The sequence below is a fragment of the Hyalella azteca genome, unplaced genomic scaffold, assembly GCF_000764305.2.
Source record: "Hyalella azteca isolate HAZT.00-mixed unplaced genomic scaffold, Hazt_2.0.2 contig11647, whole genome shotgun sequence".
Lineage (NCBI taxonomy): Eukaryota > Metazoa > Arthropoda > Malacostraca > Amphipoda > Hyalellidae > Hyalella > Hyalella azteca.
This window is the reverse complement of record NW_025941636.1, coordinates 215699-337190: the sequence shown is the minus strand read 5'-3', so window position 1 is coordinate 337190 and position 121492 is coordinate 215699. Positions and strand designations below refer to the sequence as shown.

Below are 121492 nucleotides of genomic sequence, written 5' to 3'. Positions count from 1 at the left end.
AGGGGAGAGTCAGCCAGACCACTGGAATCACGGTTTCAAACAAAAGCAATACCATCGTTTGGCATCAAGGTACTCCTCCAAGTTCCCCGAAGCGATCCGTACGTAAATCAAAAGTATCGACGTCAAGCTCTTCGACAATAGCTGAGACATCACCGAAATCTTCGCACCACATAACTGTATCCGCTAACAAATACGTATTGCAAGCTGCTTACAAAGAAGTTGGGGAGAGAACTCAGAGCACTCCAGGGGTAAAATTGAAATCGCAATCGGTCTCTCGAGGTAAAAGATCAAAAGCTGAAAATATTAGCAAGAAAAGTGATGACACTCTTCTGCCTCGGCGAGAAGAAAAAGTTCATTCTAAACTTCCTGGAAGTAAATTAGACAATGGTGGGTCGATAAAAATGAGAACAGAACAGCCAACGGTAATAGTTCACATCACGTCTCCAACATCCCCCAAACAAATTGAGCCATGTTCTGCTGTTAAATTGACAAGCAAAGATACAACACAGGATCCTGAACATAATAGCTTGAAGCGAGTTAATTTTGCAAGAAATCCCACTTTAAAAAAATTAAGCATGGGCCCCAAAACAAATGCTAACGGAGTTCAACGCCAAAATTCTTTACCAGACGACGGCCTTTTGCATCCGTGCGCTAAAATTCATTCTATTGACCCCTCAAGGAATGACAGTCGAAAACCTCCTCTTCGACGAGCGTCCACACTCACAGCCGAAGCACCCGAGAAAAATATTAATGTGACCCCCGAGGCAGTAACTCACTTTGCAAAATTGGATGGAACGATGAGCGACAATTCTTTCAACAGCGCAACATTGAGCTATGCCACATTATTTTACACTCCCAGAGCTAGTTTGCGGTCCATAAACGCTCCATACTCTCAAAGAAGCACAGAAAAATCATTTTCACCACACGATTCCACTTCGACGCACCCAATCAAATTTCCTCCTCCAGTGACAAGCGCCGGTCCCAGAGCACGGCACGCCATCATCGCTCAAAGCAGCCCCTGTGGTAGACCATCGAGCTCAACCATTCTAAGGCAACGCTTTGCAGCAATAAATAGCCACAGTTTTGACTTAGACACAAGGAATATATCAGAAAAAATCGTGAAAGTTAATGGTACTGTAGTCAAGAGAACTTACAAGATAAATGATAATTTTGACGCTGCTTTGAACAACGCCCCGTCAATGCCTCATCTCTCAGTAACACGAGATGTTGCGAAATGTGGTAAGACAAATTCGAAGGAAACTATAAGTATTACAAGTGATAATGACTTCAATCTAAATTTTTCTGGGTCGAAACATAAGACTTCCAGCCATGCATTAAACTTATCAAATGGTGTTAACTGTAAGATGTCAGAAGTTTCTTCAGTCCACAATAAAACTTACTCTATTAGCTCTAACTGCAACAGAGCGCCTCATGTGGTCTCAGCAAAACGAACTTTAGAAAGAGACAGTGGAACCCGAAAGGAATTTTGTTCTAGCCAATCAAAGCTTAACTCTAACAGTTTGAAAAGAAGAAACAGTCACGATAATAATCGCTCAACAGGCAAGTCGAACTTTAGTCCCAAAATGGGACCATATAACATCGGCAGAGATCCAATGGAAGAAATAGAAACATCGTCATGCACATCGAATTCATCAGTTTGTAGCTCGTTCAAGAATAATAATTCTTCATGTACCAGCGATCAAAACCCGGGGTCAACTTCATACACAAACAACAAAACTTCTTCCAAGGAAATTTCTTCACCAATGCAATCTGATATGCAGAAAAATTTGCCAAATCCGAAGCACGGCCAAAAATTAATGTGTAGGCCCGTTTCTAGACCAGCTCAAGCATCTAACCAAGAAGTTTCGTCCGCTCGAGTTGCCAAAGAAAATTCGAAGCCTTCGGCCTCCTTTCACTTGATTCAAACTAAGTCAGCATCGTGCTCTCCTCCAACAACTCGAATATGTCAAGCTTCTGAAGTGAAATGTCCTATAAGAACAAGTTCGACGTCCAATGTGCCTTCTTGGATGAGGCAGACCATCAGCAGGATTTTGGCCTCCACCAGTCCTCCAAATTTGCGCAAGCTTAGTGCGCCACGGCGACAGGTTTCGGCGTCGAGTCGGGATGCATGACAGTGTTCCTGTCGTCTTGTTTGTTAAGTGTGTTACCAAATTATTCTGATTAATAAGTTAATTACCAAGTCGGAGCTCAATACTTTTCTTCATCATAACCGGCTGGCCCGACTAACCAAATATGATTCATTAAACTGCATTTCGATTATTCAAATTTGGCCCATATATGCGGCTGATTCCATTTACCGGAATCACCTGTTCTTGAGTTGTGAAACTGTTGGAAATCTCAGTCCATCAAGTTCTTCTTTCACGAAAAGCGGAACGTTGGATATTTTCTAACATCTATAGACCTTTCATTTTTTCACTAATGAAATTTTGAATTTGGGAACTATTTAGGCAAGTTTTCTGACATCAAATTAAGAAGAAGATGAATCAAATAATAATTTATAAATGCTATTGATAAATCAAAATCACAAACATCTTTTCATTAATTAGTCGATTGTGAGCTGTTTTAGATTCTAGATGACACATGCATATATAAAATGAGCATTGAATGTAATGTATTTACCTTCTCTTCAACGGCTTTGAATTCAGCAAAATATAATCTGAAAAGTTTGTTTCCTCATTGTTTCTGAGTCGAAATAAAAATAGCATTTCACAAGAAGATTTCCAAATCATGCACTGTTTATAAACATCTGGAATCTTTGGTCATTTGAATATATACTATAGAATTGTAATAATCAATCAATTTAAATTAATTGAAACCAATTTATTGAACTTATAGGTCATTTTCTGATATAATAACCGGCTGGCCCGGATTAACCACGATAGGATTTACTGAATACGATAGCTTTCATAAATCAAAGATTATAACAGATCATAAACATGCTAAGGTCGTGTCGCTATCATGAGAAAAGTCGATGTTTACAAATACTTTTAGATCTAGTGTGAAGTTACGGTAATATTAAATGATATAATGGGATAAAAAGTTGATGATAACAATTTTTACACTGGCTTAGAATAAACCAATGAAGAAATTCAGCAACAAATTCGTCTTAAGTTTTGCAATCGGCATCTAAAGCTTCATTTAACTATACATAGCGTATAGACTATCTTTGATTCCAGGATGTGTTTCTATTTAGAATAAACTTGCGAGCTACTGAAAATCTTTATCGGATGACGACTGGACGAGCTCTACAACGTCCTTGCATGTATATCAAACATTGAACTCTAAGCTGCGTGCTGGCTTTAGTGATGTTAGTGCCCTTCAATTTTAACGGTAGTTCCGTGGTAGCAAGAGCAGCGTCTGTGCACTTCAATAATTAAGGTTGTTGCTGATAGCATAGTGATGTCAGTGATAGCATAGTGATGTCAGTGATAGTTAGAATAGTGATGTCAGTGCCCTTTACAACTTTGGTCTTATTGCCCTGCAATGTAGGCGCTTCCGCAACCGCATTTAGTCTAGAGAACCATGTCATTATAATATTTAGTAGTATTAAATATAAATCAATTATTGCTTAGGGTTGTGAACGTATAGCCATGCGATCATTTTCTTGGAAATGTGAAACTGTTCGTGAAATATATATTAGGAACTGTAATTAATTAGAATTTTGATGAACCGCGTTTTGACCAATTTTCTATCATCGCTGAAATTTTTCGTTCTGGTGCCTGTCATTACTTGTGACAACATTGCTTCGGATCCAATTGAACTAGATCTTGCATGGCGTTCGCGTTGGATTAGAATATTATGAAGTATTTAATAGAAATAATGAACCAATTGACGATCGGCTTCATTTTTCCAACGTAACTTAAACCTAATTTCTATGCACTCAAAGAAGGCTCAAATGAACGGACTGGAATAAGTAACAGCACCGTCAGCTTATATTATAATCATCATACCAGCTTATACCATTTCGAAATATCCTCGTTGAATAACAACGAAGTGTGAAATGAGGATCTTTTCGTTCAAGCTTATTTAGCACGTCCACGCACAAGCAATGAATATAAGTATTTTTAATGGTGGTTTGCAAAATCAGATATTTTTTGAAGAAGTTAGCTCCCCTACAAAAGAAGCTATGAAAAAAATCTTGGACGATGAACTGCACCTGCTTCCTTGGCAACTTTTTTAAGTGCATTTATTGCAATGGAGTCTCAATATTGCGAGCGAGCATCTCGCACGATTGTTGTCACTTAATAGCAATTTTAATCTTATGAATTATTGAATGATATCTTTAGAGCATCGAGTCTTTCTCATAGTTTTAGGAGTAGATGCTCAATACTGTAGATTATTGCTAAGAGAATTTACGGAAACTCTTATCTATCATTCCAATAAAATTACTTGAAAATTTTAGAGCATGGAAGCGAAACAAAAGTAACTTGTGAATATGCCTCATTATCTAGCTTGTAACTTTGTTAAACTAAGGAAAATATTGTCAGAAGGCGTTGTCGATTGTGGTTGTGTTTAGATGTCCCTAGGTTGTGATAAAACTTGAATTGAAGTTTTTATGCCGTTGAAAAAGACTTGAAGTGACTGGAGCATCTTCAGCATTATAATATTTATGAAATTTACGATGTTCATCATATTGATGTTATTGTGAAGTTATTGCAGATAATTTTAAAAAACTTTTTATGAATTAAGAAATCAGATTGATGACAGCGTCCAATACCACCGTACCAATTATCGTAAGGTTATTATAAATAACATTGCAATAAATAACACACCTCGCAAAAGAGTTTTGGAAAGAGTTAAGAATTTTTGAGTAAAATCCGAGTATATTATTCATCAATTGAGTTCATTCTACTTATCTATTCAAAAGCCTCCGATCGATTGTATGAACAAAAAAGCTATGATGAGTACGGAAAATATATATTTCGTCACTTTTCACTAATTAATTAAAGTATGTGCATCACTGGTAAGAAAATAATATATACTTCAGAATAAATATAATTATCAGATATTTCTCAATTGAGTAATTTATTGTCCAGTCATTGTAGCTATTACGTATAAGATAATTTATGTTTTATCAATAATATCTCTAGAAATTATCAACCTTCGCAAAACATATCCCACCGACCTCCACCGACCTGCTATCACAGGCATGCATTTGCAAAGCAGCACATATTCTCACCTAAAACTAAATAAATGAATACACTTATCATGATTTGTGTTAATTTCCTTCAATAAACACCTAACTTTTAATACTAAACAGAAATTGTTACTTATGTATGACTCGAAGTTCATTCCTCAAATTGATTAATTTTATTATTAATTCAGCGCACGTTTTTTAGTAATACCATACACGCATCTATAGGTGTTACTTAGGGAAATCATTGAACCCATTCTCAGATCATATCATTCGCCGACAGTTGAATGAATAATCGCTAAATGTAAATTTGATGTGTAACAGAAAATCTCCCAGCTGTGATCCTTCAAAATTTCGTTTTACTGCCTGTCTCATTGCCCGCACTTCAAGGCGAACAAAGTACCTAAGCAAATTGCAGGTAGAATGGGTGACATAACTCAAATGAAAAATAACTGGAATGAAAATAAATTCCTGCACCAAGAGCATTCTTTTGTTCCCCATTGTGTCCTGCAAACATTTCAGCCTAAGTTGGTTGTGGCTAATTCCTGTCTTTCACTTTCAAGGAGACCACATGGGATTAGCAACGTAAAGTGTTCCGGAGTCCTGTCACTAAAAATGATATTTATTTACGAGATTCGAATAAAATATTATTGTCAATTTGTGGCTTAAAACAGTCAATAGGACCAGTGGCTTTTAACTTCTAACAAATAAATCGTTTTTAGCTTCAATTGACGTGTGCAGTGATTCTTTTGCCAATGGCTTTTATTGCGCCATCATTGGCCAGGGTAACCGCACACCCTCCGTCCAATTGCAGCGTCCGGCGTCTGGTGACGCGTCCGTCGCAGCGCCACGCCAGGGACGTCCACGCGGTCCATTCTACCCCCAACTGCACTCGTGAGCAAGGCATTTAATGCGCGCCGTGAACAATTTAGTGTCATTCGCGTTTTACTTTCCTGTTACGTTTTGAAGCGTCAACTATTAGCGTCCGTTTTGAAGCGTCAACTATTATAGGCTCTGACTTTGGATCTAAAATAAAAAGTTTAATTTTAACACATGTGAAATGAGTAGACGCGGAACTCTCTAGACGAGTTTCAAACTCCTTGATTCCGTAAAACGTGTAAAGTTAACTAGTACGACAGGTATACTTCTGTAGCGCTGCCGCGGGGTGAGTAACACAAATATGCACTTCATTTTACCCGGATTGGTTTTTTTTCTTCTGACGGTTGTTCTGTTCGAGGCTCTGCCAAAGTCCAATGCTTCTTCGTCGGCTGAATTATGCGGCTTGTCGGGCTGCCATGCGGTCGACATTGCAAAGAAATACACCGAGCAAACTATGCACAAGATGCTCAAGATGATCAAACCTGAGGCGCTCGAAGAAGTCTTTCAGAATATGGAAAGAATGGAAGGTCTCATCACTAAAGTAGACGACTTGGCGCGCGAAGTCGAGAGTCTCTTCCAGCCTGGTGAGTTGAGAGTTTTATCGAAAATTTTTGCCTTCTGATGTAAAATATTTTTCAACTATTCCTGGTAAAGATTTTACTCCCCTCTACTCTGATAATGAAGATAACGAATTTATCATCAATTTCATTAATTTTTAAATTCAATTGTATGTAAACCATTCTAGCTTCTATGGTTTCATTCATGTTTCAGACGTTACTCATTAGATCTTTCAATGAAAAATGGACATGCGCGGTTTCTCATTCGCGTTTAAAATTATAATCGAAGTGACTCGGCCAATAATTGAGTTAACTTCTGACGACTATTCATTACTGAAGAGGAACCGTTATTGATGAGTGATTTTGAGTGAGTGCAAACATGTTAACCAATGCATTTTCAATAACGCTTAAAATTCAGGAAATTCGATCTCCAAAAACGAATGATTCTAATTGCAGCGCCAGTGGTCTAAGTAAAATGATCCAAGTCATCATATGTTTCAACAACACAGACTTTACGGTTATCTCCACTCGGATTCACGAAATATCACATCGACAGATTATATTCCAGCACCGGCAAATGCTATATTCATCAAGCATTTTACAAATGGTACAGATAATTAAGTCATATATGATCAGGCTAAATTCAGTTCTAGTGTTGTCTCACTCGTCTCAATTCCCTTGTACTATTTAAGTGTCGCGAGCATTATCGCAATATAGGAATTTCCAATCAATGATCGAACTGGCTCTCCCCAACACAGCACGTGATCGTTCCTTACCCATGCAATACTTCTATAAACTAAGGATTTTTCAATGTATAAAAAGTCATTAAATGTATATAATTAACGTTGAATGAATAGAAATACAAACAACAAACCTAATATCCTAACAACCTGCAACCCTAACACTTGCACAAGACAAACCGGGCATTTCAACAGCTAATAGTGCACTTTTCTATTTGTTCTGAAGTTTCAAGTCCAGAGACCATAAATCGAGAAATACATGACTTGCGGCCTATAATGAATAAAATAATAAACAAATTAAATTAAAACACGAAAATTGTAAATATAATACAACACTCTTCACGATTAAATTCAACAATCACAAATATCAGAGAGCTTTCTACTTACTATATTACTATATATACTTACTAATCGCCCTACTACTGGAGGTCACGGTGATTGAAAGGTGATTGAAGACTGAAAATAATGAACCAAAATCCTAAAACTAATACATTACACTTACAAATTATAAATAAATATATATATAAAGCAAGTAATTTAATCTATTTCCGCTACAACCCCGTAAGCATCTAAGTCCACATCCTCAAAGAAAACAGGGGAATTGTGAATCGAAGAGTTACTAGTTAGCTATGAATGAACATGCAATGCTGTTAACTAAGCATGAAAAATCATAATAACTATATATTGAGCAATTTTCTGTAAATAAGTTATACAGGAAATAATGCATGGGTTCTATAACATTCTATAATGCATGGGTTCTAATACCATTAGAACTTTCTCCTCAAAAATTGGTTTTATGCCGGAATTAACATTACGCTTTTGTAAAGCGTACTTCTTATCATAAGAGCGTGAGGTCATTAAGATTCTACGTAAACGTTTGCTATTGGTATGGAAATTATTCTGTAAAATAAGATAATGTAATATTCATAAAATATGTGATCGATTTCAAAGGGATAATGGTAACATCCTAAATGTGTTTCGCACACTCCTAGCACAACATGGGTTGAATGTGTGTCTCTAGGTTGATGTTGTGACGGTCGCAAAGAAGTTTTCCTGACTAGGAAAACCCAGACAGGCGAACTTGGATTGAGTAACGCACGTTCCGGCGAGGTTGAGGTTGACCCAACACACATCAAAAATGTAACTGAAATTGGCCAAAAATACGTCTTATCCGTGCTGCATTTGGCCCAGCATACGTCACAAGCGTGGCTGAGATTGGTCCAGCACACGTCAAAACGTCAAAAGCCGGAATGAGATTAACCAAACACATGTGACTACCCAGCATAGTCACGAGTGATTAGTTGTGACTACCCAGCACCCGTCACAACTGTGGTTGAGATTAACCCAACCACTTATGCTAAGTGAGGTTGAGATTAACCTCACCACTTATGCTAAGTGAGGTTGAGCTTAACCTCACCACTTATGCTAATTAAGTGAGGTTGAGATTATCCCAACCACTTATGCTAAGTTCGGTTGACATTTATTAATCACTTATGCCAAGTGAGGTTGAGTTTAACCCGACCACTTGTCACAAGTGTGGCCCGTGGGCACCGGAGTGACGCGGTGGTCGCGGTGCGCGGAGGGCCCGTGTTCTTGCACTGAAGACACGCGAGCCGTGAGCTGCTGGAGGCTGGAGGGCTTGGACCGTGTGCCGAGAAAACAACATCTGCCGGTCGACGTCCAGACGCTGTGAGGCTTTGTGTACATCACTGTTACCATATCCATGTGAATCATTTTATAAATCATTTTCGATATTCTGGAGGAAAAAAATCTATTGGCAAGAAATAAAGCATTTATAGTTTATGTGTTTATTTAAAACACTCGTAATGTTATAACAAAATATTATACCAGAATATCAACAGTTATTTTAGTTGTAAAAAGGAATTTGTGCTTTCTACCTATAATGTGTGCGTACCTAAGTAGTTATTTTAATTTGCTGTCCACTATTAAATTCTACGGCAACATAAAATAAGTTAAAGTATAGTATGTTCCAAAACGGAATGAGATGATAGACACACTAATATACTATAAATAATGCTACTTTCTAATGTATTTAATGTTCGTAACATTTCCGGGTCGTTTGCCTTACAGAGACCTGAGCATGAACAAGCTACGTTATCTTCACAAGAATTCTTTCAACCGATTGACACACCTAGAGGAGATGTGAGATTGTTTTCTTTTTTCTCAGATTCATAAAAGCTGGGATCGTCAATAGTTTCTCTCATGAAAAATTCATAAATGCTAGATTTTTATGCTTTGACCAGCAAAACATTGCTAAAAACTTTCATTAATCTATTTTAAGCAAATCATACCAAGCATTAGTAATTGATTGAGTATTGTGCTCTTGCTTAGTTAACCCGACCACTTAAACTCAACTTAAATTTTCTTAAAACGTCATGAAAAATTCATTAAGCATGAATTAACTTATCTCTCTCTCTCTCTTACATGAGAAATTCTTATGCCAGATAGCCCATTACTACAATTATTGATCAATGAATTACAACAACAATTACAATTGACAATTGCCCATTGCCCATCATAATTTCATCGACTAATAAGAATTATATATTTAGCAATCACTGTTCGAATATGCTGCGCTACTCTACAACTATAAATATTATCAGGAGTTGTTTTTCTTCCTGAAAAATGAAGTAATTCACGCCTGAGATCAAAAGGATCGCTGACTCGAGTAGAGACCAGCGATCCCAGTTATATTTTAGGCTTAGGGCTCCTTTAGTTCGGCCTGAAAAATGCTGCAAAGTTTCCGCGATAGCGTGGCCAGGGTTCAGTGAGATTTATCATGCAGGTGTGATACTTCGAAGAGTGCAGGATCTTGCGTTTCTGGCTCTTCGAATTTACGGCTCATGCTCGAGCAAGTTTGTTCAAAACGCTGTATTACTCTTTTTGTGATACTTATGAAAAACGGCATATGTAAATAAATCTAATGTGATACTTCAGTAAATCAGAATTTTCTTCATTCGTAACTGATAATTACATATAAATTAAGATTTTCAATCATCATAACTGAATTATGCTTTTTCGAAACAACTTATATGCATATGATGGGAATTTTCCAGAGACCTGAGCGAAAATGACCTGCAGCAGCTGCCTCCTAGCATTTTCTTTGATCTGGAGAATCTACAGCACGTGTGAGTTATAGACAAGGTCAATAACTCGCACTCTCACAAATATTATTTCACCAATAGTTTTAAATGTGGTTCGTTCATCAATAAAGGATGTGATTTGAACAACCTTTAATCGTATCTTTCTTTGTGTTCGTTACGACATGCAAGCATTATTCCCGACCCTATCTGAGATGTATCATGAAAACACAGATATTAATTTAAAGCCAATAACGTATTGATTGCGAAGGGTAAGTGAATATTGCATTAAATAAAACTGGTTACAAATTATCTCTAAATTTATGTTAAGTTCACCTAGATTTTGTCTCTTGTCTAAAGTCTAAGAGCGATTGCAATTTTTTGCATGTAAAACTTGCTGAATTAATCAACTTTATAGACTTGTGATGTCACGCATGTTGCCTCTTATAGAAGATCAGAGACGTGAGTCGCAATGTACGGCAACTCGCACAGCAACCGATATAATACTTCGCAAGTTTTCAAGCCCATGAAGCCCGATCAAACTTACGATTCTGATTGAAAAGGCAATTTATTTTCCAATTTAAATTTGTCCGTGATGATGCAAATGACAGTTTGGTATTCACTGCTTCCTTTCATGTGTTCAGGAAGCTACGAAAAAACAGCTTACGTCACTTGCCCCCAGACCTCTTCATGGATTCAAGATCCCTGCAGACCATGTAAGATTTCCCGAGCAATAGCCCCTTTTTTTGGTTAGGCTGTAAGGTTACATTAAAAGTGCTCGAAACTGGCAAATTCGGTAGAGGCCCTTCACTGAAATATGCGAGAAGTTTTGAGCTAGCATTCTTCCTAGAAAAACTGTGAGTAGCGTGAGTTTGACGAAGATGTAAGAGGAACAAAAATTTAACGTCATAACTTTGATTGATACCAACGTGTTAGCTATAAAACGAACCATTGATAAAATAGGATAGTGATAGTGATTAAGCATTTGAAATTGATTAGCATTTGATAGTGATTTTCATTTGAATTCTTTTAAAAATAAGTTAAAAACGTTCAAACAAAATTAAACTGTATTAGCTAATAAATTTACCGGCAAATTCTAGGTCAAGCTTTCAATTTATTTCCGTAATTTCTGTAAATTTAGGCGATATGAATTTAATTAAATAATTAAGGTGAAAATGCGTCTATGTCTTTCAAGTGGACGACCCAGCCGCTTTTATCATAAATATCTGAATCTGTTCCTTATTCTGCTGAAAACGAGTCGCTTGAATACAAGATACGGACTCTCAACGCCCGTAATAAGTAATGAAACATTTTCCAGAGCATCAAAGGGCTTTAAAAATTAGATTAATCGCATGAGCATCACGGGCAGAGTAGAGCGTCATTCACTTCAAAAGCCTTCACCATGAATGTTTTGTTCTGGTGCGAATGGTACAGGTAACGGCAGCCCATGAAAAAGCCTCGTGCATATTAGTACGACGTTCATCTTCAACTCTCGATTTTTTACACCATATCTAGTTCTTTATCACACTTATTTTATGGTCATCTAATTTATTGTACTATAACACGATAATTGAGAATGAAATACCGCTCAACATAAGTTATTTACTGATTCATTATTTTACTTCTTTACCGAAAGAAGCTTCTGAGTACCTGACCACAATCGCATTAAAAATAAATCACTTCCAGCAAACGTAATCATCAAGTTTGCCTATTAATTAACTATCGTTGACTGCGTAAGTAGTTACTAAGTAATTAATCTCGCATAATGAGGACGGATGCATAAAGAATTTACATTTTCTACCCTCACAGCGAAGACGTAAAAATGTATTGATTTTCTGCGTGCATAATTTGGCTTGGTTCTGCTTCATCTCCATTCAGGCAGAAATATGCTTGAATTTCTTGCTATTTATTAAATCCATTTTTTTAAATTAGTTTAGTAAGATCGATAATTTCTTGCATTTGTGAAAAGACGGACAAATTTTATGGGTTGTTTACCCAAAATTGAATGGACATATTTTTGTACAATGTGCTCACCACTAATTCCCGAAGAAAGCTCATGATGTACTGTAATTTTAGCATCTACATAATTGTATATCCTGCTTATACTTGCATTAATAAGCGTATTACACTCTATTTTTTATGTTGCGGCGGCAGCGACGCAATTCATATTTTTAGTAAAATAATCATTCAGTATCATTTCTATGCAAAGACTCAAATTGATTTTATAGTCTATATATTGCGTTGCGGGAGCAGCGACGCAATTCATATTTTTAGTAAAGTAATAATCATTCAGTGTCATTTCTATGCAAAGACTCATATTATAGTTTGTGTTGCGGGAGCAGCGACATTTCAGTGAACGCCCTGGAGAGCCTGCCAGGCAGCACGTTCATGGGCCTGCCTCACCTACACACGCTCAGCCTCTCCGACAACTCGCTCACGACGCTGCAGGCCGCCACCTTCTCGCAGCTGCGAAAGCTTGAGGAACTCGACTTGTCCGAGAACAAAATCCAGGTGAGGTCTTCACTTCCTAAAAGTTCTATTGGAATATGCTAAGTAATAAGAATTATTGATGCTGACGTATTTACAAATATTTGATTATTGATGAGCGAAGTAGGCTAGATCGTACATGGGAAATTCTATTCACTAATGAATTTGTTAATTCAATGTGAATGAGTGAGTCATTCACTTGAGAGTGAATGATCTGAGCATTGTTGTAGCAGTGATTCATTGCTTCGTTGCTTTGTTTTTCTTCTGCAACTAGAACTGTCTAATTATTTTCCTTATTCAGAGGTTGAAAAATGACATAAGAAATGTAGTTTAAAAAATATTCTGAAACCGATTGTTGCATCCACGTGACGCAGGTGTGGCCTCATCTAAACATATCCGTGGAATATATTACTATTTTTTGCAACAAAATATTTAATTTTCATGCAGAATTAATTTCATCTGCAGGACCTGCCCAGGACCGTGTTCAGCTCGCTCAGTCAGCTGCGGCAGCTGCACCTGCACCACAACAACATCGAGCACCTGGCACCTGATGTGTTCTCGCCTCTGACGAGCCTGGAAATGCTCAGGCTCGACCATAACAAGGCGAGCAACTAACACATCCTGGCAGGTTAACTTGCCGGTGATCGGGACACATGATCTTTATGATTTGAGAATTCTGTTCTTAAGGTAAAATCTAGCATCAATTATTAAATGGTCGTCCATGAATTCATATTACTTTTATATCTGCACTCAAATAACGTTTAAAGTCTTACATTTATCTTTAAAATAATAAATATATTTAAAAAATACTCAGGTGCTTGGCCTAGCAGTTCTCGTAGTTTAACTCCTCCACAGGAGTCTCTTCCCCAGAACCCCACGTAGGGCAAGACAGAAATATCGCTCTAGTCCTGACAACTTAAAGGCTCCGTAGAGGAAGACTTGAATAAAATCTCACTGAAATTAATTTGGCGAGAACGAAACCTTCCACAAATAATTTTCGAGGACGCAGAGTGTTTCTCTGAAAGAAACTTCAATTTTTTGGATATGATAGTATCTTTTATCAGAAAATCTGCCGTTAATTGAATTGGTTTACAAGAAGATTCTAATTAGGACAATTCACAGGATCTCAGCTCTAAAAGATGTTTATCATTCTACTTCATTAACCATAATTTAGCGACCCTCTGGACAATACTTTGAGGAACGAGCTGATAAATGAAGATATAGGCAAGCAAAACAAGAATGGACTGGAGGCTAAAGAAATCTTTTCTTTATTTAAAAAATTTCAAGATGGTATAAATAGCCATCAATTCCACGAGATAGTTAGTTTGGTGCTGCCTAATTTTGGTAGCGGCTCCTCTTCAATAAGCGTGAAGAGGCAAAGGAGCCGCAACTCGCTCCTGCGTCTGCCCAACCCGAAAATTCTGAAGAAAAGGAAACGGTGATCAGGCAAGGCACAAAGTTCAGCTCAAAGTAGGCGAAAAAACGCTCGATGCAATGAAAGGTCTTAAATGACAAAGTTTGCAATCGTAGCAAAAGTAGGTCGAGCTGGTGCAACTTGCTGCCACACGTTCCGAGTAAGAGCAATCTTTATTATTGGATAATCATGAATGAAGTCTTAAAATTACCAATAAATATTAGAGTATGGATAATTTACGGGCTTTATTATTTATTCGGGTTTCAAGTGAAAAGGAACAGGATTTAACACCTCATCACCGCTTGCTCCGTGCCTACGAAGATAGGGTGACGTACCTGAAGTGCTAAAAAATCCTTCGGTGAATCGCTGGTGAGGTGCCGGTTCTTGGAGCTGATCCACGCCCGCGCAGAGGTAAGATGCCGGGGTCAAGGTACTGGTCGCATCCAAAACGTCAGGTGTACCATCGAGGTAAGTCGTAGCGCAGACGACATCCACTTCAGCACGTGCCCACGCATGCGTCCAAAGTCCCGACAGAGCTCAAGCTAAGCTTCCATTGGTTGCTTTAATCCATAGTTTCAAAGGTGAACAGGGGCCAAAGATTCTTGAAAAGGTTAGTCCATACCATCTAACTTGAAGCGTATACAGGAGAGTTTCAAAATGAATCTGGCCCAAAACAGCACCTTAGGAGTTGCTGCTGTGAGGTCAGGCAACGAACTGGCACAAATTCTTCAGAGAAAGTGAAGTCAAGTATTGGGCGAGATGTTAGTTTCACGTGGAATGTGCACATTAAAACTACTTCAAACGTCACCCAAATCATTTGTGGCACAGAGCAGGTGAGGATGGAAAATTTATGCCCGAAATTTATCAAACATTAAATTAATGAAAACTAAATCATAGTTTTTTGATCACCCTCAGAGAATAAAAATTCAAGAATGCAATGAGAATCAAGTGTAACAGTTAGGATATTGCCTTCAGCTAACTCAATTTTTTCCTTGAGAGTTCTGAGGAGCATAGCATTCTTGAGTGCAAATCTTGGCAAGAAAAAACTTTGGCAATAAAGATTTCATTTAAAAGTATAGTTAGATTAAAATCCGGACCTAACTTAGCTCTCTAATTTAACATCTACAATAAAAGTTTGAGAAAAGCGGAGGCCGTTAGCGTTGAACGGTGGGAGAGCTTAGCTCCCATTCTAGAGTTTTGATCTATACGGACTAACTATGCGAAAGAAGCCAAACTGCCTCTAAAGTTGCTAGGATGTTTGTTAGGAAAATATTACACAGTGAATGCGTCCAATATCCGTGACAACTTAACTGCTTCTGCCAGTCTGCCACTGAAGAACAATAATAGAGTGATTATTTTAAAACGAATTATTAGACATGACTTTATTGAAGCAATCAGAGCACAGTTGTTCTACGGTTTTCACATCATATATTCTGTATAATTATATTAAAATTTAATATCATATCAAATAACCTGCAAATCATATTAATTTGTTTCGATTTAGAAGACTGCCCATTTCCCTTGAATTTGAATGTTAGTTGAAATTCCTAATATTTTGTAATCAGAATAGGACTTATTCGTCAATGCTATGGCTGAAATGAGTCTGATTTAGGGACTGAATATCTCGTTCACTCCGGCTTTGATGTAGCCGTGTGCTCATCAAAATTTTACCATTGCGCTACGAAATTGAATTACAAAGTTCCATTTGATCGAAAAATCAATACACTATGTAGAAGCGAATTTTTGATGAAACAGTTCAACTGCACGAGTTTTGGATCCAAATGAACAAACTCATGAATAGATTATCTAATCGTAAAATAACAAAAAAAAAAACAGTTTTTTCTTTAAAATGTGGTGTATGATCAGGTCAGGCTTTAAAATTTTCAATCACATGTGTTAAAAAAGTTATTTTAATTTTTTACATCCAATGATGTATACAACTTGCTGCTTCAAAATAATTTTAACGCATCTAAGAAGAAATAATAACACGAAGCAATATTGTACAAATCGTTCCAGTTGAAGGTGCTACCACCCAGTCTCCTGAGCCACCAAGCGTCCCTGGCGATGTTAGAGCTCACAGGCAACAGCCTCGAGTCTGTGCAAGCAAGCGACTTCTTAGGGCTGCGCAACCTGAAGGAGCTTTATCTCGGCCAGAACAACATCGGGAAAATACTCAACCGCACGTTTGCTGGTCTGTAATGTCAACAATTATTTTCTACTTTTTTTACATAATTTAGTTATTTTTAAATACGGGGATGAAGTATTGAAATTACCATTTCCCATAACATTGATTAATGTGATTAAAGGTTGCTCAAAGAGAAATCATTACTGCAATTGCGTGTCATTAATTTCTCTACTTGTTGCTCCCGCAGGTACCCCGAAGCTTGAGAAGTTATATTTATTTTCTAATAAAATTGCCAAGGTGGAAATTGCCGCTTTTTCCGGCATGAACAACTTAACATGGCTCCTGCTAAACAATAACCTGCTCAGCGACCTGCCCAGGCGCATCTTCGTCCGCTCGCCTAATCTTCTCAGGCTGTACGTTGAACTGGGTAACATTTTCGAATAATAATTTTTTATGGTTGATATATTCTTGAAGAAAAATAGATGAAATGTATTTAAAGGTAACACTTTGAAATGTGTTACTTCTCCAGTCAGATTGACAGCAACAAGTTCATGCGACTACCGCCAGGACTGCTGGATGACTTAGAAAAAGTTGAGCAAGTGAAGTTATCTCGTAATCCCTGGCACTGTGACTGCAACATCCTTTATCTCACCAAGTAAGAAGGGCTGAATGTCATGCTGCTCTGCAACATCCTCTATCTCACCAAGTAAGAAGCGCTGAATGTCATGCTGCTCTGCAACATCCTCTATCTCACCAAGTAAGTAGCGCTGAATGTCATGCTGCTCTGCAACATCCTCTATCTCACCAAGTAAGTAGCGTGTCGCTTTAACTTCTTCTAACTCACTGATTGAATGTCATGCTGCTTGTAAAATGCTCTCTCATACCAATAAATTTACAGCATTACTGGGTCCTTACTTTAATTCAAGTGTGCGATGTGTTGTGCTTTACTTCTTCTGTTTTTAAAAGTCTCATATATGCCTTAATGGACTAATTTATATAATTTTAGTGGAGTGTTTTTATAAATATATTGGCCTCAAATCTTGTCACTTGAGTTATGAATGTGTTCCCAAATAATATCACAGCCTAATGCACTTCTTTTCAAAGAAAGTTATCACTTATTGATTGAGAAAGAATAAAAAAGTTATTTATAGGGAATGGGAATTATCTAAAAAATCCTCTTTAAAAAAAACTTTATACCTTGAGGAATAAAAACTCTTCATTACCTATATAACTTCTAGAAAATTTAATGAAAAATGCCCACGGCGAGAAACGTTTGCTAATTAATTAAGAGTAATTAGTACTAAAGTTTAGCAGTTATATATGATAATAACCTAGCAAATTAATACCCATTCTTCAAATATATATGCCCACCACTGAAAGACTCACTTTTGACCTGACATTTAATTAATAGTTTAGGGAAGCATGAATGCTACAGACCTACAGTGCACTCATCATAAGCACTTCCTCATTTCCTTAAGAAATATATCGAACGCTTTCACATTGAGCACGAGCCACCAATTAGATCTAACAAAGACTTGTTCTTCAAAGAACGCCTCTGCTAAGACTAACGAGATAATACTTATAGATGAGAAGGATTTGAGCTCGCGGTTATCATAGATAATAATTACTCTCATTTTATATCGCAAAATAAAACTTTAATAAGTAAATTCGTATCATTATTCTTTTAATCACATATGTTCGAAGAGAGTTGGAAATTGTAACCCTTCGAATACTTATTTTAATTAATTTGTAAATTTAATGAAATTATGAACGATCCTTACTATAATAAAAACTATAACTAATGCTGGCGAAATAAGGCAGAATTTAAGTATAATTTGTTAGTTAAGAGAATGTAAAATTAGAATTGAGATCAATTTATAGGAGCTCAGTACTGGTACAATAAAATTGGGCAACTTAGTGGCAAGTTAACATGACGTAACCCGGAGGATACGAGTGATCAATTTCACCAGCAGTCTGCTGGGATCGATGGTAAGAATATCAGTGTAGGAGGAATGGGCTAGAAAAGATCAGTCTGATAGAGGTATGTACCTAAAAATTGAGGAGGAACGGAATGAGGGATTCAGCTTATTCGATGTAGGATCCTAATAATTGAGGAGGAATGAGATGAAAGGGTTCAGCCTAATAATTAATAATTGTAATTATCGGCAACTGCGCAGTTGGCTTCACGCTCATGGAGACAAAATCTGGGACCGTCAACCGAAGTGTCGGGGCCCTGGTGACCTCGGCGGCCGCCTCGTGTACGACATGACCTTCAACTCTGTGTGTGATGGCCAGTGGGCCTCCATGACCAACATTAAGGGCAGGGTTTAATGTTACAGTGGGCCTCCATGACCAACATTAAGGGCAGGGTTTAAGGTTACAGTGGGCCTCCATGACCTAGGGTTTAAGGTTACAGTGAGCCTCCATGACCAACATTAAGGGAAGGGTTTAAGGTTACAGTGGGCCTCCATGACCAACATTAAGAGCAGGGTTTAAGGTTACAGTGGGCCTCCATGACCAACATTACCTTCCTTTGTTTAAAAACGCATCCAAATAGGGGAATGGTTTGAAAACAATTGTGACAATTCTAAATTAAATTCAACCAAATTTACATGATTTTGATAAAATAGTATTTAAAAAAAGTTATACCTTGCCAGGTAAATATTTTTTTCTTCTTTGAAAAAATTTATTTTATTTTACGAGCAATACTGATAAATGACTGAAATTTTTCAAAATGCGTAATCAGCAAAAGATAGTGAGGCTTTGTTCGATGTTGTAAAGGGTGATGCAGTGTTGTATCTGTCTTATGTGATGCAGTGTTGTAATTTAGGTGCACTTCATATTAGCTATTGTATAATTAATTAGTTAATTACTTTAAGTATACCTAATAGATTATTTACAATTATAGTCTCTGACCTCTGCTGGAATGATAAATTCGAACCGTTGGAGCAAACGTCCAAGAAATTTTTCGAAGATTCAATTATTGAATAGGAAGTCCCGCTGATCTATTTAGTATCGTACGTACTTTACTTTATGCGTCTGCATTTGAGTTATGTTAAAATGTTTCTGTTCAATGACTCTACAGGTATTTATATACCAATGTTGAGACTCTCCCAGTTCCTCATTCCGAAATCTCTACAAATACGGTCACACTCAGACATTTTCACCTGAATTATTACAAGGTATTTATCCTTCTTATCAATGTTTCTCCTTCAAATCTTGATAAGATATGAATGGACAAGCACACTTGAGCTTCGTATCCACTATGATCAAGACTCTTCAGTATGGACAATAACATCAGCATGCAAGGCTGCCAAGCTTGGTTGTGGAGTTTCATAATAGTGGTTGCCAGTGCTCTGCCTTACCATGAAAAAGCATCACAAAATGTTCAGTCCGACGACTCCATGCTGGCGATGCAACACGCCATGCAGCTCCTCATGACGGGCGGAGAAAAGGGCTTCGACGCTCACTTTTTCGAAGAGTTGAGGGCGTGCATGGCGAAATTTGATCCCGAGTTACCTCGAGCCCAAGACAAAGCATGGCAAGGAATCATCGATTACTGGGACTCCAACGGCACTCCTTCAGATGAGTGGGGTAAATTTCCTTCTTTTTATCACGAGCACAACGTTACTGCATCAACCATGCACGGAATGACCATTTATGAGCCGTGTGACTATGCCTCAAATTTGGCATATTATCATGACGTGTTAGAAATTTGCTTCCGCCAGTTCTCGGGGAGAGGATTTTCTATGTCAGATGAATATGTGAAAGCAATGGGAAAAGGTTTTTCAGCCCTGGCCTGGGGCTCCGCATTCTGGCATGGCAGCAACACCAGACTTGGACGTCAACAGGACCGTAAAACTCTCGCTGTTTTGGCATACGCTTTCCATCAGGCAAGCCTTTCAAATCTTGACTACAAGTCTTCAGTCATCCACGATCTGAGTGCCACTCCACGGGCCAAAACGGCTGTCCAGATCATTGATGATTTCCAGACGATGTACCTCACGCGGCCTGTGAGTGAGTGGTATAACATCACTGAAAGTTTCGACATTCCCGATTACATGCTAATTTATTCTGGTATTTACTGTACGATTTTGACGTTGAGTTTTGATGCCGTTATTGTGGACAGCTTAGTTCCGATGCTTGCGGACGCCTTCAAGCTACCGAAAGATCTTCGTCGCTTCGTCCTCGACGATTATATTCCAGAAATTCGTCGGGCGACATCTAGTATACATCTTCCGCCTGCTGATCATGCCAAACTTTTAGGCAACACACTCAGCACAACCATGAAGCTAATTTACGCCTTTCTGTGGCAAGAACGCGTCTTGACTAAAAGTAAATTGTTTCTCGACCCGATCGTTAATTATATAGGATGGGAGCTTCTGCCTCGAGTAAATCTTATCGCGAATCAATTTAGTTCGTTCCAATACTTCGACCCTGACTTTCAGAACGGAACTAACCTGTACCCTGGAACTTCGTGGTGCAGTCCTCTTATCCCTCACGCCAAATGGCACCTACAGTCCGCCATAGGGCTGCTCGACCTCGCCTACCTCACCGACGAAATTTGCGCTATATTGGCCAAATAGCAAAATTAATGTTAATTAAGAATGGGCAATTATTTCACAAAACAATAAAACTTTTGTGGAAAAAGAATAATGTTCTTCGTAAGTGAGCCGATGATAAAGATTTTGAAAATTGTTCGAAAATAACCCGAAATCTACACTTAAACTTAATCTAAACTTATGAGATATTAGCCACATAAATTATTCATTGTAAAGATACAATAAAGTGCTATGATTTATTTGGTTATCACTCATCCTTACGAGGAATAATTAATCGATTTATCTACTAATTGAAATTAAGTTTGAACATTAAAGGAAAGAAAATTAAACCTCTGTAAAATTCCAGGCCGCTATTATCTCATGGATGAATGCACAACAATAAATACATTGATTATTTATTGATTAATAAATTATAATTATTCTAGAACAAGTTAACAACTAGACTGCCAGGTTCACGGTGATTATATTCAACGCATTTTGTAAATTTGGTAGCTTGTGAATTGTCATAATGTTTTAAATTGTCCTGATCGTACGGCACAGACGAAAGGAGAATAGCCAATAAACATCCGCATACAGAAAAACATATTCCGAGACAGAAAAAAACGATCAGCTCGAGTATTATCGAGAATTACAACACTGAAACAGTCGCTGTATTTCACCAGTGGGCATTAGTACCCTCGCTTAAATAATTGGCAGACCGCAATATCTGCACTGTAATTCCCACTTGTATCTAGAGTGTAGTAATCATTTGAATTCTAGACATGGAAAGAATGATTGGCAAACAAAGTGTTTTGTCTTGAGTATGTTATTTCTATGAGGTTCAATCACATCCTCTTAAAGAGATAATAAGTTGATAGATTTTAGCACATTTTTGTTCCTACCACGCACAAATTCTCAATTGATCAAATTAATTTTCTGAAGAGTAGCTGCTAAATGATCACCCTAAGTCTAAGTTCCCTGACAATTCCAATAAGTCTCAGTTTCGTGATAATTCATGACCAATAATTATGACAGCCTAGACTATTCTATTTTGATTTGCATATTTTTCGTGTGAATCCAAGAGTTTTCGCGATGTAACAATGAATTACGAAGCGATGCTCGGCTCACCAGTCGCCTCGTTCGGTCATTCGTGCACTGAGCCTGGGACGGGACGTGCGTCGGTGTCTGTTACTCCGCGGGAGTCACTCGCCGTACTTCAAGGATGCCGACCTGCAACTCGCACTAGGGTTATAGAATTATTATGAGTGCAAGAAGTGAGGTAGAAAGAAATTTATTCGTAAACAATCTAACGAAAGTGTCACGCAAACAATTAATCGTTTATGTTTGACGAATATAACGTGAATTAAAACGTGATAATGGAGTGAACTAGTTCATGGTAACATTACATTTTCGGGCATATTTTCCGTAATTTTTTTTTTTCAAAGCTTACAAGACCAAACATATGCAGGATGGCATTTATGAATGAATCCTATCATTTGGACAGCCCTTATAACAACAGCAATTACAACGATAGCCTCAATTATAGTTATTACAACTACGATGACCGCATAGAATACGATGAGTTTAGACACTCATTCATCACGACGTTGGTGTACATAGTAGCGTACTCAATAGTGTTTGTGGTGGGCTTGGTGGGTAACGTGCTGGTCATGATGGTGGTCGCTCGCACCCGCATCATGAAGACGACTGTGTTTTACTTCCTGTTCAATTTGGCGCTTGCAGACCTGCTTGTGATAATATTCTGCGTGCCTGCTACACTCATCGGCAACGTGTACACGGGTGAGTGCACACAGTCCACAACTGCAGCGATCATGTGCAACGTGTACACGGGTGAGTGCACACAGTCCCCAACTGCAGCGATCATGTGCAACGTGTACACGGGTGAGTGCACGTAGTCCAGAACTGCAGCGATCATGTGCAACGTGTACACGGGTGAGTGCACACAGTCCACAACTGCAGCGATCATGTGCAACGTGTACACGGGTGAGTGCACGCAGTCCACAACTGCAGCGAATATCAGCAACGTGTACACGGGTGAGTGCACACAGTACACAACTGCAGCGATCATCAGCAACGTGTACACGGGTGAGTGCACACAGTCCACAACTGCAACGCTCATCGGCAACGTGTACACGGGTGAGTTTTCACCGTGCAGCACTGAACTGCTGATTTATTTACGCTGCGTTTGCTGCCTATGATGATTTTGGCGGATCTGGTGGTCACCATCGCATGTACTCCGATATTGCATCCTCATACACTAATTGAATTGAAATCACCAAAATCGTTCACAAAAAGAAGTTTTATTAAATATATTTAATTCCATTTAAAAGCAAAATTTTTTACACGCGTCTCTAAAATTGTAAATTATATTTCTTCGTGAGTCTATTGTGCCTTTAGAAAATATGTATAGATTATATAATATAAATACTATAAAAGAACTTTTGGTTGCATGATACTTCTTATTATTTAAAAACATTCTTAAAAATATCCCGATTCACAGCCTACGTAAAATTATTCATTCTTGGTATGCGCTGAATAAATGAAGCCCTCCCTGTAGCTTCGCAGCCTCTAGAGTGAAGGCACCTGTCTCTTGAATATATGAAGGCCGCCCTGTAGCTTCGCAGCCTCTAGAGTGAAGGCACCTGTCTCTTGAATATATGAGAAGGCCTCGCTATAGCTTCGCAGCCTCTAGAGTGAAGGCATCTGTCTCTTGAATATGAGAAGGCCACGCTATAGCTTCGCAGCCTCTAGAGAGAAGGCCCTTGTCTCTCGTACCAGGTTTCTGTTATCCGTGGCTAAGTTCAGAAAAATTAGAACACGCCACAAAAGAATTCACATTTGAAGAATTTATCATTTTATTAGTTTAACTTATTTCTTGTAGTCGTAAAACTCGTTTAGTATAAATTTTGTGGAAAATTAAAAAATGAAAGTCACCTCTATAAATTACCAGTGGCATGAACGAAAACATTTTTATTAATTATAGATAAAGATGCACGATGATAATAATTTGCTGAACTCAATAAGCATTTTTAAGATTTTATTTATTCGTGTCCAGAATGAAATTACTCGTTGAAGAATAAATTTTTTCTCATCGCACAATGGGGAGTTGTGCTAATGTTTCGTCATGTATAGAGAACCTTCCAAATTGAAAAATACGTTCAATTGGCGTTAATGTCGGGAGCATGAAAAGTTTCAATGAAACTATTTTCCTTCTTAATATCTTTCGATGAGATTAAAATACCCTGTGGTGGAATGGAATTTCTAGATTAAAATCTACCGCGGAGCAATCTAGACCTGCCTAAAGTCTTCTCTCTGTAAGGATTGCTTGCGGTGCTGATCAGACAAAAAACTATTGAATTTCTTGGTTCAAGTGGCCGAGCATTTAAAGTGTAAAATAAAGTTTAGAATCTAAACGAATCCAAAACTTTACCGCTAGCAGGAACACCAAAAATAAATGTAATCAGCCAGTGACCCGTACCCTCGCAATTGGGGACAATGTAGAAGTGCTCTGCGCTTAGCATTGCCAAATAATTTACAATAGAGACACTTAGTATCTTGGCAAATTTATCGATACTGTAGAGCAGCGCGGCTGAAGCAATCAGCTGGATTGCCCTCTGAAGATGTGTAATCAGCCGTAAGTATTGCACAACTTCCATGCTGGTCAAGGGTGAAGAAAGTCTACGGAGGCCTACTTCTTACTTACATCGTCCGTCTTTTAGATGTAACCGAACTATAGGACGGTGAACGGTGAGAATTATGCGCAGGCATGCAAGCGTTGCATGCGTATAATTTTTTGCGGAGTGCCGTGGAGAACTTTCTCGAAATGTTTGCTCCTTTTGAGTATCAGTTTAATAACGCTGAAATTTTAATTATGCTTCAATTTAAAAAAAATAATGTTTTATATTAGCAAAACTCTCGATCGTAAGCTATATTTCTCGACGATTAAGCATCTGATTCCGTATTAAATTGAACGAACCTTTTCTCTGTTCCAGTTTACGCAGAGGGGAGATACGATCGTTCCGAGCAACGGATGATTTTTAAAACCTGAAGGCGAGATGTCAATTGCTTCGATCACCAGATAAAGTTCGCTATAAAGGCATTTTGCCGCAGGTTCGTTAGACACAAGACAGCGTAGAACTTCTGTGCTGATGCCAATGGCTTTCGACAGTCGATGATTGCCCGCAAATCCAGCTCGACGCTTCCGGGGTATTGATGAGACTTAAATGCGGAACATTCAACTTCGATAGCTCAAGAAATTCGGTCTTTGAAAAAGTTAAAACTTTATTGGGCAGGCGCTATAATGGATTTCTGTGTAAACATCTCAAGCAATCTTTAAACGATCAAAAAATCAAGAAAATAACTTTAGCGAGACTATTACTATAACAGATGAAAAGAGTGTTTTAATCGAACATTCCCACTTTTACGTTATATATCTCAGTGTTGGAAAATTTATTGCAAATAAATATTATTATTAATAATTATTATAGAAATGTAATTTTATTTCCTGCTAATTGTAAGGAGAATTGAACCTGATGGCATCATTATTCCATCATCAACATGACTAAAATCCAGAGTTCAAAATGCCTTACTGCTCATCGGCTTCACAGGACATTATATTTGCGAGTTTTATGATTATTAATTTAATTAATCAGCATACTATTTTAGGATACATAGCATTTTTCGCTGCCCAGAGAAAATGTTATTGTAAGGAAGAATAATATAAATGAACATCCGACTAATACCGTTATAAGGAAAAAATTATTTGTCGCCTGTTGTTCGTATTTCGGAAGGCCGATGCGTTCAGTAACTTTAGGAACTTTCAAGACGAGGCTTGAAAACAAATGTTGGTAAAATATGGCTCTCGTAAACTTTGCAGAATACAGTCGGGGCATGTCAGAAATTGATAATATTCCAACCAGATACTTTGAATATCCTTATTTCATTACATAATAAAAATTGAAGGAATGAAATATGCTGAATCAAACTAACATAATGACATAAAACGCTGAAGATAAAAACGAAACCGGAGAAACTTCTTGGGAACAGTAGATCACATTTTGAAGTAAATAAATTATTCTTGACAAAAACCTGAAGAAGTCGAAGATACATGCATCTTTCTGAAACATAGCAAATCCACTGAATATTGTAAATGATGCGATTTCATTCGTGATTCAATGGCGACGAATGAATTTAGAATATTAAAATAGATGTGGCCACGATTTCAATATTCTTGTTTCAACTTTCTAATTTGAACATTAATTTTTTAAATCCTAAGAACAATAATTATTCGTCGATTGATCATAGTCAAAAGAGTTACATTCCGAAAAAGATATTGGTTCATGGAGAAAATTGGGCTAATTAAGTTCATTGATGGACAACAATTTATGTTTACATAAAGCCACTTTATTTATTATTTACATGTCAATTTTATTTTTAACTCATATTCCTAACTCCTAACTTTTAACTCATATGCCTAATTGCATTGTCTATTGTTATATATTGCTTGTCTTCTTCTTTTAGAAATGGCTGAATTAATCTATCCTAGTGTATCTCTTAGAGATGATCTTCTTATCCCATCGTCATTATATGTTATTGTTTTTCGATTGTATAATATCGCTAATGTCGCCTGTGAAGCTTTTTAGCTTATATGGGCATTCGCATGGAAGCATTTTGTATTTTTTTCTCCAAATTTTTGTCATTTTCTTGTTATGAATTTTTTTTGTATGCTCCTGTGTGAATAAAGAATAAAGAATAAAGAATAAAGAATAAAGAATTCACACTTACATTATCAATAAACTCAATATCTGATAACAATTTCAGGCATTTTAAAATGCAGCTAAGTTGCGGTATTAAAATTAGCGCTGTAAAACTTTGGTGAGAAAATAATGAGCAGCGAAATGCGCTAGAATGTTGTTCTATTTCTGTTGTCCAGAAATGAAATAAATTAAAATATTTTTCGTTGTTCTAGGAGAATGCAACGCTCCTGTGCTTTGAAATTCATGCATTATGAAACCTAGAGCTAAAAAATGAAGATGAATTCTGATCCCGGGGTTTGTTTTTGGTGCAAGATTTCTTAACTCATATCCTTCAAACGAGTTACTTGAGGCGGCATAGCGTAAAAAGTCAACAAACGCGTGTAAAAGTCAACAAACGCGGCATGAAGACTGATTTGTATCATAAAAAATATTTTTGCTCGAAAATGAATATTTCTAACCAAGGTTTTGTATCAAAAAATTAAATTTATACTTGAATTTATTATTTTGCGCGTAAAAGTTAGAAGGAACCTTTAGGTTTCCACGTGCAAAATGCAATTACCGCAGACGACACCTGTGAGGCGCCGGCCAACATTGTCTCCTTGTTAACAGGAATTGCTGAGAATTTGATACCAAAAAAATGAGCCTCAACTGCATGCCTGAGAGGACGAGCTCATTTCCTTGCACAGCACGAGGCTGCAATACAGCCTTGAATATATAATCCGGCGAGCGCTTTCTCGACGAGGGCAATTTTAACCTCGTTACTAGCTGGACACATGCCTGACAGAGTTCACTTATGATGCACGAATGTCAATAAGAAATAATAATTTTATGCTTCCACACTGTCATTGTAGATGTCTGTTTTGAAAATTAACCTCATTCGGATATATTTGGTATATACATCGATCCATTTGTTTCGTGTAATGTTTTCATTACATTAATATTATTATGGTCCAAAATGAGTTCGTTAGCAAGCACAATTTTTACCTTCATTGGGATATTTACATGGTATTAAGTGTCACATATGTGAGATTATCGTCGTCTTGAACTCTCCAGCTTTGACTCTGATGACTTCTAGAAACTCAAATATTATATGAGTTAGAAGAAAAATGCGTAATATTAAGTTGCTGTTGAAAACCCCTCATTAGAGAGATAGAGCAAGGTATGAACTCTGTAAAAGTTTTTGTATTGTATTTCATACTCCATCACACATATCACATTGTTGGTTACCAAGCATAATCATGAATAACTATGATTGTCATCGGCCAAATTACAAGATTCTTAGTTTAACTCGAAATTTAAATAGTAGGAAAACCGGAGTAACGTTCAGAGCGTCACTGTACGCGAACATCGTTTTTGACATCGCTACACGGAACGAGTATAAACCATTACCGAGTATCTTGATCTTGCTTGATCTTCGTCGCATGTAAAATGGCCAGTTGCCGGACTGGAAAGTGGGATTTATTTAACAACCTCCGCACAGCACGGGAAAGAACTGATCGCTATTGAGGGCTCCACGTTACGGGAGAAATCTACGACGTTAACAGCAGCGATTTTTATATAGGTTTTAGAACTATTAAAAAATAGCCCATCAAACTGAGTGGAAGCGTTTCATGTCTCGCTTATTGCCGCGCTATTTCTCGCTTTCCTCTCGAGGAATGAGACCTTTGAGCGAATAAGGTCGATAATATTTTCATATTTAGGTCACGAGAAACAAATCAAGATTTACTTGAGGTTACAATATAATGTTGATTCTGGGTCTTTGCTGATCTGGTTTTCAAGTCTTGAAAGTGTCCATTTGTAAGCAATAAGTAATTATTCATAGGCAATTTCTACTCATCTGCTTAAGTGAGAGGCTCAAATCCACCTGATACTCAAGCTCCTGTCTACGCAATTTCTCTGATGCAGCTGCCTTTACAAGGGCCATTTGTAGCTTTTACCGTCCATTATGAGGGACAAAGTGGATGATGTTTGTCCAGAAACGCCACTTGCCATTTCAGGTACTGAATGGTGCAACGTTACATACCGTCATTTTAATAGCTCTTCTAATGATTGCAAGGATTCTAAAGCTGACAAACTTTACAATTGACATGAAAGCCCGTAAATAATTGAAAGATGAAGCGCTGACATTCCAATACTACTACAGTCTCAGCTTCCCTGGCGGAGTCAAATAAAGGAGAGGCAGAAAGCTTATGTAATTTCTTTCAGAAGAAAGAAGATGTAATTTCTTTCCGATCTCTTTCAGAAGGCGACATTTTCATGTTTTTGAGCGAACTTCAGTGTAGTTGAGAGAAATATATCTGCGTGTAGTAGTTCATAAATTATTATAAATAAGGATAAATACAATCGGCACAATTTACCTAACATTAAATCTACTAGGATTTATGTTCTTTTTTATTCAATCAAGTGTGCAAGTATATATATATATCCTATTGATACATGAGACATTTTTTGATTAGAAGGCATTTTGCTGCCTCTTCATGGGGAAATAGAAGTTAGTTTAAGCTGTCTTATTCTCTTTTTTTTCTGGTAGAATATTAACGAATTTCAATTTTTTTGCGGCACACCCGAAGAATTTCGATATTTAAGTGTCCGTCGCCTCAACGTCGCGCTTGATGAACACAATATTTTTTCAGAGAGAATAAAAAGCGTTACGTAATTTCTTTGGCACTGATTACAACCACTGGAGACACATGCTTAGTATTTCGAAAATTCAATTAATTTCAGATCGAAATCCCTTGCAAAAAGCTGACCTTATACATGTTTAATCGCCAGGTTAAACAGGATTTGAAAATACAGATTCGATCTCCTAATCAGAAATATAATTGTATCAGTTTTGTTTTGTGTTGATAACTGGCTGTTGCGAATAATATTTGTATGAAATTTTTTTCTCTAATTTAGGCCTCAACAATGTTTTTATATAATGTATGAGCCTGCGACAAATTAAAAAAAGTCGCAGAGTTGGCAATTTTTGAATATCCGACACATAAAAGATGATTTCTGAGCACTATTGCTGCTAGTTCTTCAGTTAGTGTCTATATTTTATTTCCGATTACTTTCATTATAGCTGCTGAGTTCTGATAATTAGAGCTATTTTTAATAGCGGAGAAGTCGCTGAGATCTTCCTCCTTAAACACAAGTGATCTCATTAGAGGGCTTAATGTTCTGCAATGAGCTTATGGCTGTATTGGAGGCCACAAATGACGAACTTCAGAGTCCAATTCTGTCCTTCATCCTCGACCATATGTGTGCAGCTGATTTTCTCATGCTGTCCAGCTAGTAGTCCTGTATCTCTAGTACAGGTCTCTGCAAGATTGTGGCGTGAATAACTGATCGTTTTATCAGTTATAAAGATTAATAACTAATATTTTAATTGATTATTAAGATTAATAATTGATGGTTTTAATAAGAATGTAAGTTCTAACGGTGCGTTGAGAGTAGCTTGATTTCCGGAGCGGCAAAATATCCATGCCAGAGTAGGCAAAATCTCTAATCTTCCAAATGATTATCTTTAATCTACCTCATTTGCCTTATAATCTAAATATAATTAAACATTATATCAGAACATCTTATTGCAGCTTATAGGCGTTATTGCTTGGCCCTCTAGGCCGCATTATCCTTACTTAACAAGCCCATTCATGCAATAATGAGGCAATCATGCAGCGGATAAAGACAAACAAAGCTTACAAGATATAGAGAACAGCAGGCGAGTTTGCTATCTAATTCAGACTGTTTGCGTAAGCCAGGCCGATGATATCACGAAGACCACCCGGCCAGGCCTTATCATGACTTTATAATTGCGCAGACGTCGTCACGATGCACGCTATCTTGTAATTGATCAACCTACGCGTTTGAAGAAGAGTCTTCCTAGAACTTGCATCCTACCAACACACGAGATGAATTTGCATGTTCAAAGGCTCTGTATTGCGCCGGGACGTCTGGATTGATGTTTAGTTGTCATGTTATACGTCGTCGTTGAAAATGGAGTCGAGATTTGTGATCAAACTTTAGCATCCTACACGAATTTCCCTTTTTATGTGTCTGCCTTGAAATTTGTTCTACATTATCAATATTCTAAGATGGTCGAGTCTTGAAAAATGCAAATTTCCTAACGAGTTAGCCTTCAATTCTCAACATGAGCGGTAATGTTTCGGAAGGTAATTTGGAAGGCGAAAATTATCGAAGTGTTACGAAGCAGATCTTTAATGATTGCATAGCAGACAATGAATACTAATGTAGTAAAGCATTCGTAACAAATTTTAAAATTCTTCTCGTAAATCAATAAATATCCAAATTATTATAAATTATTCATGCTTTCAGGCCTTTGAGGCTGCGATCGTCCACTATAAATTTTGATATAGAATTTATTCCAGATTTTTGGGGGTATTGAGAAGCTCTAGAAACTACCTTTAAAAACGTAAAATATGGACCAGCGCTGTAAAATGGATGCTTTGAGGCTAAATTTATTCCTCAGCTCGACCGAGAAGTGAAGAGGCGAGCTATGAAACTAATGTATGAGGCTTCTTATTAAATGATAATTTATGAAATTTTTAAAATTTCTCTGTGTCTGTGGCCCACTAATTGTGGCCCACTAAGGTTTTTTTTAATTTCACCCGTTGAATACATTTAGCCTGAAATTTATTATCGCGATGATCTGGTTGTTTTTGGGAGGAAAATAAAATCATGTCAGAAATTCGCTAGTCCGCGCAATCAAGCAAAAGTACTCTCATGTATATTGTAAACCAAGCGCTCAAATACCGGTGAGAAAAATTTTCAGAGTCACCTTTAAAAATTTGCAGCCTGAAAACGTATTGTTTATGAAAGAGAAATTAAAAATTGTTGTCGCTGAATATGCATAGTACCTATCGTTCGTTTGCGCAAAAGTTAAAATGAAATAGTAACAATTTATATATATGGCTGTTTCAGCGCTTATTAGGCCGTAGGCCTGTCGCCGAATCTTAATATTGCAGAACATCCACAGCTTGTTGCGGGCTTGAGCGCGCAACTCACTGCTACAATTCTGCTGTGCTTTAACCGCCCGGCCTCCTTGCCGATTCTGACCAGAAACTGGCGCACAGAGCTGGGATCGAACCCGCGCCTCTCTGCTCCGATCTTGGTACTGTGAAATGTAACCACTGGGCCTGAAAATTAAATTAAAAAACTTTTGGAAACGTTTTCACTAAAAGAAACAATTTTGAAACTGATGAAACCTTGGAGTTCTTAATAAAATAATATACGATTTTAATTTGAAATTTTATTGCAGTATTACGAGTACACGACACATTAAATTTTGAATAATTCTCATCAGAGCACCAGATGACCGCAGAAAATTTCTTCTCACGCATTAGTGGTAGGGAATTTTTCACTATTCCCAACCATTGTTTTTAGCACAAGTAATTCTTCACCTCATTTTCACGTATAAAGCTCATAAATTAAAAACCGTGTTCAATAAATAAATAATAAATAATAACCCTCGTGTGTATTCACGAGGTTTCTTGGCTGTCTAATTGTCTTCTTGATTTTAAGCCAATATTCTGCAACAATACGTTGATGACATTTTTTTTTTATTTTTAAGCATCCCATCCCACGTCAAACTCTTCTTAGATTACCTAAATTCTCACCACAAATCCATCAAATTTACTATGGAGCTGGAATCTAACAATAGCCTGTCCTTCCTCGACTGCACTATTAATAAATAGGTATAATGGCTGTTTTCAAACTTCTGTGTTCCGAACATTGACTTTCACAGGACCTCAGTACCAGCTTTTTTAGCTTTTGCTGGTTTCGATTTAAGATTAATGGGATTCAAACACTTTTACATCGGGGCTTTCGTATTTGTTCTACTTACCATATTCTACACGCTGAATTCGAATTTTCACGCAATATCTTTTCGCTGAATTTCCGACTAATCAGGTTTACCCAAATAAAGAAATTCATGTCCAAGCCGTATAATGAGGTTGCTCTCGAGCGCAAAAGTAGGAATGTCGTTTATTGCTCTCTTCTTGCCCTGCATCCGAAACTATGTCAAAGGAGCTAAAAATTTTGTTTTCAAAGTACTTAGCAAATGTTAATCTCCGTGTTTTACTGGTCAACAAATTCAAAATCGGTTCTTTTTTAAGTACTTATATACCCACCCTGTGCAAATGCGAGCGTCCCTAGTTTATAAATATAGTTGTGCACGATATACATCTGCGCACGTCGGGATGACGTGTCGCAATCTTTATTCTAGGGTCGCAGAACATAAGGGCAGGAGTTGTAGAACTGGTCATTTACTATCGCGCCCCCCTTATTCGGCTGTGCGTGCTCACGCCGAGCAGTGCGATGTTCCAATTACCGATAGTAACTCCAAGGTTTAGCTTCCACTTCCGGTGTTTCTGATTTGCGCATTTTAGAATCATTGTATATTTTTAAACAGAGGGCTAGTTTAAATTCAGCTTTTAGCTCTTACCCACTTGTAATTGCAAATAGATAGGTTTTACCGCTTAGGTTCGTTTTGTAATCTTGACTGTACCAATTACTTATTTATTTGTGTTCTAGAATTTTCAAATTGACGATGGAGCTGGACTCCATCGTCCGTTTCCATCGTCTGGACTCCATCGCTGGAAACGTTTTCTTTAAAGATAGTATGAATTTTTTTGGAGTTTTCTTTGTTTTTAATTTTTTGGTGAATTTGCGATTCAAGCAAACAAATGAAATTAATACTAATAACAGTGTTGGCATGTGTGATATTACCTCATGATTAAAAGGGAAATAGATGAATAAAAATGCGCATCTATCATTCCATCTACATAAATAGAACCGGTAACGTCGTGTTCAGTATCAAGCAACATGGACTTGCGCCCAGAACTTGTACGAGGTAACATCGCTGAACCTGGCAGGATGCCATGAATTACTGCGCTGCATTTCCCTACAACGAGAGCCCGTCTTGTGGTGGCGAAGATTTTGGCAGCTGATGGCTCTGCTTGCCATGGCACAAATAAATTTTTGGCAGCTCATTTCTAGCCGCTTAATTTTGCCCGTCTTGTGACTAAAAAAATTGGCTGCTGATGGATATCTTCTCAATTCTGCTTGACATGTGACGAAGATAATTTTGATAGCTGATGGCAAGCCATTTTATTCTGCTCGTCCTGTCACGAGAAAATGGGCAGCTTTTCTTTTATCTTGATTCGTTTCGTCTTGAAAAATAGGCAGCTAATGGTTAGCCCCTTAATTCTGCTTGGCTTGTTACGATAAAAATTTGCATCCTTGGACTAGTCTAAATTGATTCGGCTTTACATGTGAGGTTGACAATTTTGGCAGCTGGTAGCCAATCAATTGAAAATTATATCAATTGGTGTCAATTTTGGTAGCCTATCAATTCTGCTCACCATGTGACGATAAGAACTTTGTAGGCCCTGAGCGAGGCATTAAGAAACTTTTAATTTTTCTTCAGTTCTTCAACTCGGAACAAATCAACGCTATGAAGCGTACGTGGTTCTAAATCATGCTTAAGGTCGCGATTGAGAACCGCGAGCCCTCAGGCAGGCTTGGCTTGATCCCTATGAGAATCTATCACTACGTATAGTCATTATAACTCCGCTCGTAAATGAGGTATCAATCTAAATTTTTTCATGCTCATTCAGCTATTTATTTACAATTTCCCGACAGCTACAAATTATATGTTAATTTTGTATAACATCAGTTATGACACAGTAAAATGTTGCTCATCGATGTTCATAATACATGTGAGTGATGCGACTCTCCTAAATTTTTTAGACATAAGGAAGTAGTACTATTTATTCTCTATTGATCGGTATTAAAGTCATACTTATATCACCCTCTATTTTGTAGAAATTACCTAACGAAATACTTTTTCATCACTCCTGAATCGTAGATTTCCCATTTTCTTTTGAACCTGGCCCCGAGCATGTAAAAGTGTCGTACGTTGTCGCGACACTTTCCTTGGCGGTCATAAAGCAGCTCGCGTGAAGTGGCATAGTCGATTGTCTACCCTCTTCTAGGGGGTAGAGGGACAGCCTCCTTACCCCCCTTATCCTCCTGGGTGTAGAGGGCTAGCACGTTTAAATTACAGCCTTCCATTGTTAGTTCGTAGACAAAGATTTTCCTTATTTAGGTGCATCCCCAGAAGGCCTTGTGGATCATGACCACGATGTTGAAATCAAATGTCCAAGCTCTGCACGCTATTTCAAGACTATTAAAAATACTGTGATTGCTAAAAATGCAATCATTTGAAAGTCGTTGACGATCAAATAATACTAAACAGAAGACATTCCTTCTTCTTCCAAGTTCCAGATCAGATGAAAGTTAGCGGACGAAGTAAATGTAATTTCGTGACCTGAATACCAGAAGATATACATATAATTGTTGTTGACTTTGAACAGATGTTTTGGCTCAAGCGAATGGAAGAGCAGCTTAAAAATTTTACTTAAACAACATGTTACCTTGCATTATCAACGATGATGTTGAATATTGAATAGATATTGAATTTTTGTTATACGGATCATTGTGTATTCAGTCGAGCGAGCCTCGACCATATGAGAACAAAGAGCCTCACAATTTTCACCCCTCTCCCCCCCTCCAAAAACCCATGCTGTGGTTTCACAGCTTCCCCCATCTGTCTCCATCACCATGGAGACGGACACTTCGCTCTTGTTATGCAAGCGACTGCGCTTATCGCTGTCGTTCTAAGTAAACTTTTGGTCTCTGTGCAGTCCTATATAAATAGAAAATAATTAATAGTCTAATGGCAATATGTTCATTCTGAAATTTGTACTATTTGAATTAAATATCATCGAAATGATTAAGGTATTGAATGTGATGCATTTATATGATGAAGATGAGCATGTAACTTTGCGAAAACAGTCTATTTGGGTCGAAGTCTAAGCTCATATTATAATGAAAGACACCGGCACATCTTAGACGCGGGGGAGAGAGGAGGGGTGTCAGACATGAGGTGGGTGAGAAGAGGTGTCCTCCTCCTGCACCCAGACCCTCTTTGTGGGCTGCCTAAGAGACTGTACGAACATCGAGGCACTTCATGTCAATACCGCTGTCCTTAATGGAAACTATTGGTCTGAATTACAGTCTTTGTACTTTGATATATCTTAATTACCAGTTAAAATAAAATTTATTAAAAAAAAATAAATAATAATCTAGCGATAATTTGCCTTTCGTGTAGAAATTTATACTATTTAAATTAAATATCAGAGACTTTATTTCGGTATTGAATATTATACATTTATATATGGGGGATGAGAATATATGAACATGAAAAAAAATTAAAATTTATTTATTTAAATCAAAAACTAAATTTATGTTTATATGTTTTTAAGGCCGCGTGGTATATAGCAAAGAATTTGTTGGTAGTATTCAAAGATCATGTGAGGCTGTATTGTGGTGCAGCGACACGGGCTCGCACGGCATTCCTGTGACACCACGCCGGCCAGACGTAAGATAGTAGTCACGGCAGTGACCGCGAGCACGCTCGCTTTGGAGTTCGGGCGGTTATCCATACCTCCCTTAAGGATTTTTTGGGAAATGGGCCTTAATTTAATTTCACGTTTCAACAGTTTCCTTTCCTTTCAAATATCAATATAGCCATTGATATTTGCACAATCGACAGTTGATTGTAAATACCAAGTCAGCATTTTTCCATATTTTAATTAATTTTTTAAATTTATATATATGTATGCAAACCCTCAATTTTTTAGGGTTTAAATTACTATCGCAGCATCAAATCCAAATTTAAGATTTAAATTAGTTTATTCTTAAGATAATATATTCATGGAAGACAACCTCATTATCAACGTTCAACACGAAAATTCTCATCATTATTTTTCATTTTCATGTCCTGAGATGGAGCCGAAAGAAAATTAAGGAAGTCATTTCCTCTTGCCTTTCACCGGCATAGCTCGCCAGGTTATTTGTAATATTCGGTGAGGGCACCAGAATTGACACATTTTTCGTGTCAGCGAAAAATATAAAGGAACAAATTTACTCTTCGTCTTCAAGAACTTCTCATACAATACCCTTGCCTTCATTATCATACCAGTTGCTGTGCCCGTTCGTCATGCCTTCTAATGAGCACCCTAATGAGATTTGTGGTTAACATGGAATCTCGTGAGGTATTATTGTCACATTCCGAAGAAAAATGGGGGCTGCCTGAAAAAAACAACATATCTATTTCTCTTCCTTATTTGAAGGTTCTATTCACTGTGTGATGCTAGCAAACATGTGCGTACCAGTGGACCATTTTGAAGATTCTCTTCATTTGCATCAGCAATTTGAATGTCCTTTGAAATAAGAGATAGAATCCCAGCGAATAGATTTGCGTGAATTGAGTAAGATGATTTTTTCGGGCTTTCTATGCGTATTTGTTGTTTCGTGAAATTTAGTCGATTTTTCCAAAGCCATTCATATTTTGAAGCTACTAATCCACTTATATTAAATTTATATTAATACTAAAAAGTTTCATTTCTATTTAAAAGGTTTTAAATAATTTGTTGTTTGATGTAACGAATGGTACTGATGATTTAAAAGCGATATTTAAGTATTCATTAGCAGATGGTAAAGATATTCAGAAATTGCAACCTGCTTCAAATATCCACCTTTTCCATCAGTCATTCAGTTTATATTATTTGGAGATTACGTTTCTCGCAATGGCTGGAGGGTCGGAACATGAAGATATCTAGCGTATTTCAGCAGCTGTAAGTCGATCCCCAAAAAATACCGACTAACTTTCGATAAAGTGTCCGTCAAGCGAACAATATTCTGAACCAACTTTCTTAAATTAACCTCGACTCCGAAATTTGCTGGAAAAGTTAACAAACTATCGTTGAATGCGCGCGATAAACAAAGACCGATAAGGGCACCTCAAGTCGAGACTTCGAAACGAACTCGGAGATGTCGTAACGAATGCGTCGAATCGTGTTATTTTAGTACACGTTGACATTACATTTTATGTTTCAACTTCGAGCGAGTTGTAGAAATTTTTTTCATTAAATTCAGCAGCCTTAAAAATGTACCTCTAATTTTTTACATGAAGATAAGCCGAAATAAGAAGCATTTTCATGAAGTATACTGTGACAATTAAACAACACGGCATTTAGGACATCAATTAAGTTGTCCAGTATAAACAATACAAATTAAAGGAGTATCAGTGTACAATTTTACAGGGTGATCCTTATGAAATACTCGAGATTTTAGTTGTTCAAGCGCTACATGTATAGGTCACGCAGCAATTCTTTTTCGCGGCTATTCGAAGTATTTATTGGTTCTGCATCGAGGAGCTTGGCTTAAAATGCCGTCTCCGGAGTTGTAACTTCACCCAAAGTTTAGCCAATATTGTTTGAAAGAAGAATACCGTAAATATTTACATCGCATAACACAGAGTTGGAACTCTCTTTTTCGAGCGCGTCACCGAGCTTTGTTTATTTATTGTTCATAGCAAGCAGTGAATTCCTATATCTTCATATATATGGTACCCATTCATTCTCTACCCTGTCCGTACCAATGGCTTATTAACGAGAAACTTTTTTAATGCAAAGGGTTCTATGGTGCCGATATTTCATTTAATAATAAAATTTTTCCATAAGTCTAATGAAAGGCTATTCATATTCACGACCATTGACGCACACAGTGCGTGTGTCACGATCGTAAAGAGAAAGCGGACGGTCGAAGTTCAACATGGGACTGGAAGAAACGCGCCCCAATCAAATTAAAAATGCCGTTACCAAAATTTTTGAATGTTTTTAATATCATTTAACTCACATTGATTACCTGATTTATTTGTTGCGACTTGCCAATTTACACGTCCAATAACAGAAATTGCTAGATCATTAAGAGCGTGTGAGTACTATTCAGATGAGATTATCATTAATATTATTCGTGCACGTGATGCCCACAGCAGCCATTACTGAGATAAAGACAGTATAGAATTTATCCTTCGTAGAGAAGCAGCAAACGTGGCCCTGGATTTAGTAGGTCTAATGGCAGGAGTTCAGTTTGCTCGGGTGGCTCTCACACATTCACCGACATTGTTATTATTCTGGAGCTAGTGTTTCCAATAGCGCATCTGTTAACGGTGAAATGGCAAAAGCTGCTGAGGTCCGGAATGCTACTGCTTCTGCCTGCAATAATGCAGTGTAGTATGCAGCGTATCTGTTCTACGACCAAATACTGGGTGGCTTGGAACCCTCATTGCAGAGTTGGAATGCGGGTTTGAATCTGTGAATTTAGAGGATAGTTACTTCAGTTGCGAACTATTTTCCAAGAAATGAACGCTGATTTATCCGTAATTTATTCGCGATTACGTTGTATTTTCTCTTTTGTGAATTCTAAAGATTAAACCTCAATGAACAACGTCACGTTACATTAATCTTATATTTCTAGCTCATTTCATTTGCAATGTAAATGACGAATTTTTTTGTTATCCAAATATAATTGCAATCAGTTTTTTTGTCACATATCTCATAGACTGCGCGAGCATGTTGCCTTGAAGCGTCCACTTATTACAAGCTCTAGCTTGAGGCTATGTTAACTTGACTCATGACCTTCTGGTATCCTTTCTGATGATCTTATGGTATCCTCCTTTCTAATGACCTCATGGTATCCTCCTTTCTTATGAACTTATAGCGTCCTCCTTTCATATGACCTTATGGTATCCTCCTTTCTTATGACCTTATAGCATCCTCCTTTCATATGGCCTTATGGTATCCTCCTTTCTTGTGACCTTATAGCATCCTTCTTACATATGGCCTTATGGTATCCTCCTTTCTTATGACCTTATAGCATCCTCCTTTCATATGGCCTTATGGTATCCTCCTTTCTTATGACTTATAGCATCCTCCTTTCATATGGTCTTATGGTATCCTCCTTTCTTATGACTTATAGCATCCTCCTTTCATATGGCCTTATGGTATCCTCCTTTCTTATGACCGTAAGATATACTTTCTTATGACCTTATGGTATCCTTCCATAACCTTATGGGTTCTGACGTAGCAGTTCCAGGCCGCGCTGGAGCGTCAACTCAGTATTCCTCCGCGCTCAGCTCCGGCAAGCAAGTCGTCCTCGTCACCTCGTGACGGCAGCTCTGTTGCGTAATGGAGACATCCTGCACTCTACACAGTTTTTCCCTTCTCTCACTTTAAAAAAGTCACAATCGCACTTTCGAAGTTAGGGCCAATTATTATTTTCACGTGTGCCAAATGATGCACATTGAGTCTGCTCCCGTTCCACAAATTTATTTTTTATCTCAGAATACATATCATCAGCCTAATATAACCATGATCTGAAATTGATGTTTGAGTCATACCCTTTTCGAATAATAATGGATGTATTCATGTATCCACATCTCTTTAATCATTACGTTGCTATAATACTGCATTTTATTAATTTTCCAACAACAAATCATATTCTAGTTTGACATGAAATTTACAATTGCACACAAATACTGAAGTTGAACGTCCATATCATATATTATACGTACACACTCGTAACAAATATGTTTAATGTTATAATAGAACAACACACTCGCATGTTTGGAATTCAGGTTTTTTATGCTCATTTTTTCATTTTTACTATGTGTTGGTCATTTTTTTACTAAGTGTAAAACCTCCCATTCACATGGATATTTTAGACATTATTATTTATTTTTTGATCATATCATCAGTGAAAGGCAGCTACGTGAGAAATAAATTTTTGTCTTTCTGGCTTTGATTCTTGAACGCTTTACTCTAGTATTTCTATTTTTTAATATTCTAACAGGCTGGTTTCGGTATTATTTTTCGTGCTTTTTCTGTGTGATGAATCGTCTGCAAATCGCCTGCATATCACGAAAAACGATGTATATATGACATGACACATGTAATCCGTTTTCACAGAATCATTGCATGAATATTTCGTATCTCTGTACAAGCAAAGAATATTTTAAGCCTCATAGCTTGAGGTCTGGCGCCTCCTTATCTCACGGAATATCTTCAGCGAGTGTCGGATCTACCTTCTTAAAGACGATTGCGTTCGTCATCAACAGCGGACCTCGTCGTACCATCTACACGTTGCCGAGCGAGCGTAACCGCGGCAGCCGCCGCCAGAACCTGGAACAGTCTGCCGACTTCCGTAACATGGGCAGATGTTTCGTCGACACCTAAAGACGGAGCTATTTCGTATGAATCAGATACTTATTCTTTTTTATCCATTCTCATCCTTTCTCGTGTCATTTTATTTTTATAATTTATTTTATTTACGTATTTTTTTACTTACTTTTCGCTTGCTATTAAACTTATTTTTAACGTGCCCTGGAAGTTCATTTGAACCAGACACCACGATAACTGCTTCGTGGAATAATAATAGCATTTTTAGCTCAATATCAAGTTGAAGATCCGCAAGTATCATTCTGAGCCAAAATACTTCTGAAGTTATGACAGATGCAAGTGAGAAACGTTGCCATTGCAGAGCTTCTATCGCTCACGACAAACTTAGGGACTTGGAAGTTCACTTTGCTGAGCTGCGTCATACACACACAACTTTGCAACTTTGGCCATAACGTCGAAGTGCTTGTTATACTCCAGTGCCTCGTGTATAACGTATATGCTAGTCTGGTGCATGTGGCCTACAAATCCACGAAACGCTCGTCTCTATACCGTATCATTGCATGTGACACTTGTGGTGATATTGTGTTCTTTGAACGAACATGTTACACTCTGCTGCTCATGTTACACACGAGATATTTATAGTAATCTCTGAACCGATATGTTTTATTTTGTTGTATGTGTGATGAAACTGATGATATAGTGCATATTACACGTGTGATGATATAGTGCTGAGAACACCGGTTCTACGTGTGCTCAGTGCATCTGTAACACGCCAGCTCATCCACGGTGCACGCGATTGCATTGATCGTGTTCAAGAGACTGCTATACTAATGCAACAAAACATAGCCATAAGAGCACTTGATGGGAGCACTTCTATTCGACCGACTTGGTATTCAGAAAAAACGTTCAACAAACAGTGCCTTCGAAAGCAGGAAGAGGGCGTTCGAGTTACGATTTTGGTTTTGTAAATACCATGGGGCGTCCAAATCACAAACAGGATTACAAGTCCGTGTAACACTGACGATGATTTTGAAAATCATTTTTCGTATTTCGTTCTATGTATGATACTTTAAAGAATTCAAACAGTTCAGAAAACACGTACAATTACTTCGAAGACATTTCTTTGTATTTTTTTAATTATTCAGGAGACATTTAGAAATTTTCATAAAACACCGACCATTTTTTTAATTATCATTTTTATTTTATTAATTGAGATTTTGTTACTTTCACGATTGTATCGAACATAATTACCTTATTAACGAAAGGCATTAAAATTATGTGGTCAAATCGTTTTCCCTAAATTTGGGCGGCATCAACTAAAGTAATTTTAAACGTTTCGTTTTTCCTTCTCCTAATGGCCTTTTGTTGGCACATTGTAAATTTTGTAGACATATCTTAAAATAATTCAATCTGTTAAATTATCCGAAAATACTTTATGTTGAATTGGTTGCTGGACCGAAATATAATAAAGAGTTTATTGTAAATTTTATGCAGTTTCTGTTTATCTACATATTTTTACGAATGATGATAGGTAACATAGCAGAAATCCACCAAATAGACAAGTTTGTTTTTTTCCATAGTTCCTGTAGCAGGTGAAAATTCATCGAAGAGTTTAAACAGCGTCCCAGGAAGGAAAATTTCTACGGCATATAGTTTCGCCTGCATGAATTTTAATGAGCTGCTCTATAAACATATTCGGCCAGCTTTGTGATTGATATCAATGGTTTATTCTGCGAATAATATCGTGATTATTTATTTATTTTAGACACTCATGAAAAAACGGAAAGATTTAACTTCCTTGCGAATATAAGCCTTTTACAGTATTTGTTTAATAAATTTATTTCTTACTAGTTAAGAATAAAATAAATAAAGCAGAAACAGTCTTTATTTATCCGAACTTCATCTAGACCAAATTTTTGTGTCGCCACAACGATCTGATGAATAATTTATAACTTCATAAAAACTATGAGCGAATGATGTCACAAACTCATGTCTGGCAGTGGAATAGAACTTTTATAATGACAGGGATGCCAAATAATGGAAATTTTTTTAAATATGTAGTTGCTAGTTGCGACAGAGTTGCTCTCGGTCGCAACTAGTGCGTTATTATTATTTTCACGAACTCACAACTACTGGTCAAGCAAAATTTATGAGTTTGCAAGCAAAAAAAGTTCACGCCACATTTGTTGGCGTGGTTGTTGCAACATTGGTTCATTAGCAGGTTAGCTTTGCTATAGAAGTTGCCTGTGATAAGTAGCAGGTTGATTAGCCATTCATGGTGAGTTAGCCCGTGCACCAGGGTATACAGACGCTGCTCGACAAGTTGCGAGTGAGCAGCAGCAGGATAACCTGTTACCTCTTACAGCTGCACCGCAAAGTTTATATTCTTACTTTTTATTCTTCTGACACATGAACGCGAATTTTCGACAACAAACTCATCTTAAATTTTCGAGCACTTTTTAAATATTAAATTTTTATTACAACACTTCTCTTTAACTTCACTTCTTGTTTGTTTGTTTGTCTGTCTGTCTGCTACAAATCTTATAATCGACATTTAACACACTTCTACCTCTCCAATCGATCTGAAATTTTGCACATTTGCGTAAAAATTTTTCTATTAAAGTAAAATTTAAAAAAAATTCTGCTTCATAACTTATAATCGATGTTTAACACACTTCCACATGTCTAATCGACCAGAAATCTTGCACACTTGCGTAGAGTCGGAGACAATGCATGTATCAATCGACAGAATAAATAATTTTGAAAAATTTACATTTTTTAATTTTAAAAATAAAATTAAGAAATTAATTTCGTAATATTTGATAATAAAATTAGAAATTCATTGTACATGTGTAACATCAGAGATACTGGATTCTTTGGAAGTGTTGTTTTTAAAAAGTAATTTTTAAACGCATATTATTTTTCTATCATGTCCTCAAAAAAATGCGAAATTCTATATTTTTCTATGTTCCGATCAAATAAGAATGACATTATGGCTACGCTCTCGAATGACCCCTATATTATTTCATGGCCTGGCAAAAACAATCATTGTTTATCGACATAAGTATAAATATTTACTAGGTCCTAAAAGTTCAATTAATACCAATTAGACCAATTAACTAATATAGTTGAAGAGGCCATAGGCCACCCGCTTGATCGCACTATTAAGACGAGAGCTACGAGCCCTGGTCAGGCTGTTCTCCCTCCTAAAATATTTATGATTCCTAGAATTTGTTGCATTGAAGCGTCATAAAATTTCTACGTTGTGTGAATATTACCAACATGAATGTTTCTTCACTTTAATCAAGAAACTCCATGTTCAACATTCATTGCTGTTGGTTTTGTATTTCAAGAATCATTCATAACTCATCCATGTTTTATAATCAAGTTATCCAGTGAGATGAATAGACACTCTCGTCCTTTCTAATACTTGAGATTAGGTCAGGTCCCACTCAACGCATTCTTGGTAACATCGACATCATTAAAATGCATTTTCTCGGCATATATATTGACAGAGAGCGCATTTTCCAGTCTGTCCGTCCGTGAAGTCACGTACAGACAGACGGACGGACGGACATGACGAGCACAATAGCGCCTTTTTTGCATTAATGAGAAAATGCGCTAAAAGCCTATGAAACATAACTGGACACCATAAATTTTCATTTGACCTCACAAATAAACGTTGAGTTTTCGAACATTACTTTTAATGTGGCTGTATTATTAAATGTCCATGCCGTATATTGCCGCTTCAGTGTAGCAACGGGTAGCGGGATGCAGACTCCAGAATGTCATTATATTTAGAGCATCTAATTTTGTTAAAATTTCGGTCCAGTGTTTATTTATGATACTTTTTGGCTACAAAAATTTTTTTTAATAAATTACTTCAAATAAAATAACTAAAATAATAGCTGACAAAAAGATACTCTCAAAACCACTTTCCAAAATGCTGGTAATTCTTTCCACTATCCAAGTCTATGATTGAATTTCAGCAATATTCTGTTCGACATATTTGCAAAGTCATTTTATCATTTATTTACCATGACAAGGTGATTTTCAATTGAAGTAGAAAAAACTGATGTACAAACTGTATTGCCTGCGCATGCATTGAAATCCTCCATGAGTGTAAAGCTCATTCTCAGTTGTGTCTTCAATGTAACTTGCCACTCGAATTAGACATTTTGTTCGTCTTACTTATGCGAATGAGTTTAAAACGCACAGACATAGGCGATATATATTCCACTTGGTCACAAGCAAGTGTTTATAATGAATTTCAGCTCAAATTATAACATGATAATATTCTAAGATTCAATTTTGCAATTTTTAAGAAATTTTGTATTAGGTTTTACCACAATTTATAACCTATTTTAGTATTTTTATAAATTTATTATCTAAAATGTAAATGAAAATTCAAGATTTATTTTCTTCTTTCCGAAAAATTTCCGTAGCTTCCATCCAAGGAATTCACGGTTGCGGTGAAAATATTATTAAAACCATTGTAGAACATATAATGCCAGTTATAAAGTCTTCCCTCGTCAATATTTTGTTGATCAGAAGGAAATTAGGAGAGCTGTTCATGAAATATTTCGGTAGTTAATTACGAAGGCAGGACCATAAAACATTTTAATGAAGACGACCAGGCCTATAATTCTGCCAGGCCTCCCGTGGATCTCCCATAACCAAGGGCCAAATTGAAATGCATTCTTCTCAAAATCTAAAAAAACTATATCACCGAACATGAAAAAATTATTATTATGTAATTAAAGCAAAACTTTTTTTAATTTATATGGCATTTTACTAATTTTTACACTGTGTTGATACTGACGTAATGAACAATTTTGTTCAACAAAGACACGTTAAAGTAGTAAAATCAGGATTCTGGTAATATATGTATAACTTTATATTACTCAGCCATTCGGCTCTCAGGAACAGAAAAATTTTGCCTGTTTAATTAATTTAAACTACTGAAAATTATTCAAGTACTTCCACCTTCACTAGACTTTTTTCATTTGCAGTCGCCGTAGTGGTCACGAATATATTTTGTTTAATACTGACAAGCTTTATTTGTACTGTTGAACTGAGCCTTCCAAGGAAACTATATGTTATCTTTTACTCGCAACTTATTGCACTTAGAGGATAATCTATAATATATTTTAAGGTGCAAAACGCTTCGATCTCTAACCTGCATGCTGCACGTGATCCTGACCAGACCAACCTTATTGAACTAACCTGCCTCTATGAGCAGACCTGTCATTTTAAGCTAAATTACCATGTTAAGTTAACTGGTCTCATGTAGCCAACCTGCTACGCTAGTAGAACTTTCGTGCTGTGCAGACATACTTGAGATATCCTGCTTAGTTGAACGGCCGCTTTGAGCTATAACTTCCACGCTACGCAAATATGCCACTCTAAGCTATCATTTCACATATATGTCTCTAATAATATGACTCGTAAAATAATCACGAAAATCAGTCTAAACAGTAGAAATACATTATACTATTTTAGAATAAACTTCAAACATACATAGATTTTGAGAAAGAAGTGCAAACTTGCCTCTATTCAACGATTTAAAGTATAAGGACTTCAAATTATCATATCCTGATTCATGTAATTATTTCTTTCTTCGAAATTTTCTGAATCGGTATCTTTCTTAACGATATGGTAACCAAAGATGTCCGAGTTATAGTGACATGAACTTTCTGTCTATTGACTGTGATTTTCGTTCCCTGACCTTTAATACGTAAACCATTGATGACGCTCAGGCTATCCATAGAGAACGGGTTTAAATGGACCAGGCGTATGGGTGCATCGTCGTCTCATAAAATTTTGGCAATCTTCAACATGTAGCCTTGAGCTACCCACAGACAGCAATCTCTAGGATGAAGCTGCCCTGTTGTCTGTGTAAATATTAGAGCTATTATATTGAGGAAGATATCTTGAGACAAAAAATATCTTGGGGCCATTACCTCGCTATGTTTCTTTTGTGCAGTCTTCCGATCACGGATTTCACTTTCTCGAAAGCTCCAATTTCTCGAATGCTATCATCAGATTGAATTTTTCCAACTCGATTCCAACGCAATCTGGCAACCGATCCCTTGGAGCGAAATCGGAATTTTTTCGAGTTAACCTTAGTTGAAAGAAACCATTTTGCTTTTTTTGCAGCAATGTGGTCTCATATATTTAACAAACCTTAGTTATGAAACAAATAATCCAGATTTTTACAGTCATATAACCATTCGCCGTCACTTTAACTGTGGCTTCATTAAATGCCAAATTCAATCGGAATTTATACAAATAACTTGAAATCTCTTTGCAAATTCAATATCCTGATATTGACGATCTCCGTTCGTTAAAATTCCATCAATTCAATTACTAAACGTAAACATAACAATCCTCAAAATATTTTTGCCCATGTGTTTTTACTTCACTTGCATATTTTTATCGAATCGTCTTCGTGATCGCCACGTTCGAGCTGTTCGTCGCAATCGCCCGGACGCGGTGCACCGATTCTTTCTGCAACTGGTCGAAAAACGCTATATATTTTTCGACAGTCTTTCCTCTAATGGCTGATATTGGCCAGATCCAGGGTTCAGAGGCGCATTTTTTCACTGAATTTCGACGCTTGTCGCCGGTAACGGATTTTCAGATCACAGAATTACTTTCAGAATCACATTTTGACGACTTGTGCAATGGAATTTAAAGAGATAACTCGGTTTCAATTGATTGGGGATGTAGAATTCATGATCCAATTCGCCAACAGAAAGTTTTTCTTCCACTTATCTGAAAGCTGTTCTGGTCGAGAAATTTTTGGTACTACAGTTTCATCCAACGCTATTTTCCCAGTTTAAAAACTAATTTAAGGGTGACTTCTATATAGGCATTCAATGTGTATATTGGACATAGGCCACGACTGCTGAATGAACAAATTACTAAGAAACAAAAGAATTTAAGCTTCTTCATGAATTATACAAAGACCATTTTAAACTTCTGTTTGAAACCAGAACCACACAAGCCCAAAGTTTAAATGAAAAATAATCCAGAATAACGATCAGTGTTTCTTCAACCAATATTGGAGCCGTCGACAATTTTTCATTAAAGTTAATGAAGCACCGAAGATTTCAATGCATAATTTCAATGAAGCAAATGAAGCATCAAAGATATATTCTTCTTATTTCAATGAAGTGAATACCCAAAGAATTCGTTGTCCAATTATACTAAAATGAACCTAGTACCACAGATTTCATCGTCATATTTCACTGAGATAAATGAAGAGTCAACGACTTCACAGTCTTATTGCACTGAAGCAAGTGAAGCACCAAGGAATTCGTCTATTGTTTTCGGCGCGACCAAAATCCGAGCTTCTACGTAGGCGAAGGAGATGCTCTCTGGTCCCGAAGACACGATCGTATCGTTTTCTTTGCAACTTTATTATCGGATTCAATTTGGCAAAAACTCTGATTGTATTTGTAGAGAAAAATTTAACGCATTGAGTCAGAGAAAAGCGAGTGCGTTCTTCAATGGTGCTTTTTTCGATTCATATATGATCTCGGTTTATCATTGCAAATAGAATTGTTATACAGCCGAGTTGAGTCAAATAAATTTATCAAAAATTTTTCTTCAAAACTTTTTCCATTTTGTGCATCAATCGTGTCAATTTTATTCAGTTTCAAAATTTAACTTTTGAAGTTCGTTCTAGTAATATCCTCGGACCGCGAAAATTCATCCTTATTTGTTTGCCTGTATTCTACTTGTCTAGATGCATACATGTTGCAAGCGGTACAAAATCACTTTACCCAAGACCTTGCGATCCGTTCATATATGGAAGCAATTAACCCGCTTCGCACACAGATACCGCCAAGTCGATGTAATTGCTCGTTGTTTATTCAGTCTCGGCAAGACGACCGAACGTGCAACGCAGCCGAGACTGCGGATTGCAATATCAAATTGCCCACTAAGATAGACTCCTTTATTTACTCCCAGCGACGCTGCAACGACTCTCATGAACGTTGCTACTTCATGGCCAGGAAACTTCACGGAATGTACAGGAACAATCATTGGTCTGCCTGGGGGGGGTAAAATTATTCATGTATTATTAGATAAGAATAATTTGTTGTTATACATCATGACCCATATTTAAGTTTAAGCGTTTTTTAAGCGCATTTAAGCGTTCATTTCAATCCAGCTGGCCTGTCAGCTTTTAATTTAATCTTACGTGTCGCAAGAATTTATCTATTAAACGAGTTAACTGAATTTCAGCTTCTTTGAAGTTCTGTGGCCGCATGCGTTAGAACTCTTGAAAATTCGTAAAATTTAAATTAAATTACAATTAAATTAAATTTAATCTAAAACATCGTATTGTATGCCAAAATAGTAATTTTTCAGTGAACGATATAATGTGGCTTAGGTAGGAGGCTTAAGAACATTTACCTACCTGTTGTTTGGTCAATGTTTGACGAGGTAATATCTAACTTCTACTTTCTGAAGGAAATTCAACTTGATTTTCTTGCTATATCGGAGTAACATTTATATGTCAATATTTGCCCACGATAAAAGCTCATTGACGCGCCCTTCGTACCATTCCTTAAGATTAATGATCATTGACTGGACGTTCTCACAATTCCTCTTTGATTTTTAAACTTTCATGCCATTCCAGGACTTGAAGAGAGGATCTCAAAATATTTCTCTACCAGCAGGCTAGCACGCGTTGCTGGGGATGCTGTATGTATATTGTAGGTTAACCTTAGTTGCAAGTTAACTCAGAGCGGCACGTTATCCCAAATAACAAGTTAACTCAGAGCTGCACGGAACAAATCATTACTTAGTTGATTGCCCGAGCTGTGGGAAAAGTTATGATAACATAGATGCCTTTATTATACAAGCAATTCAAATTAATTACGCCTGCATCTTATCTACAGATGAGCCAATGCAACCACGATACCAGGATTACCAGGGCTAACTTCTGCAAAATCACATAAACCTCAGAAGAACTTAGCACAGTATGGATCTAGAAACTATTTTTGTATTTATTTCTAATTGAACAAATTTCTCTTTCTAGCGTGGGTGCTGGGGCTGTTCTCGTGCAAGGCGGTGGCATACCTGCAAGGGGTGAGTGTGTCCGCATCCATCAACACGTTAGTGGCCATCTCAGTGGACAGAGCTCTGGCCATCTGCAGCCCCATGAGATGTCAGTTCACGTCGAGGACGTGTCGTGGCATCATCCTCGTCATCTGGACGTTTAGCTTAGTCATCACGCTGCCCTGGGCCATCTTCTTCAAGCTCGATAACATCGGCAACTCAGATGCTCAGGTGATATTAATAATAAATGGAAGGATAAAAGCTATTTAATAACGATAAAATCTATTTACATTCTTATGGAAGAAGAAAAACTTGTAGTGGAATATAATTTTCCAAGTTCAATCGGTGTGCAATCTTTTGTAATTGAGTTAAAAAAATATAATAGTTTAAAAACTGGAAATCATTTATGTATGTAAGAAGTCACCGTTCAAAATTTAAGTATTTCATTTTCAACTTCTGATAATTATACATAAATTTCCATTAGCCTGCAGGCCTTGCATGCACAATTCGTGTTTGGCAACGAGGATGTCTCACACATATAGTGAAGATTGAATGCATCAGTTTCAGTGCCGGCATGTAGAATTACTCGGTCCGTTAAGCAGCGCATCTAAAATTATAGAGGGAAATATGCCCTCGCTCGTCGCTCCCCTCGAACTGAAGGTTGACGCTACGCTGATCATACAACTGACTGATGCTCAGCTTGGCTAGCGTTGCAGGAATTTAAATCGTCGAGAAATAAAATTTTCCGACGTAATCATAATAATAAAAGGCCAAAAAAATAAATACTATATTCACGAAGAGAGTATAATTATTAACGTTTCCAATCATTGTAATTTTTTTTATTATCGAAAGTTTTGATTTTAGAAATTGTTGAATAAAATTTAATGTTCTAAATCACATTGAAAAAGTATTTAGAAGGTAAAATTTAGATAAAATCAATTATATTCAAAGGTATTGATGTAATTTAGTTCCAAAATCTAAAAATGTGATGCTGAAATAAAATATTTTTGGAGCAGGATTCGGATGAATCCTTATCAGAGCAGCAATCGAAGAAAGTACGGAATAAAAAATTAGACTTATTCATAGCTAGAATCAGGAGAAGCTGATGAATTTAACATATCATACATGAATCTTTTCATCTCGCCATGAAGGCTCGAGGGAGGCAGCGCGCATGTGCGATTTACTCTACTCGCTCGATTTGATGAAGCAAAGCGCAATTGCCACCATTAGGCCGAGGCACTTTCCTAAAAATACGCACCTTCGCCAAATTGCATTCAAGAATTTCTCCAAAGTCTAAATAAGTTTTGCAATAACTGACTTGTGTAAGATATCCGAGTTGGTGAGACTATAACAAAACTCGCGGATCTTTAATTTTAGGAAGAATTTACATATGAAAGTTGAAATTACACATAGAAATATTCTCCATTTCTGAAGGAGTCAAGTCACAATTGTTCGTGAATGCAGTCAAGCTTACGAAAGAAATTAGTTGAAATTGCATAACTTACATTTTACAGGAAGAATTTTACTCACAAAATGTTAAAGTTACGCAGTAATTAGTAATTGCGCGCTTCCGTTTTTTTAAACAGAATTTGAAAATATTACTGCGTAACTTTAGCTAAAACTAAGTATTTCTTCGAATTCTTTACCCATCATTTTCCTTAAATCCTACGCCATGAAATTAGGTCACTTCTGATCCTATTAAAATTTCAAGTAAATAACACTATTGAACACTCTATATGTTTAAACACTCGGCAATTTTCAAGTAGCAGATTCATTTGTGCACCGACTTGCCTAGCTAATCCATGGTCAATGTCCGGAAATAAACATCCTGTAGCGCATCCGCTGATCTGAGATTGCACTGCAAAGTAGATAATCCGACGCATTATTCAGAGGCACGGATGCTGATGAGAGCTCCCTTCGAGATTGCAGTTCTCAGGAGACATCTCCGCTCTTCCGTCTCTGATTCTGCAGATGATAGTTAAATATTGCAATGGGGCGTTACGAGAAGTAGCATGATTGTGTGGAACAAATTCGTGCAGACTGCCATTAGGTACTGAAATTGACCATTTATTGTATCTAGATATGAATATTGAGTGAAACAATTTTGTGCAGTCGATGATCAAATGCTGCAACTGGCCTAGGCTCCCGAGAATATTTATTTTATGAAACCATTTCGGGCTAACGGAAGTTAAATACGCCTATCGACCTTGCTCAGCGAAGCATGAATGTGTTTTATAAATTATAAAAGATGATAGTTAAATGCAGCAAATGGCCTTACATCCTAAATAGAATGATGTGAAACGCATTCATGCGGATAAAATTTAATGCTTCAATTAACCTCTGTTCTAAGCTAAATGAGCTACTGACGTAAGTTTGTGCACTATTAATGCTAACTTTCTATGATATCGAAAAGAAAATATTGCAAGCCGCTGTAATTCGAAATGAGCGCGATTTACGGCATACAATTCAGGTAACATAAATTTCAAACAATGCTCTCACAATTAAGCTGAATTTTTTAATGCATCTTTATCAGCTCCGTAAATAATTTTGAGGAGCGAATTTTCGAATTTTTTAGTCTATAGAATGATTTCTTTAATATGCCTGTTGAGGATATATAATTTTGTTTCTTTGACTCTATATGATGATGAATTTTGAGTTAAATTAATACTTTAATACTTTATCACAGTAAAGAGACAAAATGCAGTTGAATTTTACCTGTTTAAACTGAAGCTTGGTGCAATTTTTGGTACGACTGATTTGTAAAAACTTCATAATTTGTTGATCAGCCTAATTAATAAATTTCTGATCAAAGGCGACTAGACAACCCGCGCCAGCCAGACAAAGACGCAGACGAAATAATTACATTCTGGAAGTAATTGAGGCTTGCAGTGTCGGACGATTTGGCCGTTACTTCCGTGATGATGCTATAAAATGACCTACAATTTGAGCGTCACGTATGCAATGCTTACGAAAGCATGGCAAGACAAGCTGCACTTTGCTAACCTCCTTCTTTTTTAATAGAATTTTGCCCACAGAAATATGTCATATTTTGCAGCAGAAAAAAGCAGGCTGTTTTTATATGATTGAATTGAGTTTATAATGCTAGTAGTCCTAAGGCTTCTCAGTGCAGTTTTCCTAAAAGTAAAACTGTCTGTCTACTTGTAACACTTCCCCGCAATAAACGAAGTTCCTAGTAATTTGAAACCAATCCGCATATCCGTCAAGGTCATTCCACTACTATTCACACCAAGAAAAATTCAAAAAAAGTTTCTTATCTGAAGAATAAATAAGAAAGGCTTCAAACTTTTGTTATTAGTCTTAAGACATTCGATCATAAGCGCAAGTTTCGACGCTTGCTCTGAATTTTGTTTTTCCACTTTTCTCAAAGCGGCTCTCGTTACTAGCGCCCAATTACCTATAATTGCATGGTCGATGCAGCTCAACATACGTGATTGTTCTTTCTACGGCCAATTATTTGAGTTTTTAGGTCTTGAAATCTGCTTAGCGATTTAATTGCGCTAAGTCTCTTCATTTACGAAATATTCAAGATGAAAATGAGAGACCGAAATATTTGCACAATTATAAATAATTTTTTCTAATCTTTCTTATTTTGAATACGAAAAAGTATATATCTACCATACTTTCATGAATGAAAATGAAATGAATTTAAAAGCTTTAATTAATTAATGTTACAGCTCTGAAATAACAACAAACGTTAACACATTTTGCTCAGGTTTGTGTGGATCTGTGGCCCAGCAAAGACATCGAGAAACTCTACTTCGTGTTTGCCAATTTGTTCATGTGCTACTTGCTCCCCTTGACCATCATATCGGTATGCTACATCCTCATCTTCCATAAGGTTAGTGTCAATTGCTTTTTACATATTACATAACTTTCAGCGCATGCTTATCTTATGAAATTCACTACTCTGACGTACCCTTCAGTGATGCAGTGTAGACATTGTTCTAAATTTTTATTTCTTTCAAACGGTGTGCTATACCCTCATCGTCCGTAAGGTTATCATGTATTGCTGCTGTCGAATTAATTACACGCCTTCCATCGCCTACTCAAAGCATAAAAGGCAACGCTAATTAAATTAATTATTCGATTCGATATCACGATTCATCTGGTATATCACGGACTCGGCTAATTCGTTTCTGCCGTATAAAACCAACCCCAGGTGTGGTGGCGACAGCTGCCGGGCGAGGAGCAGACTCAGCGCGTCAACATCATGGTGCATCAGTCGAAGCTTAAAGTCATCAAGATGCTGCTCATCGTGGTCGTGCTTTTTGCATCGTCTTGGCTACCGCTCTACGCACTCTTCGCTAGAGTCAAAGTGAGATGAAAAGATGAATACCTAATGTGTATATTGGTTCAATCGGTATGATTATGTCAGCAGGAGGTCATTGATTGGAGCACAACGAAAGACTGAGAACATGAGAGTTAAAAGTAAAACAATACAATTAAAATATTATCACTGAGTATTGCAAAGTACAATATGACCAATACACAAATTGAATTAACTTCATTGTGTTCATTAGAACAAGGAATTCGAAATAAAATTCGATGGAAATATGGCTAAAAATTTTGAAATTTGAAAGTGAATTATTAGGAATATACTTATTTTTCCAGGGCGCTTCCAGCCATTGTTCCCTGATTATGAGACAAAATTTTCATCATTGTGACGAAATATGTTTAATTTTAGCTGGGAAACGTGACAGAAGGAGAACAGAGGCTGCTACACATCGCTGTACCTGTGGCTCAGTGGCTCGGCTCTTCAAATTCTTGCATCAACCCAATCCTGTACGCCTTCTTCAATAACAAGTTCAGGGCGGGCTTCAAGGTGGGTTGTAATCCTGTACGCCTTCTTCAATAACAAGTTCAGGGCGGGCTTTAAGGTGGGTTGTAATCCTGTACGCCTTCTTTAATAACAAGTTCAGGGCGGGCTTCAAGGTGGGTTGTAATCATATACGCCTTCTTCAATAACAAGTACAGGTCGGGCAAGATGTGCTGCAATCTTGTTCACCTTCTTCAAACACAAGTTCAAGATGTTCTTATAATCACTTGAAGTCATACATGGCTTTTTCATTAACATATCCAATATCGGGGGTTGCAACTAGACTGAATCGCATTACTGCTTAATTATTTTCTTTTTCAATGCCCAGTTATTGTTACGAAATAATAACAAAAGCGCACTGTGCAGTGTGCATGCCCGTGGGACTCGCATGGCATTGTTTAGAGCGAGCCAATCATTCCTCACTGTGACGCTCGGAAAATAATTACCCAAGATTTGTTTTCCACATTTGCATGTAACTCCTCTGTGTCTCATTGTTCCCTGTCATTTTACATGTTTCATTATAAGGCAAGATTAATCGAGTCAGAACTTTTCCGATACCGAATAGGATTCTTCTCCCTAAAGGCAGCCGACGAACGTCCTCTGTAGAATGCAAACAATCGGCTAATGCGACCTCTCTTGCAGTATATTAAACATGATTGCAGAATGATATTTTTCGTTACTGTAGTATCCCATGTTTTTATGCAAATTTCTACTGTAAATTCAAATTTCTAAATTTTTTAGGTGTTTAAAACACAATTGAATATATAAAATTCCAGCTACATTATGACGTCGACCTCTCAAATACAAGTTTCAAGTGTTTTGTTCAAAGTAAAATTTTCGAAGTATTATCCATGAACTTCCTCTTATGAAGCAAAGCATTAAAACGCTCCGTTGTGAGTTCAGTCTACAATGGTATTTCTTGATTCAGGTAATGGATAAGTTTCTGATGACGAGTCATTCTGCAAAGAAAGCCGCTGCGCTGGAAATGTGCGCTTGGAGATTGCTGTAATATTTTAGTAGGACTAGACTTGAAATGCGTTTCCGATATCTGCGTTACTGGCCAACTTACTCATTCTCTGTATGAACGACGCAGATTTTGTGCTTGAATATTCTGCACGTAAGTGACAGGTTACATGAAAAACACTGAGCACGAATTTCAGCGAGGACGTTGACATACAAAATTCTATACAATTGAAATTGCTCTATTGGAGGAAAATTGCTTTCCTGTTATGCTACACCGGACGCGTGAAAAAATCATTGAATATATAATCATTCTTTAACTATTAGAGACGGCAACTCTCTGGAGCCTCAGCCCCATAACCCCGAACCTTAGAACAGTGGTCGATCAACACGACTTATTTTCAATTCTGAAAAGTTTCCTCGAAACACGACACTTCTCTGCGCCTGCTAATGTTAACTAATGACGGCGCTGATTTTTGTCCAATTAGTTGTTGAAGTCCAGCAGCTGGACTTAAAAAAACATCGGCTTCCACCGCTCCTGGACATTTGTGCATGAAAAAATAAAAAGTATTTTTCAAGCTTCGCCGCAAATCGAAGCAATTTGATCAGCTAATTAGTGCCGGTCTCGAACATCGTTTATCATTCAAATGAGCTTGAGGTGCGTGCTTACATGTTTCTTGCGTCTTGATGATTACGACTAGCGATGGGTAATTTTGGTTTGTAGTCAAAGCTTCTGAATCATTTGTTGAATACCAATCTTACAAATTATTTGCCAAGACCATTCAATTTCATAACCCACAAATAGAAATTGCTCTCCGAGGATTGATTTCTCTTTAACCTTAGAACCTCATGTTAACCTTAGAACCTCTTGTCGGTAGTTTGCTTCACTCAACAATTCCTCTGCGAAGGGAGGAGGAATCTTTCCCGCCGAGTTTGTTCGTTTAAATCTGAAATTTAAATTGCATCGCAAGTGCCAAGGCATTTCCGTAGAAAACGAGTTCGTGACGAATGTCCACAGGTCAGTCGCTAGGAGAGCAGTTTTTGACTGTGAATTTATCATTCACTCCTGAAGCATACGGGATAAGAAATAAGTTGTGCTTTCAATGCGGGCCACTGCGAAATTAATGCGTAAAATATTGTGAAAAAAATACTGGAATAATTTATTTTGAAAATACCCGCATAATTAATTATTCTAATATTTAAATTTTTATTATTATTAGTGTAATTTTTGACTATTCATTTTAGGTCGCTTTGTCATTGTTAGTGAATGCCTCTATCTCATTTTATGGAAAAACATAAAAGGCTTAACGATTTCCGAGGAATTACTTGTTTCGTAGATAATAATTGATGAAATTATTTGTAGCAAAAATTTGCTCAAAGGTTAAACGATTTTGGCGTTGCAAAATAATTGTTATAGTCAAGCAAGAAATATAGCTCGTATTTTCTCGTAGTTACCAAAACAAAATGTTGGTTATTTCAGCAGCTTGGGAACAATAAATTATAATACATTGACATACTAACGTACGGATGTCTAACTTTTTCTATATTGATGTGAATGATACAAAATAATGTAAACGTTAGTTGCTGTGAGGATGTTTTGCCACAGCCTTGTTTCATCAAAAGGTTGCTTAAACTAAAATTCACTCTTAACTTCCTTAAACACCGTCGAAGATATCCTAGCGACAAACCATACTGGGAGCTGGGCTGCTACTGTGTTCTGGGCTGCCACTCACAGTGGTACTGTTTGCTGGGCTGCCACTCACAGTGGCACTGTTTGCTGGGCTGCCACTCACAGTGGCACTGTTTGCTGGGCTGCCACTCACAGTGGCATGAGAGCTGGGCTGCCACTCACAGTGGCATGAGAGCTGGGCTGCCACTCACAGTGGCATTGTTTGCTGGGCTGCCACTCACAGTGGCATTGTTTGCTGGGCTGCCACTCACAGTGGCATTGGAGCTGGGCTGCCACTCACAGTGGCACTGTTTGCTGGGCTGCCACTCACAATGGCATTGGAGCTGGGCTGCCACTCACAGAGGCACTGTTTGCTGGGCTGAAACTCACAGTGGCACAGTTTGCTGGGCTGCCACTCACAGTGGCACTGTTTGCTGGGCTGCCACTCACAGTGGCACTGTTTGCTGGGCTGCCACTCACAGTGGCATTGTTTGCTGGGCTGCTACAAACATTCCAATGCCACTGTGAGTGTCGTACGCTCAGTCGCGCGCTCATTCCACAAACTACGTTGAAATATAACCTGAAAAAAAAACACAGCGAAATGAAAAAAAGTTCCTAGTTAAGAAATATAACTGCCACAGAGTTACCAGTTATTGACGAGGCCATGCTCGCTGATAAGAAAGTTTGTCGATGCCGTTATCTTTTGTTATAGGCCAGGGTTCTTTCAGGTGACATTCCTTTGTGAGCTTGGATCAATTCAGACCTGAGGGAGAGAGAGAATTTCCTGTTGGCTGAATTAAGGCAAGAAAAGGCTGTAAAGCACCATATAAGTATCAATTACTTTTCACAATTATCTCTCATATTGTTTGATAGTTATAGTCCATATAGCTCATATTGTTGATATATTTTTTTCAAAGTTAAAAACTCGAAATTGAGTAAATCATTAATAATCCACTAAAGGTTACTTAGGAAGATAAAAAATCTTTTATTAATCATAAATAAATTCTCTCTTTCTCAAATAGAGGAATAGTTAATCTGAAAATTTTTTGCTCTAGTCATCTATTCAGATTTCGGGCTTTACATCTACCCTTCATCATAACTCGCTAGCCTCGGGTGGCGGCCTGCTCTCACTATCTCATCTTCTGCTTTTGTTTGAAGAAAATGGGAGGCTTTCAGCGTGTCACGTCCTCCTGCGTTTTAGAAGCTGTCCAAATTTTAGGCAAAGATGACAGGAAAAACATTTATAAATTTGCACCCGCGTTGCGCCAGGTCTCCATTTTCGGCAGATATATCGTCTGGTGCGCGGATCGAGCATTAACGTCTGTCAATATTTACAGCTATATGATCGAGCTCAATGAATTCACGATGCACACTAAATTCAGGAACATACGAGTGGTTATAATTAAGGCTGTAATTATGCCGAAGCATTTGGGCCGGTAATTACGTTTATTTTCCAGCGTGATCTCGGTAAAAGAATTTGTTTACATGCCTGGATTCTCTTGGAATTCGGGAGCGGCGATAACAATGAGCTCTTTAATCGTAACGATTGTCGATCCTTAAATTAAACGTCTTTGGCAATAATGCTGTGAAATGTAAAAATTATTTTCGCGTTCTGTATAATTCCTGTCTGTATTTTGTATTTGTGAAATATTTTTTAGCCACATTCACTATTATGAATATTTTCATCGTGCTCATTGAATATCGTCTAATTCAAAATCGTTTACAAATTTTTTAATTAAGGCATATGTAAATGTGATTTGTACATATTATTTCACTCATATATATAATCTCGTCGATAGCGGTTCATGAGTTGTTGAATCATGTGTCTCAATAACTATTAAATTTGGAGTGTTTAGTCTACATGGACCATCAATTTTACTTCATAAATATCGACAAACTGACAAATAAAGTGAAAATTTCTTATATATCCTGCACCAGGCGATCTTCTTGTCTCGGTCATGTTGCTCCCCCATCCGCCTGGACGGACTGCACGGCACACGCAGCCTCTGCTCGTCCCGCCACCACCGCCACGCAGCCACCACCGCCACCCGCCTCTCCATATACTCCAACCTCGACTCTGACGGTCCTCACCGACCATCAAAACTCAGGGTCAGCCTTCACAATAATTAATGATGTAATTATTTGGAATAACTAATAGTAAAGTATTCACTTCAAATTGTTATGGAATTTTTCGTTTTCGAAAAGATTTTGAACTTTTCGACGCTGTCATGCCAGATGCACGCAAGCTACTATGTAACTTTCTATAATTTATGCGCTAGAATGAAGCACGCAATAATATATCAGATTAAGGTAATCCTTAAGCCGAGGAAATCAAGGAAAAAATGTGAATTTTATTAATCTTCAATTCATTTAATGGGATTGGAGCTCGTGCGCTGACAGTAAATAGATAATGAGAGGATTCTCAATATTCAGCTAACGGCTCTAACTAAATATTCACAGACTATTCACTTAGTTTATAGAGTCACATTAAAGAGAATCTTTTGTCCATGAATATTTTAACGGCCGTCGAAGCTGTTTGTAAAAGACCTTTCAACGAAAGTGCCTTTTTTGGACAAAAAGTTTCAACTAGTCACGATTGCCAGTAAATGAATTTCCAAGATGATAATTCTTTAAATTATTATAAGAATATCAATCTCGTATATAGAACAAGCAATAATTGACCAATTACTGGCATAATGGTTAAAGAATGTTTCCGTGCTATAAAATAAACATAATAATTAGCGTGCCATGCATTCTGTTCAAATTAACAAGAGCCTCAAATGGTAGGATGTATAAAAATATAAAATATGTATATAATTCTACCCCCTGGAATAAACAATGAATTATTCCAAATGGCGTTGCATTTTCCCAATAGATCAAACATGCGACAACGAAGTTTCTGAACTGCCAATAAATCAAATAAATTTCTGACTAAAACCTTATAAAAATAACGTTGTAGTATTCCAAATTATTAAATTAATATTGATGACGAGAGTATAATTTTAGTTATTCAGGATCGGGAGCAAAGTTCAGTATTGCTCATCGTGCAGAAGAAAGACTCGCCGTCGCTGACGAGCCTGAAATTTCCATCTCACGCCCGAAAGAATTAAAAGTAAAAAAAAACTTTGTGAAAAACTTTCTACGCAAGAAATGTCGTGTGGCGGACGTGGAAAATGAAAGTCACTCTGCCTTAAAAGTGGCCTGGCACATCCGCCCGCTTGGAAGTGAGCACTTTTCTTCAGTGTCAGTTTAGCGAAGACGTAGTGCAACTCGTTTACGTACGAGGTTCAAACTACTTAGCGTAGATCAGCAGACACAAGACGTATTTATTCAACGATTTATATATTAATGAGGGAAATGGGGAAAATTTTACGGTAAATTGCAGTGGAATGAAATATCAAATAATAATAATCTGGCAGCGCAGGGATTATTGCTGAGAAGTAATTAAAAATAGCTATAAAAGCCGACTATAGTCGCTCTATTCCAGACGAGCTCTCAACTTTGTTGTTTCTAATAGCAAGTAATTTGGACAAACTTGATTAAATATATACAAGAAACCATTTTATCGAAATGCTGACTTATTGAGAATAATTTTAATTGAACACATTTTCTTCTTTCTTTTGAGTACGCTCTATTTTTAGTCCAATTTCCTAAGGGAAATTTTACGTGGCTACTTTTGTATTTGTATTGTAATTGTTTCTTCTTCCCATCCAAGTAGAATTTAGAATTTTAAATCTTCATTCTGACCTTATTTATTTGTCTCATAACAACGATGCTCATGACTCCTTGAAATTTGGTCGATGCTCGGAATTTTCATTAAATTTTCTCCACCCGGTCTAATAAGTTATGATTAAATTATCCTTTTCCAATCTCTATAAAGTTTCCCTCGCGGGGAATAATGTGAAGCAATTATTTTGATTAAGGACGGTGCGCCTGTCGTTTCGTAATTACCCGCATGGCAAAGTTCCCACTTACCCTCGTTAAATCGCTTTATTTATTCCGAAAATTATTAGTCTTTTAAAGCCGTGGAGGCATGGCATATCGGGTTGCGAAAATTATCTCTAATAAATAAAGGCATCACACTGAAAGTCCTGTCAAAATTTACCTATATCAAGCCTTCATTGTACATAATTGAATAGCTTTGCTAAAATTCATGATATTGGAGCTTTTATTTATTACCTCCATTTTTACAAGCATTAAATTGACTTGGTGACCTTGAAATGACTAAGCGTCTCCGTTTGTTGAGCTCGCGTTTTGTACTAAGTTTGCGAAGTATAACGTATCGATTTTTAGCACACATAAAATATCATCGGTAATCACATTTGAAATCGACCTTGAAATAGATTGTTTTAATGTTTTTCCTAATGCTCATGCTAATTGCCTGCTAATGAGCATGATTTTATATGAGATTGTTATATAAATTGAAGTCATATAAAACAGAGATATTAATTAGCCTCTTACCCTATTTATTTTCTTTGGTGAGTTTTATGAAAATGATCTGCCGTCGAATAAATTTTTTTGTTCACTAAAATCCAAGCAATTTTTTTAGTGACATATTCATTATCAATTAGCATTTCTTGAAAACTTCTCGGTAACCTCTCCACTTTTCCCAACACAGAGCCTGGCTGAAGGTCCTCATAGACGCCGCCTGCAGTCGTTCACCCCCGACACCGAGGAGTCGGTGCAGCTCCGCGATCTAAACGAATTGACGTCAAACGCGGACAAGATTTGCAGCCTGGATTTCTACTCGGATAATCGGCCAGCTCAGAGGTGCGCTCAGAAATACAAAGCGTTTACGTCTAAACGCTGTCGAGCTAAGGAGATGGAGATGGTCTGCGACAAGCAAAACACCGTCTTGGTTTACGACAGCAAAAAAGTTGTCACTAGCATTGCCAATGGAGACTCAAGTAATTATACAGACGAAAACGACAGAGAGGTCGAAACCGTCAACATTGTATGGTAAGGCACGATATTGCGCGAAAGAGTATTGTGTTTTCCATGCTAGGTGCTACGAAAGAGTTCATTATTTCGGTTTTCATGGTTCGTTGTAGAATTATCTGTAAATATTGAATTAAAGTTTCCTTCCACCAATTATCAACTGTGTATTTATCTTTATCTTATACCTCATTTCAAAGTTAAACCAAATTCTACTCTTCAATCGATAATTTTGAAGTAAATATTTTGCTTTTATTCTCACCTTAACGAACTTTATAAAATGTAAACTAAACCTAAACCTACCTTGTGTCACAAAAGTAAAAAATTGAAATTGATTAAGTGGAATTGTCATTAGTGCTAATATTTTTATTTGTGAATTTCAAATATCGTTCTGTGTTTGTTTTAGTTATATCCACTATTTTTGAGCCACATTGATATGAGTCATATCATCTGGATCCACAGCATCTAAATTTCATAGAGTTTCACCAAAAAATGTTATGAATTGAAAATTGTTTGAAAATTCATGATAACCTTTGCTTGAAACTTTCCAAAGAATAAATCCTTTGTTTGGTGAAGAAATTCAATAATACAAGTATAACCAATTGGACGACTACATTTATTATGAAAGGATTAAATTTAAATTAACAAAGTCAATTAGATGTGCCGTACCGTATCGGTTGGTAATTTCGTTCAAATTAACGCTATACACGTTGTTCAGACCGGGATTTCGTATAAAATCTAGATATAGAAGAAACGGGACGTCGGACAAAAAAGCGTTGTTTCACACTGCGCACAACTGTACTAGTGAACCAGCGAGAACCTCAACTGGATATAAATCATATCCTTACAACTGAAAAAGAAACATTTTAACATTATTCATCAATATTACTTGTAGACCAACGTGTTAGAACATTCAATCTTCTCTACTTAACGGATACAAGTGAGCTCATTATGCCTAGAGAACGTGAATGTGATAGCTGGGGCAGGGGTTATCATAATGGAAACTCTCTTGTACTCTCATGGCAATCGCTGTGCGCCTCCCCGAAGAACAGTGCAACGTTTCATTATAAAAAATATACAAATTCTATGTGCCACACCTGATGTGCTTCAGATTTCAGGGTATGGGAATTCATACTCATTTTAAATGACAAACTGTCGGAACATTGCCTGTAGTTTTCACCTTCCTAAATTGCAAATAGATGGATTTTTACCTTACTCCGCAGTTTATTTGTCAACTTAGGTTCAAGTCCCTATACCATGTGAATTTAGTCGTTCAATAGGTTGCACTACTTTACTGATTACCCCAACTGACGATGAGGCTAGTCTCTAAAACGCTTTCATAGTTGCTTAATTTACAGAATAAGTAATAAATATATTTTTGAATGAGATTTTTGGACGCATTCTTTTGAGTGAGAACAATAATTTGTCTTTATACTCTTTCTTATCAATAAGGTTTATTTTTAAAACTTCCTGCTCAGTGAAAGTGCGAGGTTCCTTCTAAGCAAATGTTGTTCACAAAGTTGATGAGGATATTTTGAAAATTAATCTGATTCCTGAGAACACGAGGCTTCTCTGGAAAATTTTGTTGTAGTGCAATTTCAAAACAAGTGAACATGAAAATGAAGGCTTGTATGCTTCCTACATAGTTGGGATATGGCAGTTAATACTACACACGAGTAGTCGTTCATTGCCGCTTCCATTTTTATTGTCTGAAATAACTTATCTAAAGCTTGAACATGTGAAGGAATCGTAAAACCACACTCGCATATCTAATTTCCTATGAGAAAGTAAGAGATCAATTGTAAGTAGTTCACTCCTATAGCAATATTGCGTCGAGTTCAATAACTGGTACTGTTAAATTTTCTACTAGCTCTCACTAGCTTTAGGACTTTTTTCTCCGTCGATTTCGTAACCACTTTTTGTATTAAAACTTTTCACATGCCAACAACTGCGGAATTTTTGGCACAACAAGCATTGTGCCTTTGATATTGGTCTTCACAGGAATGTTAATCAGGCGTGATTACGGGCTTTGTTGCGCTGTTTACATTATTTTGAAACCTTTTTTCAAGCCAAAGCTAATACAGGGCGATTTGCAGAAGATTCCTGATTTGAGAGCTCAAAACAAAAAGAACTAGTAAAGATATCATTACAGTATAAATTTTATTGAAAAATACATTAACTACATTTTTGTATCATTTAGTTATAAAGACACATCGAACCAAGGACGGGCCCCATTGTCAATGCATTCAGTTAGTCGATTTTTGAAGTTCTGTTCAACTCGCTGAAGCATATTGACGTGTATTTTGGTGATGACTTGGCGTATGTTGTTCTTCACATGAGGTGGGGTCCTTGGACAGTCATTATAAATGATTGATTCAAGATAACACTATAAAAATTTCACACGCAGCCAAATCGGGGAATTTTGCCAGCCAAAGAATGTCATCTCTCACGGAAATGTGCTCTGCAAAATGTTGTCTCAGACGGAGAAAACTCTACAAAACGGCTATTAGAAAAGTACGTCTCGACAGTAAACGCACGCTGCTCACTTGTCCAATGCATAGTGGCAACTGATTAGGAGAATTTCAAAACTTTATGATCTTCTTGCCGTTTTTTTGAAATGCTCGTGCTTCGTATTTTTAATTGCTTCGTTCGTGCTTCGTACTGTGAATTTATTCACGAAAAGCCGGTCTCTCAGTACGACAAGGTTCCTTCAAAAACATTCCATGCACCAAAAAATTTTTCATGATTTTCCGTACGAAGAAGTTACCTATTTCTGTTTAAATAAGAAAATGCAGAGAGTTGCACCAGTTGCATCATAGCAACATCATAGTTATCATCAAGTAAAAATTCGTTAAAAAATGAACTTGAATTGGCCAATTTCACAACACGGCCCAATATAAATGAAAAATACTTATACAGACCACGTTACACTCAAAATTACCCTTAGTGAGTCGATCAACAGGCGATGGGTGAAAAATGCAGAACACGAGTAAAATTTATTTATGGTTATTTATTTATATTTAACAATTTATTCATGGTTATTTATTTATATTTAACAATTTATTTATGGTGCCATGGTTAGCCTGGCCATGCCCCACTCAATAGTAAGTTTTACCGCAATGAGAATAACTTTGTTGGATTGAATGCTAGTACGATTTGGTTATCTCCAGGGCATGAAGAAAATTTGATTAAATTCCCAAGTTCTGATGATGATCTTGTTTTCTAGACAAATCCCGAAATGCAACATAATAAATTGTGTGAAATTGCATCGAAAAATATACCTCAAAGCTCGAGGAATAATATGCAAATGTGATAAATTCCAGATGCGATCAAAGAGAGATGTGTGTGTTTAATTGTTTCTCATTTCGATACTCAGCTAATGTAAACGTTACAATTGAACTCGAATTTAAACCAAAATAGAAGAATATATTCATTTTACTGAACGGTGACTATAAATTCCAGGAGTGTGGGTTTAGTCGTTCTAAATTAGGTGAGTAACTGTCGCGTGTGAACTGTAAATCAATTCATTATCAATTCTACGTTTTAATAATGCAATGGATTTACATTATTCGCAATCCTCATGTCAAATTTTGTGAATAATCCTTTGCTATCATGAAATTTTTAGCATGATTTTTGTGATGTGTAACAAACGGGCTCTACATTTGGCTATAATGACTTACTTCGTTTACTTCGCAATTTATTATCTTTTTTGGGTTGCAAGAAGTGTAAGCGAGATAAGATTATTAGAAAAAGTTTGTGAAGTTTTTTCATTTGTGTTCGACCAACAAATACAGTCCGATTTTAGTTATATGGTATCACCAAATTTTTACCTCCGGCATGACTTGTTTTGATTTGAAATTAAGAAGTCCGAGTATGATCTTTGATTTGATGTTGGATCGCGTTTATCATATGATGTCGCATTAACAGATTATATCGACATTATTGCTAATTGCTAATTATATCTGGTATTATAAATGACTATTTCTAATCATTTTTGGACGATGTATGTTACTTCAGGTAGACTAGAACACTTCAAATTTACTGCTAGTACTTCAGCAGGATAAGGCTCAAAATACATAGACCTACCGTTTGCCAACTTGAAAATTATTCATTACCCTAATATATAAATATACAAGCATTTATTTATTGCTAAACTTATTAAACCCAAAAAACAGTAGGAGATTGTAGTTGTGCAGAAAAAGTTCTACGAAAAATTGCAACGCAACCTGACGTAGACTTTCAATGAAAATTATTTTCAAATTTTGGCTTCGGATCAAAGTTCTCATTGGAGTCTTCTCACTGCACTAAATTTCTAACACGACGTTATGCACATTTAATTTTCTGTTATATCGCTAATACAGGGAAATTATACATGGAAAGCGAAACGACCTAATTTGTTTAAAGTAAAATAGTGATTAATTTTCCGAAAATTTATTTTATATAAAATACTTGATCCTAAATTGAACATTATTTAAAAATTTCATTGGCCAGGGGCTTTAAAATGTGAATAATTATCAGCTCTGCGTTTTGAAGTGTGAAATTGTTTTTATATTTCGTACAGTTATGGCTGCATGACCATCTTGAAGGTAGGTAACAAAATTTATTTTACTGCATTGAATTTCGTGTTCCATGTGAAGAGAAATTGAGTCTTCCATGGATTTATGTAATATTCTGAAGAACCCCATTCACTTATATGGAAATTAATTTATAGTTTCTGGTACCGCGATTAGCCGCGAAAATTAAATCGAAGAATAATTCTCTGTTAAGAAAAATAACCACATCAGCAAATTGACTAAATATGAAAAAGACCATTTTAAAATAAACATTCCCCGAATTTATTGAAAATAGATGTCTTTGTTGTGTAGAAGATATCGTATTTCAATGCAAAATTGACTACTGAAACGAAAACTGCCATGTACGAGAAGAGATTCAGCTACAATATTGCAGACTGCGAGGAAATAAATTCGATTAAAAAATATTTATTGAACTAAATCATTTCATAGCTCAATTCCAAATCTTTTTCAAGTTGATGAAGTCTTTGAAGCGGTCAGCTCAGAGGGAACCTTTGATCAAAAAGCTTCGTTTTGGACAAATTACGTTGACGAGGGTATAAGGATATTGAAGAAGACTGCTCCAATGGCCATATCTCCGTGAACCATTACAAATTAAATCCGATGTAAATTACAAATGACGATAAATTAAACATGCTTATAATAGCGAGATCATTTGATATGTATAATTGTGATTGCATATAAAATGTAACAATTAAAAACGCAGCAGTAGAAGGTAAACGCGCTTGAATGGAAGCAATACGCATCATCGTTCAGGGCGACAAACCCGTCATCAGCAATATTGTATATCCAGCAAATTCTCTCAGTCATTGCAAAAGGCAAAGTTTAGTATCTGCAAATGAATTAAGCCAATAGGATCTATCAAAGTTATTTACAGCCAAAAAGAGCTGCAAATGAACAGCTTTTCATCCAAACGAACGGCTCTCTGAACAAAGAAACTTCATCATCCCCTTTGCGAATGCTAAAATCAGTAAATATCAAACGGTGAAATACAAAATTATGTCCCATTCATGGCGCTGCAATTATTTTCTAATTAATATGAAGACTTTTTAATTTAATTTCCAGGTTTCTTGCATTTTAAATTGATGAACATCCTTCGCGGTCAAATGATTTTTATTCATTATATTTTTAATTACCTTGGAATACTTAATTGGACTTATAAATAATATCATCAATGAAGTATGAAGTATCTGATGTTGATTATTGTTTAAACAGCGATAATTTGTGTAGCTACCAACACAGACTTGTTGTCTAGGGATGGATAGCATCATTGTATTTTGAAATTCCCCTTTATTTATGATCAGGACTTTTGAAATTAGCTTTAAGACATTTTTTTGGGGGTAAATTGACAATCTTTTCACATGTTCCTGAAACTAAATCGTAATGGGGTGCTTTTATTTTGTGAGCCCAAACCCATAAAAATTTCGGGTCATTCTTCCCAACTCCAAATAAATTCCCTAATGAGAAAAGTTTTTCAATTGGGAGAAAATTGTGCTTCAATATCTAAAAATGACGTAGTTATCAAGAAATATAGGAGATGAATATTTCTATGCTGGGGCATGGATAATTATTACTCAAAACTGTTTGATATGAGATATGCTATCGGGTCGTTGCCGGGCACAAAATTCTAAAAAGGAAATAATCATAAGTCATTATTAAATTCAAGTTTTCTTAAGTTTGATTTTAATAAATCGGACATAACTAAGAATTTATGTAGGTAAATAATGCTTGTAATTTTCTTAAAATGTATAATAATAATAATAATAATAATAACCATGGTTATTTGTTAAAACAAGGAAAACTCAATCTGACAATCACTCACTTCTGAAATATGGCTGAAAGCAATACAGCGCAGCCTCAACAATTGATGACCGATCGTCACCTCGCTAGTTTAGAATTTCGTGCTAAACGTGCAACATAAAAGGACGGCAGTCTTTCCTAATGACTTTATTCGCCAAATGATAGAAATATCCCTGACGAAGATCTCATCATCTCAGCCAGCTTGCCCGCCTCCGACTTGAAGTCTACTGGTGCCAGGTAGTTGTTAGTTTTGGCCTATTGGAGAACCAATGTTTTATTCGGTCTGTTCTAGAGCTATATAGTTATATTTGGTCTGTTGGAGAGCCAATGTTTTATTCGGTCTGTTGTAGAGCCATTTTTTATTCGGTCTGTTGGAGAGCCATTTTTTATTCGGTCTGTTGGAGAGCCATTTTTTATTCGGTCTGTTGGAGAGCCAATGTTTTATTCGGTCAGTTGTTGAGCCAATGTTTTAGTCGGTCTGTTGGAGAGCCAATGTTTTATTCGGTCAGTTGTTGAACCAATGTTTTAGTCGGTCTGTTGGAGAGCTCATGTTATATTCGGTCTGTTGGAGAACCAATGTTTATTTTCGGTCTGTTGGAGAGCTCATGTTATACTCGGTCTGCAGGAGGGTCATTGTTATACTCGGTCTGTTGGAGGGCCATTGTTATACTCGGTCTGCAGGAGGGTCATTGTTATACTCGGTCTGTTGGAGGGCCATTAATTGTTATACTCGGTCCGCTGGAGGGCCATTGTTATACTCGGTCTGTTGGAGAGCCAAACATCCTGTTTGCCGGATCGTTCGAGTGCCTTCGAGAGCCCCCATCCGCTGCCATTAAATGCCAATACGAGTTTCTGAGAAAAATCGGATCTGTGCGTTGACGGAATATGTTATAGTGAAAAGCTGAGCTTCGTGGAAGAAGAAAACTAATTTCGATTTAATCTTGTTTATGGGGTAAGCTAAAAGCAATCAAGAGCTTGAGAAATTTCCATCTACGTAGAAAAGATTTTTAATAAGTGCAGGAGAACAAATTAGACTGGTTATTCTAGCTGTACCGATTAAGAAAAGTTGATTGAATAATATAGAATGTATATTTATCACCCAGCAAGACATTCCATGCATTTAAACTGATTGATCATTCATAAGCCAATCAGGCCAATTGAATGGAATGTAAGCTGAAGCCAGTAACATCATTGAGGCTTATGCTTACTACTGGTTCTCATTCATCGATCTCGTGGGGCTGCTATCGTCCGGTGCCGGCAATTTGTGCTGACAATTGTGGCCCATAACACGCAGCTTATGAACCGCGCCGCCCTGGTTCTGCACTTGGTCACAAGACGTGATCTTATGGACAACTCTATTAGTTCTCCCAATATCAAGAACTTTGCCTGCCTAGAAGTAAGCTGACGTTTTATATCATAATCATGGTAAAAAAAACTCTTCTAATATAGTTTTTGCGATACTCCGAACATTTAATTGTTCACCGAGATGACAGAAATATTCCAGGAAGATTCTTCAAATATATTCCAAAATATTATCTCTATTCAGAACGTTTATAGTCTCTAAAAATATCCAGCTTCTCGTGATTTCCGTAATTGGTTACTATAATATCATTCTTTCAAACTAACTAAACTGAGCATCCTCGTTCATTATCTTTTCAGGTCAAAATGTAATTAAACGACACAAATTACTCTTAAATTTGAACTTATCTGAACGCGGATTTAATGTACCATGCATCTTAAATTAGAATATGAATATGTTATTATGAATTAAATGCTCTAATGCTCCTACAACTACATAATCAACTGTCATCCTGACAAAGTACTATTAAATTTTTACAATAGCAGTTCATTATATGAATTCGGTATGCACGATGTAGAACGATACTTGGCACTATTGCCGATTGGCCCGCAGCCTTGCATGGGAGTTCCTCAATGCGCTGTGACAGAGATGGTATTTAGCCTAGCAACCTCCAGCCTGGGATCAGACTTTGATGTTCAATACCTTCTGTCTACGTAGTGACGTAGTGTGTGTAGATATAGTCTTAGCAGCGTCCATACCTTCCATCTACGTGGTGTATGTAGATAAATTCTTAGCAGCGTCTCAAACACCGTCTGTTAAAACGGAGGAATTAAATAATAATACATTCGGTCCTATAGAAAATCACAAATTTAGTAATTTGTGGTGGATTCCATACTATATTGCAAGTAATAAGAACTTGCAGAAATTGTTGATGGAGTAATTTTCAAGCATCTACATAGATGTTGAGCGCAGGCTCAAACATGAGCAAGGATCTCAGGCTGTCTGATCCTCTGTTCTAAAGTAGCCTCATAACATGAGCAGATTTAAAAGTCTCACATTTGCCAAAGTTCAATTCTTTCCATTCTGGCGGAAAGTTGTCGGGTCTGACGGACTTAGAAACTTCCAGCGAGATCAGGTGATCAAGTTTGGTTCCTTCAACAAACGAGCTCAAATTTGCCTAGAACTGACAAAATTTTCTTCTAAAAACTGGAATAAAGTAACAATGAGGGCGATTTAAACAAATAATTTCCACATCACTGCGGTAAGACTTCAGGCAAGCATGTAGCTGTTAGTGCCGGCGTTAAATCAAGCGTTGCAAATGTGCTAATAACTCATAAAAACTTGTTGCGTAACAAACTTGAGAAATATTTCCAAACAATGCGGCTCAATAGTTAAGGTCCCATTCTGCACCAATAAGCAAAGAAAACAATTTTTATACTAAGGATACCCGAGGTTGCAAGAGTAACAGCATTTGTCATAGTGATCCCTTGCATGACGTGTCCAGTCGATGCTTCCGTATGATAAGCGGAAGGAATCCAGGCTTCATTGTAGAAATGGTCCCTAGTAATCCTGACGGTGGCATTGAAAGCAATTAATTATTCATTGAAGGCCGTTAGCATGCATGCCGAGTGGCTCGATCTTGGAGTTCCATCGGGCCTGAGGAAGCGGTCTATTCTCAACTGAGCCGGAATAATCCCTGAGGCCTATTTCTTCTCGAATTCTGAAAATAGAGTTAAACAATTTACAGATATCATATAATTAAATTCTACTGAATTCTATGGGGGTTCTTGAAGATTTTTTATGTATTCAGCGCTTTAATGAAGGGAAGAGTTTAGAACACGTTTGTCATTTAGATGTAAACTTTTTCGATTAACATTTCTTCTGTTTCATTCATGGTGCAATGTTTCAACGTCACTAAATCTTCATTACCAAGTCTCGCTCATTTCACTACTTCCCACTAAAATACTTCATGTCAGGTTCTGAAAATTTTGAATAAATTACGAGTGGACACTTAAATACATCCCTACATTTTTTAAATACATGCTTACATTCCCGATTTTGCGCATACTGTCAGAAAATGCGCACTCTCTGTCTCTCGAAGCAGAATTTTAATGGTGCTTGGCAGATATTAGAAAAATGTTTGCTCTGGTACTTCTTGCTATTTCAGTAATGGCGAACTATCGATTCTTTGACAAAACGCCTACCCTCTTGAGAAATTCCTTCTGCAGCGGTTGCCATGACGCCCGTAGGAAGTTTCAAACAATTAAGTTGGTATATGGTGGCTAGTATAATTCCTATTAAAGATATAAACTTGGCTTGGGCATTGTTAGGATACTCCAAATGAACTCCATACTCCAAATGAACTCCATGTGCATTTGTATTGAAAAACGAAATGCAAAATTATCAACAGGCTCAAGAACCCATGTGTATTATAAATTAATTGAAGTCATCCAGTCGATCCACTCCAATATCATCTTGGGTTTTATTTTTCTTTGTCTTAGAGAATCTCTGGATTTTTAACCCTCTTCGTGATTATTTATTCTTTTTTATGAATGTCTGGTTTTGATTTTAGTGCATTTAATACATTAAATTAACGCTTTTAAATACTCAGGATAGTACAGCTTGATGTAACATCAAGACAAAAAATATTTCAAACAAACAATTTTTTAATGGTAGAATTGTCTTTTTGCGGACAATTTGTGTTTGATTATAGATGAGAGATATTGACATTAACCACATCTGATATGATTCTAAATTTTGTGGAGGCTTTGTGATTTTTCGAACAATGAATTTCAATCTAACGATTTCTTAAAGATTTGAGTCGAACTGTATCATTTAAGTATTTTTACTTCCATCCGTTATTTTATTCTTTCTTTGTTAACTAGCTTATAACTTGGAATTCAAATCATGAAAGCGAGACGTGTGGCTGACACAATCAAAACACATTGCTTAGAAACGACGTAAATTATTAAAATGAGGTTGAAGCTTCAAGCGGAGCTGTTATGGCCGTAAGTCCCAGAGGCGACCCTGTTCTTAACAGCATCATGACTACTGGATTGTTGTGACCGTCCTTTGAGGTACACAAGAAGTGAATGCCTCCAACGAAGATGCGCAGAAATTCGAGAGTGATAAAGCCAGCTTACTTACTATAAATTGTAGGATAATCACGACTGAACGGGCTTCTAACAAATAGATTTGATACTATTACCAAATGCTGCAAATTCGTTTATATCATCTAAATTATTGAGAATCAGCATTAAATTTTGTTGTTGCAAAATATTAATTTATTTTAAATTTTTGGGTTCAAATTTCAGAAATCCGCAAGAATAGAGGATCATAATTGTTGTATGCTCACGATGCAATTCTCAGACCAAAAAAGAATTAGACATGTGGGGAAGGAAGGCTTTTTGCCTGCTTTTCAGTTCGAATTTATGAATTCGAGATATTCGATTTTTTTCGATTTGTCGGAGAAAAATTCGTGTCAACTCTGTAGCTGACAAGAAGAGGAGATTTCCATGCGTCTCTTGATGAGGATGGACCTGTTTCTTCCAAGGTGATTTTAACATCGCAGAATTTGCAGAAGGTTTCCATGCAGAAGGTTTCCATGCAGAAGGTTTCCATGCAGAAGGTTTCCATTTGCAGAAGGTTTTTATGCAGAAAGTTTCCATTTGCAGAAGGTTTTTATGCAGAAGGTTTCCATTTGCAGAAGGTTTCCATGCAGAAGGTTTCCATTTGCAGGTTTCCATGCAGAAAGTTTCCATTTGCAGAAGGTTTCCATGCAAAAGGTTTCCATTTGCAGAAGGTTTCCATGCAAAAGGTTTCCATTTGCAGAAGGTTTCCATGCAGAAGGTTTTCATTTGCAGAAGGTTTCCATGCATAAGGTTTCCATTTGCAGAAGGTTTTCATGCAGAAGGTTTCCATTTGTAGAAGGTTTCCATGCAGAAGGTTTCCATTTGCAGAAGGTTTTCATGCAAAAGGTTTTCATTTGCAGAAGGTTTCCATTTGCAGAAGGTTTTCTTGCAGAAAGTTTTCATTTGCAGAAGGTTTACTTTCAAGATGATTTCTACAAAAATTTCGAAATCCATGCTGCTCACTTGAGCCAATTAACTCTATCATCAGTGAATCTGATGCATCCATTCCTGAGTGAAGTTAAAAAAATGTAACTCAGTACTCACTGCAGTGAGTGACAGAGAACGCATTTTCTCGTCGACGAAAACTTGAGGTCACGAACGGACGGACAGACGGACGGACGGACAGACAGACAGACGGATATGGCGAGCACAATAGTGCACTTTTTCCATAAATGAGAAAATGCGCTAAAAATGTGCATGCAAGAGATGTATTTCTAAAAATTACCGCATTTTTAGTCATAAGGTTCTGAGCGATGCATGTCGAACCTGACCTTCGATGTAATTTTATTTCTTACATAAAATTGTCCAATGTGAAAGATAAACTCCTACGCTACAGCAGCAAAGGAGAACCTAAAATTTCATAATAGTTTCGGACTTTCGAATTATTGATTGTACAAGCTATATAAGCATTAAGGTATGTGCTGCTGGTTCCTTTATAATTTACGCCTGTATTCCTTCTGCTCCGGGTTTTCTGATCGAGGTATTTTATTTTTAATTTTTATTTTCAGTTTATCTGTATATATTTTTATTTTTTTATGTATTTTCATTTACTTTTCGCTTTCTATTAAACTTTGTTACAACTTGCTTGCAAAGTTCGTTTGAACCGGACCCCACGATAATTGCTTTGTTGAAAAGTAATAATAAAATTTCAATCATACGACATTAATTAACTATTCAATTGTCTGTTCTAATTATCTGAAGATTAATGCTTATGTGATTCTAGATGCAATTTCTGGTGCTGGCGATAAAAAATATCCGGATATTCCACATCAGTGTTCTTATCGTCTCTAGTAAAATTGTAGACAGATCTGAGAAAAACAATGTGCAATAAACGTCAGTTTTTGCGTTTTTCGTTGAAAGCTCCTTATTGCTGGGAATGTCAATCGAAAATAATAATAAATTCTTCGAAAAACACTGTTTCTATTCAAAAAATTAAATTTCTCCATATAGTATCGTTTTTTGTTTGGATTTACTAATTTCGCCTATTTACATTTCGCTTTCTTTTAAGTGATATTTAACTTATGGGGACGTAATGTTCTGGCTCTGAGTGAACGCATCTCGAGACTGAGCGGCTGATTGATGACACTTTATGTTCTTTTGTCGAAGTCTGCCCTTGAAATTCCGTCACTCGGTCCTGACAAATGACGCTGCCATTCAGCTCGAGAAGTTTGCTGCAGTTCCAAGTTCCTGGCTCAGAACTATGACTTCTAAATGGGTAATTTTTTGGTTGGATATCAGAAGGAAATTTAGGTTATTCATTGCGCAAGGAATGCACGGGGGCAAGCTACAGGTAAATGTTCCTTCCGATATCGGTGACTTAACGTGAATTCCAAAGTAATTTGTGCGGCGACAAATCTTCATATCAGTCAGGTTCATATAACAGCTTGAAAAATCATTGTTTAGACATCCGAAATTTGTCACGACGGGCAGTTCCAGCTTGAGATGGCAATTTCTAGAACTCATATTATTTCGCAAATTCTTACAAAAAATTTTTTGTGGTCATTAAATATTTGACAGAAATAAAGCCACCATTTTAGTCATGACTTTCTCCTTCTTCAACGCCGCTACCTACCCTGCCCAACTTAACAAAGCGTGTGAAATCCTTTGATTGAAATCTTAACAAGCAAGAAGCTTTAATCTGATGGCGCAACGCTAATGACCACCGAGCGCAGAACATTTGTCCCGAGAAACGGCCACCGACTTGCACCTGCTTTATCTTTCCAAGTTACCATCAATCCCAGCTAGTAGTATACTGCCAAATAAATTCTGAGCCTTTTTCAAGAGCTCGCATATCGGCAGTTTTTTGCCAAAAAAATGCGTAGCGAAGTTCTGACAAACTCCATCAATACTCCAAGGAGTTTTTCATGTTAAGTTTCAGTGAACGAGCTCGGTGGCAGTTAATTCCTCTGGAGCCTAGAGAGCTCAATTTCCTGCGACATCGACTGTAAAAACACAACTTCAGCCAAAACTTTCGTATTCTCTGTAAATAAGTTGTTAATTGTGAAGGCCAATTCCTTTGTCTCGAGCTGTTTATCCTGCCTAAATCAATCAACTGCATTCAATATACAGGCACTTGGTTTATGATGGTAATTCTGGCTTCATGTACATGAATTTAGTAAAGCATAGAATACATAAGAAGCATCGTCAAATTTTTGTCATCCAATGTAACTCGATAATTAATAATTGATTAATAAACTATAATTTCAATTTAGACCGATGCGGCTTGGCAATTAAAACAGTCATCTTGTATATTTTCTGGGCCCTAATCCGTGACGGGGCAATTGCTTATCAAGAATATATTAAATGTTTTGGCAATGAATAATAACAACTCTAATTCTAAAGATATAATTTGAATGAGATTGTATCAAAGTTATTTTATAATTCAATGATGAATATGAATATATTAATTATTAAATGATGTTTTATATTGTTTAAGTACATCAGCAATTGGAAAAAACTGCTATCTAAATACCTCTATCACTCTTTGAGTAGCCAAAAATAACAACCGTCAACAATGCGAGGAATCTGGTAATATCACTTATACGTCATTTAAATGTTTGTCTCATATTAAAAGTAGCCGCTTGCCTACTAACCAAATATTAATATCCATCAAAATACTGAGATAACGTTATAATGTTCTAATTTCCCTTCCTAAACGCTACAGCGGTAGATGAGTACCTTATTAAATTTTGTGTTCTTGTTGGGAACACACTTCCGCTGCAAAACTTAAATCATAAAATAAGTTAGAAATTATGTTACTTTATTTCATCTAATCATTAATTTTCTTGAATGTTTAAATTAAATTAGAAATCGGTTTATTTTTTGACCTCAAATTCACTTGATGCTTGCACATCTAGAAATTGTTGAGGATTTCCCCACATACCTGGGCTCCCGAGACGGGATCGTGAAAAACAAATGCAAACTCGGTAAAATCAGTAAATCCGTTTGATAAAATTTTATTAGAAATTATAGAAACCAAACCAGGACAGAAAACGCTTAGAAGCTACCCTAAAATCGCGAGAGCTTCGGATTTTCCGTTCACAATCTTGGCTGATGAAGAAACTTATTTCCCAAAAATCGGATAACTTGAAGACTCAGACAGGTCCTCAATCGACATCTATTTAGTTTGGCAGTCGAGTCTTGCTGGTCCTTAGGCAGTGAGTACCTCATTCAAAAGTGCAAATATATTTTGCTGGTTCCGGCTTTTAGTAAGATGCGGCTGGGTTATTGTTAACAACGGGAACGTTGTTCTAATTTCTGGATTTTATCGGCTGCCTTAAATAATGAGGGTTCCAAGTTCCTGATTTGAGGGGAAACTTCCGAAAACATTCCATGTGTGGCTAGGGTACAATATGGTGCCCGCACAACTTGGAATAACCTGACAACGAGGCTTTCTCTAGAGATCAATTTGTAGTTCACTAGGAATGTATTTTTATGATGCATGTAAATCCAGTTTCGGTTACTCCTATCCAATATATTCGAAAAAAAATACTAAGGCTGTACTGCAAGTTTCGGGATGGACCAGGAGCTCGACCAGTGCGTCCAATTAACGTAAAGGAAGCCAATAGATAGAATTCCAATGCCTGCAAAATATATTTAAAGTAAAACCTGACTCTGGCAACCTCTAGACTGCCAAGCCAACAAATCGACTGCGTTCGAGAATGACGGCAAATTTAAATTACATATGCGATGGCTTTACAAACTACCACGAATTTCTTTTCCAAAATAGTGTTTTTATATTTATATCGATGTACAAAAATTGGCCATTGTGAGTGTTCCTTTCGTCGTTCCTTTACGTAAAAATGTCAGTGTTGTAAAATTCAAAATACCATACCATCACATGCCATGAATTTCTTTAAACACGCCTTGATGCTCGTAAAGTGTGTTTTAAAGGAGGGAATTTCAGCTTTCGTCCAGGAAATAGAATATCCTGTACGGAATTTTGGCCTCGCTTTCTGAGAATGTTCGGCATTCCGTTATTTATTGAGACGGCAAATAAGACGTGATAAATTTATTGTATATTTTTGCCGAATTATTCCCTTAGACATCCCGAGCAGCTGGAGTGGGATGAGGACCAAAGAATGACGTGCCTACATTTTTATTTATAATAAAATATGATTCGAAGAAATATGAGTAACGTAAATTAGTTCTATTGTATGCCGATTTTTAGTAGGTAAGGTTTACAGCTTAATTTTTATATAATTTAAACCTTACCATAAAATACATAAATTTCAATGAATTATTTCCAGCGAAATTTTTCAAGGACGATAAAGAAACGAAAAAAATTCACTGAAAACAATTCCATTTTCTTCTCAAAGCCATGAAAAGCTTACGAGAAGTTAGAGACCAATTTATTTATTAATTTATTTATTTTTGTTGAATAACAAATTTTATTTAATTAAACTGTTAGCTCTTCAAACCTTCTAATCTTGATTATTCAAATTATAATATAAATTTAATTTAATTTATAATCTAAATTTAATTCAAATATTCATATATAAAATACTTTTCTTCATATCGCGAGGAATCCCTTAAAGATTGAAACTAAGCACCATTGTAGTTCGAGATCCCACGTATTTTCCCCCATAGTTTTATAAGCCATTGATGCTCAGCTTGCAAACGAAATTACGAGCGGAAATTCGTGTGGCATTCGATATTTCCTCATGAATCATAGATCCAGAAGTCGACAACTTTGGCAGATGAAATTCAAAATAAAAGTTATGATTTATTTATTGAAAATGTAAAAAATTACATTGAAGTAACGCTAACAAATCAGGAGCTAGTATTCTCTAATGAATTTTAAGTTCATTGTAGCAATGCAACACAATAATTCATCAACGATTTGCAACTCGTCGGCGCACTACGTATGCAAAGGTGGAATGAATTTTACTGCCAATAATCCTGCGCAAAAATAGAAGCTTTAAAGAGAGCTGGAATACACTGCACAGCGACCAGCACACAACAGATCATACGTCTTCCCAGTGTGATTATTAACGCGCGGCCAATTGCCATAACTGTCATTTCCTGTATATACCTGCTTTTGGATGAGGCAGTATCAACCTAAAAATTGTCAATTAATGCCAAAATAAATAATAGAAATAGATGCCAAACAATTGTTTTGAATTTTAAGATACATTAAAGATAATTTCGATTCCAATTTACGTAAGTGGCAAGAATATACGGTAACAAAATCAACGTAAATAAAGCATCAAATACTTCTTTATACTTTTTACAGAGTCTCACATGTTGTATTTAGGCTACACTTTGCTACTAAGCATCAGCAACATTTTGTCAGCTTTCTCTGATGAAGAAAAACAGTAGCCGCTCATTTTTTGGACATTCGGAAGTCCTCATAAAAAGTGGTGCCTTTGGCCGGCTTCATCCGCACAAAGCGGTTAGCTAATAATGCCGGCAGCATGTGCCGGATTGCCGGCTTACTGGAATTGGCACAGCAGGTTTCTGGAGACATCTTTTGTTAGAGAAAGAAAGAAGATTCAAGCACACGGACGTCTGCACCATTGCGATAGAAACGAGCAAACGAAGTCGTGTTGGATGAGACTTGTGGCTCACGTGCGATGCCATGAATTATTCAACTTGTCGAAAATAAAGCTAATTTTCGTGCGAATTTCTGGAGAATAATATTCCAAGTAATATATTCGTGTTTTTATATTCAAATTTTTTTGCTAAAGCAATGTTTTTGCCTAAATTTAAAACTCATACAATGAGCGAAAAAGAGAGATATTTATGATAAGTTATCTATATCAGCACTGCAGCAGAAATATGTGCAATCGAGGGCTGCATGATAACATGCAAATACACGCGTAATTACCACCACGAAATATGAACAGCAACTCCATGGTTCAGTCTGTAAGGTCTTCGAGTTTGCCATCAACATTGATTAGGTGGGCAATATTTCCCTCTGCTGGCTCTTAGGCCGCCAGGTTCAGTTATCAACAGATATGAATTTAAGGCCGTTCCTAGAGGGCATGTGCTATCGATTTATAAGCATTTATATAGGATGTATTTGAAATATAAAATATTAAGCATTGAATGACATTTTTTTCATCCTAACTGTCATGCAGGTCATCCATTTGCTCTATTCCATGCATTTCAAATTGTTGTGTTTTGTTGTTTTTCTTGTTAAAGTTGTTAAATAATTTAGTTTATAAAAAACGAGTCCCTTTTCACGAATGATGTTATAACTGAAGTCAAGGAAAATATGACAAGCTTGCGTCCAGCCCAGATTATATTTCGAGTGTGGCAGTCGCTTAAGGGACAAGTTTTTCTGAAACATGAGCTGTTATTGTGCGTTCCCCTAGAAAGTGTGATGGTGTTGTGTGTTGTTCAGCACTGATTCACTCGCTGAAATTAAATGTTACCTGAATTTTAAGATAGGATTCACGATGTGGAGTACAGGGTTGAAAGTTACGTTGACTAGTTCAATGATTATGTCAGGGTAGTTCAGTAAGTAGGATTATTAGTATTGTAATTAGATTATATTATATTAGTATTTAGATTATAATATTTATTAGAAAGCCTAATAGAATAATAAGGCATATTTAGAACTGCAACTTGTGGTGGCCATGATGAACTCAAAGTGGTGCTCAGTTTAAATATTAAAACATTAACACTTCATCCACAGTTTCAATGAAAGCAAATTGCTGCCATAAACCATCTGAAACTATAACGAAACCATTCAAAACGAAAACAAACGAAAACCATTCGAAGAACTTATAAGCAATAGGAGGGGAATTTTCTCATATTTATTTAATTTTTCCTCAGGCATAACAACTTTTGCGAGATTTAGGAGGCGCCACTGATTGCGGTAACAAACGACGTGGCTGATGATGGACGTGAGGTTTGAGTTGCAAAAAAAAAAAATATGGAAAAAACGCGAGCTTCAGACAATCAATTTTCAGCAGCTGCTCACTTCGCTGCTTTGAGATCAAATTCAAAAGTAAATTCAATACATTTTCAGCATTTTAATTGCATCAATATTTTTCACATGACAAATATTTTCAAGCGACTCTTTAAGCGCGAAATCTTAGTCTTGCTCTAAGTTTCAAAGCAATGAAGTAAAGAGCCATAATTCCTACAGCTTCTCAAAATTTCCAAAAATTTTAAATAATTTTGTGAAGAACAACATTTTATTGAGCCAAAGTAAATATTGCTCAAGTTCTAACACAAAATTCGCCTTTTTATGTATTCAAAAGCAGACGACCAACAACTCTGAGCACAACACGAGAGATCTCGTGACAGGGTAAATTTTGTGATGAATTACTGAGAAGAACGCTGCTGCAGTCTCGTGCCCGGCCGCCTGTTGGAGGCACGAAACGCATGCCTCAACTCTCGTCCTGCCATAAAAACAATAAAAGTTTTTCTCGCTGAAACTTTTTACAGGGAACTGCCTTAGTGCTCTCGTCTGCCACATAACAGGATTGAACATTATACCAAACACCAAAAAATATTTAATTATAACTTGTGACAGCGGTGAATCACTTTGCACAGATTTCGTCTGAACAATGATTGTTGCCATAAACATTTGCTGGCTGTCTATTAATATTGAAGTTTTGTTTCATTGGAATTCAAGTGATATATTAGAATTTGCGGATATCATCACAGAATAATTTTACGTTATACGTCGTAAAAACAGTAAATTACTATGGTGCTTCTGTTTATCGTTGTAAATAGGAGAATTAAATTGGACATTTTGACCATAATATTACAATTCCGCGAGTGTCCATTTTTTAATAAACCGCATCATCATACATTAACCAACGCTTGGTTTGTTTCGATGTAATTTATACGAGATCAAAATCTGCTCTAATCTGACGTGGTAGAAGCAGGCGTTTTTACCATTGGAGGACACAGCCACTGACGGCTAACATCAGCTGTCTTTATAACAGCACCTCTTCACGCAACAGCTGTCTTTATAACAGCTCCTCTTCAAGCAACAGCTGTCTTTGTAGCGGCTACTCTTCACGCAACAGCTGCCTTTGTAGCGGCATCTCTTCACGCAACAGCTGTCTTTGTAGCGGCTACTCTTCACGCAACAGCTGTCTTTGTAGCGGCTACTCTTCATGCAACAGCTGTCTTTGTAGCGGCTACTCTTCATGCAACAGCTGTCTTTGTAGCGGCTACTCTTCATGCAACAGCTGTCTTTATAACAGCTCCTCTTCACGCAACAGCTGTCTTTATAACAGCTCCTTTTCACGCAACAGCTGTCTTTGTAGCGGCTACTATTCACGCAACAGCTGTCTTTGTAGCGGATACTCTTCACGCAACAGCTGCCTTTGTAGCGGCATCTCTTCACGCAACAGCTGTCTTTGTAGCGGCTACTCTTCATGCAACAGCTGTCTTTGTAGCGGCTACTCTTCATACAACTGATGTTTTCATGACGGCTGCTCTCCACAAAACAGCTGTCTTTTAAGTAGATGATGTTCAGTTGTTCACACAACTGTTGTCTTCACACGGCACTTTTCCTTTACAAAGCAGCTGCCGTCTCACGAAACTGTTCTTCAGACAGTCTCCGTTCTTCTATTGTAACAGCTGTTCTTCTAACGTCAGCAGTATATCACTCCTCATTTGTTCTTCTCACAAGTACTGTTCGTCACAAATGAGCTTTTCCTAGTTTTCCACAGCATCAATTTTGCCATTTTTCCCATATATAATTATTACTTCCTACTGCAGGTTCAAGCCAATCTCTTTGGTATCCTATGAGGGCTCGTAAATATAAGGGCAAAGTCGTGCTAATTAACTTAGCCGCACGAATATTCAATTTGAACGCAAATTTTGGTCTAACTTTTTGTAAAATTTTGGTCTAACACACAGTGGCCTATGGTCTACGAATGTGCGACATTGGTAGATCGTAAATTATTTTACCTCTCATCGATCTTTAAATTCCACTTCTGTGACCATTCTGACTCGATGGAAGTATTTAGAATCATTTAAATGTCACACAAACGATTATTTAACGTCTCACACTCGAACCTCACATGCTGTCCAACAGCAGCAGGTTCTCGCTACAAGATGCTCGAAATATCGCCCATTGCGTAAGAGAATGAATGTCCTATCGTTTTGGCTCGTCTTGGCGGACAACAGATCGAGGCTGTAAATTTTATAGGATTCCCAAAAAAAGTTTTACTTAATTTTAGACTTGTAAGGAGACACGAATTTGAATCTGGCCGGAGAATTGGAAGTGCCTCTGTGATAGGTTTAGTTGTAACCTAAAGCGCGTGCTGCCGCGAAAGAGGAGGGAATGCTCTCATTGATAATAGACTGTCGTGGCGGCAGAGAATGTTTTTTAACCTGCAGTTAATGTGATATCGGTGTAAATCACTAGAAGCTTTAAAGTTGAGAGCCAATATGTTTGAGAGCCATACGAAAGCGCAATTTTTTACAGCATAAATCTTCCCATGAACTCAGAAACATATAGTCGCTGAGAATTTTCTTGTTATATTGAAATAATTCAGGACGAATTTTTACCAACGATATTCGGGCGTGAGAAGCAAGATATCGCAAATTCAATCTGCATCGATCGTAGGCCGCTATTCAGAATTTTGGCTCCCCGCTGAATTTGTAACGAGGCTCGCGTTGCAGCCTCGAATGATCGTCGCCTCCATCGAGTGGAATGAATAAAATTTCAAGTGAATAAATTTTCACCCACAGCATTACGAACATTTTTTTTTTAATTTTAAATGATACCTCGGGTTCAGGATAATATTTGTTATATATAATAACACTGCCACCGATATGCTTATTAGCGAGTCAAGGATGCACGACACGATGCGTTTTTTTAAATATTAAAAAAAATGTTCGTAACAGCAACATTGAGTGAATCTGTATGAGAGATTTACTCAAATAATCGGTAATGGCAGGATGATTTTGGAACCATTTTCCTTTTTATTAACACAGAGTGCTGGCAATGAATGCTCGTTCTTTACATTTGTACTAAATTATTTATGGGCCACGGACTTCATATTAAAGAACATGCAACCTTCATGTAACACGAAGAATCAACGCCCGAACCTAATAATGAAGTGGACGACATTTCTCTACGCTTGAGGTACGTGATATTTATCTAATTACAGGTTCGATGCATTTATTTGAGGCACCATGCGCATGACGACGCATGTCGTGTCGTGCATCCTTGACTCGCTAATAAGCTTGTCGTTGGCAGTATTATTATATATAACATATATTATCCTGAACCCGAGGTATCATTTAAAATTTTTAAATAAAGCTATGTGTTAATAACGACTATAAATTGAACATTTAACATAAAGCAAAGCCTTCTCCATGCTGGCTTGAAGCTTACTAGCTGTTCATAAATCACCTGTGAGAATTTCGCTTTGTCGATTTTCTTGATCAAAAAATTAAAATTTATTGCAGATTGTGGAGGAAACGTCTAAATACTCACCGACAGGCCATGGTACATATTTTTTCTGAAAAAATATGTACCATGCAAATATGTACCATTTCGCAAGTATTCGAAAATAAATAAATTCGAAATCTGGGGTTTATTATCCGGTTTAGAAAATTTCATGGGCGAGCTTTGTTTGAACTTTTAATGAGTTACGTTCACAATAAATTCATATGATTAATTAAGGTCATTAACTCATAAACAACAGCAATTACTTCCCGCTGTTCACAATTCAATATTCACTTCAGAAGTGAATTTGGCCTTAATATACTTTACGATCATTCTAAGAAGGAAAATTTTAAGTAGATTCCATCTCTATAACACTGATATATTTCAACTTATATATATTTTATCGCAAGCGTTGGTTTCATTAGAAATTTACAAACGGCTTTTCGAGGTTACATAGGACACGATATTAAAATATTCAGTTTTATTTCCGTAGATTAAAATTAGTAAATGAGAAATTCCATGTTTCTTTTCAGTTTCCGATAGTAATCATTTTTCTTCCCAGCCCCGTAGAGAACTAATTTTTTATGCGAGGACTGCAAAGTTCATCCTTCATGTTGCAACTTCTCACGATGCACCTACGTACATTCAACAGATGCTTGAACTGGGAAATTTTTAATCCAGCTACAGTTCATTCGTTCATTTTGCCATTTCTAAGTTGGTCGCACGCGTGCAACTTTTCTCTTCGGGAGTCCAGTTTGCTCTTAACCGAAACTAAAACACTAGAGCAGCAATGATACAAATAAAACAATTATGATTGTTTATTTTGATCTGTAATTGATTAGCGGAAGAACTAAATGCAACACCATCACTAGTAGAGCTAGTGGAATAAAAATGTGATCACATAGAAATAACAAATTATCTGATGCAAACCTTTCTATCAGCCATCTCAATTAATGTTACTAACGTATCCTAAATTATTCTAGGATATTTCTTTCAGTAAACTTAATAATGTAATATTATACTGCCATATAATATTATTTTACATGCCATTGGGCCTTGAATGTTAGTTCATTTGTTCGCATTGCGACTTTGTTTATGAAGTTGAATATTTTTTTTCAAATTTTACTTTGTTTTCCTTCAGTTAGACCTCGATGAAGTTAATAATGCAATCAAAATCATAAATGCATTAAAATTTAAATAAAAAAACTTAATTTAACCTAAAGAAAAAATTGAAAGAATTGGAACAGGTGTTTGAAATATTTTTTTCAGTTCAATTGCGGAGAAATTGTTAAATATGAACGCTTTGCATGAATAGTGGAATGTGGTGATATAGAAAAAAGTTATTTCTTAGATCGCGAGGTCATCCAAGATCTGGACGGCTTTTATGGAAGTTTAGATGTGAAACTTGCAGAGGTGAGCACCACGCTCGCTGCGGCGTCTAACTACGAATAAGGACGTTAAATTTGCAATCTATTAATGACAGATAAATACCATATTTGCTTTCTATCTCCAGCAAAAATTACCTAAATAATTATCGACATCAACGTACAATGTAAGCGATTTTTTTTCTTGTTTTCGTTATAAACGTCACTTTAGACCTGACAGAACGACAATGCGTATCGTGTTGAGGGGTTATTGTACTGAGGTCGTTATTGAGTTGGCTGGTGATTACCACTAAAGTATCTTAACACATGGAACAGTATTCGAACGAATACTAGGGAATGAAACTATATATATCCCAAATATAAATTAAGGGTAGTGCATCGAAGTTTAGAAGGTGGCAATGGTAGATTATCGATGACGTAATGGTGGGTGGCCACATCTGCCAATCGAAACGGTATCGAGTATAAGCGGCGGTCATCGATGAATCATCGATTATTTTTATGGTCTGAATCATCAATAACAAAATCTCTTGTAAGGCAAATCTCTTGTGAGCCACCGATAATCGTCTGCCCAAACTGTGCGGTGCACGAAGGAATTGGCCGCTGTAATTTATCCCACGAAAAAAGGTATTATTTGGTTGCAGGTCATGCAAGATCAAGACAAAACCATGAGTTCTTTATGTATGCTTGGCTTGTAAAGTTATTACCTAAGTAAATTAAGCGAAAATTTAGCGTGAATTTGGTATGTACGATGATGAATCCAATTTTTCATGTTCGCCCGATGTATTGCGTAAATTTGTTGCAAATTTCCCGTATGCACCAACTTGCTGAGTTTGAAATTTGTGATCATTTGAGACTATAATTAGTTGGATCATTAAGCAAAACTTGTATGGAATGATTGTGATTCATGATATTGATGATATTCTCAAGTTGCCGCATTTACCTAAAGTCACGTTGCCTTAGTCGATGGCGGCTCAGCATCTCTAAAGCGCAGCAAACGTTCCTAGACCTGCATGTTGGGCGGCGCGCATCGGCGTTGAGCTTCTGCATTTCCTACTAATATTTACCATATTTTGCTTGAAGTATGCACTTTAAGGTTAATTTGCTTAGCAAAAAAGTTTTCTCTTTACGTACATGATACGAGTAAAAATTCGGTTTTCTATCGCTGGCCTCAATAGTGAAATTTATTTATGTATGGGAAATTTGCATATACCGTCAGATAATTATCTTAAGTTTAGATCTAAATTTCTAATAAAGTGGTCTCGTCATCTTTCCTATGCTAAAGATTATAGATTAGGCTAGATAAAAATATTGACGCGGAGTGGTGAAGGTATTTAACGCCTAACATTTATTTCAAAATCATCGAGTGGTATAAATTCCTCATTTCACGCAAAAATATTCTTGGCAAAAATATTTCGAATCGAGCCGTTGTCAAAATTGGTGTAATATTTCGATACCTATGTATTAAGCATTTTCCCCCTAGCCTTTATTCTGAGCGGAACAATCGTTCGTTATGGATAAACGAAGTTTCTTTCAGTTTCTTTCGGCTGTTTACACGTTGTTATGAATGTGGTGATACTAGGGAATCTGCCAATCTAATGGCAGATTTCATACTGGAATCTGCATGACTTACATGGAATCTGCATGGAATCATGGCATAACATGGCTTAACATGTTAAGCCATGTTAAGCCATGTTAAGCCATGTTAAGCCATGTTAAGAGATGTTAAGCCATGTTAAGCCATGTTAAGCCATGTTAAGCCATGTTAAGCCATGTTAAGCTATGTTAAGCCATGTTAAGCCATGTTAAGCCATGTTAAGCCATGTTAAGCCATGTTAAGCCATGTTAAGCCATGTTAAGTCATGTTAAGCCATGTTAAGCCATGTTAAGCCATGTTAAGTCATGTTAAGCCATGTTAAGCCATGTTAAGCCATGGCTAGTCTGTTTGTGTTATTTTGCAGTTCAGTTCACTCAATCATTCGGTCCGTCGTCTCGCTCGCAATTAATTGACACAACAAACTCTCGGTCAGACTTCGATGAACTAATCAAGCCGATGCGCTGACCAAGCTTGAAATCAGCCACTGATAGGCAGCTTACATGAGTCCACCTTTACACCAAGTCGTGCGCGCAATAGCGTCCTTATTACCCACTATTGATGATACTTTCGAGCTATTAGGCGATAAAAAATTACTTTTCTCTCTGAAAAATTGAGCTCATCTAAGTTCAACTATTACTTTTAATGACCTTTTATTGTATATATTTCATTTTTATGAGAAGCAAACGTTGCTGAGTTCAAATGAGTTCGAGCCGTCCGTTATGGATTGGAGGGTGAATATTTTTTGATGTCCTGAAAAAATTTACAGGTATCTCCGTAACCATTCGAAAAAAACTTGAACATATCCTAAAAATCTTAGTAAAACCAAGGTTGTTTGTACTTTTTTACGTATCAAATTGATTTATCACTGTATTCAAAGATAGATTCGGATTCTGATATAATTTCGACCGTAAATATTTGGTATGGAAATTTGTGCGAAATTAATCTAGAAAATGCTTCAAAAATATCACTTTGACTAAACCTAATTTACAATTCGTACAATATAAACTATAATAATCTCTAGACGCGAGAACAGCTCTTCCCGTCTGTGGTGCTCGATATTTTTGTCGCAAAACTTGAGGCTCTATACAAACGCCCCCAGCCAGCTCGGTAGTCTGTTTGGAATAACGAGGAGATCTAATTTGGCTGCCCTGGCAACTACTTGACACCCAGCCACCCGGTTGTGGCTCTCCAGGTTACGTAATTACACGCGTCGATACGATAATGTGGCTCCCAGTAAACACAGTGTACCGACATTTGTGAAGTCTTATTAGAAATTTTGTTCAGTTTGTTCTGTTTGTTGGAAATTATGTTCCGTTCTAATGTAACGGAGACCTTAAAGATTAAGTTAGATTAAGTATTGATGTCGAAGAACTCATAAAGACGGAACTTTTGACTGCTTATGAGATACGGAGGCTCAGGTTACTCAAACGGTGTTCTAGGCTGCTGTATTGCTCACAGTGACCAGAGTGCAATTCACTTCCTATCACCTTTTGGATTTAATGCATGCTATGGGCCCTTTTTCAAGTTAATACATGCCACGTTACTATATTTGGTCTGACCCAACCCCTTAAGACGTCTCTGACGCATTAATTATACTTGGCAGTATTGCCGGCTTTCGAGCCTATAACTTTACGCCCTGTGGCGCTTTAACCCTATTAACTTGTCCAAGTTGGGTCGACCATTTATTCATTAATATACTAACCTTTGCACTCAATTGCATTGTCAAAACACCTTTGTACCTCTAAACGGCTTTCAAGCCACTTCTAAATTGACCCCAGCGGTAATAAATTAGAAGGTTAGTCTCGAAATATTTAATCTTACTTTGTATAAATTGATACATGTATCTTAATCCTCATAATGAATAATTGCATACGATACAATAGCGCTTGTTGATCAATCTAATCTTGGTTTGTAATTGTTAATTTACAGTATAACCTCCGGTATATTGTCTCATCGCATCTCTTTTGCCATGTGCTACGTGCCTCAAGTGCAGACAGCGAAACATTATTTTCTGCTGTACACGTTATTTCATTTGAGGTTACACTGGGAATATGCGTTCACTGTCAAGTTTTGTACCGCTAAATTGGAATTACTGAGCATAATTAGTAAAATACTTTCTCAAGCTCTGGCCTTCATCAAGTAAGGCCTATTTTTCTAATTTCAGTTTCCTCAACTGCATCCACTGCAGTTCCGGTATTCGACTTTGCTGAATCCGAAGTTTTGTTTGCTGGATTTTCAATAAAATCGTTAGCCGTTATGTTTTTATTAATTATTTACAGTCTATACAGTGTACGCTATGAACCGTGTCATTGTCTGCACAGTATTTTTTTTTTCTTTATATGAGGGCCTTCTATTCTTTTGAGTCAGGTATAATCAAACTTATTCTCAGAATAATCATCAGCTGTAGCGTTCGGAGCATCTTCATTAATATATTAAACTATGCAGTGCAATAGAGGCAATAAAAGTTATCAATAATCATCGAACTGATATTTCACAAAATGCAACTGAGTCACATCGTCACGTGATACAACTCCGTATCACAATAAATTTCTGTAAATAATTCTATGTTTAATTAATTTCTGATCCCGGGAGCCGATTTGAGTTTGGCTAGTAAATAAATGGAAGCTCGTGCCTGTATCATCTCCGACCCCTCACGATCTCCGCCAACGCAACGATTGGGCGGAGTCCGTCGGTCGCTCGCAACGCGCTTCATGCGGTAGAATGGCGAGGTAGAGAGGCAGGTAGTTCGTCTTTAACAGTTCGTGGTTCTCAAGGTCGCGTGGCTCTAACACAAGTGCTGGCTTAAAGAAGATCTCACTTCTTTTTAAGTGCTCGTATAAATAAACGTGTCATTCTTTTGGTCATATTGCATGATCAATACTCTATACAAACTGATCTTGTGAATAAACGAGGCATTCTCGTTTTTTTTGTTCTGCCAATACTCTGTGAAAAAAGATCTAATTCGAAATTTTATTACATTTATCTTGCGCCATAGCCTGATTTTGGTCGTCTCGAAACTTGGTGCACTCTATTTAAGTTCTGATGATTGCAGAACATTCAAAGTAACTCCCGAAAATTGCGTTGCTGAAAACTCAAGTCTATTCGCACACAATCATTAAACACATTAACGAACCAACGGCGGAAGATAAATTCAATTAGTTTGCAATTCAGAACACAGATGAAAGTTCTATTTTGCAATTAGTGCGTATTTTGATACTTCACAAATGTTAAAACATGCTATTGAGAGGTTATTGAATTATTCTGCCGATAAAAAATAGATGATTGAGCATCGAGCGCTTCTAGATAAAACTCGCGTTGCCTGTAGCTAATTCATTTGTTTAGAGAAATAAGTAAAGTAATACGATAAATATATATTTTACTATGGTATTTGGATTACTGCAGTAAAAGCTATTATTTTTTACCGGGATATAATAAAAGGTTCGATTTCATTCGTATATTGCAGCATATGATATTCCTTCGAGAGCATCGCGGTAATGTTTATGATTGACTGAAGCAGATATGTCCTGCGGCCAGAGGCGCGCTCAATGTACTGAGTTAGACCAGTCTGAGTCCTGGCCAGCCTCCGACCACATTGTGGGCGCCTTTTATGATAGTTAGCCCAGTCTGAATCCTAGCCAGCCTCCGGCCACATAGTGGGCGCCTATTATGATAGTTAGACCAGTCTGAATCCTAGCCAGCCTCCGGCCACATAGTGGGCGCCTATTATGATGGTTAGACCTGTCTGAGTCCTGAGGTGGCCATCTATGAATGGAAAATTGATGTGTTGATGCAGCGTGATATGTCGATGCCCAGTGTCTGGCCGCAGCGTCGGCCAGACACTGGGCGTCTATTACACTGGGTTTCAAAAAAATATGCTTTGAAAATCGTCCAACGTTTTCCACCTGAGTTTGACTGATTTTGATGCTCTGAGACCGGAAATGACCTTGGTTTTGATCAATCAGGTAAATTTATTTTGTTACGGAAATTTAGAAAATTTAATCTATGGTAAAAAAATCAGCAGGTCATCAGCTGAGAAACCTTAACGATTGTTTGTATTTTCATCAAAAATAAAAGTCAACATTTCTAAATTAAATAAGTGTTGATTTAGTCCATGACATTTGATAAACATAATTATTATAATATAAGTTTTAGCTTTATGTGACACAAAAGTTAAAAATTCGCAGCATAAATAAGCGGTTCTGTTTCTGATGAGCGGCTGGTTTGTCTTTCCTCAGCGACCAGCAGTAGTCCGCCATAATGACAGTATCTCGTCTCCCCGGGTAACTTTACTCCGTTGGGCGCATGTCCTGATGGAACCTATATGCTCGTCGCTCATCGCCCCAAGATTTTCAGGGAACTTCTTCGAATGGGAGAACAGTACGTGTATCTTTATACTCGTCAAACAACTGAGTTTCTATGTAAGGTCTCAATCATGCTGCTGATGAGTCTGGCGTGGTTTGCCTCCTTCGTGCTACTCAAGAAGTTGTTAATGTTCACCACCTGCACAAACGATTTTCACGCGGCCCACTCTAACATGTTTAAAGAGTTTGGAGCTCTGTCTTCCATGAGCTGACGTATCTGTAGGTCATCGAAAATGCCTACTTTCAACTTTGCAAAGGTCAGTAGAGAAAAGGCTCAGCATAGGTCGTTGAATCAGCTCCCATCCCTGTCCAAAGCGCATATAAACTTTCATTAACCCAAACTTCATGCGTAGCTGTGAGATCAATATCTTCTTCCGGTCTTCGTTTATGTGTCTCACTCCAGATACTAACTGCACTCACGCCAACAACTCTTTCTTTACTCAATGCTAGACTCAGTCGCGACTGTCTCACATACATATAGAGCATGAGTACTTCGTGAACCCGGACTGCAGACCAAGGAGAGTTCTCTATCTTTAAGTCTACGTAGTTCATTTAGTTTAAATTTTCGCACATAATGGATTTTGCCTAACGCGTACTGCACTTCTTCATATTTCTCTTCGAAAGTTGTAGGGTACGCATGAAGGATTGAAACGAATTGGTTCCCGCTGTAGAGGAGCACACACTTCAAAAAGCACTTGCAAGGTATAATATTGAGTCGATAGTCTCTCGGACTGAATTGCAAAGAGTCGATTTTAACATAAAGGACCGCGGTGAAATCTCGGCATTTCACGAGGTCTTTCTCCTGCCAAAAGTAGCCCATGCTGTCCTCATGCCTTCTAGGAAAGAAAAGGACACGAGTGTCCTTGACAATCAGATGTTTCTTTTTGAGTCTGGGGGCAACAGCTAAGAGAAAGTATTGAGCAAGTTGAGTTCGCAAGCCACTTCTTTAAGCTCACATTGTCTAATGGGCTGTGGACTATCTTGTGGTTCATACTCCTCTTCTATACATCCTAGCTCATCTGAGGAGTATGAAGATCCTAGCTCAACATCCTCGTCGTTGCTGCTGGGAAGTTCTGTGAACGCTGGTGCCAATATTTCTTCGCAGTGAGCCTCAGGATAACGTCAAATGGAAGGTCGGGTATTGGAGTCTGCACCGATTATTCCGTTAAATGACACTTGTACTGTTGGCGCAGAACTAACAATCTGATGCATAGTCCCATGACATCTTGTAACCATCAGAAGCCACGGCTTCAGTGAAGTTTTCCCGCCCTTCGTCCACTGTCGGAGATTGTGCGCACGTGTCGCACAGCGCGTGCGGTGCTCCGCACTCATCTTGGTCATCCAGCTTGACTTTAAAGTAAGCCTCGTATGCGCGCTTCAAAAATCCTGCGATGATTTTTCTGTCCCCTGACATCGTGTTTTTCCGCAGATTCAGAATAAAACTAGAAAATGTCAGTATTATTCCTGCATGACCGCTGGAACCCGGCTACACATTTGGTGCCTATTATAATCATGATGAGAATTTTATATTTGCAATTGGCACTGAGGGATAAAGGGCATTTCCATCTCTGTAGACTATGTTTTAACAATGAAATAACGAACCTCTTGAACCTATTAAAATTACGTTCATATTAGTTTTATAATTAGCTACGATTAACTTTCTTTTTTTTTGTTCCTACACTTGGTCTGTTCTTTAATATTCAAAAAGTGAAGAAACATTATTGCTATTCTTATCAACATCAACAGTTGATATTATTTGGCCATTCATGATTTAATTCCTGTCTTAGACCTGCATATATCTTGTTCATGGATTTGGGCTCACTTTAAAGCGGTATGAATAACGACGCTATTATCTTTTATTCTAGATGTAATATTTCAAAAAATAGTCATTTATCATAAGCATGTTAACCACATCAATTTTAGTTCTATTTTCTTTCTAAAAACTTTCATTATTTACTTTCAACTAGATTCAGAACTTTTGTTCATTTATTGCCCATAATTCTGCTAACGCAATCTATATAACCAAAGGCAACTATGCGGAAATTAAACTGAAAGTGTGTTTTCACTCTAAAGCCACTCATAATTTCACGAGTCGTCTATCAAGTTTACAGTCTTTAGATGGCCTGAAAAAGTTATTACCTCAAGGAACACGTGACAAACTTTTGGAATCTCAAAGGTATGAAAAAAATGGAACCTTCACACTAACAGAAACATCGTCCATTTGTTTGTAACTTTTTAATCATTAAGATTAATCAAAAAATTTCTGACCTGAATATTCCGCTTCACTTTTGCATGACTGTGAATGTATAAAATATAGCTTATTACTCCTGAAGAAAGCCAAATAATTACTCTATACCATTATATTGTAAATTAAGTAATATTGGGACAATTGATATAATATTACGACTTGTCATAATTGATTTGTAAATCCTGCAATCATTAGAATATTATTTAGAAATTTTCTACCGAGCTGGGCCATGTGCACAGCACTCACTTTTTACCTCCCATTTAGGAGGTGCGTGGAGGCAGATGAGCTGTGCTGCTTCAACACTGACGCATGAGGCAGCAGTGCACGCCACTTTGCATAATCCCCGTCGTATTCCATTGTATATTCTTCCTACCATAAGCTTACTTTACAGAGTATGTTGTGAGTAACTAGACGTTAGTTCGATAACTAGATGTGACGGTTGGGTGTGTTTTAACGTTAGAAACGTGCAACAAGTACCTTTAACCATGCTACCAGCCCTACAAACATGAAAAACGAGGCGTAAATTTTAACCCTATATCGCAGTATGTCCCTCTTCGGGAACATAACTTTCAACTTGAATTAAGTATTAAATTAAATTAAATTTAAATTATTATTTTTAATTAAATTTCAACTATATTGAGTGTAGCAACCTGAGGACGTTTGTACGCAACAGCATTAAAGTTGTCGTACGTGGCGGCAACCAACAGTGCAAGTCATTTTGTGCTCTCTAGAACGTATAGGTATCCTTTTTAAGTAGTCTTGTGACAATATTTTGCGCCGGTTACTCCTGCCAGGCGATAGAGGGCTAAGTAATTTCCAGAGTTTTCAAGCATTTCAGAATATACTATGCAGCAATTTCCCGCAATGAATCGAAGACCCAATCAAAAAAAAATTTTGCTTATCCAAATAGCTTTGTATGCTGTAGAAATGCGTGGAATAAATTTGATCTCAACGGATGATCAAAAAATATAACTCAGTGCTCACAGCAGTGAGTGACACAGAGCGCATTTTCTCGTCGACGAAAACGTGAAGTCACGGACAGACGGACGGACAGACGAACATGACGAGCACAATAGCGCCTTTTTTCCATAAATGAGACAATGCGCTAAAAACAAACAAAAAAAGTAAGCAGCTCCTATTAGTAGTAAGCCGAGTGTGATGTACGCAAGATAACAATATCTGAATCTTCGAAGAGCTTGAAATCTTCAGTATCAACTCGTCGCACCCGGTTGAATATGACTTGAAGGAAAAATGTGCAACCCGTTCTACCGAAATGAACAACGAGGCCAATATCGATAAAAAAATCCATTAGTCAAGAAAGCATGAAAAATATATTTTATGATAATTTCCAATATTTAGCATTAGATATCAAATACATTTCATGCGAATCTCGTCAACTTGAGCCACGAAAACAATCGCATTGAGTATTGAACCACTGATGCATGTATTGTGTCGCCTATAGCGCGCCGCTTTTCAATTCAACAAATTGAATGCATTTTGCCATGTCGCTCACGCTTCTTTAACCTATCCCTGCAAGTCCGTATTACGAAACAGCCGAGGCTTTCTCCAGCCATCCATGTGAGCTTCATTCGTCACTTGTCGGGAAACTGGACAAGCATGACTAATTATTCTTTAAAATCGTGCATTTTTTTCCTATTTTTCGAGGTCTAGGTTTCTAGACGACCCTGAGATTCAAGCTTTCGTCATGGTTCGTCTGCGCAAGTACAAAATACAAGCTTTCAACGGGAAAATGTTTTTTTAATAGCAGCCACGTGCATTCTAAACAAAAACTCGACGGGTGCTGGCGGTTTTTGGAACAACTATAATTTCGAATACCATTCATGTTTCAAAATGTTGAACTAAGTCGGATGTCAGGCCGAGAGAAACGTGAGCCTGGGACCAGAAATCATTTGATTCTTTCCGGAAACTACTGGAATCTATTTTCGAATTTTACAGATGTTTAAATAGTTTCAACTTTGTGTGTATCAGAAATATTTCCTTGGCGTCCTTGAACAATAAATTCTGAAGGTTGAATGTTTATTCTTACTTTGAAGATTGAGATTCAATTTTTGATGGCTTTTAACGCTGAATTTTGCATCCAACGCTATACTTTTTAATTCATATGCATAAAGCACTGCTGAACGAGTGTCTTCAAACCTCAGCTCATTAATTGGAAATGATTCGCGGGGGAAAATTCTTTTATTTTCCGTTCAACTCATTTCGTACCAACAGAAAAAACAACACTTTTAATCATCGTCGTCAATTGCTATCGAGTCGATGAGGAAAGATTCGTTTCGTCGAATGTTACGTATAAATGCAAAGGTATTTTCCTAACTGATTGTCTACAAAACCAATAGCACATTCTATTGTTAATTACCTTCCATTGAATGTGTATTTTTAATTTCCGTTCATGTTGTCCATATAACCTCTCATACATAATTAATTAACTTAATTGTCATTCATAATTGAAGCAAATACAGCACCAAAACAAACGCTTCGTCATAATTCATATGCAAATCGCTCATTCTTCAGAATAACTTCCTGGTACGTGTTGGCTATGAGCTTATTTTACGATGGGCTGCACTGGGCGCATTGAAATATGAGCCTTTGATGCAACAACATTTCACTGGCAAAACAATCGGCGCAATTGGCAGTCAAAGCAATTATCCTGAGTCCGTGCAGCTTACGTCAAACTTTGAACAACCGAAGCAGCGGAGCAGAGAAAAAGTGTAGCCTCCCTCCTGCTCTCTCTCTCTCTCTCTGACGTCACAGAGACCAGCTCCAGTGACGCACTTCATTGAAGTTGCTTCCGCGTGTGCTGCAAATTGTCATTGATGAAAAGTTCTGGTCTTTCATGATAGTATATAATGAGGGAGCTGACGCGAATTAATTGGAATTTTATTGTCTCCCTACATTTATATATGGCATCAATAATCTCACTGAATTTGATCAATGCTTGATGACATTTTAGGATGTGTTTTTTTTTATTCTATTAATATTACAATTACAAGGTGATCCACAAAAACTTCCTGCGCTGAAAGCTCAATAAGAAAAGAACTAGTAGAGATAACATTACAATATCAACTTTATTGCAAAAGACATTACCTGAATTTTTTGTATAATTTAGTTTATAAGATGATATCGAACTAATGTCAATGCATTCAGTTAGTCGATTTTTGAAATTCCGTTCAACTCGCTGAAGTATATTGACGGGTATGTGGGCAATGGCTTGGCGTATGCTCTTCAAATTATATATGGGTCCTTGTACAGTTATTGTAAACAATTTATAATTTATTTAAAATAACTTGCCCTAAATGTGTTCACTCACGTAACAATCGATTTTCGATCGGGAACTCGACCTGAAGAACGAATACGGAACCGATTACGGAATGCTCGTTGAGTAGCGATATGCCTCGACAGTAAACGCACGTTGCTCACTTGTCCACTGCATAGTGGCAACTGACTAGGCGAGACACAAAAATTCATGATATTACTTTTCATATCAAATACTCTATGCCCTTTTCCTACAACGTCTGCCTCCTTAGCGCGAAATACAAAACAGGAATTTCCGTGAATCACACTGCATATGAATGCTATATTTGTTGAGAACTTTTCTTTAAAATTCGGTCACTTAGTTGCAGGTGCTAAATAAAATTTGTATCATAGGGAGCTACATCTCAGTTTCATGAAGTCTCTTAGTGCATTTTACCACTGATCTTTTGAATTATGAAATAAAGAACGCATTGCCCGAACAAAGCAACGAACAACTTCCAACTATCCAGGTGGGAAGATACAGTTTTCTGCCAATTCAGCGATATATCGTGCTGATTGAGAAATTGAATTACCACAGCAACACGAGGCATAATAATGTTGCTGGGAGCTATGCTGAGTCTGGTTGGAAGACGACATTTGGCTGGGAGGCTCCACTTGGCTGGAAGGCGACGCTTGGCTGGAAGGCGACACTTGACTGGAAGGTTGCACCTGGCTGGAAGGCGACGCTTGGCTGGAAGACGACACTTGGCTGGCAGGCTCCACTTGGCTGGAAGGCTGCACTTAGCTATAAAGCGACACTTGACTGGAAGGTTGCACTTGGCTTGAAGGAAACACTTGGCTGGCAGGCGACACTTGGCTGGAAAGCAACACATGGCCGGAAGGTGAAACATGACTGGAAAGGAATAAATTGCTGCAAAGCTGGAAAGCAACACATGGCTAATGCTACACTTGTTGTAGGTCTACTCACTTGTTTTTTTGGGGGGAAGGAATGAAAGAGGCAAACTTCAGATGTTTGCTCCACATTCCATTCATTTGTTGAAAGTTATATAACTGCTCTCCTATGAGCATTTGAAATGAAGAAAGAAAATAACCGTAATTACTGGTGGCCAATACATTAATATTAACAATGATGATCACTATCTGAGAAGCCTGCAAAATAATATAATTTTGCTTATTGCTTTGTTGAATTTATTGATCGAAAGATTGAAAACTGGAAGCATATTGGCTTGAATTTTAAGGCATTTGCAATCATTCATGGGGCTCAGTCCAGATGTCCACCTCAGGTCAGCTCATCTGCCATTCTCGACATCGCAGCATAAGTAATGATATATTTTAGAATCAAATGTATTATATATTTTAATTATATGACTATATAGATATTATTCTAATTTATTATTATAAAATTGTGACTGTAGCCAGATAAGGCAACAGACGCAATTATGGTACGTTATAGTGCGTCATTATAGCGTGTACCATCCAACTTCGCTGTGGATGATACGTTATAGTGCGTCATTATAGCGTGTACCATCCAACTTCGCTGTGGATGATACGTTATAGTGCGTCATTATAGCGTGTACCATCCACTTCGCTGTGTATGGTACGTTATAGTGCGTCATTATAGCGTGTACCAACCACTTCGCTGTGGATGATACGTTATAGTGTGTCGGAAGGAATTTTTCGTCACTGTACCATGTGGATCGGCAATTTATTGCTGCATTTTTGGTCATGCATGCATTGTTTTTATTTGTAAGGTTTTTATGACCTTTTCTTAACTTTAGAGTCTTTAAATTAGGATTAATTTTCGATATTTGTGTACATGCTTTTTTTCATTTGGATTAATTTTAATTCACTTTAATTTCAGGAGCCTCAAATCGTAGCTTGATCACAGTCCTGCTCCTAATGTTGGTTTTCATCTTAATTTCCGTCTAGTTTCAGCCTTACAGAAACAGTTCAAATCACAGTTTAGAAATGCTTCAGTGCATAATTTCTCTAATGATCTACATAAATGTTACTTATTCACCTTATTCACTTTGGCTCAAGACTGATAAATGCAGGGATTAAGATGACTTTGCTTTCTTGCTTGAACGGGGCTGACCAGCCAGGGGCCATACTGTCAAAACTCGCTAAGTGAACGTAAGTACTTACGCTCTATTTACTTGTCTATGATAAGTGGATTTTGCTTGAAAGGCCGTCTATGATTGGCTGATGAACTTGCGATCTCTTAATTTTTTTGAAAGTATAGGCCCAGCAAGATTCCAGTAACGCGTGAGTATCAAACCCAAGGCACATGAAAAATAAATAATACTAAAAATAGTCGAAAGTACTAAAATCACTCGATTGCCTAAATTGAAAAGTTTCTGAAATAATGGCCAAATACAATGTAGAATAAATAAATTTTTATATGTATATTTATAATTTCACTTATCCGGACTATGATTACTTGTACCCAATGACCTTGTAAATTGTAAAAAGTATTTGACCTGACTGTGCCTTACTCTAAACTAACGAGGTTGGCGTTTCTTAGAATGTCCAGTAATGTAGTTCATTTATTATGCGTCTGGTTTTTAAGGACAAACTATTTACAGAGTACATAACATAACATTGCACGAATTTGTCCGGATTTCTAACCCCTGTTCGGTATGTTACCAATCCTGTCCGGCTAATGACCTCAAGTCGATTTCTTAAGTGTTTAAGTGAGTTCGATTGCACCACACTGAAAAATTCCTGGAATTTCGTTGTTCATCATCAGAAGCGCCTGGCAAACACCGGAGTACATACGCGTCAGTCGATCCATTACTGCCGATTAGTTAACTCTGTTGTCGCTTCCATCAAGCTTGATTGAATATTTTACGAAGTTTAAATATAAAATGTTGAAATCAAATTCTTTATTGATGGTTGAAGCCGTTGTGAACATTCATGAATTATTACATCTGCTGCGTCTAAGTGAATATTGCAGAAGCTCATCATCAAATTTTAGTCCTATGTTTGAGCAGGTCGAGTCAGAAGCGTTCCTTACTAGCAACGGTTAGCGATGACCGCACGTACGACGTGCATGCTTCGATATAATGTTCACTGTTCCATGCACGATGCATTGTAAATACATGTACTATATTAACGGGGTGTTTTACATCGAAAGGCAAAATTACAACCAGTATATTGTTAGAAAATAATAGATAAATAAAATCAAATAGACTCGCACGTTCCATAGGAAACATCGACAAATATCTATAGGAACATGCAATACATTCAAGGTAAAAAATTATCATGAGAATTACTAGATGTGTCATGCCTCGCATAACCAATAAAATGCAGCAATGACCTAACTTCGGCACACTGAACATAAAAAGAAGTGGCACTTTCCTCTGATAAACAAAGACCGTAACAACATTTCCAGTATACTCTACTATGAAAATCACTAAAAGTTTTGAGTAACAGCTCGGGAGACATTTTTCGCCCCCTTTATTTGTGATATTATCTCATTTGCTACAATGAGTCAGAAAATACGAGCCTTAGCGCGAGATTTTGGTCTCTTTTAAGACGGTGGGCACATTTTCAATTATTACGGTACAATTATTACAATTACAATTATTACAATTATTACAATTATTACGCTAGACAGTTCCACTCAGAAAATTAATGGGTCATGATGACATATTTTCTTCACGTAGCACTGATACGCCTTTTTGCAGGACCTAACTTGGACAAAATAAAATTCGTTATTTGTACGAAGTTTTTCATTTCTCTCATAGTTCATGTGTTGTAGACGACAAACAGCCATGTGAAGCAAATGCAGCGCTCGATTGCCGCGTCGTGAAGAGCAACATCACCCTATTTGCTTTCAGCTTAACCTCGTTATAGCGACGAAATTTTAATATTTCTCTCAAAATATGTGATATATTTATATAGAAATTTTGTATTGCGGTGTTATAAATGCATGACCATGCATAAATGCTCAGTATTTCTTGTAATTTATTTACTTTAACTTTACTTTAACAATTTAAATATAGTTATTTCAGTTTTCATTTGAAGTTTGACCATTGATTGTGCTAAAGCTCTTGGAAAATACTCGAACCTGTCCACAAATACGAATAGTTCAACCTAAATTTTCATGTATGAGACGAAATATTTTTCTTTAAATGAAAGATCGCAATCTCTATTTATTCAAAATATTTAAATTACAGTATATTCATTATTTGTTAAAAAACTTACTTCTATATAATAGTCGCACACGAGAAGCGCTTCCACAATTTTGTTCCTGAGCTCAAGGTTTACGAACACTCATGAGTGATAATTAAATCCATTTGAACGTTTATGCAAGAGAATAATATGCACTGCTAGTTAATAACTGCATTAGTTATATTCTGGGAGGCGAAATTTCTTCGTTCCACATGGGCCATCAGTTGCATTTTCGTAGCAATTGATGCACTCAGTACAAGAATTATATATACCTCAGAATGTATCAACTTATTCATCTATCGAACCCCACAACGCATCGTGGAGCTAACGGTCCACGTTCAAGTAATGAGGCTATTAAAGAAAATACTCCGAAGACTAACGTGATTGAAACTAAAAAAAAGTAACTACGGAAAACGACCTGCTCGAAAATAACTCCAGAAATCGGCATGCTTTCCATTAATTCCTAAACCTAGCTTGTTTAACAAGAATTGACGCGGCTTCAAACTAAACTCGTATAGACGCTACCCCGTTCTTCCGCTAAAAATTAACCTGATGTATTGGCTAGAAGGGCAAATGCGGGCTCTTTAAATAATTATTAATAAAAAAGTGTGTTTCATATTACTCCGATATTCTGCCTATTAACCCCTTAATCACTCCCATTAATTCCATTATTAGATTAATATCATCTCATTGTCATTAATATTCATGTAGCCGCCATTTTCCATTTCTCCTGAATTTGAAGATGTAGAATTAGTCTATTAGACGTAGTTTATTTCTCATGCGTCAGAGCGTTCAGTGTTTGACCTTAGATGCCTGTATAGTACCCGAGGAACCAAGCTATTCGGTAAGTTAGATTTGATTACTTGAATTATTTATTATACCGTTTCATATTTATTGATTTATCTTGGTTCATACATTGTCATTTCTTGTATATATCATGAATCATTCTTTGTACATATATTTGACTTATGTATTTTCTTGTAATTTTCTTTCTAGAAACCCTACATCATAGAATACTCGTTTTTTACCCTGCCATGATGGCGCGTCTTAGAATAGTTAAGCAAACGTTCCCAAAGGACTAGCCAACAAGAAAGTCCTTCACAATTCATTTCAACTCATCGTGTATGTACCCAACTCAGAAAGGAACTCCGACCCGTGCTCAAGGTGCGAATGTTACTCTTTTTATCGTCCCGGAACTAATGTGCGAATGTAACTTTTTATCGGCAGGGCACAAGGTCCGAATATTACTTTTTAATCCTCCCGAGTACAAGGTGCGAATATTACTTTTTAATCGTCCTGATTACAAGGCGAGAATGTAACTTTCTTTTATCATCCCGGGCCCAAGGTGCGGGCAATGCACGAGGCGTTAAAGAGACGCTGGAGCTGGTAGTGGCTCTCCCTAAAGAGGAAGATCGCTGCCCCGCTCACCATAAAGAGGAAGATCGCTGCCCCGCTCACCATAAAGAGGAAGATCGCTGTCCCGCTCACCATAAAGAGGAAGATCGCTGCCCCGCTCACCCGTCCCTCGCGTTGAGGCCGCACCTCGCCGAAGAGAGTCCCCTCGTTGTCTGAGGGCAGACGTGACCGAAGGAGCAGTTCGTCTAGCGCTCCTGGCCGCAAATTGACCTAGTTGTCCTGAGATTCCTTAGATGCGAACTGAACACAAGTGACGAGTGTTTTACTCGTGATGGTAAAATTCCTGTGACATAGCATTTTGCCTTTCATGCTAAAATACTGGCAACGCTAAAGAAAGGAACTTGCTTCTACTGCATGGGAGTATCATCGAGCACTTTATTATAATAAGTGAAACTAAGTTCACGTACCACACTTCCTTACTGCCCGCGAAAAGCTTCACTATTTCGGCTGGGGCAGAGACGGACACTGAGAAAAAGCCTACTTGCCGAGAACAATCCTACTCGTTCACCTGCTTGGAGACGTCGAATTTGTTCTTGGGCATCAAAGTAAGAAATTCACGTATCTCAATGGCTTCACGCACGACCGTTGACGAATTAGGCGATCGTTGTACGGCGGAAACTCTTGTGAAATATGTGTGCACTGTAATTTGTACCCATGCATAAGGTTTGCAAGAATAATTCCAAAGGAATAAGTGTCTTCCTGTGTTCTGTAGGCAACATCAAATTCCAGACATTATTTGATGAATAGTTGAAATTTTTGGTTACAAAGATGAAGTCTTTAAATCTTCAGTTACATTTTTCAGGAGGGTTAAATTTAGCGTGAAAATTTTTATCTGCATGATATTAATTGCTATATTGATTTTGAAATGCTCAAAAGTCTCTACTCAAACCCTGTTATGCACTTCTTTTTAAACGTTCAGTTCCTTAAATTTATAATTTCCTGTAGATTTCATTCATTAGCTTGATTTCAAGTCACAAGCTATTTTATTCTAACTAGCAATGCCCCACGAGGCTGAATATCCGAAGATAATCGAAGACTCTACTAGCCATCATCTTCACTTTTTTAAGTTAACGACACTAAAATATTTTGCCTGTTTGATTTGATTATAACAATCGACATGATATGGATTAAATCTTAGAAAATTTTGGCGACTAAAACAGTTAAACTATTAATCAGTCATCCTTTATCGCACATTCGAACAATTCCTTGCGAAATTCTGTTTCTATTTGTAGAAAGCAAAGTTATAAGATTAGGAAACTGCTGATCGCAGAGAATAATCTATCGTGCTTCAAAATTATATGCAAAGATCGCAAAATTCAACAGCACTCATCACTATGGCCATCTCAGATGCGAGGTTCCATGCAATGTGTTGCTTATCTTCATTACTCGCCCTATAGCGGCCTGTCATTCATCATCGATATTGAGACTCGAGCCACGTGATGCTTAACTGTGTCTATCAACGTAATGCGTACCGCGATCTCGAGGTCTCTATTTTCATTTCGATTGCTTAATTGATTAATAATTTTTAATATATTCGCTCTAAAATATGATGTTCCATTAAATCGAATGTTGATATTTCTAATACATTTATATTTCTACAAAGGGCAGCTGATCGTTCTAATTTACTAAAAAGTTAGGCAATTAAATATCCTAGCTTTTATCATCAACGCGAGACAGAACTTAGATTTTTAACAGCTCTATAATCATGCAAAGCCATAAACGAAACAGTTAGCAAACGTTTTGATCGCCGTCGAGGCCAGTGCGTTGAACTCTTGAACGCATCTCCGCCCCACAAGGGATCTTTGGATTTGCATCTTGTGTATCGTTAAGTTAGTGCGAGGTGGCTGGAGGTGGTCCCTAAAGGTTCATGATGGGAGCTCCTGAGCGTTTACTTCTCCTAAGTTTTCCTTGGATCTGATCTTGGCCACCGCAAGGCCAGGCTTAAGCACCACGCGCTGGCCTCGTAAAAACCTAAATTAGTTTCATTTTTTATCCCCGGCAGCTCAGGTTCCGAGATCGGGTTAAGAACATTTCCTGTTTCTTCAGGTCTAGATTTTTTCTTGTTATACGACCTAGCTGGAATTTTTCTCCAAGGCGCAAGAATAAATTTATTCATAACGAACGTCTCAATTTTCTGCAGCAGAGAAGAAATGACAAAATATCTTAGTTTATGAATTTTTGCGAACGAATTTTTTATGAACGAAGGCAGTTTTTATGAATGTGCGGGTGACTACAAGAATCACGGTTTCGTGAAGTGCTTGATGATAGAATAATTGTAGAATTTTCAATAATATTAAAATTTTCAATAGAAATTATTTGCATTATATTCTCCGCAAAAAGTAACACAATATTCAACCTCATTTCATGCTTCGTCTTTTCATTTAATCTCCATCCCCAAACAGGTCAGATTTAGGTATTTAATATCATTATTTGCCGCTCGATTCAAGATGTGAACCTCTTTTACTATATATAAATTGAAAAATTAATAAGGGGCGATTTCGCGCGGATCAAAACATGCCATCAAAGAAGCTCCTCAAAGAACTTCCGCTTGGCTAACTTCCTCTTTAACTTTGATCAGAATTTGTTGAAATTATCGAGTCAAGATTGGAACGGCCGAAGATAGCAAGTAGTAAGAAACATGTTTTCGCCCTCACATGGCGCCATATTTCTTTCAGCTTTTCCGGAATTGAGCGCACTTGGTCTCTAGGTTTTATTTCACGATACTATATATGGTTGTAAAAAATATGAATCATTGCTGATGAAACGTTACACCTTGCATGCGTGTAAACATCGCTCTGGTAGCGCCTACGTAAGCCACACTTTTGTTCATTAACTGGTAAAATTTTGTGAGTTTTTTACCGAAGTGTTGGCAAAACAACATCCCCTGAATTCGTGAATTTTTCAACAAGCACAGCAGACACTCGGAGTATCATAAATCTCTCCTGAGCTTTATAAACATTGTATATAAAGGCCTGAACTAGGAAATTTGTGTATCTATAATACATTTTCAGTTCATCAGCATGCATTCACACTTCAATAATACGAGTGTTTATGAATAACCTCCACTGCATCACCTAATATAAAGTCAAAAAATTTGATCGGAATGAGAATTATTAAATGCCCTTTAGTGTCTATTCCAAGTACAGGTTGTTCAGCTACCCATGAATGTGTTACGTAGACCGAATTTTAGTTAATCATGCACATTTGTTGCACGTAAACCTAGCTATTCGGAAGCAAAATTGCTTCCCAGACTTCCACTTTATTTACATGTCGGTCCACGCTTTGCAACACAACGTATTTATGTTCTCAAAAGAGCAGAAAAATTATTTTTATAATTTCAAGTTTATTTTAGATCTAACTGTTTTAAATAATGATTCCTGTTTCGGTCAATTTCGTTTTATTGGTGATGTTTCAGGAGCTGCTCCTATGATTTTTAAAGCTTATTCTCATCATTTTATAACTGTTTTTTATAAGCCTTGAATATTTTATTCGTATCTGTTCCGTTCTTTATCCGGTGTTCTAAGTTCATCGCTTTAACTGCTCAAAAAATATTCCATTAACGTTCCACTCTTCGGACTAAATATTATGTTAATTAAATACTCTTTTGAACACACAAACAAAAAATATGCGGTACATTTTTTAAACAAACGCAACTAACCAATCAATTTTAACTTAATACTCGCTTCAATTTAATATCAGAGCGACACTGTCGAGTTCTCGGCAATTGCATTAGGAACGAGAGAGCCGAATTGCCGCTGTGCTTGACTCCCATATTGAAGCCAACTGAATCAATTTAAAGCCAATAGTTTTGATTAGATTCCATATTACTTAATTCCTCTCAGATTATATTCAAACAAATTAATTTACCCACAAGACACGTATCGTTAATGGGGAGAAGAGCGTCCCTAAATGAAAGAACTTTGCGTTTGAGGCGAACTTCATTCTTCATAATATTTAATTATGAGAAAGATAACTATTTTAAATTGTAATTGCCTAACGCAAAACAAAAATTCAATGATTTACATTTAAATTACATATTGATTGTGAATAATATCAACTTAACATAGTTGAGAGAATCAGTTCACTGTGTTCTTAAACGGATGAAAAATCGCTGTATCACTCCCAAACAAAACCTTCTCAATGGTATAGCTCAAAAGCTTTAATTTTAGGCTCAATATTTAAAATATAATATTTCTCCTAGCATCAATTAAACGAAGCGATCGTAAAATCTTCAATTTTTCGTTGCAGCTGCGCAAAATCCATTTAGATTGTCGCACCGCACAGCTCGAGCGCACGACTCTTTAACCAGCGAGTTTCGTATTGCTTATTGGATATCGTCCACGAAATAATTAGTCGTCGTGGTCGATACGATTTGGGAAACTGTCTTCTGATGTGACCACACATCAGAAGACTTCATAAAAAATTGAAAGACTAAATAATGACGCCTGAAATACTTCATAATGGAGAATCCTTGGTCAGCTCTCAAAAAGTGAATAATTTTTTGGTCATAATGTTTATTCAACAATATATTTCCGAAAGCAGAACAATTGAAACGAGGGATAACAATAGCTGGAAATATCTACCATCTACGAGAACGCGAGATGATTGTGTGTTTAGCATTAAATTTAGGTCTGCGTCCATTTTCAGAAGAGGTTGACCAAGCTATTAGAAGATTAAAAATATGATCAGAATTTGTTAACATCTAATTCCATTTCCTAGAAGCAAATGTTTTCCCATCGTCCCAGCGTTGACAAAAAATTGCAATTGCTTAACGAGACCCGAAACGATTGTTTCCGGTTTTCCGTAAAAGAGAGAATGCTTTTTCCGAAAATGAATGCTTCTTCCGAAAATAAATTAGGTTGACTTAAATGCAACGACTAGCGGGATTTACTTGTGGCTTTCACTATGGCAGGTTAAATTTTCCACCTAAATTTTGACTGAAAGATGAAATAATTACAATTCAATGAAGTTCCTAAATGGACACTACTATTTTCTACCCAAAATATCGTTATGAAAATAAACATCAACATATTGGAAATGAAACATTATTATTTTTTATTACACTTCATTTTTCAAAAAATTGTTTTGACAAATATTTTTCACTAAACAAAACCACCCTTCATTTTATGAGTTTTTATTCCATATAACTCATTATACTCAATATAAATTCGCAAGGCGCGAATTATACTCAATAAAATTGGGCGCCTTTTAACGGATGAAGATTGCTTGTCTACACATATACGAATTTAACATTTTTCATTCCAATACAAGTTCTCGTGTTGATAAAAATCAAATTTTTTCTCCTGAACAATTGTTAACTAAAATTTTTCCTTCAATCAGCCTAGCACTTTATTCGCGACATTAAAAATGCACCGTGAAAGTTGTCCCGCTTAAAATCGTCCTATAAAATGCATGAGCTCTAAATATTTATTTTTCGTGAAATTTAAATTCATCGAGCTTGTCTCTAAATCTGACGTATCATTTAATCGCAAATTTTTTACATAAAAGATCCATCCAGGAAGGCAGACGGTCTTCTTTGCAAAAAAATCAATGACTTTTATTTAATTCTAAAGGCCAAATAACACGACAAGCTGTCAGTCCTTAGGTGCATAATTAAGCAAAAAAGTGACCCGAATTAACGTTGCTGTCAGTCGAAAAAGTCTAAGGTTTGCAAGGGTCCATTTTATTTGATAGAGAATTTTATAGATCGGAGAGTAAACTTTCTTTCGAATACAGGAGAGATCTTGTTACCCCGTTTTTCTTATCTCGCTTTCGTGTCCGTCTGTCTGTCTGTCTGTCTGTCTGTGTGTGATGATCAAATCTTGCAATCGATATTTCACCAACTTTCCCGCTAGCTAGCGCTCTGAAACTTTTAGGGAAGCTCAGCTCCCGATGACAATGCAATAATCAATAATTTGTTGCACGTTCCCAGGCGTATTTATCACTATTATAAACAAATTAATTTTCGAAGTGGAAATTTGTTTTCCTTTAATCGATCGCAGCGCCATTCCCCCTAAAGCGGCGATTTTCAGAACTAACAAACGCGGTAAAAAAAAAGAAATTGAAATTTCGATTGCAAGATTTGATCAGCACAAGCATACAAACTAACATAAAACTAAAAAGTAGAAAATAAAATGTATAAAAAAAATTTTTAAAGACCACGTTTTTCATGTAGACTAAAAAGTAGAAAATAATTTTTCGGTAGCTACTGATCTCTGTTTGCTTTCATTCTCTTGGTCTTTTGTATTTCAGTTAAAATATTTTACAAAATCTAAAACGAAAAACGTGGGGCGCATCTTCATTTAGGCATGCCTTAATTTCAATTTTTTAAATAACAAAATTTGCTCAAATCAGATATATCAGCAATACACTTATCAAATGTTCAATGAACCATCATATTCATCATATCAAGTAATCACCAAACAATTAAATACATATGCGCCCCACGTTTTTCGTTTTAGATGTTGTAAAATATTTTAACTGAAATACAAAAGACGAAGAGAATGAAAGCAAACAGAGATCAGTAGCTGCCGAAAAATTATTCTCTACTTTTTAGTCCACATGAAAAACGTCGTCTTTAAAAATTTTTTTATACATTTTATTTTTGTTGTCAGGTTAATAAGCCATTCATGTGTTTTAAGTGAAATCTTCAATTGAACACGAGAATCTTAAAATACTCATTTATTATATTATTAAAATTTCGCTTGTATCATATCCAATGGCATTCTGCTAAATAACCATGGAACATTTAACATAAATTAAAATCGATTTTATTCTGTATTTTGGATGAAGTTATTTGTATAAATCTTCTTTTAAAATCCATCTTTTTCATTTCAGGTACTTGAGTAGGGACTTAGGGATAGTCAAATTAGTGAAACTAGTCAAATTGTTAGAGATAGGTAAATGCGAGTGATACTAATTTGTTCTAGTTGGAAGTGCAGTAACTATGCTGAAGTGATGACCCTAGTGATGAAGTGGCAAATAGTCGTGCATGCTCGTGCTAGTGGCATGTCCAACTTACTTGGGTGTTTCTTACGATGAAGAGGAACAAACTGCTGAACTTGATCTTGAGAGGTGGAGGCGGTGGAGGATCTACCAATAGCAGTGACGGTCCTAAAACTGGTGTAACCAGCAACAGTGATCCCGGAGATCTCGACCGTAATCCTATTTACACCCAAGACCTTGTCCCTGAACCTGGAGTGTTAGTGAGGCAATCAACGAGACGCAAGAATAACAACCCTCGACCTCCGCCGCCTGTTTTGCCTCAGCTGAGGCCTGCAGTTGAACGCTCGACCTCCTGGAAATATACGAACGACCAGAACCCAGACTCGTTTAAAGTTAGCAGTTCTCCTTCAATCCTTGATGCGATTAGAAGTCAGCAAGAGCAAGGTCTTGAGCGGCAGGGTACTTTGATCGAAAAAAGCCAAAGCTGGAGTGGAGATCGTCTCCTTGAGTGCACCACGGACTCCGGATCTAACAGCCGAGCTGGCAACGGTAGTAGAGCCGGCAGCCGTACCGGTACACTAAGTTATCCCAAAGTCAATCTGAGAGATAGAGGGAGTAGAACAGGCAGCAGGGTGGGCAGTGAGCACGGCGGTGACTCTACACCTAGTAGCATTTATGACCACGATCATTACATTTCATACACAGATGCCGATGGTTATGAAAACGTAGAACTTTCTTCGCCCCAGAAGATCGATAGTGGAGACAACAGCAGCAGCCATGAAAGTGGAATCAAGTTGCATGGTTCTCGGTTGAGTGTTAAAGGAAGCTCGCGCAGGTCTCGTCGACCCAGCCCTAGAAGAAGTCCTTTGGCAGCTGAACTTGATAACGTTGAGATAGACAGTAAAGGCGTCTCGCGAACGGGAAGTGTCCGTGGCACTGTTCCCAGTATTAGTTTAAGTACATCAAGCCCTCGACTGTTAAGAAACATCCAAGCGACCTCGCCGCAACGATCACCTCATCGCTCGCCTCGTCGTACCCCTTCCCAGCGATCCCCGGCGTCCAGATCCCCTTCCCGGGCTTCTCCCTCCCGGCACACACCCTCTCCTCGGTCACCGTCCCAACGATCTCCTACCACCGAACTTCAAGCCACTACAAGTCGTTCATCAAGTCACTCACCTAGTCGGTCATCCAGCAGAATGGGCAGCAGACGATCCAGCAGGTCACCTAACCGCATTTCCAGGCCGGTTTCAAACGAAAGGTGGCATGAGGCAGACGAAAGGGCATCGCCTCTAAATAATAATTCTCGAAGTATGTCTTACGAAGAGCAAAACATGAAAATTCCACTTCCAAAACCTCTGTGGAAAACCCGCTCCTGGCAACAGCCACGAAATCAAGCGATACTAATTGCTGATCGAAATATGGTTCCTACAACGAGCACTTGGCAACAACATCCTATACGAGTACCTCAGCCAATGCCACAAAGGCTGGATCCCCGGCCAAGAACGCACAACCTTATCACTCGTCAAGAAGCTTTGCCTCCGCATGTTTTCACAAAGAGTAGATCTTGGCAACAGACACACGAACCAGAACCTGTTCCTGAACCACTTTCGCGTACCTACACGGTACATGATCGCCGCAATCCTCGGCGATCATCAGGTCGGCTCGCTACGCCTTCTTCACGCGGTACAAGCGGGGTCTCACCTGGACGGTATCCCATGAATACTCAAATTTCGCTTCAAGTTCAGCCCGGAAGGCCAGTTTACTACCAAGATGACCGCAACAACTACCGTCAGACGTCGCAGCGAGGGCAGCCAACGTACGCTACGTCATCGTCAATGGCTGTAGTGAACGGGCCTCCTGAGTACGTAGAATTGCGGGATTATGAACTACTCGAAAAGCAGCAGAGTATTAGAGCTGCCGAACAATATAGATTAGAGCAGAAGAGGCAAGAAAAACTTCGTCAGGAACAGTTTCGTCAAGAAGCCTATCTTCGAGATAAATATCAACAAGAACAACGAATGCAGAATGATCACCACTTGATGACTCAAGATCAATACGTTCGTCGATACCACCAAGCCCCTTTCACGCAACAGTTAAGTTTCTCACACGCATACTCACAACCGAACTATCCTCAGGTTTCAAACCTTCCACACAATCAGCTGTCGCGACAGCGTAGTGGTAGCCAACGCACTAAAATTCCGCAGCAGGAACATCCAAAGATATATCCACCACGAGAGTTCATGAACGACAATCAAAACCAACAAGAAGAATATGCCTCACTGCGTGACGTCCAGCATAGACGTGAGAGTTCCCAACTCCAAGACGACCGAAGTCACGCACCGCCCATCAAGTCGGCGAGCCTTATGTCTTCAGTCGAGTTGCTCAATACCCTCAAGCGCCAATTAGCGTTGTCGTCTCCTACAAAAGCGGGCCGCAGTAAAAGCATGGAAGCAGGTCGTGCTGCAGCTGCGGCTCTGGCTTCAGAGAACCGCCCCCCTGACCCTGAACCTCCGGAGCTGAGCAGCATCGCGGTGGGGTCAAGCCTCCCCTCTGGTCGACTCTCTCCTGCCCTGCAGGCACTCGTTGCAGAGAAGAGGGCACGTCTCAAGAGGTCGACGGTCGCGTTCTCAGGTAGCGGCCGAGCTCGCTTTGGAATCCTGAGGACTATCGCGTCACCATCGGCGAGATGTACAGTAGCATTCATTCATCCTTATTAATCACACCATAAACTCCTGCCCATAACCACGTCCTCTCTAATTAATCTTTTGGATGTATACTGATTGTTTACCAACGCCGTACCCTTTTTAAGTATTTTTGCCGCAACGCGTCATTAGATTTTTAAGGTAATGTTTCGTTTGTCAATTGTCTACGCGCAACAACTTCCCTCATTCATATGTTAACTTCACTAAGTGATTTCCATTTTTACGCCTGAGTAATTCTTGTCCCTCATGATACGGGAATTATAATTTTTCTTCACAACAGCAAAGCCTGTTTGACTGATTTTATCCACTTTTTTCGCATCGCATTATTTTTTTCAATCATGTAATGCGGTTGTGTGTTTTAAAGGCTGCTGTACTTACTGGCTGTATAAAGCTTTTTTATGTTTCAATGGTATTCGATTCTAAAATTCCTGAACTTTATCTCAACTGATCCAGAATAATTAATTTGTTACAACACAATTATTTTTTCGTATTTTTGGACGTGAAAGTGGCGCTTTTCAAAGGTATCCCATGGTAATTTTCTAAGACATTACGGTTCATCGTATAAATATATGTTTTTAAAAATTGCTCCTGTTGCAGGGAAATTTTTTTAAAACAGTCTTGAGTAATTTTTAAGTTTCCCAGTTGAAACTTTTTCCGTTTTTGTGTACGTATGTTCGGCGAACTTTAAACTTCCAATATTATTCTTTAACCCTACTCCATGAACGCCTCTAACCCGCGCCCGGACCCTACACCCTGATCCGTATGCAAATAACAGCATCACAAAAATCCATTGATCCATGTTCACATTTTAGCTTCCACTCTTCCTTGTCACTACAGCAGTTTTACTGCAAATGAAACGTCAAGAATACGTAACATTCCTTATTTGAATGAGCTCCAGATTCTCTTTGCAGAAAATTTACCCAATCAAATTTTAAACTTCCTCTTTAAAATAGAGCAAAATAAAAAGCTTGATTCTCATAACAACTCATGCCATAAACCAGCACTTCCCTGTGGGATTTTTATTTTCACATAAACAAATCTTAACATGATTATTAAGTCTTCTGTACATCTCGGCGTGGTGAATGAGATGCGAAGCTCAGCGCTCTCCCATATGTGGTAGTTTTTTTTCTTTGTAGTGAGCCTCATTTTTAGTTTGTTCTAATAATTTTGCATTGACGATTCACGGGATCATTTTGCATCTATATTTATTTCTGATATTGTTCAATTATTCTTATGGTTGCATTGCAACACAATAAGCAATAGAATTTACCCTTTCATGAATCGGTTAACGGATCAAAAAATATCATAATGACCTTTGATCCTGTGATTCGTTATATTTTTATCTTGTACTTCCACGTGTATTTGTGCTTCTTGAATATATTTTATCAATTTTTAATGGTAAATAAATATTTCATTACGTCTGGTTTTGTTCTAATATCTCTTTGATAATTATCAGCATTAACATTAAGTCTTTAGAATCAACTCAGCTTCCTTATTTCTGGACATTGAAAATTACTTATTGCATTATTAATCTTCTTTTGGCTTCATTGTCTTCTGTTACAATTAATTGATGTTGCAGTATCTGTAAAAATGTAAATGTGTTGACATTATAGTATTATATGATAAAAATGTGATTGTACTGACAATTACTTATGTTAAAATAACACTTCTGATATCTTGCAGCCTTCACTATGAGAAAATCTGTCCAATTAAAACTTTTCCTGGCAAAATCTACGGGGATATATCACTTTAATAACTAATATTCCTGACAATTATAATGACCTACCGAAACTGACGAAATGTGTTTAATATTTTGAAGAAATGTGGTCTACGAGGGAACTGAATCACTTAACCCAAAGCCTATTTTTTAATTAATTAATCAGATCAAAATCTTTTACATTGTGTTACTCTCCAAATCGTAAAATTTTCAAGTCAAAGCGACACCACAATCTCATTTGAAATCACGGATCTCTTGTTCCATTGCAAAAATGTAACATTTCTGGTGACATTACCTATTTCGTCAGACGTTTTTCCTAATGCATGATATTTATATATCATTTATTTTTAGATTTGCTCACTGCACCCACGAAATTTGTATAGACCGGTGCTAGGCCCTAATTCCCCCCAGTCTAGATCATTATATTAGTGACCTCTTGTACAGCCGAGACTGGAATAAGCCTGGAGACCGTCGTGCCATTCATACGAAAGCTCCTTACGATCTCAATTTTTCGTGGTATTTTACGATTCAATTCACTGAGCCTCGAGTTTTCTTTATTGAAAAAATATCTCGTTCTTATAATTCCTCAGCCTCTTATTGGCTGTGTATCTTGTGTCCTCTGTCTTTTATAGCCTTGGCCTCTTAATGTCTTTGCGTCATGTTCCATAGCCTCTTATGGTCTTGGCCTTTTTTTGCTTTTACGTCATGTTCCTTTGCCTCTTATGGCCTTGGCCACTTATTGCCTAGGTCTTTACGTTCCTTGGCCTCTTCATGTACACAGCTATCAACTTGCCTTAACTTGATATTCATTGGCCTCTCAAAACCCACGACGTTTATGGACACTAATTTCATTTGCTGTTCATTTTCTTAGTCAATCATTGAACTAGATTCCGATTTCCTTGTTATTTTATGGCCTTGTTTTCTTATCGATTTATGCCTTGATTGCTGGCCTTTGCTTTATATTTATAGCGATCTTTTTATACAGATTTTTTCACTCTTGTTTCTCGATTTTTTGTTGCCTCACACTATGTCATTAATGGCCTCAGCTTCGTCCTGCCAAAATATCTCGTCTTGCCCACTTATTGAGGTGGTTTATTGCTGTCTTGCTATCTTATTTAATGATAGATTTTTCGTACCATGATAGCTTTTTCATAATAATGTATATAAATATTTCTGGGGGAGAAGTTTATTTCTGAGTAAAGGGGTGGTTTGCTCCTTTTATATCCACTTGGATCATAGTAACTTCGTCGGTCTGCTATTTTATATAGTTAAGTTGTCATGGAGACAAAGTTCATCCTAATTTTCGTATAACTTTTGAAAACTTTATTCCGCACTGTTTAAAGATTTGAGTTTGTTGCATTCTTTTTTATTACAAAATGTAAGGTTTTTCACTCTTTGATATTGAGGATAATAAGAATATTTTATTCGAGTCGATTAAATTCATTATTTGCATTGAGCCTGAAAGTAGGTTTTGGATCTTTTTTCACTCTTCTATAGCCATTTTTTCCACTAGCTTTTCGTATCTTTCTGAGCATGAGTTAAAATGGCGCATTTATCCCCCTGTGCAATAGAGAGGAATTTTAACAGGTAAGTTTTTGACAGTTTCTATTCGTCATTGTTTAACGAATCGCCACCTTCTACCACACGCAAGCTGAATTTCAATATAAAATATAGCTCAGTACTTACTGCAGTGATTGACAGATTTGTGATTCATTGATAGTAAGTGACTCATTTTCTCAATTTTCTCAACATCAACGAAAACGTGAAATCACGGACAGACAGACATACGGACGGACGGACATGACGAGCACAATAGTGCCCTTTTTTCCATAAATGAGAAAATGCGCTAAAAAAGGCCGTTATCCAGAGTCGGCCTCCCGTAATGCCTCGCCCGAGTGCACTTTTATTTTTCTCAAGTTTAGACCGTACAAAATAATTCACCGCCATTTAATAAGCCTAAAAATAACAATAGAAAAAGATCAGAGGCATATTTTTAAAATATTCCTAATGTGCTAGATTTTTCTAATGCACTACTTAAAACATAGTGTCACTTACGATGCTCGCTTTATATAAGCATTAGAAAGGATGCATTCATCTTTATTTTTTAATATTCCTTTAAAATTTTACTGCTTATAGAGCATTTTCTTACTGAACAGTATTATCGCCTTTATATTATACAAGAAATGTATTTAAATTATTAAAGTAATTTAATACAACCAAGCATAAATTTCGGTCCATAATGCGACTTAAAATTCAATTTCGCCGCAGCTAAAGAAAATGCGTCGAAATGCATTCATATGAAAAAATGTATTAGTCTAAACGTCTACAAATTTACCTTTATTCAATATAAAAGAAAGGAAAACTCTCGGAAATACCAGCTCCATTGACAAGCGGATTTATTCAAAGCTTCGCTGAGGTTTCAAGTGGAAGAACAAGTGAAGTTCTTGTTTCGGTTTAAATTATTCAAGCGCTTTTAATCTCAACAGTTTTACGCTGCCAGTGAATGGAGTCTATGTTTGACAGTTTCCTGTTGTGTTTCAATGCTTCCGACTGAAGGAATTCAATTGATGTACTGCGTTGCGGTGGGCATGCAGTAAATCAAGCTTCGGAAGCTACGGAATCCGCACAAACGTGAAGGGCTCATTTGAGTTCTGCTGGCGTGAGGATATTGAAAAAATTAAGTGGAGTTTGGAATTTTCAAAATTCGAGAAATAACCTTAATTTGTCTTGATTCATAACACTGACTTCAGTTGTCGAAAATCAATTCAGTGTGCAATGAAGTAACATTATTAAATATTTTTGCCGTGCCATAACACTAAAATGGCCGTCAATGTTCCTCTTAAGCTGAAGATTTATTATCAGTCTTGGCGCATTTCTTACTCCTGTTTAAGTGAAAAAAGCTCGTGATGCCATATGTCATCTGCATTCGACTCTCTGCAATTGAAGTGTCCGTGGTTTTTCTTCTCATGCAAGAAATATAATTAAATCTTAATGAAAGCCTGGTTGTTCTGAGCCAACAAGCATAAACTTTTTGACGATAAAGAACAATATGGCCAGAGCACCTCGTGTTATTTTATAACCTTACGCTTTAATGAGACACATTACATGGTCATATATGCATTGGGTGACCGTGTTTTGAAAATAATATTCAGTTCTGTTAGTCAAGGAAAAAAATTGCAACGATGAAAATGTGAAAATGAATGAAAATAATCGCAAATTCACATACAAGTAAATATCCAGGCTAAAAAAATTTTGGCGGAAATTTTGAAATTCGGAAAATTTTATTTCGGGAAATAATTTTCCATTTTTAGCGCATTTTCTCACTTATGGAAAAAATGCACTATTGTGCTCGCCATGTCCGTCTGTCTGTCTGTCCGTCCGTCTGTCCGTCCGTCCGTGACCTCAAGTTTTCGTCGACGAGAAAATGCGCTCTCTGTCACTCACTGCAGTGAGTACTGAGTTATATTTTTTTCTATGCACATACCCCGTGCATTAAGTAATTATCTAAATTTGAGTTGCATTTACCGTAGATTATAAAATTGTGGATAACTTTGGCTCGGTTTCATTCGTGACCCGATTTTTTCTCCGCCATTCTAAAAACCACAGGAAATCGTTATTATCTCAACGCATTATGAGGAATTAGTGCGACAGTTATGACAAACTTGAGTGCACGGCACTGCATTTTTAGCCATTTAGTTTATTTCAAGACAATACGTCAAATTAGCCCGCGGATATTCCTGTATCGCAGAAAGTTTTTATGCCGCTCAGGGATGCCATTTTGGTGGCAATCTTCCTCGCAGCGACCAGCCTGCCGCAATGTTATTATTGCTGGCCTGAGTATTGCGCTCCGCATAAACACAAATTGCCGTATTGCTATGAGCCTCAAACAGGCGCGATGTCTTACATGGCAATATCGCCTAAGCTGATGGCTGGTATGGCTAGAAGCCAACAGATGCTCGAATATTGCAGATCTAGTATTCCGTCGAGGTGGCTATGTTATACTTTATCGAGCAAATTATCTTCAATTGATGATGAGGTAGTCTCATGTGTACAGTGAAATGTAAAAGTATTGATATTATTTAAGTGACTCGGCCTATGGCTATTTGACTTCATTTAGAGACACAAGTATATATGGTCAAATTTGCAGATTCGTTAAAATTTAAATTTATTGAACACGTGGCCGCATTTCCCCAAGTAGAATCAAGAGATGGAAAAATTCCCCCAAAAAATATTTAAATTAGATCTGCTCCAACGTCTCGTCATGTTGTGGCGTCTTATACTTTTTTGATGACTAATGTACTTGAAAATAGCAGAGACATGAGCGATGTTTTCCAAGTTTTCCAAAGTTCCAAAATTTTCATTTCCTATACGTTTCTTATTAAACAGCCTGAACTTTATTGCATTTAATACGGTCTCCCAGATCAGTGACACTCAGTTTCCATTTATATGTTCAATCCGTGAGTTCACAAATAGTGCTATGGAGATTACTTGGTTGACACTGCATGACGTCGGCGACGAGATGTCACAAAAAAATTGTCTGCAATTTATATTCGCTTCAGAATTAACTTCTCAAGGATCGTGTATGTCATACATAATTCAAATCTTGGACATGTATTATAATGAAAGAACTAAGTCTGCAATAATTCACCAGAAGCAATGTATTGACGCGAGCGTCGCACTGCAAGACATGCTTAGCAGTCCCCGGATGTGCCATCAGTCGTGATGGATGTGCCGTCCCTGGCTCTTGATTTATGACCGCTCCGCAGTGCCGTCTGTGTTTCCGGCATAAATGTTTATCTCAACAATTCATTTACGCGCAATTAAATCTATTTTTGTATAAAAATCCATCCCGTTTTCATGATAAACATTATATTTAACAATTTAAACATCAATTTTTGTGTGTCACGTTAGAAAAAGTTTGTTGTAGCTAGCCTACTCTTTTATGAAAGTTGCAAAAATTGTAAATATATTGCAGAAGAGAGTTATTACAACGAAAAAGACTTATTCCATGAAGAGAATTAATATTGAGGAACATATTTTAGTTATATTTGGCCCTCACGCAACTAACATGCCGCATCCATTAACTGTAACCTATGAGTATAACATCCCCGTGTGAAACTAACAAAACCTCGGCAATTAAAAGCTATGACGTTTATTAAATTTCTGCTAGTGCAAGTGGCAGCTAATAGCTGGTGTTGTTCTCAAGTGTTCAAAGGCAAAGATTGTAAGATTAAATAATTTTCCATATACCAGTATAAACATTTATTTGAGTTCATTGACTACAACAAAGTCAAAAAACTATCTATTGACAAGTACTTAAAGAAACGCTGTAGTAGATCCTAATTAGAGCGTGCGAACTTAGTCATCTTTTTGCCTGACTAACAAATCATACGAGTATAGTTCGTTAAGTTTAGTCATCTAGAGAATCTTAGTCATCTAGAGGTCAAGAGCTTTTGCATGTGCAGTCGAAGCAGCTCCTTATATCTGTAGGAATTTTCTGTCTTGTCAAGTGCTTCATTTCATTTGATTTTCGCTCGCTCTAATAGAAGCATCGAAAATGTGAAATTTGACATAGTTTTTTGACAATATATTTAACATAACCTAATAATAATAAACAAAAAAATTTTCGGGTATCTTTAATTTAAAAACGAAAACTATATAAGCTAACAAACTTTTGTTATTAGATGGCAGGATCTTTGATCAGCCAAAATTTTCCTACCTTTGTCGAGAAGCGTGTGTCCGCAACTCAAAATTACTTAGCTTTTTATGGCGCTCGTTGTTCTCGACTCTCCTGGCATTTAATCTTTCTCAAGCCCCCTGGACAAAGGCACGGATTGATGAAGCCATTCACTCAGCTGCGTCTGCTGGGCGATAGATGGTAGCCAACCCACAACGGATGAACGGAACGGATCAAGTCATAACTATGCAAAGCAAATTAAAGAAGCCAGTAACCGAATTGAGACATGTGCCAGAATCAGGGGCTAACATGTGATCAGAGATGTTACTTGTAACTAGGTTTATTTGCAATCTCCGAAGTGATTCATAGAATGACCAGGTAATCGAATTGAGTGCACGTTGCTAATATTTATATGGTGAGAGGTCTATAGACCGGCGAAGAAAGTAATCTGATAATTGGACCACGATTCAAGTGTCCGGATTTTTCTTTCTGGTTTTTGTACAGAATAGATTGAGTACGTTATTTTGAAACCTTCATCTACATGCATGAAAATAGTGATTGACAAATATGATTTTTAAATTTTCATTTTGCCAAAGCGGCTGATTTGGGCAGCTAATAATTAATATTTTATAAATATTACCTTAATTTCAGCAAATACATGCAACTGTTATTAATAAGCAGCGAACATAAACGTTTCAAGCGAAAGGCCCTATAGGTCGTATAGGTCGTATAACCCTATTATATTATTATTGCTATCGATGAAACGAGATATGTTTAACTTGAATTCAGTTCAACATATTCATGACCACCAAGTCATCACCCAAACCATCTTCCCGTAACTATTCACAAGCTCGGCTCTGCCAAGCCTCTCGATAAGGCAATATGCGATAACGAGGGAACTTCTCGCCAAGTTCATTTCAATGTTTGATTGATGGCCCTGATACAAGCCTCGCACATGCCAGTAGCGCCAACAACTACAGGGTGCGGCGCGGGAACTTACTTATTTGAATTGCGCGCCACGTAGCGGCCATTAGTCCTAGGAAGGTGGCGCCATGCGCAATATGGTGCGCGGGCTATGAAGTTTTTCGTCCACTCAGTTCAGTTGCGACCATGCAGTGGTCGAGAGAGGAGCGCGCGTTCGCAGTCTCTGTGTACTTTTCTAGTGGCCGGTCTATCGTTGCAACCCAGCGTGCATTTAGGAGGCAGTTTAATGTCGCGCCCACTGGTCGTGTTCCTGGTCGTACATCAATCGTTCAGTGGGTGAATACTTTTATGAATACAGGCAGTGTGTGTGCATATATATACGAAGCTACTGTGCATTTGTCCCCTAATATTATATAATGAAATATAACAATATATGATATAATATGTTTATTTAATATTCGCATCAAAAGCTACTGTGCATTTGTCCCTAATATTATATAATGAAATATAACAATATATGATATAATATTATGTTTATTTAATATTCGCATACGAAGCTACTGTG

The 121492-nt window shown here is 37.2% G+C and overlaps 2 protein-coding genes across 2 annotated transcripts; both read left to right on the top strand.

The window, feature by feature from the left end:
* Positions 1-6335: 6335 nt before the first annotated feature.
* LOC108668153 (carboxypeptidase N subunit 2-like) lies at positions 6336-19045 on the top strand. Its single transcript, XM_047882941.1, has 12 exons — positions 6336-6618; positions 8867-9020; positions 9423-9494; positions 10409-10480; positions 11077-11148; positions 12775-12943; positions 13385-13522; positions 16350-16524; positions 16706-16871; positions 16988-17113; positions 18636-18834; positions 18868-19045. The coding sequence occupies exons 1-11, from the start codon at positions 6336-6338 to the stop codon at positions 18787-18789; spliced, it is 1581 nt and encodes a 526-aa protein (XP_047738897.1). The 3' UTR covers positions 18790-18834; positions 18868-19045.
* Positions 19046-22468: 3423 nt separating this feature from the next.
* LOC108668151 (neuropeptide SIFamide receptor-like) lies at positions 22469-62364 on the top strand. The gene is made up of 7 exons (XM_018155307.1): positions 22469-22799; positions 49916-50166; positions 53669-53794; positions 54116-54271; positions 54641-54778; positions 59340-59510; positions 62020-62364. Exons 1-7 carry the CDS (start codon positions 22469-22471, stop codon positions 62362-62364), a joined length of 1518 nt encoding a protein of 505 aa, XP_018010796.1.
* The last annotated feature ends 59128 nt before the right edge of the window (positions 62365-121492 follow it).

Bases quoted from the DNA above. Each gene is read 5' to 3' on its own strand.
- LOC108668153 (XM_047882941.1), top strand. From the start codon at position 6,336: ATGCACTTCATTTTACCCGGATTGGTTTTTTTTCTTCTGACGGTTGTT. The intron at 9,495-10,408 runs GTGAGATTGTTT...GGAATTTTCCAG, and splicing joins TTGACACACCTAGAGGAGAT to AGACCTGAGCGAAAATGACC. The intron at 13,523-16,349 runs GCGAGCAACTAA...AAATCGTTCCAG, and splicing joins TCAGGCTCGACCATAACAAG to TTGAAGGTGCTACCACCCAG.
- LOC108668151 (XM_018155307.1), top strand. From the start codon at position 22,469: ATGGCATTTATGAATGAATCCTATCATTTGGACAGCCCTTATAACAAC. The intron at 50,167-53,668 runs GTGATATTAATA...CATTTTGCTCAG, and splicing joins TCGGCAACTCAGATGCTCAG to GTTTGTGTGGATCTGTGGCC. The intron at 53,795-54,115 runs GTTAGTGTCAAT...AACCAACCCCAG, and splicing joins ACATCCTCATCTTCCATAAG to GTGTGGTGGCGACAGCTGCC.